General features: G+C 38.5%; 1 protein-coding gene across 1 annotated transcript; it reads right to left on the bottom strand.

Moving 5' to 3' along the window:
- Positions 1–20,103: 20,103 nt before the first annotated feature.
- On the bottom strand, positions 20,104–121,306 carry LOC145984877 (adhesion G protein-coupled receptor L2-like). The gene is made up of 10 exons (XM_083118252.1): positions 121,141–121,306; positions 113,868–113,981; positions 112,712–112,885; positions 96,126–96,503; positions 90,338–90,555; positions 87,021–87,272; positions 48,559–48,881; positions 35,029–35,256; positions 21,265–21,382; positions 20,104–20,202 (listed from the first exon to the last, which is right to left on the bottom strand). The coding sequence occupies exons 1-10, from the start codon at positions 121,304–121,306 to the stop codon at positions 20,104–20,106; spliced, it is 2,070 nt and encodes a 689-aa protein (XP_082974378.1).
- Between the last annotated feature and the right edge of the window lie 13,631 nt (positions 121,307–134,937).

The raw sequence follows: 134,937 nt of genomic DNA, 5'->3' as shown, positions 1-134,937 counted from the left end.
CCCCATCTCAATTACTCACACTCCTTTTTGTGGATATAATGATGCTAAATGTATTGACAACTCAAGTCGTGACCACCTTTGCTGATAATGAGATAATGGTAGAGATGAATTTCATGAAATATTTTTAAAATATAATTTCTTTACAAATTTGAAATATTTTCGTGATTTTTATTCGATCACGAGAAAGGAGATGTTATTGAGGTATAAATAAATCAAAATTCGATAACTGTACAAAATCATGCTCGAAACTTGAGTTGTTGCTTTAAGTACACTTTGTGCACAGTAGGCTAATCGGGACTGGACCTACAGTTTAAAGTGGGATCCGAACCACTATGTGCCTCCACCGGGTATCGAACCCGGGACCCCTTGATTACAAGGCGACGACGCCACCACTGCGCCATCGGGAGGCCCATCATGATTGAAACTAAGAAATATGATCTACAATATAAATATTATTATATATTTGCAAAATATTTCGTAAAAACTTCCTCCCTCGCTCCGCTGATAATGTGGAAAAGAAGAATAATAACATTTGCATACATCAAACAAGGTAGCCAATCCAACTACCACATGCAGAAAATCAATGGTAATCTACGAATCTAGAAGTTGTTTGTTTGTAATGACCAACGAACCGAACCAACAAAATCAAGAGAATAATAAACATATTAAAGATAAAAGTATTCACCCAGTCCACACTGCTTGCTTTCTACTTCAGATTTTTTCCCCTTCCGCCGTATCCGTTTTATTTCTGCAGTCGCAGCAGGCTTTTTAGTTTTCGGAATGACTCCCAAGTCAGTGAGATGTATGAGCTTGCTTGACGTCACACAGTGTATCGATTCTGGGTATAGTTTTGGAAATAGCAAGGGACATCTCATTCTGGATGTTTACTCTTGATATTTATTTGGACATGACCACCGTCAAGCCGGCCTCCGTGGCGGAGTGGTTAGAACATCGTACCACGACGCCAGTAGTCCCGGGTTCGAATCCCGGCCTGGGCATGGATGTTTGTGAGTGCCCATTCATCAATTTCATCATATCATCACTCATCCTCATCGTCGCATATTAGCCAAAACTGACACAAGAAGCGGAGTAAAATAAAGCCAAACAATCAGTCAATCAATAGCTTGACCATCATCATTGCTAAACATTCGTTTCACAAAAGATAAGAAACATAATGCGCAAGGCGTTCTTATTTAACTCTAAACACTCATTCCTCACGGATAAGAAGATCAGGTATTGTTCCAGAAAGAAATATAGTTCACTATGTTGCTTGAGGAAAGATCAATAAGCTGTTCCTCTTCTGCTGTGGCTGTGGTAAAATTTTATGGAGGATCTGCGTTGAATGAATTACTGATTCAGTTGTGCTCTGTGTTCTGTGGAAAGTACTTTATTTTTGAAGTGAATGAAGATGTGTCAAGTGCTCCATTTAATTTTAGTCTGTTTCTTGTACCAACATGCTCAACGCAGGAAAGCATTCACCAATGTTTTCATCTTCAATCTTGTTCTTCCAAAGCAGCAACTTCCTTTTGAAGGCTTGCTCAAGATTCTAGCAACCATTCTGATCGTGGGCTATGCACTTTTGCCAGAACTACCCTCTCCCTATGTGTTCGGGTTTTGTCGAGGTCATACGAAAGAACGTGCTTGTTATTAAGTAAATCATGCATAGTTTCTTTTGAAGATAAATTATTGATGTATTTTTTATTAATAAATTGAAATTTCATGAGAAAAAAAATATTTTTTAGAAGTACTGGTTAGGTTAGGTTAGTGTGAATTCCACTGTAAGAAGTACAACCCTGAACGGTATATAACCCGGAGAACTGTATTGTTATTTGGGTTGTCTATAAACAAGGCGTTAGCTGTTAGATATGGTGACTGTGAGGCTGGTTCAATAGTCTTTGGGAACAGAACTGTCCGAAGCTGTAACTAAAGTTTAGGGTGTCCGAATTGGAACGCCCTAATGGCAACTGTCTGTAACAAAAAAGTAAAGTGCTCCCCTGTGCTTAGCACCACGCCATGAAGGCGTATAGAGGGTGTGGGGGTAACGCCCCACACTTTCTTGATCCGGTCGTGAGTGGCATCACGCCCCTGACCGCCTTTACCCCCCAGGGTTTCCCCCAGGTACTCATGTTATTCGACGCTGGGTGGGGATCGAACCCGGGACCTTTAGCATGGTAGTCAGATTCGTTACCGACTGAGCCACCGCGGCCATTGATGTATTTGATGTATCCAAATGAATTATACATCAATGAATATACATAGTCACAAAGTTTCTGTGAGCAAAGTAGTAATTAGTAGATTTTAGTATATTTAGTACATTTTAGTACATTTAGTACATTTTTAATACATTTAGTACATTTCTACATGCGCCCCACGAGTTGCATGGAGCATGTCCAGCTGATACTCCATTTCCCGCCAGGTTGCCTGTCCCAATGCAACTGTAATCCTTGCACGAAGCTGTCCCATAGTTGTCACTCTGGTTGGATACACTGGACATCCTGCATGCGACTCGTGAGGCGCATTTAGAAATGTACTAAAATACTAAAAAAAGTACTAAATGCACTAATTACTACTTTGCTCACAGAAACTTTGTGACTATGTATATTCATTGATGTATAATTCATTTTGATACATCAAATTCATGTGGAGTTACAGACAGTTGCCATTAGGGCGTTTGAATTCGGAAACTTGTATTTGAGCCTTACGATCTAATACTTACAACTCATCCCTCCCGTAAGCCTTCTGATCAAGAGATTCCGAAACTGCGAAGACGACCATGACGATCAGAATTGGCAGTCCGTACCCCGCTAGGTAATAAGGCAGCATTTTCCCCTTGCGAGCATCGAACACGCGGACCACCAAGCTGTAGAGATGATAACCTTCGACCCCCATCCACATGAAGGCTGACAGGAAGAAGTAGTGCAGCAGGACGGCAACGGCTGAACAGGCTTCCTGTCAAGATAAAGACTTCATTCATTATGAGGTTAGCATTTAAAGAAAATTAAGGTTACCTGGGTGCTTTTCGCTCCTCATTTGTCTTATTTTTACTCCCGCTGGGAATGTCTTGTGAGAGAGCGGAATTCTGGGAGCGATTTTAATAGCGGCATGGTGCATGTCGGCTCGCTACATCTACTAATTTAAGTTAGCCTACGCAGACATAGACATTTGTATAATTCAGCATTGTGTTCAAACGTGTTTTCATTACTGTATAGTGTCAACTGGATTAAAGGAACTATATTAAAACACAATGGTTACTATGTCCATAGTTCCAGCTCCATGATAAAGGTCCAACATGCGTAAGCCCCAGAGTGAATTGATTAATTTCTTGGTCCTACTGGGATAGAATCTACAGACAGAGCATGTAACATTTTCTTTCGTATTTTTTTTTATTATATAAGTATTTTATGTAGTAGTAGAGATAATGAATTCATATGTAATTACATATCTTAGGGCATTTATAAATGAAGGGTTCGGGTGTTAAACGTGGTAAGTGACATTTTGGTCAATTTTTAGTTACAAAGTAAATAAGCCATCCGTCAATTTCCCAGTGAAATTGCCATGTCATACAATTTGCATTGGACTCAGTGAAGCCTTCTCAAATTGGTAAACACAACAGGAAAACAATTTATCTACAGTATAGCTTATAATAACCATTTTTCTTAATGAACTGAGAAATGATATTAGGACACCTGTTCCTCTAGTGGCTAAGCTACTTACTTACTACTGCTACTACTACTACTACTACTACTACACACACACACACACACAAATATATATATATATATATATATATATATATATATATATATGGGATGATCCATGTCAAATCAAACAGTAGTTGACCCTCATAGTAACCGATTTTGATGATACTTGGTACACAGCTTTGCTTTGCTACAAAACCAATACCTGTGAATGGATTTTGCTGAAATATGATTATTATGAATTATATGAGGGTTGTTCAAAATGTCATTTGTGAGCAACATGCCCTTTTCAATTACGTATATCTCGGGAACAAATGAAGATACAGAAGCGTTCTTGAGTTCGTTGTAAATAGGAAAGACGGTAGCATATTATGATGTGATCAAATGTTGAAACTTGTTAAAATTTGAACACTTTGTTCAAATGTTCAAATTTCAAGTTTGAATAGCTCAAAACACCCCCACCCCATAGATATTTCTCATTTTTCGATATTTTAAACTACCATCCTTCCTCTTCATACCGAGAAAGTTTTATCGAGGTGTTTTTTTGATGTATGGAAGGAAAATGAGATTGAAATTTGTTATGCATCAGCAATAAACTCAGCTGCAGCGTTCCTATGATGACACTTTTCATTTGTGTCGCGCTAAAGAATATATATATTTACTGTTCAGGGATAGACGATATTCCACTTGATAATTGGCTTCCTTGTGTGCTATTATTACTAATTTATACGCTACTGTTTCCTTATTTTTAGCCGCGTTTGTGTGGGACGAGATGTGGGCGTGTTGTGAAAACTTCTGTGTTAGCCAAAAAAAAATGAAGGGAGGCAAATCGACGAATGTCGGGAATGTTTGTGAAACAAAATCATTACTTATAATAGTTTATGGGAATAACTGTGAATTAGAAGCAATAGCGGCGATTATGGGGACTTGGGGGCAGTTACCTCCAACTATTTCCACTTTTTTGCCTCCCACTATGGCCTCTTAATGAAAAGTCTTGTCTAATAAGAAAGTTAACTGCCCACAAGTTTCGGCACCAAATTTCCGCTACTACAGACTGACTGTAGTTAGCAGTCTTAAAAATATTCACAAATCAAAGGATAGTAATAGGTAGGGCTAGGATTTTGATGACCTAAAAATTCGTAAAAAATGCCCTTAAAAAGATGTATTTATGACCTAAAAATTGCCAAAAAATGACTTTAAAAATGACCTAAAAACCGTTAAAAATTCCAAAGTAAAATTTTATTTGCACTTCAAATTACAGCAACTGTAGTATGCAACTTTTGACAAATTATGAGAGGTTACTGTTCAGTTTTGAGTTGCAGTGTGTAACGAATATTTTCTGTAAATTTTCAAAAAGAAATGAATGACGATTGTCAGCTAGCACACTTTTATACATAGAAAAGCTCCTTTCAACATCGACAGAGGTAATAGGGGCATATTTAAAACATACAATGTCACTTGGTTCTAATTCGGTTTCTGAGTCTGGCAATGAAAAAGTTTTCCCACACAATACGTCACGTATTGTGTATCCTGCATTTTTTCCCTAGCACTTTCTGCATCTTTTCTCTCACTTGTATTCCAACAGTACCTGGAACTGCTTACAAATTATCCTGAACTTTGTTAAGGACATTAACTTGATCAACCAATGTAGCTCCAGATGTCTCGAGTGAAGTTATGGCAGAAGGTAACAAGCCGAAGTTGGACTTTATATAGCATAATTTTCCCTCCATTTCTGGATCAGCCAAGAGTTCCTGTGCTTGTCTTATACACAATGCTTCACTGCTGTCGAACGAGGTTACAACTTCTTTCACAACTTTATAATTTTCACAATAGTAACCACAAGCCTCTAACCATGTACCCCATCTAGTAAGAATAGGAGCTGGTGGCAAAGGCACATCAGGTGCATGAGACCTAAAAGCTAACACTCGTGATGGGGACTTGAGGAAAATCTTCTTAATATTTGCAATCAGTTGGTCTACATCAGGAAAGTGACTTCGCAGTCCTTCAGCAATACGGTGACATGCATGTGCAAGACATGTTACATGTACCATTTTCGAGTACAGACCTTTCAGAGAATTCCCTGCTTTAACCATGTACGGTGCCGCATCTGTTACGAAAAGCAACACCTTGTCATATTGAATGCCGTCGGGCCACAATAACTGCATCGCGTTATTGGAAACTTTGCTGATCGTTGAATAATTCACTTTTTCTAGACATTCACAATTTATTAGAAACACTTGAGTAGACTCGAATTCCTGCATCGTACCAATCACTACATTTGCAATGTACCGTCCGAGTGAGTCGGTACTTTCGTCAATTGACACCCATATTTTTTACCATGAATTTTCTGCCGAATTTGATCCATTGTTTGGTTGTAGCATTTCTTGACATAATTTTTCCTTAGCGTGGAAGAATCTGGTATCGATTTCCCAGTATGTTTTTCCAAAAATGCTCGAAGTTTAGGATTATTTAGTTTACTTAGAGGAATGTCAGCAGAAATAAAAGCGTCGCACAGTTCTTCAGAAATAACAGAGGATTTGGAGGAACACTCACCCATTAACAATTGCACCGTCCTCTTCTGATCTTGAATTTGCTTCAGAGCTGCCTTGTGTTTCTCGCGGTTGACATGTTGCTCCACCGTGAATTTCTTTTCCGCAGCAACTCTTACACCACAAAGCTGACAGAATAATACTGATCCGTCCGTACTGAACGTATTTTCACCATACTGGGACACAAACTGTTTTAATTTGTACTGTGTACTTTGCTTGGTTTTTGGCATCTTGTCCAATGCTTCGAAAACCTGCTCTACTGAACACTGCACCAAAGTAAATTCTCGCAATAAACAGGAACTTCGACAATGGCCAGATCACACGTTCCATCCATTCACTTTCAAGGAACACAATTGGTCTGAGCAGATTAGAAGATACGATTAGGCAGGGCAACGACTTTCTTCTCCTGGGGCAAAATTGCGAGCTGTTTTGAACTTCTAACAATTGAACTTCATTGTAAGGAAATCGTTATATTCGTGTTGTTTATTTTCTTCTGAGACGGATGGAAGGTAGCTGCGGTTTCATATATTTTAAATTGTCTAGGGAAGATATGAAAAAATAGGATATTTATTCATCTTAATCCTTTTACGTTAATGCTGCCCATGCACTCGCAGCGTACAAGTGCTCTGGAAAACTAAGAAAATAAAAAAAATAAAAAAATGACTTAAAATGCCAAAAAATGACTTATGCAACCCATAATGGCAAAAAATGCAAAAAAATGCCCCAACAAATAGTGCTTAAAAGTTTCAGCACGACATGAAACATATAAATATTAAAAGATTTGGGTTTCTTATTCACCAGAAAACAAGATGCAATTTCATCAAAATCCTAGCCCTAGTAATAGGCCATATATATTGTAATATTGGGTAATGTTTGTTAGAAGTTATAATTTAAATTTTAGATGAACTGAATACTTAAAATACCTTTTTTATATTTATAAAGTTACTGGACAGACGCCAATTATACAAAATGTTATTGCTGGGGACAGCATTTCGATATGTTGGAATGAGCTCTAATATTTATGACTGAAACTGTAAGATGAGAACCATCAACATAACTTTCAACTCGCAGTTATTCTCACAAAATGCTTTAAAATATTAGTTTTTCACAAAACAATCGTTTATTTTTTTAAAATATATTTATTAACTTAGTGTGAAAGTTTATACTATTTGGAGATATATCAAACCAAATATATCCAATATATCGGACTCTTTTCAACATGGGAGGCATCAGCACGCACATAGCGATTGGCCCCTTGACTGAAAATACTGTATTTGGCATAGCAACTATACTACCAAGTCTCTTGCTTTTATCAGAAAGTGTAAGAATTCGTCAATTATTAGAGACTCAGTTCAATTAGTGAATAATTACTACCCATGAATAATAAATTAGTACAAAGGGCGAAGTTCGTGCTAGTTGTATGTCAATATACGTAAATAATTTTTATATTTCATATTTAGCGTCGCTTTTCTGTCCCTTTTGTTTAATCGGGACGACGAAGCCGCTGGACAGTAATCAAGATGGTGGGCACGAAGTCCTCTTATGTCGATTCTTTGATTAAAAACACTGACACTTATATCAATTTAACGCTTATAAATTAGGCTATAATTTTTAATCCAAACTATTTTCTGTCGCATAATTTCTTCGAAAGTTACAATGGAGAAACTTCTAAAAGTACAGGAAGATATTTTTTAAAAGATGATTTCTTACATAACGTGAAAACCACTGACATTATTGAACAACTAAACATTACCTTCTCTTCAGTCCATCTAATGAGGATCAAAAGTTCAAAAGAAAATAACTGCTTAGATATAGGCCAGAAACTAAGAGTCTGTGAATCTGACGCTTAAGGGGAAGCACAGGGGAGACGGACGGGAACTTTTGAGATTTTGCACTTCTTGTAGTGGTCTCACAACTGACCAAAATCTATATTTTACGGAATTATTTCCGACATTCGTCCTTTTGCCTCCAATAATATTTTTTTTGGCTAACACAGAAGTTTTCACAACATGCCCACATCTCGTCCCACACGAACGCGGCTAAATATAAGGAAACAGTAACGTATAAATTAGTAATAACAGCACACAAGGAAGCCAATTATCAAGTGGAATATCGTCTATCCCTGAACAGTAAACATATATATTCTTTAGCGCGACACAAATGAAAAATCTAAATTTCAATCTCATTTTCCTTTATTATATCAAAAAACACCTCGATAAAACTTTCTGAGTATGAAGAAGAAGGATGGTAGTTAAAAATATCCAAACATGAGAAAAATCTATAGTGGGGGGGGGGTGTTTTGAGCTATTCAAACTTGAAATTTGAACAAAGTGTTCAAATTTTAATAATTTTCAACATTTGATCACATAATATGTTACTGTCTGTCCTCTTTACAACGAACGCTTCTGTATGTTTATTCATTCCCGAGATATACGTAATTGAAAAGCGCATGTTGTTCAAAAATGACATTTTGAATAACCCTCATATAATTCGTAATAATCATGTTTCAGCAAAATCCATTCACAGGTATCGGTTTTGGAGCAAAGCAAAGTTGTGTACCAAGTATCATCAAACTCGGTGACTATGAGGGTCAACTACTGCCTGATTTGACATGGAAAGACCCAATATATATATATATATATATATATATATATATATATATATATATATATGTGTATGTATGTATATGTGTGTAATTTATTTACTGAAGATATACTTCAAGAGTTTTCGCGAAATCGCGGATAAAGTTGGTGCGTATTTGGTTGAATGACATATACTTCGAAACAGTGGTTAATAAATTACAAAACTAATATATGAACTATTAATAACAAGCCGAGATTTTCAACAGAGGAAATCCTTCAACTACAGATGGTAGATAACCATGTACTTCTTTATACAAAAATGAGAGAAATATAGAGAGACGGAGAGAGAAAAAGGGAGCTGTCGGCAGTGGTCCATTCGAAAAGGCGTCTACTGACACGCGGAAGACCCAGGTTCGATTACTTATGTGGGTGATTTCAGGTGGAAATGTTTCAAGCAATGGAGCGACTCTGGGATTCACCCAGCCCCCATTAAGTGGGCACCTTATTTATATATTTATTTATTTATATCGGTTTTGTATACATGGCAAAGTTAAGGCTTTAATTAATGCCCCTTCTTCCACTTAACCATCTACTTACATATGTTTACAAATATTTTTTTAAAAAAATGAAGAATGATTAGAAAAGAATACAACAAAAAATATAACTTTTTTTGTGTCTACGCATTGCTGCATTGTAAAATTATTTCTCTTGTAGTCTACAGTTATTTAAAAAATATTTTAAAAAACATGGTGTCATTTTTTTTATATGAAATAATAATAAAACAAACTCCTTATTTTACAGTTAAGTTGCTATATTACAACAATGTAACATTGACAACATCCATCTATTTCTTTCTTGTTAAAATTTTTAACTATTGTTATAACTGTATATTTAATCAAACTAAACATAAATGTCTGATGAAGGGAGCGTGTGTTCTCCTGAAACGTCACAACTAAAAATTGTGTTTTTATGGTTGTAATAACCGTAGACTACAAGAGGAATAAAAAATATACAGTTTATAATCGCAAACACTCTTTGAAATACATAAGCAAAAGGGCAGTATCTGGAAGATAATAGCGACAGGAGCGTGTGTTCATCACACCTCCACAAGTTGGGTCCTACCACCATAACCCCCTTATGCCATCACAGCATGTAGCAACATACAGGGATGCACACACACGCACACACGCAGGGTGTCGCCATACAACACCGACAAACCTGCACGGAGTGTAGAGGACATAAAGACCTTATGCTCGTTAAAGTTCTGTTTCCACGCTACAAACCCTCAAAATATGTCATTTTCTACCCAGTATGTGTGTAGCCATGCAGTAAAGATTCAAGGTTCTACTACATTAATTTTTTTTATCGAAAAACGACAATTTTTTTAATACGCTAGTAAGACTGGGTCACAAGTCAAAGAAATGTTCAACTGATGAAATGTGAAGACGTCTAGAGAAATCGTATCAGATCCTTGCCTAATGCAAATACATCATAATATATGATGTTGATACATGTCTGATTTAAAGAGGCTTTTTAGGTTGCCAAAGAAACAGTAATTCGTATCCTTAGCAACCACACACATCATGCAAGAAGATACAGATAATACAGGGTGGACCATAAGGACGGGATACATTTTATTTTGTAATTTCAGAGAGTTGGAATATTCTAACATTTTTCAAATACAGTGTATTTGGAAGTCTGGGATAAAAAATTAAAATTATTCATTTTTCATTTGATTGTTCCAATGAATTTTCTTGCTGTGGACTCCTGTTGAAATTACTTAGGTTGTGGAAGCGTTCCTCACTAGTGGAAGCTACATCATTACAGCACAAGGGCTGTAAGCGCCTTCATTCCCGAAATGAGACAACTCGGTCTTACACAAATGTGGATGCAATAACATGGTGTGGAACCGCTAGTCATACAAAATTAGTGCCAATCAGAACCCTTCAACAACATTTCCCCGAGTGTCTCATTTCCACATTCGGCGATATCAATTGGCCATCCTTATCACCGGATCTAGCCCAATCGGACTTCTTTCTGTAGGGTTACCTACGAGACTTCAACGATTCCTGAACTTAAGGTAAAAATATTCGGAGGGAGATATAGGCCATATTATGGCCGTAGTATGGAAAGTATAACTACGAGAGTCCAAGAATGTTCTCTTCGAGTTGATACCTATCTACAGGGTGTTATATTCAAATAATGAACATAGTGCTGTGAAACCTCGGTTATGTATTACACATGGTGCTTAATAAATGTACTCGTTCCATTCCTAGAAACGTCAATTTGAAATGTGTCCCATCAATATGGTCCACCCTGTCCAGATTGCAATGTACAGGTTGGCACCTAACCACCATTACAACAAATGTGTCATTTGCATAACACAATATCGTATCAATCCATAGGATTATTCTTTAATTTTATTTTAACTTGCTCTAAGCTTCATTTCACCTAAGTTCATTCACTTGTTTACACCAGCTGTCCATTCCTCTCAGGTATTTGAATTGTGCACAGTCGAGTGTTAAACAGACTTCCACTTCCTGATATATTAAGGCTCCAAGGTTTACAACAAGTAAACAAGGAGTAAGCAGCTTACAATAATAGGAAGGTAAAAACTGACTCATCAGCGTATAGGAAGTCTTGAGTGAGAGGTGTTGAGAGGAGCGGACAGACTGGCAAGGGACTCACTTTGCGATTAGATTGGAAACGGAGAAGAGCACCTTTGGGGGAAAGATTGGAAGGAGGAGTTGTCCTGATTTAGGTTAAGAAACGACGAAGCCTAGAGAGAGCTCAGTTTTATTTTACTCTACGTAACTAAGTTCATCATCATTCTTCTAAGTGTAGACAGGCAACTATCCTAATCCTTGCCATGCATGATTCGGGTTTGAAGGTTAGAAAATCCAACGAGTGACTATTTGCCATTTCTAGTTGTTTAAGGTATTTTATTTCAGTTGTGCCTTTTGCTGCCAAGCATTTAACTTGTCCTTATGACAAGTGCTCTCATCATTAATGAGGATGAATGATGATTAGCTACATTACCCATTGGGAGTGGCAGGTTCGATCCCATCATTCAGTAGAATGATAAGTGGTGGAGGTGCGGGGCAATATTACGATATTAAGTACATTAGTATGGTTGCCACATCTTTTCTTTCTTTCTCATCTTTCATGTAGCTAACATGACGCGTGAATTCGATTTGTCAGCAGGTTTCTTCCAAAATGAATTTTTCTTCCGCTAGAGTTAGACAAATAGAAGAAAACGTATTTTCCCATACCTTGAGGATGCTTAAGTTAACCGTACATAAGATTACAAGTTAAAGTAAAGAAAAACTTTTCCTCTTTGAGGCCACATACGCTCGTATCTTACATTCCCTCATTTTTCTTCCTGTGCAAACAGACCGAAGTTTACAAAGTGTTCAAAGGATTTTTCTCCTTCTGCTCAACTTTTTCAGCGCTGGAAACACATGACAGAAAATCCTCTGCTTTCAAATCAATCACCGTCGACAGATGGCGCTGAAGAAGAAACAAGAATTGGAGGAAAGGAAGGAGAAATCAACAACTCCCAGAGATATGGAACGAAGTAGAACACCGCCGAACCAAAGAGAAGAAAAATAATAAAAGGGAAAATGCAGGGGCACCCACCCTTCACAGCCCACCCCCTCGCCCTCCGATACTAAAACGGAATTGAGACGAGTTTTGCCCAAGTATAACGATGCCTTCTGTTTTTTCCCGCCTCTCTTGTCGGCCATCTTGCTGGACAGAACACTAGCGCCATCAATCGTCGTGGGCTAAAAACTCGTTTCCAGGAGGGGATGACAAGTTAAGATCGCGCAGCGAGTTATTCCTTTACCTTTCGCTGTTGGAGAGGAACTGAAAAGAAAAAGGCAGTGGCTAGAACGGGGACAGGGGGAGATTTAGGGTGGACCGACACTCTGTCGGCCGTCAGACCCATGGCTAATGTTCGTTCCGAAGTGATGTCTTCAGTCTCTTCGCTCTCGCTAATGGGATGTCCTCGATATCTCATTGGTCGAAAGGCTGTTGAGGGTTCCGTGAAGATATCAATTCGTCGGGAACAAACAGGATATGGCGAATAGATGTATCTTGCTCTGGGGCATGACGTAATTTTTGACCGTTCCAAATTCAATCCAAGTTGGTGAAAAATGGGTAAACATTGACACTGTTATTAGCCTACTCACATTTGATGGTGGGGGGGGTGGTGTTTCATTTAACACATTAGAAAACTTATCGAAATTGGTATATTAATACTGTGGAAGCAAATTTATGAATATTATACTCCTGCTTTTGGTTCCTTTTTCTGTGTTCCTAGGCTAATCGCGACTATTATGAAATTCTTTGTATTTGTATTATTATATGTCGCTTTTCTGCCACTTTTGGCCAACCGAAATGATGAACTCGGAGCTTGGGACCTTTGATGTAGAGATCTAAGTCCACCACTCAACCTGCTCTGCCACCAAGGTGGCGTAGGTTATATGATATGTTGTGTGGGATGGAATGGTGTGATATGGTATGGTAATTTCGCGAGCTTTTGTTCGGTGACAATGTTTGCTCCAACCTTTATCGCTAATTTCTCCAGTTTGGCTATAGACATCCGTTTTGTGCAAGTTGATATTATTTTCTTAACATCCCTGGCTGTTATGCACTTGAAGCTTGGAAGCGAGTCAGTACTCCCGAAGAATCCAATCAACAGGTGAACTGATGACGTCAAGCCAATCCAACGCCCATTATTAACCCTCTTGCTCACGCTCTACTTTGTTGATAGGCTCACTAGCTAGATATGCTCAGTCGGCTGGAGATATTCCGAAAATAATCCGACTCTTAAATTATACAGAAATATTGAGTCTATTTGAATAGCTCTTTGCTCATACCTCTGATTTGTCAAAGATCAAAGACCTCATCCCTTTTTTTCTTCTTTTTTTTTAAAGTATGGGCTCAGTAAACTGATATTCCTCGTCCATAACTGTCATCACTGTGTCAATATGGTATTTCAGACTTTGTAATTTTAGAAAGTTACAGTTATGGTTTCTGTAACAATTTTAAATAATTTTTACAGTTGATTTTCATTGATTTATTGATTGATTGATATGGTTTATTTTACTTCGAATTTCTGCCACTTTTACCTAATCGCGAAGATGAGGATGCGTGAAGATATGATTAAATTGATGAAGGGGCCACAAAGAACACCAACGCACAGGTAGAGATTCGAACCCGGGACCCCTGGCGTCGTAGCGCGCTGTGCTAATCATTCCGCCACGGAGACCGACATATTTTTTGGTAGATTACTCACGTAGAGTGTTTCGTGCAAGAATTACAACCGTGCTGCTTATCTTCACAGATCTAAAGTTGTGGTTACATATTAAAATGTACAGTATTAACATAATGTACAGTATTAACATATTGTACAGTATTAACATAATGAAAAATGAAAGTAAACTCTTCTAGTTGAAAAATTACGCTACGCAGCACATTTGCTCGTATTAAAAGTGCGTATGAAAATAAGTATTATGCTTCTTTTTTATGAAGTCGCTAGCTGATTACCCGGCGTTGCCCGGGTATTTATTTATCCCAATCTTCTATTAGACAGGAAAATAGTGAATTCTAACTATAGTGTAAAATGTAAGTAATTTTATTTCATCCTGAATGTCACCAATTAGCTTAGCGACTCCGAAAACAATGGATTCCACACTAATGTAGGTCATCTCTCACCCCCCATGCCGATAGGTGATGAACTTGGAATTGAACGGCATTGGGAGTATCACTTTTCATTTTAGCGACCCCGTAAACTATAGATTCCACACTAATATCGGTCGTTTTCGCAACACAAACTCATAGCCTGAATTTTAGACAACCCGAGAAACACCATCGTTGTGTGGGATTGCATAGAGTCACGGATGTCTGTTTGTGCGGAATTTAATATCGGTCGTTTTCGATTATTTGTACATGTCACCCCTTCCCACCCCACCCCTAGGGGTACCAGGGATGTCTTGCCTCCACAGTATTTCTTTCGAGGTGGTAAGTGATACGTGTACCAAGTTTGGTTGAAATCGCTCCAGGCATTCGAGAGTTATGCTGGAACATACATACATACATACATTTTTATATACGTATATAGATAGATTTAGTTAATTATATTACTGTTGAAAAATTCAGAAACGAACTAGAAGTAACTGCTAATTTTGTTATAAGTTAGTACTCTAAAAGTGGTTGGGTTTCAATTAAGGTTACTCCAGAAACGCAAGTAACTCTTACTTATACACAAACATTCATATATCCCTGTGTGGGGGCTATGTATATGAGATTTGAAAAATTTCTAGTGGAGAGATTTCAGTAACTGCTTTTGAAACGCCATATTATTATATAAATTTTACACTTAGTTTTCCCCAAGAGCCAAAAATTAGCAACCAGAGAGGAGATTCTCTCTCATTCCCCTTCAAATACCACCCTTCGTGTGTGGGGGTGGAGGTGGAGGGTTTGTGTGTGTTAATGTTAATAATATATTACATTTTCATCTCCAGGATGAAAGCCCAGGATGGCAGCACTGCAGCGGAACAAAAGGTGCTGACACCTACCTGCGACATGTTGAAGTATGTCTTGTCCATCACAGTGACGACCAGCAAGTTGCCCACGAGCAGGGTCAGGCAGATGTGTTTCCCGATGGACGTCCGGACGCATTGGATCGACCTGGGGAGAAAATAAAACAGACGTGGATGCATGATGAATGACGTCACGTAGAAGCCATCGATCAAAAGTGAACCTAACCGCCGCGACCCCCGTGGTCCTTGTTGCTGGAGACGAATGGTTATTTAATGTTATGTCACTCATTGTTGGGTCACAGTTTTTGTTACCACGCAACCATTAATCATCTGTATGGGTATGCTAGCTTGGATGTGTTCTTATGTGTGCTCGCGGATGGCATGTTTGAGCACCCCTCCCCTAGCTTACATTCGCTACAGTCTTCGTAAAGATGCAATTTTTTACAAAGAAACATTATCTAGGTGAAAATGTAACTAAATGTAAATAATTTAGTACAGGTTTCTACGAGTATTTACCCAGTTGAAAAGTAATTTAGTTCAAGTGTCCTGTTACCTAGTTCAAAAGTAATTTAGTTCAAGTGTCCTGTTACCCAGTTGAAAATTAATTTAGTCCAAGTTTCTAGTTACCCAGTTGAAAAGTAATTTAGTCCAAGTTTCCAGTTACCCAGTTAAAAAGTAATTTAGTTCAAGTGTCCAGTTACCCAGTTAAAAAGTAATTTAGTTCAAGTGTCCAGTTACCCAGTTGAAATGTAATTTAGTCCAAGTTTCCAGTTACCCAGTTGAAAAGTAATTTACTTCAAGTATCCAGTTACCCAGTTGAAAAGTAATTTACTTCAAGTTTCCAGTTACCCAGTTGAAAAGTAATTTAGTCCAAATTTCCAGTTACCAAATTGAAAAGTAATTTAGTCCAAGTTTCCAGTCACCCCAGTTGAAATGTAATTTAGTTAAAGTTTCCAGTTACCCAGTTGAAAAGTAATTTAGTTTGTTTCCAGGTGCCTAGTTTAAAGGTAACTTAATTACAATTTACATTTACTTAATACAAAAATAACTTAGTTACACAGTTGGAAATGTAGCCAAGTTTCAGAGTACTCTTACTCTTAAAAAGTAACCTAGTTTCAGTTTTCAGTTATTTGAAGAAGTAACTTACTTTCAGTTAACAGTTGAAAAAGAAACAGTTTCGAATTACAGTTACTTTGTAGTAAAAGGAACATAGTTTCACTTTACAGTTACTTAGTTTCATTTTACAGTTACTCATTTCAAAAATAACTCTGTAAAGTTTATAGTTACTCAATGAAAATGTAAATTAAGTACAGTGTAAGGGTTGTTCGTTGAAAATGTGTAACTTAGTTTTACCATGCATAAACGTATAATTTGTAGTTTTGTGTGCAGTTACTCAGTTGAAACTGTAACAAGTTTCTATTTTTCAGTTAGAAAAAGTAGCTTACTTTCAGTTTGCATGAAGTTAAATGTCAGTCGTGGGTTCGATTCCTACCACTGGCAAAAATAAATTTCGTCACGTGGAGACGAGAGAAGAGGTGCTCTCTCGAACCATAGTAGAATGTATAGTCAAAAACACTAGATAATGGATAATGTCCGGTGTTAATACAGAACCATTGTCAAGAACATTCAGACAAGTATACGTACAGACGGGATCAAATGAAATGTACTTCCCTTTTCCTACCAACTCAGAAGCGAGTTGGAAACTCTTCATTGCTCCTGTATAGATAAGAAAGTGGGGGAGGGCAATAGCAGACAAGGCCAGCACGCAAACTTGTTTCCAGCAAGCTTTCTGTTGGAGTCTTGGCAGTTTATGGAAGGATTTTGTGTTCCTACCACCCCCCCTCCCGCCTCTCTCACTCTCCTTGTGTTTGTGTGTGTATGCGTGTGTGTGTGCGCGCGCCAACACCTGTTTCATTTTAAGTTTGACGTATTTTATTGCATTGACTAATTGCTGTTGTGACTGGGTATGAACCAGGTTAGCAATGGAGACATAATGAAGGATCAAAAATACAAAAATTCATGGCATGAGTAGTTAGTAGTAGTGAAGGTAAGGTAAAGTTCGTCACCCGTATAGAACTGTGCCATGAAGGCACATTTAGGGGATGTGGCAGTAGGGCGCCGCATAATTCTCGAGTTCGGCCATTTTGGAGGTCAATGATCAACATCACGCTCCAGCCGTTTTTACTCCCCAGGGATGTAGTTGAAACGAGAAAATAAAAATGTTTTACATTTCGCGTATGTGGCAGTATTCTTTGGATATTGTCTTGGAAGTGTCTGTTAACATCCTAACCCGCAATTTTGTTTAAGGATAAAACTGGCTGAAGGCCGCGAGTGTTCCTGAGAAGTAATGAGCATATCACATAATGCGCAATAGTTTGGCTCGCGTTTTTCGAAAAATAATAATAATAATAATAAAAACAAAATATACAAATCAATTCTACGAATGCTTACGTCATTGTGACCATGGAGTACATTTTGCACACTAACGAGGATCTGGCGTCTAGACATAAGGTCAGTATAATTGTCTGTGGGGTTTGGACTGTATCCTATCCATCTACGTTTGTAGTTGTCCTTTCACAACTTTCATCTTAACACATCTTTCATTATCCAAAAGTGGAAGAAGAGCGAAATAAAATAAATAAATAAATCGGTTATTGTGTCCCTGCGTTTTTTCAATTTATCACCATGACCGAAAATTAATGTTTCGCTGATGTAATGCATCACTATAATCATGTGAATTATTTTCCGTCATCGTCGTGTGCTTAATCATTCCTTAAAGCATAGACTCTAACGCTGTTGTCCTTAGTGTAATTGATCTTATTGTGTGGAAGTTTTGATGTAGGCAAAAGAATGGTTAAGAATAAATCTCAATTGATTGTTCGAAATTTAAAATATAATAATTCCGAGGTGACGCATATTAACTGTTCTTAGTTCGATGTCAAAGAACGATTTTTCCTATACATTAAAAAGGATTCCGGCCTCCGTGGTAGAGTGGTTAGCACAGCTAGCTTAATGACCGGCCTTGGCATTGTGTTCATTCGGTGTCTCATTGTGAGTGTCGCTTCATTAATTTCATCATTTCATCTACCATCCTCATCGTCGCGTTTAGCCAAAAGTTGCACCAGAAGCGAATTAAAATAAAGCAAATCAATCAATCAATAGAACATAGGGTCTCCGGTTTCATAGAGCAGTATACAAAGCACTCGGTCATGGAGGCCTTCAAAATTGAAATAATAATTGCAACAGAAAACCTGGTATTAGAGTATTTTAAGAGTTTAGGCATATTAAAAATTCACGTCAACCAACAACAATTTCACCTGTATTGTGTGATGTATGGTTCTGCCCTAACAATTGATTGATTGATTTGCTTTAATTTCACTTCGCTTTTTGTACCACTTTTGGATAATTTGCGAAGATGGGGAAGTGATGATATAATGAAATTGATGAATGGGCACTCAGAAACATCCATGCTCAGGCCGGGATTCAAACCCGGGACACCTGGTCTTGTGTATTGGACCGGTGGCCATCCACCGTCGTGAGGAAATTGGGGAGCTACAAATGAGTAGCGTGACGCGGTCACGGGAACCTACAACGACTGAAGGCTTGTCTTGCTGACCACACGGCAGGTGGAAGTGAGGTCGGCAGTCGGTAGGTAGGACCGGGTCCTCACGGACTGTTGCGCCACGGGTTGTTTTTATTATTACAATCTTCAAATAAAGATTTATCGTTATATATTACCGTATTTCATGGCATAATCGTCGCACCCTGTTTTTCAATCCAAAGAGAGAGAGAGAGAGAGAGATGGGCGGGGGGGGATGGTAGAAACACAAAATCCTTCCACAAACTGCCAAGACTCCAACAGAAAGCTTGCTGGAAACAAGTTTGCGTGCTGGCCTTGTCTGCTACTGCCCTCCCCCACTTTCTTATCTATATAGGAGCAATGAAGAGTTTCCAACTCGCTTCTGAGTTGGTAGGAAAAGGAAGTACATTTCATTTGATCCCGTCTGTAATACCTATACATTGCAAGGGAAGTAATCCAGATGGCAGAGGTGATGTCTGCAACACCACGCTTCAGTTCTCTCTACTCACAGATGCTCATTACTGGGAATGGGAAGCTGTGTGAGCCCCAGGACTTCTAATGCAGGGGCACTAGCTGAGAATAGATCACCCACCTCTGAAATCGAACCCGGCTCTTCCGCATGACAGTCAGACACGTTATTAAAATAAACTTATACCACAACAGATGGTGGAGAATTTTGAGTGCAACGGGGTGCCCTTTGAGAAAATTGCAGTAGTTAATTTGAAGTGGGATAGAGAAGGGGTAGAAAGGTTAGGGTAAGTAAATTAAATATGAGGCTCTGAAAGCATCTGCCGCCAACTGCCACATCAACAACTCGGCCGTTGACGGTGACGGCATTCAAACCGAAGCCAAGCTGAGTGACGTCACTCGGCAGCTTAAGCAATACAATCGCAACGGCACAATGGCTCCTACAAAAACACAGCAGGAGCCGCCAATCTAGCTTGCTCCTGAGAGAGAGAGGCAGATTAATTCCGAAATCCTCTCATTTCGGAAAGGGGAAGAGGCCTGTTCCGTGGGTGATTTGCAGCTAGGAAAGTTTCGCGGGAGTTATAAATGAGTTTTCTGGGTATGAAGTACTTTTTTTTTTAAACTTTCTCTCCCACTGCTTGTGCCAAACTCAATGCGTATTAATCACAGAGAACTGCCTTACCTGCAAATGTGGAACACGACCAGAGTCAGGGAGAGGCAGACGATGGAAGCGCTGCTGCAGGCCAGCGAGAGAGCCTCCAGGGCGGTGTCTTTGCCCTGTGGGAAGAGAAGGAGGATTAAGATGCTATGCTATGCACACGTTATATGAGCTGTTATAAACCTTATAGTTAATGATGAGCGGATCCGTGAATATCAGGTCCTAATGGATTAGGATAATGAAGATTCGGATATCGGGATTCTAGGGTTAGATATCGGTTCCAGGATTCGAGATTTCGATATCGGTTCCAGGATTAGAGATTTTGATACCGGTTCCAGTGTTATAAATTCGAATATTGGTTTCAGGATTTAGACATTCGGATACCACTTCCAGGATTAGAGATATTGGTTCCACGAGTAGAGATTCGCATACCAGTTCCAGGATTAGAGATTCGAATATCGGTTCCGGGATTAGACATTCGAATATCAGTTACAAGAATAGAGGTTCGAATACTAGTTCCAAAAATAGAGATTCGAATATCTGTTCCGGGATTAGACATTCGAACACCAGTTCCAGGATTAGGCATTCGAATATCAGTTACAAGAATAGAGGTTCGAATACTAGTTCCAAAAATAGAGATTCGAATATCTGTTCCAGGACTAGAGATTCGGATACCGGTTCCTTGATTATACCTTCGAACACCAATTCCACGATTAGGCATTCGAATACCAGTTACAAGAATAGAGGTTCGAATACTAGTTCCAAAAATAGAGATTCGAATATCGGTTCCAGGACTAGAGATTCGGATACCGGTTCCTTGATTAGACCTTCGAACACCAATTCCACGATTAGGCATTCGAATACCAGTGCCAGGAATACAGATCCGAATACCAGTTCCAGGATTAGACATTCGAATATCAGTTCCAGGATTGAGATTCGAATATTAGTTCCAGGATTGAGATTCGAATATTAGTTCCAGGATTAGCGATTCGAATACCAGATTCAGGATTAGACATTCGGATACCAGTTCCAGGAATAAAGAGTCGATTAAAAGTTCCAGGATTATAGATTCGGTATCGAATCCAGGGTTACGCATAAAGAAAACAAATAATTTCTACGTTCCGGATAATGGCTTACTCTCACTTGTATATATGACAAAACGTTCGACGGCACATACTAACCACGTATTCGTGGATGTCCATAAGCACGGCGAATGTGGATAGATGTGAGCATGCGCAGACTGTTTGCTGTTCTCCGTGGTCTTCTACGTGGCAACCATCGTCATCCCATTCGCCAACTCTGCAAAACGGTAAATAGTGTGTTAGTGTACACAGTGAAAGGGGTAAGGAAGCTGTTTCTATTTATCTTTTGCTTATTTACTCGTACCTAAACCTGTCAGCCGAGAGTTAAATATCTGCAAAAGGAACATGCAAGTTCGCTTATTTGATTTAATACGTATTTCTTGGCAGTATCGGCGATTGGGGGGGGGGCGTGGGATATGCTCCACTTTATGCCACTTTTTCCCCCGTACTATGCTAAACATTATCTAGTAAGAGAAAGTAAACTGTCCCCCCCCCCCCAGTTTTGGAACCCAATGGCCGTCACTGTTTCTTGGTATTTTCTTACATAGCTTTTCTGCCACTTTTGGGCAATCGGGACAACGAAGTCACAAAGGAACACCCATACCCATCTCAGGCAAGGATTCAAACCAGGTGTCTTCGGTTAGGGATTGCACCGAAACAAAAATTGTCTTTTAAAAATCGAGACTAGAGGGAGAAAAGAATCTTTGATAGTTGCCGAGACGAAAGCGATAACGATATGCTAGAGACAGTTCGGAATTTATGTGTTTCAGGTTTTATGTGGTGTCTTGTTGCTTAGTGGTGCTGATTTTTTTCTGCTACTATCTTAGGGACTGTGGTAGGTGGCATTCTCGGAGTTGCTCAGAATTTGATTTTATAAAAAACGAAGCGAATTTCATCGTGCTTTGCACATAAGGCATATTGTTGCAATATTACAGCAACTTGCCCCATCAGAGAAGTTAAGTCTCTATTAGAGGCAATTGAGTCTCTATCATAGCATTTTGTCAGAATCGCATAAAGCTATACCTCTTCAAGGTAGCTTTGATAAATTATTAGCACTTAAATTTGATATTTTAAAGAGAAACAATTTTGATGCACTAATACTAATTGCTTCGCAATTTGCTAATTATTCAATACATATATATATTTATAAAAATTAACTTCATTACTACACACGATTTTAAATGCTTTACATCCAAGGTGCATACATATATATTTTTATATAGCTTTTTCTTCTAAAAAAAATACACATGTACATTTCAGACGTAAATTAATCAGAATATATATATTTGGGAAAAATATTTATATATACTGTACTGCTAATAACTCAAATCAGTATCTACACATTTCAGACATAAATTACTCAGAATACACATTTAAAAAATAATTATATATGTATATATACACTGCACTGTACTGCACTGTAAAGTAACTCAAAATCACTATCAACACATCTATTTTTCTTTTAAAATCTGGATAATTGTAAATATATGCTTAAAATATAATGATTTAGGCTCGTGGGGGGAATTTTGCCCTATAGAAATGAGTGATTGCACTTTGATAAAAAAAAACAAAATTATTTTTTATGCTATAAAAATGGTAAAATTTAGATTTTTTTGATATTCTCATCTTGCAAAATTAGCTGAAATCGGGGTAAAATGAATAAATACAAAATAAATTGTTTCAAACATGTACTTCTCTCTACTCATGCGTCAGATGCAGGTCGTGTGCAGGCGGTGTACAAAATACGCGCACCAAGATGGAACAACGTTACAGCATAAAATTTTGTTACAAATTGGGTAAATCGTTTACCGAAACGTTACAGATGATACGGGCAGTGTATGGTGATGCAGCATTATCAAGAACCCACGTGGATGACTACAACAATCGTTTCAAAGGTGAACTTGAAAGTGTCGAGGATGAACCAAGGCCAGGACGCCCTTCAACGTCAAGAAATGACTACAATGTGGAGAAAGTTCGTGAACTGGTGAAAGGTGATAGACGTCTAACCACGCAGCAACTGTCACGCATGCTTCATATCAGTAAAGAAATCAATCAGTGGTATTACAAGGAAGTGCTTGGTCGACTCAAACAGGATGAAGCGGGTTAGGAAGAACTTCAGTTATTCTGGCCAATGGTTTCAGTTACACGATAATGCTCGGCCTCATACCACATCTTCATACCACATTGTCTGTACAACAATACCTTGCTAAGCATTCAGTGACAGTGATCAATCACCCTCCATATTCTCCGGACTTATCGTCTGCTGATTTTTCCTTATTCCCAAGCTTAAGTTGGCTATGAAAGGGCGAAGATTTGACAACGTCGCGGACATTAAATTAAATGATACGCGTATTTTGCGAACACTTACTGTCGATGACTATCAACAGTGTTTCCAAGGCCTGTACAAACGCTGATCAAAGTGTATTGCCTCCTCTGGTGATTACTTTGAAGGTGATAAAGGCATTTCAAGGTAATTACTTGTTTTCTTTCCTAAAAAACAAAAAAAAAAGTGTTTTTATGGGCGAACCTTGTACTTTCTTTCCAGCGAGCGTAGTGCATGAGTGGTGTTGGAAGTCCTGTTCAACGTGTTTCAAGATGAGTGGTAAAAGTGAGAAAGTGTATTCCGTTACAAGGAAGACGAAGAAACTGGGTATATTTGGCAAGTCATGGTTAAAAGGAGAAGATTTTTACATGTGTTAAAAGAATAGTGGTAATAAATACAGTGCGTTCAGTTTGGCACATCTTTTGCATGCAGACAATCATATTTATATTGTATAATGAGTACAAACCTCTGTTCTAGAGTTGTTCAAAGTGGTGGCCACCTACAATCACACATTCCCGGCATATTTTGATGAAATTTTGATTGACATATTTGTTATATTTGCAAATTTGCCAAACTGAACGCACCGTGTAAATCACATTGCAAATACTTTAACAAAGAATTTTCAGTAGCACATGACGGTCGCAGTCTGTAATGTAGCATGCTCAGGGATGGAACAGCGACCAGAACAACAAAGTATTTTCTCTTTCTGCAGCATCTATTAGCAGCTCTTTCGTTAAAATGAACTGTTCTGAAGATGAAGAAAAGGTGAGTAGAAATATTTATTAAGGCTATACGGTGTTTTTGCAATTTTGTCTCTTATTTTCAACTTCTTGAAAGCCCACTTTATGCACAGGAAGTCTAATCGGAACTCGGTCTACATTTTAAAGTGGGGTCCTAACCACTGTGTGCCTCAACCGGGACCCCTTGGTTAGAAGGCGATGATGTTATCAATACACCTTCGGGAGACCCACTTTCAACTTTTGATTGCGATTTTTGTCCAGTATTTAAATCTTGACAACCTGGCAACTCTGAGCTCGAAACGAGAACACGCGTTTTCTTCCAGACCATCAATTCTGAAGCGTGTAGTGAAGACAAAGGAACCACAAACATGGCGACAGGACTCTCTCTGGTGTCACTTGAAAGCTTCCTGTATGGAAATAAGGGGACGGTAGTGTGATAAAAGTTCCGGAACCGCATCATCGTGTATACATGTTGACACGTGTACACGCTTCCCTATCAGTCCAATTGACTCTCATCGCAGCGTTGAAAAAGCAGTGACATTGTAATCGTCGGCTATCAAAGCGAGAAATTCCCTTTTTTCGAACTAGGGCGGGAAACACACAGACTTTGTGGACCGAATTGTATGAGGGCATGGCTTTAATCGTGCTAGACAGTAGGGGAAAAGTGGGCGTAGTCGCTGCGCACGCTACACGCACCAAAAACAGAAAAGAGAGGATTAGTCAGAGCTGCTGGATTTTAATCTGCATGAAGATGAAGCCTGTGTAAAAGGTTGATGACATTCCCTCAACAGGGTGGGAAAAAAGCTGGGGGATAAATATACTATTTGACGCTTCCCTGAGGGGACATCGAGAAAAAGGGATTTTACACTTGCTGCTGACAGGTAATTAGCAGCTTTAATCCACGGACTGCTGTCGCATTTTATCTTTTTTTCTGTTCGGGTCACAAGACGAGACTTACTGCATCATCGAACTCGATTGGAGGCAGAGTTGTTTTTCCATAAAATTTGTTTGATCGGTTCCCTCGACCGAGTGACGAGTCGTAAGTCCAAACTTGGGCGTTCGCATTGATGGAATTGATTGGTTATTAGTCTATGCAGATTAGTGCGTAGATTGCTTCCGCTGGTGCGTGAACGCGACTGAGAATCGTAAAAATTGGAAATCAGTTAATATAATGGCGTTCCTTTATTATCCTCTCCGTTGTTCTGGAAAAATCAAATGAGAGAGTGAGAAGGAAGAGACAGGAGAGGGAAGACAAAGACGCCGCCTGATAACACGCCGCGCTGCAACGCCAGGGATCCCTGGTTCGAATCCCGGCCTTGGAATGGGTGTTCTTTGTGAGTTTTCTCTCATCAATTTCATCAAATCATCACTCATCCTCATCGTTATTAGCCAAAATTGGCAGAAAAGCTAAGTACTAAAATAATCCAAATCCATCAATCAAAGCCCGCCTCCTTGGTCAATATGACATGCTGCGGAGCCAGAGGTTCTAGGTTCGAGCAGCATGCCATTGTTGTTTTGTGTATAAGTACACTTGACGCACAAATAGGAAAATTTGGACTGGGCCTATAGTTTAAAGTGAGATGCGTACAACAGTGCAAAGAACTTTCATTTTGGAATCGAACCGAATCGAATGGTACTAGATAAAATATATTTTTTCAATTACAAGTAGCCTAAATGAAGAGAAGTCGATGCAATTCTACACATGCGGAAATGGCCTAATAGTTCTGCTGAGCTCATTGCAGCGTTTGGCTGTCAGCCAAATAGCAAGCACAAAGGTAAAAAAAACATTGCGGAACTGCACCATCAAAGAACGAAGTATTGTAACTCGGTGGAGACACGTAGTGGTTTGGATCCCACTTTAAACTGTAGGTCCAGTCCCGATCAGCCTTACTGTGCATAAAGTGGACTTAAAATATCAAATCAACCAACCAACCAACAAAGTACTGTAGTATGCTTTATTTGGGCAGAAGTTTAACCTCCGGAAATTGGCCATCGAATGCTGTCTCAACCAGAACATTCAAGAGACAAAGCATGGAGTAGACACAAACCGTCTTCTCCTGGAAGATATGAAATTCAAACTGCAATCCTCCGCCATTAAAATCACGCTGGGTTCTGTTCTGGGCATCAAGGAGCAGTGAACAGTGCAACTCACTGGGCTTTGCTGTGAAATGAAATGAAGTCTGCAATTTGCAGCAGGAGAAGAGGAATTATGTCTAAATGTCTTGCTGCAGCACGTCAATGCACGTTCTCACATTGCGGCGTCAACTGTAAAGACAGTGCAAAAACTTGAGATTGAACTTCTTTCACATCCCCTTTACAATGCTAATCTGGTGATGTGCGATTATCGAACCTTCGGTCCACTGAATGAGAATCTGCGCGGACTCAGTTTCACAACTGATACAGTAATAAAGATTTGAGTTTGCTATTAAGTCCACTTTGTGCACAGAAAGGCTAATTGGAACTGAACAACAGTTTAAAGTGATATCCGAAACTGTATGTGATCCCGCTGAGTATCGTATCTGGATCCACTTGATTAAAGGCCCAAGACGTTGCCACTACGCCATCGTAGAAGTCATGATGATAAAGTTAAGAAAGCAGCGCATGTCTGTCCTAAGATGCAAACAAAAATTAAAGGAAAAGAAAAAAACATTACGCGCAGAAATGCAGAAGCCTGTGGAATCATCTGTACTCACGGATAAGATTTTTAGCTGCTCCCTAAGAGACCATGTGAAAAAGTGATGTGTTCAATTTTTCATGGTTATTTATATTTATGATGTTAAATCCATTTTCCCTTTACTTTTTGATGGAAAGGCTCATCGCTAAGATAGTGTAAGAAAATTGTTCCAGGGTTCGATTCCTGACATCTGTAACGATCGTGCCAATGATCACTAAAATTTCGATTATATGACACATTTTTTTGTACGTGTAATTAAGAAACAATGAATGTATTGAATTATTATTTAAAAAAGATTGAAAGGTGATAATCACAGTATTTTGGAATTTCTATTCATGCAGAGAAACGAAACATTTTATACAAAGCATTATCAAAAAAATAATATGCCTGTCCAAATAAATATGACTACATCTTTGTACATGCCAGATATTCGTATTGGATATATTACACTTGTTTTTTTTAGACAAGTTAATATCAAAGTGTATTTTTGTAATCAATGAGTGAATGTAGTTGAATGCAAACAGGTTATTAATATTTATGAATTAAATGTAGGAATGTATTTTAACTTAACGTGTAGAAATTCATAACAGAAGTGTTTCTTGATGCATTCAAAATGTATGTTGGACATAAACAGCAAAATGTAAAGCTGGAAGTCCAATAAAATGTATTTAAGATGATAATGATGATGATGATGAGCTGATGATCTGGAACGTTCGTTTTCTTTATAATATGGATCTGACAAAATGTAAGTTTCATGTTTAAAGTTGATAGCGTTGATTGAACTTAAAAATGTGTATTAATGTGTTCACATTCTTAAATAGCGGAAGATTAAATCATAAATCGTGATCGAAGTATATTATGTGAGAACCACATAGCTGCATTATGCCATGTGTATAAGAGAACTCATTACGAGAAAATTAGTGTTTAAATCTTAAGTTTTCCTACACGCGTAGGAGGTAAGGTACAGGGTGTACCAAAAGTCCCATTACCACCACCCCCACCCTTTGAATTGTAAACAAACCTGCAAAATGTCATTTTAACAGAATGCGTATGATGAGGGGATGGTATACCATTAAATCAGACAAATGAGTGACCACCATTTACTCCAGAGAGTCTGTGTGCAAACTTATTATTCGCCTCCAGGTGCGATGTGAAATCCTCCGTAACATGGCTGGCGTGAGGGAAGTAAACGCAGTGCGAACAACTTCTTGAAGTTCCCCAGTTGCCTGATAACGATTATGGGCGACTTTCTGTTTGATGTCCCTTCATGTGGTGCATTATCACAAGATATCAGATCTGTACTTCGGGATGGCCATTTCAGAGGTGCTGGCAAATTTGGCGATCCTCGTCCAATCCATTTGTCTCTGAACACATCATTGAGGTTCATACCGGAATTGGAACGTTTGGGTCTTCTTGGTCGAATCTGATTACAACAGGATGGGGGCAAAAGCGCACTTGGCAATACGTGTAAGAGAATACATGTGTCATGAAAATGGCAGTGTGCACACTGATCCTCTGGAATAAATGGTGGTCATTTGTCTGATTTAATGGTATACCATCCTCTCATCATACACATGCTGTTAAAATAACATTTGCAGGTTTGTCTACAATTCAAAGGGGGGTAATGGGACTTTTGGTACACCCTGTAGAATAAGGTATTGTTGCTCCCTGCATCTAAAACTAAATACTAAGAGAAGGATACTAACACACATACAACTTCACACAGATCGATAGGTGCGTGTCATCCCACAGACATATCAACACTAGTAATATTTCAAAATGGAAAGTGAAGAGGCGGCTATAGAAAAGAAAATACATGTTCAAGATCTTGTCCTGGCTTTTAAATTCATTTTAATTATTAACAGGCTTTTCTCTGGTCCTGAATATTAATGCCAGTCGGTTTCTGGGAAGATCCAACCAATAAAATCCCTTGCTTCTACGGGTAAGAAGCGTCTTCAATTCCACCGTAAATCATCTAAAATTAAGTTCCGACGCGAAATTTCTTAGGCGATCCGATCCTCAAGCAAGAAGAAGGAAGTTACGTTCTTCGGGCACGCTGTAATTATATTGTTTGTCAAAGTTAAAAGGTTCTAGGGTCTTCCCAGCAAGGTTTGGTCTCCAAGAGCGTACTGAGAAAAACAGATAAAGGGTTAAGATCTGAAGGAGGGTAGGTGGAAGGGGTAAAAATAAGGGTGCGCATCCTAACAGCGAGCTGTTGAGATGATTCATCTCTGGATCTGGCTCCTAATTAAAAACATCTTAGCGCAACGCCCTGTTCTTCAATTTCTGAATCACGACGCTGCAGGGGGTTGGAAGGGGGAAGTTTTCGAGGTAACAGAATGCCTTTGTTAGTTAGGCGCGACGAGATCTTGTTTCCCCTTACGGTGCTTTGAGGGAAACACTGAGAAAACAAGTATGTTTAATTCAGAGACGTTCGAGTGTAAACAGAGTAGTTAAGGGTACACGAGAAGCTGAATGAGCTTTGTTTTTAGCTCACTCGTAACTCAGTGGCAGAGATTCTCCAGCAGATCTCTTGGTTCTTAATCTGTTACTAATGTTATAGTGCAGTTGTACTGCATTTCTGGATAAGACGTAAGTGGATATGGCTACCCTTTCATTCATTATCCAAAATGGCGGCACAAAAATTCACACTCCCCCTGCACGTGCCATTAATTAAACAGAGCGTGGTCGATATTGTTAATTAATTAAGCGTGGCTCACATTCAGTGATAAGTCACTTTTAACATCACCTAGTTCAATAGATTTAAATTAGTGTATCATAAATACTAGAAAAATTAAGTAAGAAATTGCATATGGTTAATAGATTTGAATTAGTGCATAATAAATCACGAATTAATTCTCTGCCTTAGAAGATTACTTTGGAACGTTTTTTTCTTTTAACAAATTTATTTTAAAAACTCTTGCTTAATAATTTTTACAGTCAAAACAACAATCGATATACTACTTCGGTTGCAAATCTTCTAGAGTTAATATTCAATATGTTAAAAGAACAAGCACGGGATTGAAATGTTTTTATGGGAGAGATGAGTCACAATACAATTCTTGGCCGCCATTTTGAAAAATGACTTTAAGCGTAGTCAAATCTACTGACATATCACTTTGCACTAAGTAAGGTTACATAAAATAAATCATTTCAGAATGGGTCTCATTTGATACACGTCCATTTTTGCAAGAATTGCGAATATGCGAATTTCAATTGTTAGTATGTCTGCATTGTTGAAGATTCAACGGGTAAAAACAGGTTCACGTTTCTACAGTTGGAACACTTTATATGAAAATGTCCATTTCAAGTTTAATCAGTTTATCCTTGGTATCTATTTCGAAAATGATCGTAGAAGCGGAAACCAAAATTTATATATATAATCGAAATTCGGTACCCATAACTCTGATGTAAAGCAATCATCAACATGAAGCTTAGAATTTCTTTACCTTTAATTTTTGTTATTTTACGTCGAATTTCTTCCACTTTTGGCCAATCGCGACGATGTGGATGAGTAATAATTGTATGAAATTAATGAAGGGACAATTATATAGATCTTCGAATCCCAGGCCGGGATTCGAACTCTGGAAATTCGGTGATGACATCGAAAGTCGATAATGCGCTCGGCCACCGAATGGGCTTAAAACTATATGTAAATATATCATTTTGAAAATTGCCACCACTATGAAGTTAATTATTCAATTTTTCTCTCTCCTTATTTTCTTTTCAACTTCAGAAACCCAACATTCGAGTTGCTCAATCAAGTAGAATATCCAAAAGGTTATTATCATTGTTCGAAATGTTACTTTTAAAAAGTAACCATTTTGGACCTTCCACCCAAACTGTTTATAACGTTATTAAATATAAATAATGGTTATTTCTAACAGATGGCGCAAAAGTCATCATCCTATTTGCACTGACCTTTATTTTGACATCTTGTTCTTTATATCAGTAGTGTCTTGTCAGTTAAATAGAAGATACTCACGAAATTTATTGTGTGCGAAAATGAATAAGTATACCCCACATACAGCCCGTGATACATTAGCTCTTTTGCGTGACACTTTTCCGGGCAGAGTAATATCCCGTTTTGGTGATTTCCCATGGCCGGTCAGGTCCCCCAATTTGACCCCTCCAGACTTTTTCCTTTGGGGATATTTGAAGTCATTGGTTTATGTGAATAAGCCAGAGACGTTACAGCAACTAAAGGACAATATTCAGCATGAAATTGAAAACATTTCCCTGCAGATTCTTTCCAACACCACCAACGCAATAAAAAGAGCCCAAATTTGCATCAATTCGAATGGTGGCCACTTATTGGATGTTATCTTGAAAAATTGAGGACATACAACTTACAAGTATCAATAAAAGTTTAACACAAAAAAAACTACCTTGTTTAATTTAAAACCCAAACTATAAGCTAAGAAACTCAGGTGATGACTTTTGCGCCACCTTGTATTACAAAAAGTAACTCTGTTACAGTTCGTTCAAGCTACTTACTTATAAAAGTAGCTAGTTACAGTAAGAATTTCTAAAGAAAGTAACTGTTACTTGTAACTTGGTTTCAAGTAACTAGTTACTTCCAAACACTGGTTATTACACACAGGAATGAATAAACATTGTAATTGCATGGCTTTTATCACAGGGAGTTGATAGGCTCTGAACAAGAACATATTGCAAGGGGTTTGATGCACGAGAAACAGTCGTACTACAATATGTCACTGCCACAAACAGAACGTGTTGGCATAATGGGCTTTGGAACGGCTCACGTACGATCGAACATACATTAACAATTGTCGATTCAGCATCCCGTTCGGTGGAGAAACTGTATCAAACACTAATATCCTCCTGGCGTCCGCTATATGATCAAGCGCGTACAGTGATGCATGGTGCTAATTACTACATGGACCATGCCGTACAAAAAACTTACTTATCTGAGGAGAAGGGGGCTCAGAGGCCTAGACATTTTTTATTACTAAAAATCAAGAAACTATTTGATATTGAATTGTTGCTTACTTTGTTGTCTATATAGCTGCGGTTAAATAATAATTGTTATAATTACAAAACTTTCCATCATTCATAAGAAACAACAACCAATTATTGTATGAGTGTCACGCGCATATTTTAGCACTCACTAAACTTTTTAAAAAGTTTTATGTTGCATCAATGCTATTTTAAATTGGTGCAGTTATATAGTAATGATAGTATACAGTAATTAGATAGTAATTATAGATATTATAATTGTAAAAATTACCACCATTACCAATTGTACACTGTCACTGCAATGAGTGCCACGTCTGAACATACATCCTAAAAAGCCGGTCCCCGTGGCGGAGTGGTTAGCACATCACGCAACGACACCAGGTGTCCCGGGTTCGAATTGTGGCCTGAGCATGGGTGTTTGTGAGTGTCCATTCATCAATTTCATCACATCATCAGTCATCCCCATCTTCGAAAATTAGCCAAAAGTGGCACAAGATGCGAAGTAAACTAAAGCAAATCAATCAATCAATCAACATCCTAAGGGGTACTGATAGGCCCACCACTTACGTAAAAGAAAGTAGTCACGACATCAGAAAAGAAATGCGTCGGTTTTCAGAGGAATTGCAAAAATACTTTCTTTGGAGGAAGTCGCGTTTAGTATTCCCAAAAATTCCATAGAAAATGCCTGTTTGACGGAATGAAGCACCTATTCATGTAGTTTGCTTACTTGTCCGACAAACTGTAACGAGGACTGAATGAATTTCTGTGGACGCGTCTTTGATTTTCTCACACTCTGATGCTATTGGAGGTCAGAAGTAACAACGTTCCATTGGATTTTCCCCCTTTATATTACTTCATTCTTTCTTCTTTTCTGTATTTCTATGTTCTTAAATTACATCGTCTGTTTGTCACACGGATACCCGGATTCGGTTTCCAGGGTGAGTGATTTCAGGTGGAAATTTTGCCAGCAATTTCCTTGTATGGAGCGATTCAGGAGTTTACCCAGCCTCTGATAAACATTGGCACCTGGGGACAAACCTGTGGGATATAGGCGGCCGGAAGAAGGTGTTGATCAAATCACCTCGACAAACGGCCGATATTGAGAATGTGAATCCCCCCCCCATGTCATTTAGACGGCATTTTGTAATTTGCAAACACCATTAAATTATCTATTGTAGGTTAGTTAGATGAACCTCGCCTTCTCAATAAGGAAATTATTATTATTATTATTATTATTGTTATTGTTATTATTAAGGTAAAGTTCACCGTTCACATAGCATCGTGTCATGGTAGTGCCACACACATTCTCAATCTCGGCCATCTTGGAGGTGATGTGATCAGCACCACGCGTCAATCTTGATCATATGTAGGGTTTCCCTTAGGTACCCATTGATTAGAGGCTGGGCGAGCTCCAGAGCCGCTTTTTGCGGAGACAAGGAAGTAAAAAATCGATCTTAGATTACTCATTATCATCATTATTATCATTATTATTGATATTTTATAAATGTCTCAAGCAGATAATGTCATTTATTATTAAGAAATTATAATTACTTCCGGTCGTAATAACGATCATGTGAGTAGGTTAGGTATGATCTATTCCTTTCCATTCTGATAATTTTACGTCGCATTTCTACTTCTTGGGTTAATTGGGCTGGTGACGACGGATGGTGAACTGCTGGAATAGATGGTGAGACAAACACATACATGCCTTACCCAGGGGTCGAACCAGACACCTCTGGGTTCACAAGGCATTATTCTCACCATTCCGCCACCGAGATTGGCATTCAGGATTGGTGCTCCTAGCTGTGACTCCGAAATGCGGCGGCCAATAAGATCTCTATAGAGTTTGTGTAAATATGAGTGGAGGTGATGGGAATGTAACCTGAATAACATCGGTAGGTACTTTAAAAAAAATTAAGCTATGACCGTCCGTATGAACTGATGGCGGGCACCTCTAATTTGTATCTAAAAACCAAGGTGAATCATTATATCATAGGGGTTAAGCCTGATTCCACCCATCCTTTGGCATGCAAATAAATCCCTCCAGCTACACAGTCTGATAATTAAATAGAAACGGATCTTGTGCTGTACCACGTCTACATTCTATCTGTGAAGTAACATGTTCATGGTGCGGTGTGGTCCACAATATACAACCTGTAGCATCTAATGCGATGAGAATACTGGAAGTTACGCCACCATGTCGTGGGAGAGTGTAAGGGCGTCATCACGTAATCGCTATGGAGCAACGAGTTAACATCAAGTTTCATGAAAAAACATTCTGAAAACTGCTCGCAGATATAAATATTACTTGAATTCCACTGTTGTGGAGGATGAGAAGTAGCATTTACAAGTGACTGTTACGGAACGACAAAGCGCAGAATGTAAGCTGCTAAATTTACCAAGGGGAACGAAAATGCAGCTCCAAAAGTCAAGAGTGAAGACAATATTGTGTTGTTGCTTTTTATGTGCCAGCAAAGGCATTTTTCATAATGTATTTATTGCAGAGGGTGAAATTGTATTTGGCTATTACTATCGTGGTGCTATGAATGATTATGGAGTATCCGACCTTGGTTCCAGCAAGCAGCGGTTGTCCAGATATTCCTAGGCCGAAGAAAATAATGAATGTGTTGAATCATCCTCTCTACTTTGCACATCTATCCTTCTGTTACTATTTATTGTTCCACAAAGTGAAATTGTTTCCGAAATTACGTACTTTTGATGAACACAGGAACATCCAACAGGTTGTGACGTCGAATGTTCGATTGTGTTCGTGTTTTAAGTCCACTTTATGCACAGTAAGGCTAATTGGGACTGGAAATACAGTTTGAAAGTGGGATCCGAAACACTATCTGTCTCCAACGGGTATCGACGCCTTGATTACAAAGCGATGATGCTACCACTGCGCCAACGCGGAGGCCCTCGAATCTTCGAGTCACCCCACATGAAGACTTGCATATGTCGTTTCAATCGTTAGCCTGCATGCCAATTGCTGAATCGGTTTCACGTACTTTAAGTAATAAACAGGTAATGTTCAAACATTTTGTATCCTTTTCATTTGTTAACGACAGTCTCATTATTTCATTGTCAGACTGCGTATGAACGGGAAGAGCAGCATCCTGCCTGGGGAGGCAGCCATTTTCACTTACCCACGTTGATAATTCCAGAAGACACACCTCTGGCTTCCAACCACGGCAGTCACCTTCTCGTCACTAAACTTGTTTCTCTTGATCAGGGGCCACGGAGGACCTCTAGCGGTCATGTCGTGCTCCAGCACAATCTTCACCGTCCCTTCGGCGAACTCCATCACAGTGTTCGGGTTTCCCAGAGACAGGCTGATGATTGGTGAGTTCACGATCATCTTCGGTTGGTTGAACCTGGAATTCAAAGAAGGTGTTTTATTCAAGTACAAAGGGGAAAAACGAGACAGAGGCTATCGTTTACAAACCGAGAGAGGGACGAGACCGGACCTTTATCCTTCGAGGTGAGATCGAGACGATGTCGAGCCTTATCTCTTTCGAGAAGTTCATAAAACTAGAATGTTAAGGATATTAGCCCGTGCAGAACAATTTGCAAAGTTGCCAATAGAGACGGTTAGTATGACTTACACCATTTTTTTGACACAACTAATTGTAATTTGTAATTTATAAAATCTTGCAGTGAAGTTACATTGCACCTCCCTTATTGTTTCATGGGTCTGTGAACGTTCATATGGCCACACATGCTGCTCACAGTAGTACTTGTGTCAGCCATCTGAAGGCAGAAAACATATTTAATTAGTTCCAATGTGATAACAACCTGGGGGTAACAAGACATTCGGACCACCCTGTAAAAAGACATTGCTTTAGTATGATACTCAATCAGGGATAAATTAGTGGGTGATTAAGAAATATGTTATGGGTGTTGAAAGTGCAATTGAAACATATGTATGAAATTTTTGAATACATTTTGTAAACTGATTTTAGGTTGTCAAAAACTGTTCTTATTTCTCAGTTTTTGAAACCATTCTTCTGTATCCTATCATAAAAACTGTTTTCTTCGATTTTAAAGTTTGAAAATATTCTGTTTTCTTATTTCATCAAAATCAGTTTTATGAATCGGTTGTCAATTCAGTTTTGCTAATTCCAGTTCTCAAAACTTTTTTTTTTGTTTCAGTTCCTTGTGTTTTCAGTTTTCAAAACCGTTCTTTGGTTTCAGTGATGAAAATCGTTTTTTATTCTGCTTTCAAAAACGGTTTTCAGGTTTTGGCTTTCAAATCATTTTTTCCAGCTTTGAGTTTTCAGTCATTCTTCGATTTCATTTGGAAAAATCATTTTCTGTTTCCTGATTTAAACCATATATTTTTAAAACTTTTTTTCCGTTGGTTATAGAAACAGTTCTTTGGTCTTCGTATTGAAAAACTGTTTTTTGTTGTCAAATGTTTTTCGAAATTTAAAATTTTCAAATATGCTTTTCTTTTTTCTTTTTGTTATTTAGCGCTTTTCTGGCACTTTTGGTTAATCGCGACGATGAAGATGATTGAGGATGTGATGAAAATGATGAAGGGACACTGACAAGGAACACCCATGTTCAAGCGGAGATTCGAGACCAAGAATGCTTTTCTGGTTTCAAAATCATTCTTTGATTTTGTTCAAAACTGTCTTTGGGCTTTCAAAGACTCAATTCTCGTGAACTAAAACTGTCAAACGATTTGAACAGCTCCACTCTGCAGCTTAGAGATATGAGGTACAGTTGACCAGGTCCTAATCACAATTCCGTTTCAGCTTCTAGTAATTGTAGACTATGTTTGATACCTCTCGGAAGCACTATTAGCAGATTAACTGAATACTTCGTGCATTTCGTTCAAAGGCATTCTCCATCGCCCTGTGGTTTCGTAGAGGGGTTGAGTGGGGCGGACCCTCTTCGGCTGTTCCGGAAGCAAACGAGATGGCGGTGGGAGGGAAGTGCCTTTGGGATGTGTAACTTTGGACTTTCGAGCACTACAACCTTGCTATTGCAGTAGAAGTGTCCGTAGCCAGAAGGGCAAAGAGTGGGGGGTGGGGGCCGCGGCCACCATAGAGCAGCCTCCATTATTTGAGGTAGAATGTGCGAAAGCCGAGGTAGTAAAGTATTAATTATGGGCTCTGGGAAGGTTTTCGTCTGATAGGTACCCAAGCTGTTTGCCGGCCACCGCGTTTAAGTATTCTGAGATTACCAAAGGAAAAGGGATTTCGGGTGGGACGGCGGTGGTCGAGTGGGAAGGTGGGGTTGGGGAAAGACCGTTTGTCTGCGAATGCAGGGACTCTTGCACCGGAATGTTGGGAAAAGGTAAAACGAAAGGATATGTCCTGCACATGTGGATATCGCGTTGAAATCGCAAGCGTGTGTGTTGTTTTTATTTCTCGCTCGTTATCAACGCCAATGGGCAAACTTTTTTTTTAATGTAAATATAAGGGTTTTAAAATTATATTTTGTTGTATGAAAAGAGACCTAAAATTAAGGCGAATAACAACAATAATAATAAGTTAATAACAGTTGGTGCTTTAAGTCCACTTTATGCACAAGAGGCTAATCGGAACTGGACCTACAGTTTAAAGTGGGATCCGAACCACTATGTGCCTCCACCGGGTACGCGAATACAGACTCATACTCATGTCATATTTTACGAGGCATGTATTTAGAAATATATTTTGGTAGGAGACCATGCACGTGAACCAATTGTCTCACATGTATCTAATAATAACAATAATAAGGTATTGTTAATAACAATGAGCATACTATTACGTGTAACATTTTGTTATTAAGAAAACGATAATAATAATAGCCGTCCTTCCTAGCGGAGTGGTTAGTACAGCGCGCTACGACGCCAAGGGTCCCGGATACAGTGAGATGCAAAAGTATTGTTCGGCGAATTGTCCATGACTACTTTCATTATTTTTTCCCATGCATCCTACTCGTTTTAAAGGATTGTATTTGTATCTATGCTGGTACAGAAGTTATCGGAAGCTTGTTAGACATTTTGTTTTAATTGTTGAACTTCTCATTTCATAAAGCAAAAACAATATGCATGGTGATGGACAATTTGCTTGGTTATACTTATGCATCCCTCTGTACGAATCCAGGCCTAGCATGGGTGTGTCATTGTGAGTGTGTCTTCATCAATTTCCAATAATAATAATTACATGAAAAAGACAAAATTTTGCGTAAAATAGAGATAGCTTATTTCTAGTTAAGACCATGACATTTTGTATAATAATAGCTATTCTACGAACAAAAATAATGTAAATATAAATTGAAAAATACAAGATTCATAAGATAAGAAAATTATTGTTAATTATAGCTGCTGAATAATAGTGCCTGATTATTGTTATTATTATTATTATTATTATTATTATTATTATGTGTTAATTTCATATACACTGTCAATACTATAAACACCGATCGAATCATATCTTTGGGTAACGCTGGTTCGTTGTAATCAAGGGGATCGTGGGTTCATTCCCTGGAGCACAGTGATTAAGTCCAGTTCCGATTAGCCTATGAGCATAAAGTGAACTTCTTCGAAACATACATTTGCCGAATCCTCTCCTCGCGTAAGTTCGACGTAAATAAGCTTCATATTATGCAGCAAACGACATAAAAGTACTTCACTTATTCAATTATAGTCCAGAAATATCTATTCTGCCTTTTTTTAATTTTAGTATTTGTGAACTATTTCGGCGGGACGGAAATCCAGGATAGCCTTTTAAATATGTTCTTGTATTTTAAATATTTTTTCCATATTTTTATATGATTCTGAAGAAAACAGTATTGTTCTATGTTGCCATACCATGAATAGTTCTTTATGAGTGCTCTTTCTTCAATTACATCGAATAATCATTCATCTTCGTTAACGACGCTTTTAGTCAAAAGTGACAGAAAAACGAAGTAAGTACATAAAAGAGAAAATGCATCAAATTTATTTATGCACTTCAAATGCATCAATTCATGCAAACCTTGCCTATAGTTGTTGGCTTCCTGATCGAAACATATTATCCGATGTATTTTTTGTGCATCAAGAGATAATTAAGTATTAAGATGAATCAAGAGATACACTGGAATGTTTTCTTGTATTCGAATCAAAATTTAATGTTTCTTCTTGCATGTATGCATTTAATCGCATCACAAATTGAAATGACTGCTTTACGTTCCACCCATATTTCTGTTGTTTTGTTGTTGTTGTTGTCTTTGATACCTATTAATGTTGTTATTCGAGTTAATTTCTTGATAACGATTTAGAAAAAATCTCTCAAACAGGAAGTTGAAAATGAATAACAATAAATAAGTTATGCAATATATAACGTTATTTACTGCATGCCAAAAAAAACTTATTCTAGACATCAAAATGGGCCAATTACATTTTAAAAATTGAGTATGACTCAGTATTATTTAAGATTAATCGGATATAACAGTATATGCATTCTTGAGAGTCGAGTAACCTGATATAAATAATATTTACGAAAACCTAATACAACTTTACAGCATATTCATTACATTTTGCATTTAGACATTTGCTGTAATGCACCTTCTTGAATTAATTAATGATTTTTGTTTTTCTGTGTGTACGGTTATATTTCCACTGCGTTGAAAATTAATTAGAGACAGAAACACCCAATATAATTTGTGGGTCTTTTGCATTAAAATATCAATCACATTAGAAATGCCAAGAAATGCCCACACACATGCTGCACCACATACACAATACAAAAAGTACAACACATACGCACGAACATCTGACTCTCTCTATCTCTCGCTCCTTTTCTATCTTTCTTTACTCTTCCTCTCCTTTTATCCCTTTCTTCCCCTCTCCCTTCCTTTCTTTCTATTTCTCCCTCTTGCCTTATATTATTTTGTGATAGCGAAGTCCCTTTTCTATATTTCTCTATTTCAATTCTGTATTTTTCTCTCTTTCGTTCTATCTCTATGTTTTCTCTCTCTCTCTCTCTCTCTCTCTGTGTTATTCTCTCTTTCTTACTCTCACTCTCTTTTTCTTCCTTTTCTCTCTCATTTTCCTTTATTTCTCTCCTTTATCTCCATTTTCTGTATTTTTCTCCATCTCTTTCCGTCTCAGCTTTTCTTCTGCGACAACCTACCTCTCTCTCTCTCTCTCTCTCTCTCTCTCTCTCTCTCTCTCTCTCTCTCTCTCACTCACTCTCTGTCCGTCTCTCCCCTCTTTCTCGCACTCTCCCTCCCTCCCTCTCTCTCTGCTTTCCTCCCTCCCTCTCCTCTCTCTCTCTCTCTCTCTCTCTCTCTCTCTCTCTCTCTCTCCCTCTTTATCTCTCACTCTCTGTCCGTCTCTCCCCTCTTTCTCGCACTCTCCCTCCCTCTCTCTCTGTCTCCCTCCCTCCCTCTCTCTCTGCTTTCCTCCCTCCCTCTCTCTCTGCTTTCCTCCCTCCCTCTCTCTCTCTCTCTCACACACACACACACACACACACACACACACACACACGAACACGAACACACACAAACTTTCTCTCTCACCCTTTTCCCTTCTTTCAAATCTCTTTTTTAAACTCCTTTGTTCTTTTTCTCTTTATTCTTTCTCTCTCTCTCTCGTTTTTCTTTCTTTCAATCTCTCTTTTTCCTTCTCTCTTCTTTTACTCTCTTTTCTCTTTCTCTCTTCCTTTTCCTCGGTCTTATTTTAGCCTGCAACTTATTTTGCAAGCCCGTCTCTCCCCTTCTCTCTCTCTCTCTCTCTCTCTCTCTCTCTCTCTCTCTCTCTCTCTCTCTCTCTCTCTCTCTCTCTTTCTCTCTGTCTCTCTCTCTCACTCTCTGTCTCTCTCTGTGTTTATCTCTTGTACAAGCACTCATCCTCCTGCCTCTCTCCTCAATTTCCATCTCCGGCCGTGTCTTTGGACAGCAACATCTTGTGGGGAAGCTTGTTGGAAGTCGGAATCCTTAGGAGCCTTGGTTTCTCAACTTTGTCCCCGTCACGCTAAACAAATGACTGCAGCGCATCCAACCTTCTACAATTTCGCTCCAAGCTGTTTCCCGGAAAACTATCACCGACCCCTGGACCCCAGCTCCCACGGATCCTACTTTGTTTACGGTTATTACCGCAGAGGCAATATTCTTTCGTGTTTCCAGCCCCTCCTACCCTTTCACAAACTGAAAATAAGCAACAAGGGGAAAAATTAAAAAAAGGAAAGTGGATGCAGGGGAAAATGTGGCCCGATAAAATAAGACCCTCTGTATCTGTGTATTCTTTCTCATATATATTGGGTCACGTAAATTATACACAAGAGTCCAGATGTGGTTAATAAATATGAAAGGAGGAACAGAAGATTAAGAAGAGAAGAGATGGGTTAAAATGGAATTTGAATCACAAGCATAAATTATAATTATTTTGAGCATTCAAGTAGAAAACTAAATAAATAAGCAAAGAGGTTTAATAAATCAATGTGTATGGAAATTGAAAAGGAAAAAAATCCATGATAAATAGGAAAATGTGAGGCTAAGAAAACTACAAATGGAAGTATATCTTTAAAGTTATGAAAATCATGGTACACAAATCAAAGATAATACTTTTATGATAAAATCATGACCCCAATGGATAGCATGAAAGAGTGTAAAACCATATTTTTTGTTCATGATAGATTTTTGCAAATGTGTATTTGAGGACATGTGATTCTACATGAGCCTACATTTTGGTGTGAACTAATTTCTGTACTTTTATGTTTTCGGGTTCGAATCCTAGCATAGGCATAGATGTTTGTGAGTGTCCATTCATAAATTTCATCATATCATCAGATGTGTCACCTGTAGCCAAACGAAGAAAGCAGTCACAGAGTTCGGACAGTATTTAGACACCACAGTTCATACAGCAGGTGCTGGACATCATCGATGGGAGTACCAGAACGTCCATGGGGGACATTGCCAGATAACTCGAAGTGTCCGAGGGTACAATCGGCACTGCACTGTGATGCATAAGGACATTCGATATATCTGATGAGAAAATGGCAGTCATGGCGTCACTCACAAGAACAACGGCTGGTCCAAGAAAAGCGATGACAGAACACGGTGAAACATCCTAAATAACCTGGCCTGTTATTTATTTATATCTTTCTTTCTTTTTTAATGAAAAATATCGGCCATGATCAAATGGTGAACAGGAGGAAGGACAGGTTGTTATGTGCGTATCCTTCTGATCTCCTCCATGCTATACACACCAAGCTTTCTGCAACTGCTGGTTTTAGAAGTGGCGAGTAGTGAAGGACACACCATGCGACCCCATTTATTTCCAAAGGGTCCTTGGGTTTTGATTGATTTGCTTTATTTTACTTCGCTTTTGTGCCACTTTTGACTAATTGCGAAGATGGAGATGAGTGACGATATAATGAAATTGATGAATGGACATCCACAGTCATTCGTGCCTAGGACGGGACTCGAACCTGGGAGGGTCTTCGGGTGAATGCTGCTGGCTACATTGAGGTGCTGGAAACAGATGCGAAGCCCTGGATAGCCAGCGTACGTAATGGAATGCCGAATGTGTCTCTGCAGGACTCTGTACCTGCTCCCAAAGCTGTGAAGATCCAAGATTGTATAGCTGCCAAACTTCACGACCACATCACACCAAGCTTGTATCCACCTAACTCGGCAGACATAAATCTCTTTGACTATTACGTGTTGAACAGAAGACTAATCAACATTCCCAAAATACAACTGATTCCCTAAAACCAGCCATTATCCAAGTAATATCTAACATACCAGAACCATTTGATTCCTGCATGGTAAAGCTTCCGGTTAAGCATTGAAGCCGTCATTGCAACTAAAGGTGGTTATATCGAATAAGCATGTACTCCAAGTATTACTACATCTGTGTACTAAGTTTTGCAACGATATATTTCGTTGTTTGTCAGGTATGAATGTTTCTCGTAATGGCCCCAATGTGTCCTCAAATACCTCTCGCACCCTATATACACTATATGACACAAGTAATACGTTCCAAGACACACTACTTTGGCTTATTTTAAATATTGAAATATACATTTAACATGTATATTTAAATGTATATTTCAATATTTAAAATAAGCCAAAGTAGTGTGTCTTGGAACGTATTACTTGTGTATTACGAAAATGAGTGAAATAATAATGTTATTTACCATTCTCATGATTCCAGGTTGTCAGAATTAACTGTTAGAAAACTACAAATCCTCTTAAAATTGCTTCCCCCGGTTACGTATGCAAGCACAAAGCCTGCGGCGTACTTCAGACACAGTCACTCGCGTTGTCACTCTGTCTCTTATGTCTCAATTCTCTCTCTCTCTCGCAACTCTTCTTGGGAATCCACTGGTGTACTGCAGACCAACTCTTTCATGATACCCCAAATGCAAAAGTCGCATGGCGTCAAGTCCGGACTCCTCGCCGGCCAGGGTTTCGGGCTGCCTCGACCAATCCATTGCATGGGATAATTGTCGTCCAGCCACTGTCGCACACCCCGGAAATAGTGGGCTGGCCAGCCATCATGTTGGTAAATCATACCCCATCTTGTGGCAAGCGCCACATCCTCGAGCAGCGTCGTCAATTCTTCCCTTAGGAAGTTTTCGTATGTAATGCCGTTTATGTTTTGTGGCAGAAAGAATGGCCCGATCACATGATTGTGGATGATTCGCATCCACACATTTAGTGAGAATTTTCTCTGATGAGCATTTTCTTTAGATTTTCTTGGGTTATGACCCTAAGGGGCCCAAAAATGCGCATTATAAAAAATCATAATACTATCGCGGTCGAATTTGGATTCGTCCGTCCACAAAATTCTTGTTAGGTGATGGGGGTCTTCAGTGTCGGTATGTAGTAAAAATCGACATAAATTAATCCTTCTGACAGGATCTCCCTCCTCAATAGCATGCGACTTTTACATTTGGGGTCACATGAAAGAGTTAGTCTAAGTACACCAGTGAATTCCCAAGAAGAGTTGGGAGAGAGAGAGAATTGAGACATAAGAGAGAGAGTAACAACTCGAGTGACTGTGTCTGAAGTACGCCGCAGGCTTCGTGCTTGCATACGTAACCGGGGGAGGCAATTTTAACAGGATTTGTAGTTTTTCTAACAGTTAATTCTGACAACCTGGAATCATGAGAATGGTAAATAACATTGTTATTTCACTCATTTTCGTTCCTTTATTTCTCACAAACGACTACATCTTTTCACTTTACAAAGAGGTCTACAACGCGCCTTCTCCGCTTTTTATTCAGATTTTTCCCCCAACCCGTGTGCCAGTTGACAACATTTGTATATTTTTGGAGAGCTTATGAAACGAGGAAGTTTTTCCGTAATTTTTACGCTAAGTGTGTTACCAATTTCTTGAGTAATCCTCTTCGATTACACGATAATTTCCAAATTTCTTCATGACGTGTGCAGCAATGACTGTTTCTTTCTGTGGGTATGGGAATTTTGGGCATTAATTTTTTCCCCAGTCGTCACTCATTCGTCAGCTGTTAGCAACGTGTCGATTAAGTGTGTACTAGTTTTTTTACAATTTGTATTTTTTTGGTTGCAAGTCGGAATATATCACGAAAATCTACAAACTGCAATAACTGGAAACCCATTGATTTCCGACCCCCCGGTGCGTAGGGTCAAATTTGTTGCAAATGTGCTCTAGTATTACAGTATTACCCCTTTCCAGGAATAGGTCGTATTACCAATCACCCTGTATATATATGGGATATAAGGGCATGAAAACCTTAAAATAAAAAGCAAGTTTAACTCGAGCACACTGACCCAATAAAGGCAGCGACAATAACAAAATTCCTCTGGCTAGACAGAATCCAGCTTGCTACTTACTACCAGGTCGCTGTTCCTGTTGGAAAGAGTAAAGTAGTGGCACGGTGGCTTGCAAGCTCATCAGAAACACGGCATGTGGCGAGTCGGATAAATACCCCGGACTTTTAAGAAAACAACAAAAGTGAGCAAACGTTATCATTGTCGCGCGGTGGACGCACGCCACCGTTCAGGTGATGACAGCCAACACCTGCTGTCCGGGGTAACTATCTCGCTCGTGCCGTGGTCGTCACCAGAGTCCGAAACGCCAGAGGGGTCGCAGCCTGATTAGGTGAGTGTGCTTTGCTCGTCCGCCTTCCTTACCTCTTCACCGAGTCAAGGAGGGCTATCCACAACCTGTAAAACCCAGTTGAACATAGTCTTACTGCTACATCCCTAAGTGACATCCCTCGTACCTAGTTCAACTTTTGTCACATTACAATATATATATATATATATATATATATATATATATATATATATATATATATATATATCCCGGGTGAGTTTTTTTAGCTTGACACAACGAAATGTCTCGAAAAGTACGCATCTGATGAAAAAAAAAGTTCTGAATGAAATGTGTTCGTCTCCAATGGTCTCATTCAATGATGCGAAACTCCACCTCCACCCCACCTCCTGGGAGTGGGGCAAGGGGCAACTGTAAAATCTCAAATGTGAACCCCCATTTTTTATTGCAGATTCAGATTGTCCAGACAGAAAAAAACGTAGGTTTTGTCTGAAACTCTTTTTTTTTTTTGATTTGTGATAGCTGGCGCTGTAATTGCAAAAATTAAGATTTGGCGCAATTCTCGAGAAATACACTGTCCTCTTCGCCAGGCTTCGTGGCAGATTATGCCGTGTCGGTTTGACCAGGAAACAAGGTGTAATTGTTTTGTAAGATAAAACATGCGGTCCTGAAACATGCTCGGCAATCTGTTAAAAACGAGGTTAACTAATTATAAAACTGTAAAACGTTGAAGAAAGGGAATGTAGAGGAAAGATGGGTAAAGATGTTAAAGAAATGGAAGAAGATAAAAACAAATAGGCTTGAATGTAACGAAAGAAATGACACGAGCGTTCATGATGATAGAGGAGTTCCAAGGAGGAGGGATGACGTAATAATGCAGGAGTAGCGGGGGAAAGGAGGGGGAGGGAGGAAGCAAGTGGGCGGGGCCAGTACCAGCCATCGGCAGCTCATCAGCAGCACAACATTAGCTGTGAAGACGACTAACTCGACGATTCATTCCGCGGAAGTGAGATTGTTTATTTTCACATGGTCAAAGGTTTTTACGAAGCTTTGAAATCTTCAACGTTTTTCAGTTTTATAAGTGGTTAACAACGTTTTGAACAGATTGCCGAGCATGTTTCAAGACCGCATGTTTTCTCCTAAAGACCATTTGACATAGTTTCCTAGTCAAACAGACACCGCATAATCTGCCACGAAGCCTGAAGAAGAGGACGGAAGTAGTGTTTTTCTTCCTTGACTCCATTAGTGGTGATAATGCAGGCTATAACGGTGCAAGAGAAAATTGAAATAGTGTACATGTATGGAGAAAGTGGCAGGAATATCAATGATGCTGTGATTCTTTATGCTCAACGTTTTCCAGACCGGGTGCGATCGCACGCTTCTTTTCGCAGAGTTGTGCAACAGTTCTCCACCGAGGGAACTGTACAACCAAAAAAAAAGGAATCACCGAAGAACAATTGCTGGAGAAAATAATGAAATTGCGGTATTAGCTCCAGTGGCTCATAACCCCTACGTTAGTACTCGACAAATAAGTCGTGAATCGGGAATTTCGCAGACTACTGTGTGTCAAATACTGAAGCGTAGAAAATATCATCCGTTGCATCAAGAACTTCATGGCGATGATTTTCAGAACCGAGTGACATTCTGTCAATGGGCGCTTCAGCAAATACAAGGAGGCCCGACAAGGAGACCCGACACAACATGCATTATTGGAGTGTCGAAAACCCGCATTGGTTACGCCAAGTTGAACATCAGCGCCCTTGGAATGTAAATGTTTGGTGTGTGATAATTAGCGATAAACTTATTGGTCCATATTTTATCGATGGGAACTTAAATGGTGGGAAATATCGAAACTTCTTGCAGAATGAACTTCCAGTATTGCTTGCAGACCTTCCCTTAGACGTGCGACAAACAATGTGGTTTCAACATGACGGTTGTCCAGCACATTATTTCGTTGCAGCACGGGAAGTATTAGATCGCGTGTACAACCGTCGGTGGATCGGAAGAGGTGGTCCAGTGTCTACAAGATCGCCAGATCTTACTTCGCCTGACTTTTGTTTGTGGGGCTACGTGAAGAGTGAAGTTCATAATGAATTGCCAACAACGCCTGAGAACATGATTGAGAGAATCACCAATGCATGTCGAAAGATTACACCGGGTACGCTTCTCAATTGTGTCCAATCATTCCAAGTGTAGATAAATCAGTGTATCGAAGTGGGTGGTGACATTTTCGAGCTCTTATTGTAAAATGATTATTAAAAACAAGCACCCCGATGGCGAGAGGCGAGGGGACTCACCTAAAACAAGCACCCCGATGGTGAGAGGCGAGGGGACTCACCTGAAAAGAGCACCCCGATGGGAACAAAATACTGCTACGTCCACGTCGTTGTTCCTGGGTTATGCTAAATGCAGTTTCTTATAAAAATTCAACATGCCTCACGTCATTTTGCGATTAAAAGTGCATTTTTTACCATTCCCGCAAATTTTTGCGATTACAGCGCCAGCTTTCACAAATCCACAAACAAGTTTAAGACAAAACCTACGTATTTTTATCTAGAGAATCCGAATCTGCAATACAAGATGGGGGTTCCCATTTGAGAATTTAAAGGTGCCCCTCGCCCCACTCCCAGGAGGTGGGGTGGGGGTGGAGTTTGGCATCATTGGATGAGCCCCTTCGTGAGGAACAAATTTCATTCAGAACTTTTTTTTTGATCAGATGTGTACTTTTCGAGATATTTCGTTGTGTCAAGCTAAAAAACTATACACAGATATATGTATATATACTTGCATACATACGCAGTTACACAAACATATATGCACACTCACACACGCACACAATATTCAATATTCTTTACATAAAGTTAAAATATTCTTATCATCCACATTTACCAAACAACGGTAAACCGCTGACCTCCGCGGCGGAGTGGTTAGTACAGCACGCTACGACGCCTAGGGTCTTGAGTTCGAATTCCAACCTGGAAATGGCTGTTCTATGTGAGAGTTCCTTCTTCAAACTCATCATAACATCACTCACCCTCATTTTCGAAATTATCCAAAAAGGGAAGAAAAGCTAAGTAAAATGAACCAATTAAATTAGAAAAAACGGTGAACAATAATTTGGGGACGTCGCGGAAGTATGCTCACGTAGAACAAACATGAGGAAACGTAGGTAAAGTAGACCACCATGATGGAGTGGATAGCACATCGCGTTACGATGCCAGGGATCCGGGTTTGAATCCCAGCCTTAGTATGGGTGCTCTTTGTGAGAGTCCCTTCATCAATTTCATCATACGTATCATCACACAATGGTGGCAGAAAAGCGACATAAGTTAACCTAATTCAATGAAACATAACTTATCCTAACTATCGTGATTAGCCAATAGTGGCAGAAAAGCGAAGTAAAATAATGCAAATAAATCAGTCATGGAACACGAAACTATGGAGAAGAGAGAGTACGAAGAAGATAAAATTACAGGTTGAAATAAAGACAGAAAATAGAGAATGAAAAAGATGGTTAAAAATAGAAGGAAGAAAGAAATTAAAGGAAGAATACATGAGTGAGGAAAGTAAATAGAAGATAATAAAGTACATACTATGCAACAGAAGAGAGATTTCTTTATGTGTTTAATATCGGAGTAGAAATGAGGTATCTTACTTGTTCTGGTCGGCTGGGAAAAGCTTCTTGGTGAGCCTAGACGTCTGCAGCGAGCCTACGCTCTTAACTCCAACTTCCGCCGCCAGAGGGATGTAGTGTCCAGGGATGGAGACGTAAGTGGAGCTGGTGTCGGGCGAGGGAAACTGCACGACCGTGCTCTTGGTGATGTTCTGGTACATCTGCACTTGGTACGTGGAGTTGTCGTGGAAAAAAGTGAAGCTGTAGTCTTTCAGCCCGTTCATTTTGTCCGCCGCTTCCAACAGTTCGAATCCCACAGCCTCAGTCAGGTTGCTTATTTTGAAACCGATTTCTGCGCGTTCCACCTGTGAACATAATGAAACTGGTCTCAACCATTTTGTTTATGATCAACTACAGATCAAATTTTTCACATCAGATACACACTTGAAAAAAAGTGGGAATATAATAAAAAAGTCCATCAGCTATTCATTGATTTCAAAAAAGCATATGATTCGGTCTAAAGAGATAAATTATATAATATATTAGTAGAGTTTGGAATACCTAAGAAGCTTGTTAGTATGACAAAAATATGCACCAGTGAAGCAGAAAGTAAAATTCGTGTGGGTATTAATATGTCTGACAAATTTACAATTCATGATGGGTTAAAACAAGGAGATGCATTATCTCCATTGCTCTTTAATTTTACCTTAGAATATGCTGTTAGGAAGGTTAAAGAAACTAAAGAAGGACTAACATTAAATGGTGTGACTCAGTTCTTAGCATATGCAGATGATGTAGACTTACTGGGGGATGATGTGAATACAATTAAGAATAATGCTAAAATATTTTTCAAAACTGCTAAAGAGATAGGTTTGGAAGTTAACAAAGAGAAAACTAAATATATGCTTACAGGCCGAAACCAAGTGTTAGGTAATAATCAAAATCTAATTATTGATAACAACTCGTTTGAATCAGTTTCTAAATTCAAATACTTAGGAGTAATATTAACAAATGAAAATTATATTAAAGAGGAAATAAAAAGTAGGCTTAATTCAGGAAATGCATGTTACTTCTCTCTTCATAACCTTTTGTCTTCTCGTTTAATATCTAAGAAACTAAAAGTTAAAATATACAAAACAGTAATTTTGCCTGTAGTATTATATGGATGTGAAATTTGGTCCCTTACATTGAAAGAGGAACATAAATTGAGAGTATTTGAAAATAAGATGCTTAGGAAAATCTTTGGACCTAAAAGGGATGAGGTGACAGGTGAATGGAGAAGGTTACATAATTTAGAACTACATAATTTGTATTCATGTCCAGATATTATTAGAATAATTAAATCAAGAAAACTTAGGTGGGCAGGCCATGTGGGAGAGGAAAGAGAAGTTTACAGGATTCTTGTTGGGAAACCTGATGGTAAGAGACCTGTAGGAAGGCCAAGACGAAGATGGAGGGACAACGTTGAAATGGACCTAAGGGAAATCGGTAGGGATGGAAAAAGAGTATATAGATCTTGCTCAAGATAGGGAAAGAGGGAAGGCCTGTGTTGCTGCAGCCATGAACCTTCGGGTTTAATAAGGCTAGAGAGTTAGTTAGTTAGTTAGCTCAGCCATCTTGTAGCACCTACATTTTTGTAGTATGATAGCCTCATTTCGACCGAAAACTTAAGAAGTAGATGTTTACGTTTCCCATTCTAAAACTTCCATTGGGGCAAGATCATTTTCTAGTTTGGTTAGATCGTAAGGATACTCTATTACGATGTATTCTAAAATCAAGAAAGGGGGGGGGAAGCTGTAGATATACCTGGATAACAGAGGTCACTGATAATTTGATACTAAGTAATTGGCCAATCATGAGTCGCCGATCTTCCTACAATATCTGCTGCCTGCCTGATAGGTGGACGTATATAGTAGCTGTGAGATTGTTTTTTTAATTATTGACATATACAGTCAAATGTGAACAATTAATAGCCTCTATAAATCCTATCACTATACTTTGGAATAGGTCTAACAGGTGTGACAAATGAATTTGTATAAGTAGGGCGACTTTCAAAATCTTAAAAAGCATTATGTTTTGTTCTCTTTTCTGTTTGTTAGTTCCTCATTCGAGAACCTACAATTGCATGAGAGTTATCGATGTTCTCTCATTGGCTTCATTATTATATCTATTCTTATCGTTGCAAATATTTGAGAGGGGCAAATATGATGTTAAAGAATAAAAGAGTACACAAACTACCTAATTCTTTAATGCTAAGAATTGGAAAGATTAAAATAAGGCTCCCAGCATATATAGTCCAGCGATAAAACTGCTGCCATCATATCAAGGGACGGGTTCGATCCCTGGTGGAAGTAACATTCCATTAAGTGGTTCGGATTATAATAAAAGCTGTAGCTCTCGTGCCGAATAACCTCTGTGTATATAGTGGACCTTAATACAAATCCAATCAACTAAGCATTGCATTACGGTGCACGATTGGGCAATTTTGTTTTGCTCGCAGTCCAAGTCCTACATGTTAATTACTTATCATTTGTAAGGTTAGAAAATAATTTCTGCAGTGCCGTCATAGTGACCAATTTTTTTATGTGCAGGAGAATCAATCTCTAAACATATCTAAAACTATCGATCCAATTCTGATCAATATTTATGCATAATATATTCTGAAATTAAATTATAGTCTTCAGCAGTTATTTTCACTAATCAAAATGTCCAAGAGTTGCAACTACGTATATTCATTGCTTGTATGTCAATGTATTTCTCTCCTAGTGAGATGAATTGGTAGTGAAAATATGTTTGTTCCTTGATAGTGGCAACTCCTAAGTGGACAGTATTTCTTGCATCGTCCCCAAATTTAGCCCCAAGTTCTGAATTTCAGCGGTTGAACAAGAAAACATAAGATATTTCATCATGACAGAGAAAATGGTATCATTAACACATTTTCTATTCAAGGGTCGTCATGTTTATTTCATGCCTACTTGATTAAGTGTCGCTTTTCTGAAGCACGAAAAGATACAATCTTTCGCCGCGGCTCCCTATTGTTGTGATTTGGACAGTTTAGAATTATGGCATACTATTAGACAGAAAGGAGCTCAATATAAAGACCGTTAAGCAGCTGTCTTTTACGATCTTTGTAAGATTGGTGTTATTGAAATGTGCACACCCCCATTAACGGCTAATAGTGGTAGATCAAGTGTTACCTTTGTAATCGAATTGGTAATGAGAGGTTGATTGCTCTGTCTATTTTGTCCTTTGAGAAGTGTTAAGTGTGCATAATATCTGAGTCAGCATTCAATTTTTTGTAAAGTTGTAGATTACGAAATAGCGACACACTTATCAAAAATTCATATTGTAACTCAACAAAATTGCAAATGTGGTAATGAAACCCCCGATGCACAACATTTATTCTTAGAATGTCCAATTTTCTTACATCAACGAATCATACTCTACAAAGGTTTACAACGATTGAAAATACCATTTCCTGTGTCACTCTTTCCTTTTATCAGAATTATCTACTCCACTTGTCTGGCATCTATACCGATATGCCCAAAAATGTAGACTTGTTATGTAGAAAGTGATCACAATGAAACAGTGCCAAGATAAAAGTGATTTACTTATATATTTGATTTTAATCTGTGTTACTGGTAAAATGAGACAATCTAATCTACCGAACACGGAAGAACTACAATAACAGAAACGCTGACCAAAGTCAACAGGATATAAACGTTGATAGGTTTATATAAAAGAAGAAGAAGTACGAAATAGCGAGTTCAACCATATATTGGGAATAGCCTGTGGTTCATGGAAACTGAACTGTTTGTGTAATATTGTGGAAATATTAATAAGTGTAATTTAGTGAGTACTATTTTTAAAGAGTCAATTTTGTGACTGGTAGGGGCATGCATATTTCGTTTTTGACGAAAAAATGAAATTTGAAAAAACACATTGTAGTGTTAATTTTTCATGTTTTTGAAAGGTGTGAGATGCATTTTGTGACCATATTTTGTCACGAAATAATGCGAAATGAACTGCAAAAAGCGAAATTAACTCTTAAACACGAAATTCAGGGTTTATTCACCGACGCGACACCTTCTGAGGTCTGAATTATCCTGAGTGTTATGCAATTCCCGGAACATTGATTAATTCTGCTATTAATATTGGAGAAGCAAAATTGGACTCCTTTACACAGAAATAAACTCAATGTAATGATAACTACATAAATGTGCTATTAGAAGTGAAATGTTAATTCTGAGGAATAAGTGTAGTTTTTAAATCAAATTTAGGATTATATTCACAATTTTAAAACCAATATGTCTTTTTAGATACCACTTTTCATCCATTTTTTCACCGCTATAACACCGATATTTTATTTTATTTACCGCTTTTGAACCCGAAATTGACTCAGTTATTGTACCGAAATTTTGCTTTTTTATTTACCAAAAATATGTGCCTCTAGTGGCTGGTATTGAGTTAAACCTATATTACTATTTATGTTGAAGTTGAAACTACGGAAAAGGAAATCTACACATTAATGTGAGTTGCGTAAGGCAATACTTGTTACGGCCATGGCGGATGCCTTAGGTTACGTGGAACTTAATAATCAAGTAGAAATTATCACAAATTTGGAAGAACACAATGACATTGTTATAGCAGAAAATATTATGGAAAAAAGTCTAGGAAACAAGATAAAAGATTCAGAACTCCTGAAGATGATCAAGTCCCAGCAAAAGTGGTAAGGATGGACAGGTTATATAATAGCGATAAAGTAAACAAGTTTGGAGAATATCGAAGAGAAAATAATGTAGATAAGAGTTAAATGTATTATGATACACAGAATGGGCCATATATAGTAACAATAACTAGTACAAAAGGCGCAGAAAAGAAATTTAGCTCTATGAAAATAGGAAATGATATAAAGGTGAGATATATCCGAGCAAATGGCTTATATAGAGCAAAGATTTATTTTCACACCAGGTATGAAGCTAACGATTTCATGAAAAATATACATTATCATAAAGAAAATTATATTTGTGTTCTTCCCAGAATCCTTATTGATGAGGGAAGGTTAATAATATATTGTGTGCTAACTTAATTTGAGGAAGAGGAAATTAAGGAAAGAATTTAAGACCCGACAGTAATATCAGTGGAAGGAATGAAGAAGAGAATTCGAAGAGATGTTGGATCATATTATTTTGTTCCTACTAAGTTAACATCAATTACGTTTAGATGTCAAGAAATGCCTGAAAAGATTATAGTGGTTAGTCACATTTTCGATGTTACACTTAAAGTTAGAAATATTATGCGACGTAAAAAATGTTACAGGCTTGCACATTCAGCAGCCATATGCAAGGATAAAGTAAAGTGTGCTACATGTGGAAGAGAGGATCATGGAAATTGTAATGAAATTCCGAAGTGTTTAAATTGCGGAGGAGAACATGTTGCTACTGATAAGTCATGTGTAAAATGGGAAATGGAAAGAGAAATCATGAGAGTTATGGCATATGATAATTTATCCAGTCAAGAAGCAAAACAGAAAGTAATAACAGGTCATGCTACAAGCAATTATGTTATACAAGGTAATTCATACGCTGACCAAATAAAAAATCATATAAACAAAAGTCAAACAAGCGAAACTGATACAAGAAGGATGGGTGTTGTAGAAAATAGCATAAAGGTACAAAACAGATTTGAAGCCTTAAGTGATTGAGGTGATAGAAAATCAGACACATACTTGGAAAATGTTTCATGAAAAAGAGTTCCTCCAGAAGGTCACAGAGACTATTTCAAATTTGAAAATAAATTTGGAAAAAAAATTCAGACTAAATTCCTATTCGCAAATAAAGAATTATAATAGCGAAAATCCTCAAGGAGAATCAAGTAAAGATACTCTAGAGAAATTACAAAGTAACCAAAAACAATTAAATGGAAAGTATACAGGTACTGTAATTCAGACAAGGAATAATGAGGAAGATGTGGATAATACAAACAGAAGAATGCAGGAGGTGAACATCGGAATCTATATCAATTAAGAACAGAAAAAAATTGTGTACTTTCATAACATAATATCTCAGAAGGATCTTGATGTATAATTTGTTACAATTAATGGCGAAACGTATGACGACATTGACTAAAAACTCTGACTTATTAAGCATAAAAGAAATACTAACAGAATGCGCTCAAATAAATGGTCAGGTGCAGAAAATCATTGAGGATTTGGTAATTTTTGGAGAAACGCCTTACGGTGTAGAAGAAAAGATAATGTAAAACATTCGTTGGGGTACACTGGAATGTAAGATCTCTGAAAGCAAGAAGGCAAAATCTGGTGAAATTAATAGATGGATATAGAGCTGAACTTTTATATTATCGGAAACCTCTGTGAACCCATCAAACATAAATTATTTTAAAGTAAACCATTATCACATGATTTATGAAAAGATTAAAGAGGACAGTAAAGGAGTCGCAATTAGGATTCATGAAAGTATTCCATTTGAATCTATATCTTTTGATTATACATTGTTCATATACGACATATACAAAATTGAAGTTCTAGGAATTAAAATTGCTTTTATGAACCAAAACGTTCGTATTATATCTATATCTATATCTATATATATATCTATATCTATATCTATATATATATCTATATATATATATATATATCTATATAGATATAGATATATATATATATATATATATATATATACCTACAGGTGCAGAGTCACCGAAACTAGAGACAAATACATTATCGAAAATGTTTCGATGCATAGAAAAGCCTTTTATAATAGCAGGGGATTTCAATTGCCATCACACAATATGGGGAGATCAGCATGAAGATAGGTTAGGGAAAGTGCTAGTAGAATGTATGGATTTGTACAACTTTACTGTAATTAATGACGGGTCTGCTACGTATATAGGAAGATTAGGTACTAGGCCAACAGCTATAGATTTAACGTTAATGTCAGATGATATATGTGGTCAATTTCAGTGGGAAAGAACCAGTGACCATTATCCATGTTTCTTTTATACTGATACCAATACAGTGAGATCTTTCACTATTCCGCTCAGAAAATGGAAAGTTAAAGAAGCTGATTGGAATAAATATTCTAAATTACTTACAATCTTATTTAAAAATACAGATTTAAATAATAATGTTAAGAGTACATATGAGTATTTTGTAGGTTCTGTTAATATTGTTATGGACAGATCGTGTACAAGAGCAAAAGAGGAAGTTGTAAAAAAGTATCCAATAGTACACTGGTGAAATAAAGATTGCCAAAAATTTAAAATACAGAGAATTGAAGCTTGGATTAAATATAAGAAAGCAATAGCGCAGGCCAAGAAAAGTTATATCAGTGCAAAAAACAATCGTTGGCAAAGAATTGTGAAGACATAAATAACAAAGACTCTATCAGCACTGTGTGGACTAAATTAAAATAATCAATCCGCAAACCACATACCCCTCGATTAATACCACTCAAAGAAACTTGGAAAAATGAATATATTATGAAGGTAACATGTAATAATAAATACGAATCTGCAAATGCCCCTGATGAAAATTTCTCTTTCAGTCCAAAAGATATACATTCACAAGGATTATACACCAATATGACGATTGATGAAATAAGAGATATAATTATTAGAGCCGAGGACACAACTCCAGGAAAAGATGGAATAGCATACTCAATGATTCAAAATTTGCCGGAATGTTTGATAATATATTTTTGTAACATCTACAACTATATATATAATGAATTCAGGAAATGTACCGCAATCGTGGTACACTCAAATGATTTTACCAATTTTGAAAAGGAGACTCTTATAGACTGATAGCTTTGTCTTCCGTACTGGGGAATTTTTTTTGAAAAATTAATTCTAAAGAGAATAAGTTGGCATATAGAGGGACAGGAACTATTTTCAAGGCTTCAAGTTGGATTTAGGAAGGGCATGCATGGGAGGTACAGATACCTTGGCAATGATATCATCAAAAATTTATGATACAATGAAAAGGAAAAGTAGTATTATTGCTGCTTTCTTAGATATTAAAGGGCATATGATAATGTAAATATAAATAAATTATTAAACATTATCCAAAATTTGAAAATACCTTATATGCATCTAAAAATAATTTGGAATCTATTAAAAAATCGTTGTTTATACTTTTACTTTAACAATAAATTTGAGGGTCCTAGATGAACAATATACAAAATATGATTATATGGAAAGATGGAAAGGTTATTACTTTATATATACAGATGGATGAAAAAGTAGTCACGATGTAGGATGTGCTGTTTATGATGTACAGAAGAAAGAATCAATTATGATACATTTACCGGAAGATTTTTTTCATTTTTACAGCTTAGGCTTATGCGATTTACTAAGCACTGATTTATACATAGACTATAAATTGCAAAAAAAGAAGATATTAATATTAACGGATTCCAAAAGTGTATTTATTACAATTATGATTTATTATTTAAATGCTCCCCATACATTATAAACTGTGTAAAAACTTTACAAAATTTAAGGAACAGGGGAAGGATAATTCATTTAACGTGGGTTAAAGCTCATTATCAAAATTTAGGAAATGAAATGGCAGATATGTATGCAAAACAAGCTAGGGTAATTCAACCTGACCTGGAGCTGAAAACATGGTACACAGACCTTCTACCGAGGGTGAAAAAAAGTTGAAGGGAAACTGGAAGGATTGGTGGAAAGGTGAATTTCAAAATGCAGACACTTTTTATCAGAGGATAGCTAATTTCAATAGAATCAGGCCTTGGTTTACAAAAGTTCAAGGTACAAAGAATGTGATAGTTTTGCTAAATCGTGTTAGGTCAGATCAAACATCTACTAAAAGTAATTTACAAAAGATTCGGATTGTTCAAAACCCAAACTGTACATGTGAGAATTAGGAAGATTTACAACGTATTATGTTCGAATGTAATAGATACACACAAGAAAGAGGGACTTTCTACAAAAATCTTATAAACTGTGCAATTCCTCTTCCTCAGTGTCTAGAAACTTTAATTTGTGAACCTAACCTTACAGATGGATATATATTGTTATATTTTTTTTAGAAACTGTGGCTTAACAATTTAGTAGCAATTTTTTTATTAAGTCTTTTTTAATAATAATGTACTAAAATTGTAAGTTTATGTATTGTATATAGATATATATTGGAAAAACTGCTAAGCGGTAATCTCAAATAAATAAATAAATAAACCATATATATATATATATATATATATATATATATATATATATATATATATATATATATATACACACACATACATGGCGACGAAGTTAGAAATCGAGGATAAGTATGTACAGTCCCTACCAAAAGCTTAAGACCACCTTATCATGTGTTTTTCAGACAAACATAAAAAGTACCTATGCGAGTGCTTTCCATGAAATAAACTCTTTAATACAAAATTGGAATTATTATGTAATGTTATTGAAAGGTACATTAAGATTAAGAAAGCGTAAGGGCATATTAATGCACTTAAAACTAATAGATGCAACTAAAGGCACAATTTGTAAAATCATTAAATTAGAACTTTCAAAATATACAAACATTTCTCTTAAAATTAGATGAATGAAGTGTAAAATTTTAATAGTCAACAGGTCCACCTTTAAGTTTCAAGCACATTTGCATATGTTTTCTCATGCTGCGGACCAATTTCTAGCATTCTTGGGGAGTAATCTCATTACATACTTCGGAGATCTGTTCACCACGTTCCTGGACATTCCTTGGCTGGTGTCTGCTGGCTACACGAATACCAATGGTATTCCATAGGTTTTCTATAGAATTCAGGTCCGTACCTCGTGCTGGCCAAGGCAACAATGGAATCCCTCGCTTGAATCCAAGCCATTGTTGCTGCTGATGTGTGGCAAGTCGCGTTGTCCTGCTGGAAGACGAAGTACCCGTTGTGGAGCTTCTGAGCGGACGGAGCATGTTATCCTTCATGGCTTTGATGTATTCTCGTGAATCGATGGAGCCAGGAATGAATCTCAAAATCCCGGTCCCTGCAGGAGACATGCATCTCCAGATCATGACTTATTGACCCCCACCCTGAACAGCTTGCACGAGACATTCGGGGAGAAATTTCTCGGTTGCTGTCCTCCGAACTCCCACTTTTCGGGAGCTGTACAGCACGAATCTCGATTCATCACTGAAAAGGACCTTACCCCAATGTTCCATGTACCAGTTTATTGTTTATTTTATTTTTGCACCACTTCACACGATATCTCTTATGTACATTGTTGAGCAATGGCTTTTTGAGAGGAGTGTAAGACGCAAGTCCACATTTATTATAAGTGGAATCTTCAAATTCCCTCATTATTGCTGGAAGAGGGGCTTTACGGTTATTCTTTGCCACTCACGCGATAATCCGGTCCTCGCGTACAGAAGTTAACCTGGGGTGGCCGCAGCGTGGTTTATCAACCACTGTACCTTGCTGCTTGAATTTGTTTATTGTGTTCGACACGCAGGTTTTACTCACATTCAATGCGACTACAATTACTCTATGAGACCTATTGCATCTGTACATACCAATTATTTGCCATTTCACGGCCACGAGCACAAATGTTTTCCCCATTATCACGTAGCTTGCGATTCAAACAGCCTGTTTATTATCAAGCGTAACGAAAACAGGTTTGGACTTGCACAATGCTGCTACTCGAGATATGTCTTTTTGCGCCATCTATTGACACACATTTTAACTAATGACTGATAAAATTTGTTCACTCCAGTGCAGTTGCTGAGGAAGATATTGTTATCTGAAGACCTCTCAGTTTTCCCTGTATTTTTTTACTTTGCGAATTTTAGAAAACAAAATATAAAACACGCTATTTTTTGCGCAAAAACCTTCGTTTTATGTTCCACAATACTGGAAAAAATCCAGTACTGTCATAACGACGTTGGTTACGTGTATACACATTCATCTGTACTTCAAAATGCTGGATTTTTTAGTTAAGAAATTTGATTTTCCACTTTCGTATCTCAAGACGTATACCAATATTTTTTCGGTAATATTTGCCTCACAATTTCACTCCATATTTGTATCAAAAACGTTCGGTCAGGATGCATTTATATGAAAAAAGTTGGTGGTCTTAAACTTTTGGTAGGGACTGTATTACTTCTAAGCTTCAAGTTATAGTGCAAATGTATAATGGTTTAGAAACTCATTGCTGATAATGTAATGGAATTTCACAAAGATTTTGAGGTAGCAAAGGCAGATGGATAAACTAGAAACAGATATGAAGGAATATTACGTCCAGGCCAATGTAAATTTTTATAAACACTAATAGTACAAAGGTAAAATACTCTTATGTACAAGGACGATACGCAGTTCTAGTGTCCATTCTAATCCAAAAAAGAATAGATAGATGAAAGTTCCAAAATATTAGGCAAAGGGAATCCAATCTTATGTATGGACAAAATAAAGTAGATAATGAGGGAACTAAAAATGAGCGGGAAAGAAAGCAACAATATTTCAAGCAATGCAGATATTGTAAGAAGTTCGGTCATGATGTTTCCCTGTGTTTCAAGTTGCAGCGCCATAAAGAAACTAATAGTAGTAAACATTATGGCAAGTACAAGGCTAATGTTGTGCAGGTTATTGAACCTGTTACTTTGGATGATGTAAACAGTTCGGTGTTAGGTGTAAATGAATTAAGGGTTGCATGATTACCATTGGTCGTCCTCTGTGGCCGTGCGGTATAAGGCACCTTGCTTTGGACGGCGGCTGCGGGACAGCATGGGTTCGATCCCCGGTTCAGTCTCAGAGAATTTTCGGTCTGTGTATAGGGCCGTTGGCAACCCACCATCGTGAGGAATTTAGGTAGTTTCGAATGAGTAAGCGTAATCCGATCGCGTAGACCTACTACAACGGCTGGTTGAAGATCTCCACGCTTAGAGGTGACGAAGGAAAGCGTGGGAGGGAGACAGGCAGCCGGTAGGTAAGCCAAGGCCCTTCATGGGCTGTTACGCACAGGATTATTTATGATTACCATTGAATTAAATATAGAAAATCGTTCTATCCAAGAAGGATCTGTTGAATGCGATTCATTTCACCGTAATGAAAGTTCAACTTCGTCACAACAATATCTTAAATCTGACCATTCTTCATTACCGAAGAAAATTGCACATATTGATAAAACTGCTAGTAAATTTATATCTTCGTCCGAATATGTGATTGCTCCCAATGTTAATGATACTATGTTGAAGTTTGAAATAGATACAGGTTCACAAGTTTCAATTGTAAGTAAAGACTTTTGTGACAGTCAATTGCATGGTTTGCAATATCTGGCAGCTAATTGTGTTTTACGATATGCTAGCAGTATGTCTTTGCCGTTAGTTGGAAAGGTTACTGTAACACTTCATTATGAATATACTGTATATATATATATATTATATATATATATATATACAAATCTACATACAAATCTAGTATATATATATATATATATAATACTAGATTTGTATGTAGTCGCATGTGATTTAAAATATCCGTTGATGGGGAGACAATGGATTATGCATTTATTGCCTGATTTTCACATTAGTTTATCTCAACTAAGGCCATCATTAAATGTGTATCAAGACACTACTCATATTTCGTCTGTGTTAACAGCTGACAAATTGAAATGTGTACAACGACAAACTTTCGTCAAATGGAAAAATTATAGCACGGAAAAGCAAAGTTACATGGCTGGTGAATGTTGAAGGTAGAAACCGAGTCGTGCACGAAAATCAGTTGACGTGGATACAAGACAAGAAAGATAGATATCTTATTGGGAGTTTGAGGAGTGAAGAAGATACTGGTGAACAAATGCATGGCCCAGATACAGGTCAGAACGGCGGAATCAGTTCTCTGCGATGAAGACTTACAGGAAAGGGTGGAAGTAATGACAGTGGTTATGTGGCGCCGGAAGCTTCCACACCAGATGACAAACCTTCTACATCGTATTCGGTTGATTACTGCAGCACACATCAGCGACAACAGCAGCATAAAAAACTCAATATGCTGACCAAGGCAGATATTTATTTTATTTTAAAACATGAACTACATGTAACGTTTCAACCTTCTAGCAAGGTCTTCCTCAGACTCTGTACCTGGTACAAATGAAAGAAGGTACAAAACAGAAAGATATATATACACAAAAATCACTCCCCTCCAGACACAATAATGATATATTGTTTTTTTTCTGGGACATTCCAGGAGGTGGCCTTCCCTTGTCAACTGTACTTTCACCTGACATTTCATTGTACAACATAGCGATGATGTACGACTTAAGAGAGAGAGAGAGAAATACGATATTTAAACACACGAGAGAAACAGGACATGAGTGCCTCCCCGATGGCGCAGTGGTAGCGTCGTCGCCTTGTAATCAAGGGGTCCCGGGTTCGATATACGGTGGAGGCATATGGCACAGTGGTTCGGATCCCACTTTAAACTGTAGGTCCAGTCCCGATTAGCCTTACTGTGCATAAAGTGGACTTAAAAAACACCAACTCAACTCAAAGAAACAGGACATGACATAGAGTGGGATGAGGCTAAGCAGATAGGAAGGGAGAAGAGAATACTAATGAGAAAATGAAAGGAGGCCAAGGAAATAGAGAAGAAAGGTGAAGAAGACACAATGAACTGGAATGGGAGACTGAAGATAAACAAAAAATGGAAGAAGGTGTTAGAAAGAGTGGAAAGGACAAGAGCGAAAGAGGAGAGAAGAAGGAAGAGGAATCAAGAAAGAAAGGAAAAAGAGCGTGAGATAAAGAGTCCAACCACTTTCCAGATGTTAGGAAATGTTTAGCTAAATCGTCTGTCAGGTGAAAGTACAGTTGACAAGTGAAGGCAACCTGCGGGAATGCTCTAGAGAGAAAACAACTTTCTAATAATCTTGTGTCTGGAGGGGAGTGATTTTTGTGTGTGTATATATTTTCCTGTTTTGTACCTTGTTTCATTTGTACTTCGTACAGAGTCTGAAGAAGACCTTGCTAGAAGGTTGAAATTTTACGTTTATTTTATGTTTTAAAATAAAATAAATTTCTGCTTTGGTCAGCATATTGAGTTTTTCATATCATGGAAACAATGCTTAATGATGTTAAAACAGCAGCATCAGTGTAGGAGATCCTCTCGACATAGAAAACTGCCTGATAGACTGAAATATAACTAAGTCAAGTAAGGAAGAGGGGGGAATGTTAAGTGTGCATAATATCTGAGTGAACATTCAATTGTTTGTAAAGTTGTTGATTACGAGATTGTGAGTTCAGCTATCTTAGAAATGATTTTGTAAATTTAGCATGAAATCACTGTTTTTTATCAATCTTCGTCATAATCATTGTATTATGAAGTACCTACGTGTGTGCATAAATTAAGCTGTGTTTTCATAGGCGACAAGAAGGAGCTTACAAAATCTTTGGTTTAAACAACGTTGTAGCTGCTCATAAAAGCAGGTGTGACTTATCGTAATTTCTTGCTATGCATTTTCTCATTTTAGCAAAAAAAAAAAAATACTCACACTCTTACATAGACATAGTGTTACGTGTAGTATTTATACGTATATCCAGCGAGTTGATAATTAATGTAGTATTATGGTATATTTTGTACTGTTCATATGAATAGTAAGACTGTAATATTCCACTCAATATTGGGGTAGGAAAAGAAAACAATATAATTATTGCATTCTGTTTCACAAAAAGGATTTGTGTCTAAAAGTATTGTTTATATGATGGAAGCAAATGCAATATCTCAGTGATTTATCTTTGGATTGGACTGCAAAATATGTCACTGGTAAAATTATATCGCAGTAAAGCATTAAGTAAATACCTGAATGCAGGAGTCAGTTTTTCCTGAATGATTTCAATTTTAAGAAAATGTTCTGATACTTTTTATGTGGTAGCATAAATTCCGCTTGTACCTATTTCTTTCTCTTTCATTCCAAGCTCAAAGATTGATTGATTGATTTAGTTTATTTTACTACGCGTTTTGTGCATCTAATTTGCGAAGATGGGGATGAGTGATGAAATGATGAAACTGGTGAATGGATATTCACAAACAACCAAGCCCGAGCGGGATTCAAACCCTGGACCCTTGGTGTTGCAGCGCGATGTGCTAACCACTTTTTTTTAACAAACTTTTATTTTATCAGTATAAATACAAAATAGATCTGCTTTCTTACATAAATTCTGTTAAAAGTATTGTATAGAATTTTTAACATAGAAAGTATTATAGTAAGAGTCCCATTTTCTCTGATACAAGATTTTTGGCGTAAACATGCAGTTGTACCTGTAATACAAATATACATTTCTTCATATATTAAATACCTGTTTACACTTTCACACCACAAGTTTATTTTTGTCTAAACAACACTGAGGTAGTTTCCAAAAAACTCATACATTTTTGGATATTGTAACATTTTCCATCCAGTTCTTTTTAAATACTGTTTGAACAAAATGCTATTGCTCTCGTACTTTTTACAAAATACATAATATATTGTATTAGCTATTAACCAAATTACTGCATTGTTTTTCTTTTCTGGAAAATATTTGAAATCTGGTCTTGTACACATCGACGGTTGAAAGTACTGGGGTGCTGTTCGACATATTTGTCCTAGATATGTCGTTAGGCATTTCCAAATTCCCTGTACTCCCTTACATGTTACTATCCTATGTTCCGTGGTGTCTATCTCTCCACGTATGTGGCATTTATTAGTTGTTAGTCTATTGATATTATGTAAGCGTTCATTAGTTGGTATAATATCATGTATTACATTGTACCAAACACTATACACTGATGTATCCAGAAATTTCTTATTTAAATTTTTCCAAATATTTTGCCACCTGTTATTGGGAAAATGTTTTTCAATGCGGTGAGTCGGTATCTGCAACTGTTTGTGAAACAGTGTATATAAGTATTGAGAGAGTTTTACATCTCCACCTTTTGGCGGAAGCACCACATAACTGAATTCTTGTATCAAACTTCGGAGATATATCGGTCCTTTTTTCAATCTGAGTAGATCTGGCGGATTTTGGGGTGGAAATTCCTCCGTCCATAACTGTATCCATAATGATGTAATGGAATCTTCGATGCCATAGAGCGTATAGGATCTTGCCAGGAATAGAGATTTGCATTTGATCTCAATATTTGAGGGCTCCAATCCTCCTTTTAGTTTCATTTCCCATAGATTTGATAATGGTATTCGAAAAAAATGTCCATACCACATAAACCAACCAATTGCTGAATTCATTATTCTGAGGTATTTTTGATTGATTGGGATCACTTGGGCCGTATAGTTTAATTTACTAAACATATATGTTTGCAAAAACCACACCCGTTGTATCATGTTGAACTGTCTGTTGTGCATTTGATAACATTGTATGCGAATGTCTCTCGCTATCTTTTGCCAATTGGATTCTAACATTTGTTCCTCGTCTCTGTGAAAAATTATTCCTAACATTTTAATTTCCTGTACATATGGTATCCCTATATCTGGATATATTTGAGCACATGTGCCAAAGGGTAGCGCCTTTGATTTTTCCATATTTATTGGCCCCACTAGCACGGCAGTATATATGTATCGCTACCATCATTTTTTGCATTTTCTCGTTTGGGCTGATACAAGCAGATAGATCATCTGCGAGAGCAAACACTTGGTTTTCTTTAAAGGCCTGTATCTCGTTGGGAGTAGTTTTCCTGGTGTATATTGCAGCAGAGGATCCAGGGTTAAAGCAAACAGGAGCATACTTAATGGACATCCTTGCCGAATTGATCTTGTTATATTTATTGGGGACGACAGGAATCTATTGACCATTATCCGAGATGTTGCCTGTTGATAGAAACCTTTCAAAATATGAATAAATTTATCACTGAATCCATATGCCTTTAGCACCTCAAACAGGTAGTCATGCGACACTAAATCAAACGCTTTTTTAAAATCAAAAGCAAGCACACATGCATCAAGTTTCTGCACCATATAATAGGATATCAGATCGCGAATCCCTCCAACTGCACTGAATATGTTATGCTTTTTGCCAATGGATGTTTGTTTCTCGCTGAGTATCCGCGGTAAAATTAACTTTAACCTATTTGCTAAGATCTTTGCCATTAATTTGTAGTCACAATTTAGTAATGTTATTGGTCTGTAGTCGTCTACTTGTTTTGCGTGTGATTTTTTCGGTATCAATATGATGATGCCTTCATTTTGTAAAACCTATCCATATTTAAAGGCATTTTGTATGATTTTCATTAGTTCATACTTTATAATCTCAAAAAACTGCAAATAAAACTTGTAACCAATACCATCTTTTTCTGGTGCTCCTTTAAGGTTGCATGTTCGTATCGCTTCATATACTTCTTCTATTGTTACTTCAGTATCTGAAAGTTGTCTATCCTCTTCTTGTAAACCATTATTTAGCGATTTCAGTATTGTCTCTCTTGCTTCTGATTCCCCCTCCCCGGTCTGATAAAGCTCCCCATAATAGTCATAAAATGTCCGCATGATTCCTGGCTGACTCACATGCGATTCTCCACCTGAATCCACAAGATTGTTGATCATGAGTGTTTTTTGTTGTTTTTGCATCTGTACATAGTGATACATCGAAGTTCTTTCATCTTGAATTAAATTCTTGGAATTGGTTCTTATTGTTATGCCTTCCATTTGTTGCCTCTGGAGTGTTAAGATTTTGGCTTTATACTACTATATGTCTTGGTAATTTTTGGTGACATCTCTCCCTTGACATGCCTCGTGTAAACACTGGTAATAAAAGTTGATCAATCCGTTTCTGTCTTTTGCATTTTCTTTTCCATACCAGCAGAAAAAGTTTCTAATTTTGGTTTTACATATCGAACCCACCAGTCATTATGATTACTGTAATGCTTTTGTTGTTTACACAATTCGACCCATTTTTGTGCAAATATTTCATTGATATGTGGAAGCTCAAATAACTATATTTATCTTCCAATATGAAGGACCCCTGACTAGTTTTGTTTCTTCCAGGTTTATTGCCATTTTTACTGCCATATGATCAGTAAAGGGTGCTGGCCATGCTTCTATGGATGTTATATTTTTTTATTTGTTCTGTATTTGTATATAACCTATCGATTCTCGATCGAGATTTATTATTAAAATATGTAAATATTATATCCTGTCTCTTCTGTAACCAAATATCTTTCAAATGCAATTCTTCAATTAATGTTGCAAGTGCTGGACTCTTTTGATAAGCTTCTAAATAATCGCTGGGAGTCAATACCTGATTAAAATCTCCCCCAAGTATGATTTTAGATTCATTTAGGGTTTACTTCTTCTGTTCATTACTCTATTCATGCCTCCTACCTCTCTCACTGATCTCCTCTTCGCTACTGTGTTCTCGCTACCTTTCGAAGTATTCTTCGTCCGTTTTTTTTTGCACCCATCTGCTGAGATTTTTTCCACTATGACACTGAAGTGGCACTTTCGACACTTTCTTCTTCTGTATTCACTTCACGTTCCAGCTCACAGTCTTTCGAATGTCCCTTGTCCTCCTCTTTTGGTACGTTGTCCTTTGCCGCTGGGATGAGAGGAAGATCAACTGAGTTCCCTTCGTCCTGCATCTGGACATCCTGCATTTCTTCACTTCCTCTTTCCTCTTGTTTGTCTTGGTGGGAAGTTCCCGGTTGTCTTGTGTCCATCGATAAGATTTTCTGGTTGTGTTCTTTCTTTGTGGTTGCCGTATTTACGAGTGGTAACATTTCCACCGGGCGGATGTCACTTCGCACATTCTTTATCCCCTTATCTTTCTTTTGTTCTTTTATCACCGTTTGTAGACCTTCCGACTTGTTTTGATTATTATCTGGTTGGAACTGATTGTTCACGTTCGAGGAACTGCCCTTTTCCACTACTATATCGCTATAATTTCTCTCTCGGTTTTTATTCACACGAAGCGTTGTTATCTGACGACTATCACATTGCCAGCTATTTTGTCCTTCTTTTCCACACGCCATGCACGTTCTCGGCTGTCCGTCGTATATCACATGGCACTGATGAGATTTTACTGTAATGAACGACGGAATCGGTTTTTTTAGTTCCATTTTTACTATTCTCACCCCGTTATAAACTTGATATTTAAAGTTATCAGACCACGTTTCTTTGTCTATACATTCCACCTTCCAAAATTCCGTCATTTTTTATTTCACACAGTCATCATCTAATTCTAGTTCTAAGTTAAACACTCTTACCGCTTTTCTTTCCCTCCCCGCATCAGTCAAAAGCACTTTTACAGTTTCACCATTATCATAAGAAAAGTTTGTTTCCGGACCACATTTCTCTAATATTCGCGTCATTATTGCTTCTCTGATACATTTTACGAAAACACATCAAAAATGCGTACGTATTTGTATTCCCAAGATCTCATCTACGTGGAGTTGAAATTGTCCATGTATAAAGTCATGAATTTCTCGCGCCGACGGCCTCGGTGCCCCAAACGGAAAACGTATCTGGATGGTATTTTGTCTAATGATATTCATCTTTTTACTAATCTAAAGTACTTTTCCAATTCTACTTACTCGCCAGCCAGCTGCACCAAACGCCACAAGCAACACACACACGGCACTCCCGCTCGTTCTTTCCTGAAGGCAAATTTTTCACTGACTTTCACGGAGCAACTAGTTTCCGCGTCAGCTCTCTCTGAAGGCTTCCACGGAACTGTCCACTCGGCCACAGGGTCCGAGGGTCCGGTCCGAAGCTCAAAGATATTCACTTCCTTTGCAATGACTTCTTTCTTGCTGAACAGGCACTTTCCACGTGCATGCAGCAATCCATGTCGGGGATTTCCCCCATATAAAAAGTTTTACCCCAGCAAAGAAAATATTATCCCTGCCAGGGATGATTCATCCCCCTCAAAGAAAATGAAATTGAAAGCATATAGTATATGCTTAACTATGTGTAACAAACATCAACACACATGTATCCATTAATGATCCAGTCATCAAATATGTCCCTGTAGAACATCATGCAGCTCTGTGAATTAAAATAAGGACTATATTCTGTAAGTGAACAACTCACTGAGCCGAGACAACAGCAAGCTGTTTTCCATTTACGTTTTCATGGTATGGTGTTGAGATTTTACAGGTATTGAAGTGTTCATAAGAAACTTATAGGTAGTTTAGATGAACTAACTTGTAAGTTTGAACTTGGCAATAGAAATCTGATCAAGTTTTCGGTGCTACTAGTTCGATAGCTATTTTTGTGTACAAGTTTGGGTTTTCTTAAAATGCAAATATAATGTACTGTTTCTAAATTACGTTTTAATGTTACTTAGGTTTGGAAACAATGTTCTAAGGTAACATGTAACGCATACAAATTTGCATACAAAAAAAAAAAGAATTACCTCCCGAAATGAAATACGCCATTGAGTGGGCATTCCCCATGCCCCGATCCCAAAGCAAAAAGCTTAATTTGCACAGTGATGGATACAGACATCAGAAAACACACGTTTTGTCGCTCTTAGACCAGGTATATTGGACCGGAATCAAAAAATCTAAAATTTCAAACCGCTTCAAAACTTTTTCATCATCGATATTCTCAATTTTATAGATTTTATAGCTAGATACCTGCTCAATCCATTCGTAGAATTTGGTGAATGCAATTTTCCTTTTAAGAGAAAAATTAATTCTAGAGCTACTGTAGCGCTGCCCAAAATGCATTAAGGTGGGTTTATTTTTCTGGAGGGGGGAAACAAAAAACATATAGTACTTCACCATATAAAATTGAACTCTCCAAATTATTTCCTACTGGGATAAATTGGTCAGAAAAATATAAAACGAACCTATATTTTTACTTTTTTCTTAATCCTTTCACTAATAATGAAAAATGTTCTTTTTTTCTTGTTTTATACAGGGTTATTCAAAGAGAACCCCTTGGTTTCTTGAATTTATTGTGGTGAACTCACTGTGCAAATTAAGCATTTTGCTTTAGGAGGATGACACTCAGTGGCGTATTTGTAATTTCACTTCAGAGGGTAGATTTTGGGGCTGTATACACATTTGTATGTTACCAGCCTGTAAATTAAACTAAGGGGTGGGGATAAGAAACCATCCCTGGCAGGGATAAAGATAAGTTCCCTTTGCCGGGAATAAAATTCTTTGTGGGGGAATCCTCCCGTCAATTTGTACACTGGGTGAATTTATTGAACATAGTGCTATTATGTGCTATCCCTGGCTGATGTCCACAACATTTTATTCGGATAGTATTGCACACCACTAGTTCCACACTTCTCCGCCAGGAGTGTGAAATGCAACATGACGGCGTTGGAGAGAAGAAGGCATTGTGTGTCCTGTAATTCCACGAAACAAAGTCAGTTACGAGGTGGAGGACGGAATTTCAGAATGAGACTCAAAAGCAGTGTGCGAATTAACGGGCGGAAGCCGGGGATTTCCCCCCACAAAACATTTTATCCCAGACAAAATAAAATTATTTTTATCCCCGCCAGGAATTTTATATCCCTCTCAAAGAAAATGAAATAGAAAACATACAGTATGCTATTTCTTAACTCTAAAAAACACAACTGAAAAATTATTAGTGTCCATTAATTGTCATGTCATCAAAGATTTCCATGCCAAAAAGAATGTGCAACCTTGAAGATTAAAGGAGGGCTATCTTGCAACTCACCAACCTCACCGAAAATGTATTCAAGTGTTTACAAGAACCTGGTATGTTAAATGGAGATTACGTTTGAACCTGGAAATGGAAATTTAGATAAGATTTCAGTGTTACTAGTTTGGGTCATCTTAGAATGCAAATACATTGATTCTCAATTACGTCATAAATGTATTAAGTGAGATTTATTGGCCTGGGTTAAAACCAATATTCAAGCTACCGTGCGTCCATTTCGATCTGCAGCCGAGAGATTGGGAGAAACGTGGCGGGCGGCGCTGACGGAGAAGCCGACATTTGCGGCCTGTAATGCCCGCTTATTTTTATAGACATATGCAGACATTTATATAAATATTGCAAAACGATCACTAACCTGTGTTATAACACGCAAAAGTTCTTCTGTAATTCATCCAAGTTCTGCTCTTATATACACAAATAAATACGCTATAGAAACGATGTTAAGAGCCACAGATAAAAAAGCATTTTAATCATGGTTTTGATCAGTAACGTCCTGCTTAAGTTTATATCCTTGAAAGAGTTTTGTGGCGATGGGAATCGTTTGGATGTTTCGAATGTGCAACACTGTATCAGGATTACACTGCAGACGAAACCGATAAAAGTGAATGGTTTTCGTGAGCTTCCTCGCAATCCGAAATATCCGAGCTCGAGTTTTTTGTTCCTTCGCGACTAGATGAAGACAGAGTTGTAAATATAGTGGCGAGCAATGTAAACCAAGAGCGTGTTAATTTCGTACTGTGCGCAAGAGTGTTATTCTTGGTTACTTGCAGTTACTTGTTTGTGTTATTGTAGTGTGTATGTGTGACGTGTCAGTGAGACGATTGGAATGCCAGCCGCAAGATTCACGTTAGAACAAAGATTTTTTATGTATGACACGTACCTACGTGAAAACAAACTCGTGTAGAGACGTGTGTAGGTAATTTGTACAGAAATTCCCATGCGTTTCAACTCCACACAGAGATACGGTTAGATATCTTGTCCTTAAATTACGAGAAACTGTATCGTTAAATTTTAAAACACCTAAGCAAAAACGACGGATTCTAACCGAAGCAAAACTCGATGATATTGGTGCAGCGTTAGAACGTTCTCCAAACAAACCTCTACGCCGTGTTTCACAAGAGGTGGGCGTGTCAAAATCATCGGCACATACAGTCACTAAGCTACTAAAATTAAAACCATACTCTTATAACACAGGTTAGTGCTCGTTTTGCAATATTTATATAAATGTCTGCATATGTCCATAAAAATAAGCGGGCATTTCAGGCCGCAAATGTCGGCATCTCCGTCAGTGCCGCCCGCCACGCTTCACCCGATCTCTCGGCTGCAGATCGAAATGGACGCACGGTACTTGGAACCGCAGGGCAATATTTTACTTTACTGACTGGTAGTGTATATATACAAATTTACACACCCAAAAACATACTTCCAAAAATGAAATCACGAATACGCCACTGAGTGGGCCAACGGCGGCAGCAGGGGGGGAGGAAGGTACTTGCCCATTCGAGATATCTCGTTAAGGTTCGTGTAAATGGAATGATGAAATTGTAGCGATATGTTACTACAAATAATATTGTTTTATACGATTTACAGGCCGTCAGTTACAGCAATTAACTACCATTTCCAACAAAATAACGAGAGAAGGTTTTCACAAGAGACATTAGAATCATGTTGATTAAGGTATAACTAGGGGTGTTCAGGATGGAAAAAAAATTGTCGGGATGGAATTGGAAAGGAAATATTGATAATTTTGACGTTCGGGAATGAATAAAATTCTCAATTTCCCGATCAGGTTGGAAAATTTTCGGGACGGGAAATTTTCGAAATTTCTGTATGCGGTCTAAATCTAGAATTGTACACACTATTTCCTCTTCAAGTGATTGTTTTTGCATTTCTTGGATAAAAACTTTTAATTTCATGAAATTACAGACATTTATATTGCAGAAAATATCAAGAATGAGCCTGCTTTAAAGAAGATAGCCTACTTTGGAATTTCTCGGCTGTTTGTGATACGAAACTTCGGGATCTGACGTCGATAATTCACACCCAGTCATTTTCAATTATTACGTGCCGGCCCCCGTGGCAGAGTAACTAGCACATCGCGCTACGATGCCAGGGGTCCCGGGTTCGAATCCTGGTCTGGGCATGGATGTCCATTCATCAAATGCATCATGTCATCACTCATTCTCATCTTCGCAAATTAGCCAAAAGTGGTACAAAAAGCGAAGTAAAATCAATCAATCAATCAATCATTACATTTTTACAGTACCCTTCGGCACGTAAAAGCATAGGTGCCATGAAGGACTAGATTAAATGATATCTGTACTTCGTGAAAAAGTGCAAAAAGACAAAGAAATGTTCATCAACAAAGTGATAGATGTTTATGGAAATGAAGCAGAGTGAATCCAGTTTCTATCTAGATTGCAGACTGGAGTCTGAACTTGTATACAGCGCCAAAGTATTTATGGTATGTTATGATTTATAAAGTATTAATAACAACAATAATAATATAGCAATAATGATATAATAAAAATAATAATAACAACAATACAAGTTTCTATGACTGAAGCGCAAGGTATGAAATCTTACTGTGCCCCGCCCCCCAGAGAAAAAAATTCCTGCGAGAGGCCTACCCCCAGCCCCAAAGCATAAAGTTTAATTCGCAGTGCACAAAAGCATTCTTAAGTGGTATTATCATTTCGTGGCTACTGGTTGCCTGTGCAAAGGGAAATTCAGTGTCGAACGAGATTGTGGACTAGGTCCGAGAAGCTTTCCAACGAAGCCCACAGACAACAACGAAGTGAGTCGACATCTTCACCTACCACAAACAAGTGTCTGGAGAACTGTCCTCAGGCATCTACGAATGAAGCCGTACCGCTGCACATTTGTTTTTTTTCTTAAACAAGGGGGTTTTTCTTAATTAACCCTGTATTTTCGTGTTTACTGTATTTTTTAAAACAAAATCGTAATTTCGAACACAGGTGTAAGATTAGGAAACGTCATCCGCCTGCTGCTTAATTACTTTCGATAATCGAAGATAACCTATAAATTTCCCAAATAACTTCCGCTCCTCCTTAAAACCCACCCCCACCCACAGGCTTTCACACCGGAAGTCGAAGGTGCATTTGACTTAATGAGATCGAAACCACGAAGCTACAGATGTGTTTACATGCAGGATGGGGAAATGTACAGAAGCGATACCCGTAACCAAACTCCCGCCCCCGTCATAACAACCGCCCCCCCTTCCCCTTCGAAACCGGGAAGCGAGCGGTTATCGGATAACGCTTAATTGTGGGCAATGCGTTTACGCGACGAGATCGCATTACATGCGCAAACATGATTTAATGAGCAATTAAGATGATCGATGTTGCCTCGAATTGTATTTTTCTGAAATTTTGGGTGATCAAGACTCGATCTCATCTCCAAATGATTGCTTTCTTCTTTTTCTTCTTCTCGTCTCAGAAAATGATGCCAACCAAACGAGCACTGGCAGGAGTTCTTATATTTCGATGCCAATTTAACGAAAGTCATTATTTTTTTAACACGGCGTTCCTTTGTCGTAAATGGTTCTCTTTAACATGACGTACGTGTGCCGTACCTCGTTCTTTTAGCATGCGCTGTTTTGTCGTAACTCGTTCCATGTAACATGTAGCTCGTTTGTCGCAAATGAATCTCTTCACAGTTGTCACAACTGATTCTTTTTGACATGACGTTCGTTTGTTGCAAATGGTTCTTTTTAAAACTGCGTTCGTTATTCGAAACTGGTTCTTTTGAACACGGAGTTCGTTTGTAGAAACTGGTTCTTTTTAACATGGTATTCGTTTGATGTAGCTGGTTCTGTTTAACATGGAGTTCGTTAATCGTAACTGGTTCTCTTAACATATTGCTCCTTTGTCATAACTGGTTCCTTTTTACGTAGCGGGTTCCTTTCACCAATTGACTCAAAGAGTTATCTTATCGTTTTCGGAACAGGTTCTTTTTAACATTATAACCCCGTTTTAAATGCAACAAATTATTTACATTAGAAGTTCAATTTTAATTCATCTCCCTTATTAAGGGCAAGCATGACAGGTGTCCACATTGAATAACAAATGAATGTAGGGCTGTTTTCCTAACCCTGAGTTTTGCCACCAGCATAACATGAATACCTCCTTTCATATTTTCTTCATCCTCACTTCTGAACGGATTCCTATGCAATACTTACTTACTTACTGGTCGGCGCTACAGTCCATGTAGGTCCTTGGTCTTCCTGACTATCTCTCTCCATTCATCTCGATCCTCTGCTTTTCTTCTCCATCCTTTGACTCCTAATCTTCTTAGGTCCTCTTCCACGTCCTCTATCCATCTTTTCCTGGGCCTACCTCTTCTCCTTCTCCCTTCCGGTTTTCCATTGAATATTTTCTTGACAACCCGTGATTCTTCCATCCTCTGAACATGCCCAGCCCATCGTATTCTACCCTGTTTGATCTTCACTACAATATCTGGCTGGTTAAACAATTCCTGTACTTCCATATTTGTTCTCATTCTCCATCCCTCTTTATCTCTTACCGCTCCAAATATCCTTCTCAGTATTTTCCTTTCCCACCTTAACAACCAATATTCCTCTCTTACCGACATCACCCAACTTTCTGAACCATACATTACTATGGGTCTTAATATTGTTGTATATATTTTAATTTTTGTGTTCCTACTAACATTCTTAGATTTAAACACATTTTGCAAAGAAAAATAGCATCGATTTCCACTTGTTATCCTTTCCTGTATTTCTGTAGCTGTCTTGTTATCTGCTGTTATTATTGAGCCCATATATTTAAAGGCTTCCACCCTTTCATATTCTTTTCCATTTATTCTTATGTAAGGTTCTCTTCTGCCTCTTTCTGGATTTCCCATCTTCATATATTTGGTTTTATTTGTGTTCACTTCCAGTCATAGTTCTTGAGCTTTCTCTTCTAATACTTGATAACTCTCTTCCATAACTTGCTTATTCCTTGCTATTAAAGCTACATCATCTGCATATGCTACTATTTGTGTTAGTCTATTTAATATTGTTCCTCCAGGGTTGATTGGTAGTTGTCGGATTACTTTCTCCAATGCTAAATTAAATAGTATTGTAGAAAGTAAATCTCCCTGTCTCAGTCCTTTCTCTACTTTAAACATGTTTGTCATTTCCTGTTCAACTCTGACTTTACATTCCGTTGTTTTCATTGTCATTTTTGTCAGTCTTATGAATTTCCTTGGGATTCCAAACTCTTTCATTATACTGTAGATTTTATTTCTTTCCAAGCTGTCGTATGCTTGTTTTAAATCGACATATAGTTGGTGAAGTTCTTTGTTATACTCATAGAACTTCTCCAGCACTTGGCGCAGTAAAAATATCTGGTCCATCGTGGAGCGTTTTTTTCTGAATCCTGCTTGGTAACCTCCCATGATTCTTTCCATCCAATCTTCCAATCGTGTTGCTAAAATTTTACCAAATACTTTATAAGTTCCATCCAGTAGTGTTATTCCGCGGTAGTTTTCACAATTAGCTTTATCCCCTTTCTTATGTATCGGGCATATTATTCCTACTGTCCAGTCTCTGGGCATTTCTTCTTTTATCCAAACTTCTTCTATCACTTCATATATGGCCTTCTTCATTCCCTATCCACCATATTTCAACAGCTCCGATTCTATGCCATCTTCTCCTGGCGCTTTATTATTCTTTAGAGACTTTATTGCATCTTTTACTTCCTTTAAAGTTGGTATTATCTCTTCCTCCTCTTCCTCACTTATTTCTTCCTCTTCTTATTTCTTCCACATTGAATAACAAATGAATGTAGAGCTGTTTCCCTAAACCTGAGTTTTGCCACCAGCATAACATGAATACCTCCTTTCATATTTTCTTCATACTCACTTCTGAACGGATTCCTATGCAATGACAAAGCCAAAAGTCAAGCTGTGCTAACGACTACATTCGAATATTTTTCTCTATGCCTCTCTATTTTTCCTCTACGAAAGAAGAAGATGCACAGAAAATACAAATACCCTCAGTGGTTTACTGGAGAAATTATTAAAACTTTAAAACTTAAAGAATATCATAGAAAACGCATGAAATAAGCTGATGATAGTAAAACAAAATATAGAGAAACTCGCAAAAAGGCAAAGGCAATTATAAATAAAGCATGTCGTATGTACATTAAAGAAACATAGGAAAGCGTTAACAATAATATAAAATATTTTTGGAACTATGTACATAATAAGAAAGGTAGAAACGCGTATTCAAATCAAACTATGATACATGACAGCAGAACTTTACAAACAAGTCAAAGTATAGCTGACAGTTTAGCTTCATACTTTCAATCTGTTTATGCTGAATATCCTAGCACATAAGAAATTACCGATGAAGTTGAATTAAAGGTATCTAGTTCACTCACTAACGATGGGATCACTGACAAGGAATATTGGCATGCAGTAAAAAAATTAAAACCGAAAAAATCCAGTGGAGCAGATGGAATTCCTCCATATGTAATTAAGGCTTGCGCCGAAATGCTTCAGAAACCATTATGTTTTATTTATAATTTAATAATGAAGACACAATGTTTCCCCAAGATTTGGAAATTAACTAAAGTCTGCTCAATCTTAAAATCAGGTGAAAGTACAAGAATTGAAAATTATAGACCAATTGCTGTCATATGGGCACCTGCTAAAGTGTTAGAACAAATTTTATATACAAGAATATTCAAACATATCAAAAACTACATAAGCGATTGCCAACATGGGTATTTTCCAGGTAGATCTACTACAACCAATTTAACAATTTTTATGCAAGATGTATGTAATGCATTCTATTGTAGATCTGCTGTAAACACAATCTATATTGACTGTAATATAGTTTACTAGTTTAACCCTAGCTTACTCGTGGGGAGAGGGGGAGCTGTCAGGCCCACCACCACTACTTTCTCCGATTTTTCAGTTATGGAAATTTTTATAATAAATTGAAAATTATTTCATTGTTCTCTAGAGTGTTCCCAATAATGCTGTATTCCTATTGTTTATAAAAACGCAAATGTAATGAAAATAGGAGGTAAAATATACTAGGTGCGCCTATCAGGCGACATCTTTGAATGCGTGTCACTGTAGACATTATTGCCAGTGAGAGTGTACAATTGGTTGGTAATGATGGCAATTTTTGCAATTATTATAATTAATAAACAACTGCACCACTATTAACAAAAAAGCATTACTGAAAATTATTGTTTTGTGAGATTTAGTGAATGGTAAAATATGTGTGTGACACTCATGCAATAATTGGTTATTATTTCTTATTAATGATGATAATTTTTGTAATTATTATAATTAATAAATTACTTCACATATTTAATAAACAAAGGAAGCAATGATTCAATAATAAAATGGCTTCTTGATTTATAATGTTAAAAAATATGGGCCTATGAGGCTCCCTCCTCAGATAAGTAAGTATCTCGTACAGCACGGGTAAGCTAGGGTTAAAAGCACAATGAAGGTGTAGATAATTTTTGGTACATTTAGCATAAAACTGTGCTCAAATAAAACAGCGAATTATGGAGGGAAATAACAGGAAAAAAAAGTATCAATTTCGGAAAAAACAGTAGTGGCATTAATTCTGGACACTTTTAGTAAAATGTTATTTTTTTAAAAATCTTGAATGTTAAAACTATATTGTGTATAGAAATATTAAACAAGTTTAAATGACATCCTTCAGTAACTTCAATAATTGCATCTGAGTGCAGCATTGTAATCTGATTATTATTGTTATTGTTATTTTCAACCAACAGAACGCTTGTGTGCGATTGTTGTATAGGAGGTGAACTGTGAGCATCATTGCTGTACATCGCTCAGTTACTTCAAGAATTGCATCTTACTGCAGTATTGTTGTCTGATGATTGGTATTTTCTGTACTGTACTGTGGGCCAAGTGTGAGCTTCATTGTTTACAGTAGTTGGCAGCTGACTTTTGTGAGGTGACGGCGCTACAAAGTCAGGCTTTAGACAAGTTTGCAAGCTGTATGAAGTAACTGGGAGCACAAAAACTGCTCCAAGAAGTGTCAGGAAACCGAAACTAACTTCTCAAAACTGTCGCAGAATCTGCCGCCTTTCTCTACAAGATCGCCGGCGTACGACAAAAGATGTTAATGCCATCTGTGAACTTCCGGGGAAGAAGTTTCTGACCGAACAGCCAGACAAAAAATTTCTGAAAGTGGTTTACGAGCGAGGGTCGCAAGAAAGAAGCCTTATCTCAACCATAAGCAGAGAAATAAGCGTGTGGAGTGGGCGTTAACGCACAGGGAGTGGACACAAGAAAATTGGAGTAAATTCATTTGGTGCTATAAAAAGATCAGCATCTTTGGAAGTGATGGCACCAGGTTTGTGCGTCACCGAAAAGGTGTAGACATGCTACCTGAGTGCATCACCTCCACTATGAAGCATCCAGTCAAAGTCATGGTGTGGGGAAGCATGGCAAGGAATGGTGTCGGGTACCTAGCAGTGTAAGAGGGCAACTTTAATGCCAAAATATACCAATAACAGGTCTTAGAGGTAAAACTGCTACCCACTATTCGTGATTTGTTTGAGGTTGACGTTCAGCGGTGCATCTTTCAGCAGGACGACCCGAAGTGTCATCTTCCGCTGTACATGACATTTCGTCGAATATAACGCATAGATAATTTGTATGTAAATGTTTTTAAATGATGAGAAATTCAAAAATATATTCTGAAAAATCATTTTCAAAATTAACATTTAAAAATCATTAAAAATGAGTGTTATTATTGTGTTAGGAGCCATTATTTGCAATTTCAGTATCATTTTTCAACTAACTCTACGTAACGTACGTACTATCTGTCCAGAAAGTAAATGCTCGGTGGATGTGGCCAAATCTGGAACTAACGTCTGTATGAGAATTATTTGCAACATGTAACAATGCCACTTTGCATTTACAATACATGAGATTTGTCACACTAGATCAGACTGGAGAGAATAAGTTAGCACAGAAGTCTAGTTCCGAGTTGCAGACCTCAAGTCTATTCCAGGTTATACAAATAAACTAGTGAGAAACAGCAGCAGGTATGTTAACAAAGTTTGCAAGATTGCTGACAAACTCTAATTACTTGTCGATATCACTTGGGATGTGTTTTTCCACATAACTTCTCCAATACTCAATTACTTCCTACATGAGGCAATAAGGTGAACAGAAAAATTTTCGTGGCCCAGCTGTGAGGTAAAGTAGAGGTTGATTATTTTTTTTAAAGAAAAGTCATGAAAACCCTACATCTCGTTTACAAATTCCTGGGCACTCCCCTGCAAAGCAACCGAGGATGACGTCATACTGCTGAGAGAACATTTGCGTTGACTGTGTTAATTGTGGTTTCAGGCAGAGAGTACGATGCTTGCCAATCGTTGAATTGCGCATGCTCGGCTCGCAGGCTTCTGTAACTACAAGTCGGGAAGGAATAACCTGGCAGTGACGTCACTCCCTGGTAAGTCAGCATTGCCAACTACTATGAAACGAACCATGGCACGAGTAAGAGTACGAGCAGGAAGGATCGCGGTGCAAACTACCAATCTTCAATTTAATGTTAGCACTGCTAGATGTTTATTTTATGTTTGTTTATTTTAATTATTTCATATAATTCGGCTTTCAGCAAACCTTCTGCATGCGGAATATTGTGAGATGACAGCCACGACTTCATTTCATCCTTCCTGCTGTTTGATGTTGGGATTTTTTCCACTAACTTGTTGTGGTACGAAGCACATTGTCACACACAATAACAGAGTTTGGGGGCAGATCGGGAAGAAGCTGTTCTTCGAACCACAACATAAAATTGTTAGTGTTCATCTCCTCATGATAGTCCCCAGAAGTTGTTTTTGAAAGGAAAACTAACTTCGTCCCCTCCACAAATCCACTTTCACCACCGGCATGCACAATAATAAACCTGGGGCCCTTTCCTGTTGGCACTTTTACCCCCCCACCCCCCCCCCCCACCCCGAATCTTTGAAATGCAGCCAAACTTTGGGGACAGTGTGGTGTGTGTTCACGAAACTTTCATCCATGTAAATGAAGGACCGGCGGTTTGCTCTTTGCACAGTTCTTTAACTTCACGCAAAAATGATCGCCGCCCGCAACGCAACGATGCTGTTTCGTTCAAGGAGTAGCTTCCTGCTGCTTACGCTATGCTTTTTAAATCTGAATCCTAATTTTCTTATGATCATACGCAACGACCAACGCGAACCCTTAAAATTAATATTTTCTTGCAGTTCCTTCATCCGTTTATGTACGGTGACAACAATGCCTTTAGTGTATAAATCATGGATTATTCGCGCACGACTGCTTCATCAAAAGAATCCAGATTTGTGACACGTTGCTGGGCGTTTGGTCGGTTTTTGCCCCGGCGTTGAAAAAGGTTTCCCGCTCGCACTCGCAACACTTTTGTCTTTCTCCTTCAAAATTCTCCACACAGATCTTTCACTGACAACTGTCGCCACGGGCGTTCTGTGAACAGCTGTGGTTTTGTTTTCATCGCAATCAAAGTACTTATACACATTGAAAACTATTTCTCTTGCATCGCTGTGCAAGGGCTTACTTTTCTTTACGCCACTGCTCATTGTACAACAATGACAAAACCAGCAAAAAAAACTCCCTAACAAAGAAACAAAATAGCCTGCAATCCCTAGCTCGTAGCTGCGGTTTGTTAGATTAATGTAGCAGTGTGGGGGTTTGCACGCCTGCATCACCCCTCTCGGAATGATTTCGATTGGTTTGCACGTCACCTTGTCGTACGCTCTAGCGAATGAGCCTTCGCTTCTGGAATGAGAGGTGAAGGTGGGAGATGACGTCACTGCCAAGTTATTCCTTCTGCGCTGTAAGACTGTTGAATCATACACGACATGGGCTATCCTGTCTGTGACTGAATCCTAAATTCCATCCTATTTAATATTTAGAGTTAACAAGAAAACATAATGTTTCGTAGTTTCGAAAAACACCAGTTTAATTGTAATATTCTGTTTGAAATATTTTCTATGAATATCAGATAAAATAGTGCAATATGGTTTGAAGACATGAGTACGAGCATATAAGCAATAAATCAAGAAGAACGGTGTGGTGTAGTCATTACGATCCCTGCCCACCACACGAAAGGTCCCCGGTTCGATTCTCCCCGTACATCACTTTTTTTAACAAAACGATAGAATGCGAATTAATGTAAGTCTGTGAAATATTTATTGCGTATTTGATGACAAATGTTTTTAATTTTTAATTCAAATTGCAAATTGTTTTGAAACTGCCCAATACGAAACTACTTTAATAAATTTGAAACCATAAAATGAGACGAATAAAATAAATGTAATAACAAAAACAATAAACAGTGTATAATTTAAGACTGGTGTTTGCATGGAATTGATGGAACTATATTGTATGGTAATTGCATCATTGGTTTACTGTGCTATTAAATCTTGCCTCTAAATCCAAACACAGACGCAAGTGTTAATGCTGGATTTGTTAGTAACCCAGTGTGAAGCTGTCATTTCAAAAAGTGAAGTTTCTTTCAGTGTGCCATTTATATTCCTTCAGTTCCTATTAAAATAATAAATTATTTATATTGATTCATACTTTGAAAGATTGTGTAGTTTCAGGCGTTGTGTGCATGCAGTGAGCGAAGAAAATATCGACTTTCTATCACTACACTCAGCATTCCCTATCCACATACAAACGTTTCTTAAAAATTTAAAGACTATCATTACCTCGCCCTCTCCCCCGCCCGACAACCACATCCCTTGCTTACAAAATTACTCGTCTCTCCATTGCAAGGAGGTTTCGATTGTGGATCCACGTGATTGAACCAATGTGTGACGTCATATAGTCATGTATCGTTTCGTGGATGCTACACATTGAGGCAGAGATCACACTTCCTCGATCCTTTTCGTAACGTCCTATTGCAGAGCGATCAAGGAACTAACTTCCTGTGTGTGAATTGTACTCCGGGCAAAACAGGCTTTTCTGTGCATGATCCCTACTGCCCTACACTTCCCTTAAATACCTAAACTTGCATTTATTGTCGAATAACATATAAAGTCGTATAATAGTTTTTTTTTACAGAAGCCTAAGTGGGCAAATTAAATGTTTCGTGAATGTGACGTTGTGGTCAAGTTGGTATGATAACTTACCAATGGTCCTGGGTTCGCCTCTCGTCAAAGGCAGATAGATTTTTTTTTACAGTGCAGTGCCAACTAGTATATAGGTAGGATGGAATTAATTACACATATCGGCACGACTGTTATTTTTTAATAAAGATGTAATGGGTTTGAGAGTAACTACTCGATATTAAACTTCTTACAAAATGTGGAAATGCATGTGAACGATATATGCAGTTCTTGCTTTGCAAATCACGCAAGATAAAGAAGCAGTGGAACGTTAATGTGGAAATTCTTAGCAGCCACGTCGAAAATTCCAGGTTTTTTAAATATATATATATATACAGGGTGTTTCTAAAGGTCGTTTACAACGCTTGGGAGGTGATTCCTCACACGAAAACAAGCAAAAAGTCTAAGTTCCATTTTTACGACTGAGGCTTCGTTTCCGAGATAGGAGCCTCGCAAAAGGTGACAAAGTGAACGTCACACCTAACTGGGACGAATACTATCACAGATAGAGAGGCGGTTCCAAGGGAATCATAAAGGAATCGTATGTGCTCAGTCCGGAAGTCACTATGAAAAGTTCACTGCACGCATGCGCAATGGAGTCCTCAAAGGAATTGGGGATTTCCAGCAACAACAATGCATGGAAAAGGTATGTAACGCAGCAAGAAGGACCGTGACAATGAGAAATGCGTTCAAGACAACACATCCCGACCTCAAACATCAAAACATGACCACCGAACACAAAATCCGAAAAGTTGAGCACGGTTGCATACCCCAGTTACACGCGAGGAATGAACGAATCATGTCATGTGGCATACGAGAGACAGGAGGAGGGAAAGAAAAACACAATATCAGATGATTGCGACAACGTGTATTTTTACACGCGACAACTGCGTAATATCCCCCCCCCCACACACACACAACAAACAACAAATGCTACAATATCTTACGCACAGACAGTCCGTGTCACTGTACACCAACTGAAGATGTCACTTTCACCACACAAAGGGGGTGGGGAGCAATACCAAAAGTGTTCTCACTGGTATTTGCCGAGGGCAATAATCACAGACGGTTTTCAAAATGTCTGCCGTTTACTTCTACGCAGAGATGATAGCGACGAATCAAGGATTGTCGAGTACGAGCAAACAAGCCAGGTGTATCTGCTACCGTCGCGGCGGCGACGTTGATGCGAGCAACGAGGTCCTCAGCTGATGTGACAGGTGTGTCGTATACGAGGGTTTTCATTTCTCCCCAGAAGAAAAATCGGGAGGGTTGAGATCTGGCGACCTCGGTGGCCAAGGCACAGGCTTATCCCTACCAATGAACCTATTGCGAAACACGTCATGCAGGAAATGTCGTACATTACGATCGAAATGAGCTGGTGCACCATCGTGTTGGTACCACATTTCTTGCCGCAGTGCCAAAGGTACGGTCTCCAACAGTTCAGGCAGAACCTCACTAAGAAATGCATGATACGTGCGACCATTCAGGCGAACAGGGAGAATGTATGGTCCAATTAAATGATCATGTACTATCCCGCACCACACATTCACTGAAAACCTGTGCTGGTGATGGGCCACAAAAAGTGCATGTGGGTTGTCAAAGTCCCATACATGACTGTTTCTACTATTGAAGACATCCATCCTGGTGAAAATGGCTTCATCTGTCCACAATACGTTTGCCCCGAAGTGAGGGTTTGTGTCCAGCTGATGCAACAACCATTGGCAAAACTCCATACGAGGGCGAAAGTCACGAGGTAACAGTTCTTGTACTTTCTGCAGTTTAAAAGGGTGCATTCCTTCATCTGACAACACTCGCCAAACATTCACATGAGACGTGTTTCGTGCCCGAGCGAGCACTCGCGTACTGGTGCCAGGATGTTCTGCGACCGCTGTTAACACATCTTCTGCAAACTGATGTGTGCGTACACTTCGGGGTCTTCCAACTTCTTGTCGCGGTGGTAACACTGACCCTGTTTCACGCAGTCGACTGTCCACTACCTGAAAGAAGGTGTGAGACGGTAAACGTCTATGTGGAAAGCGTTCTCCATAAAGACGCCTTGCCTCACGGCTATTACCACGTGCCTCCCCATACATGAGATGCATGTCTGCTAGCTGCTGGGTCGTATACGCAGCCATCTGTGTAATAGGGAGCTGGAACTGCAAAGTATTGTTTTTGTTTAACACTGGCACACTGCACAAATTGGCCGTATCACCGTACGAACACCACAGACCAATTGTTGCGATACTTGACTTGCCCACTCCACCACGTCAACTTCTTTCAATGCAACATACTAGTACTCTTCAATGCGTATGACAACCTAGAGCGAACTGCTGATCATATCCCAGCACCTGCAACACGATTGGGACGACTGTCGGAGAGAACCAACCCTTCGAGCTCCTCTCGCGGGAACAGCAGTCATGAAGGTCAAACGTAGACTACGAGAGCCAGACTTGCCTGTGCAGCGCTTCCAAAACTGGTCTCTTTTACGTCACAATGATCGCGTGCGAACACTTTTGGTATTGCTCCCCACCCCCTTTGTGTGGTGAAAGTGACATCTTCAGTTGGTGTACAGTGACACGGACTGTCTGTGCGTAAGATATTGTAGCATTTGTTGTTTGTTGTGTGTGTGTGGGGGGGGGGGATATTACGTAGTTGTCGCGTGTAAAAATACACGTTGTCGCAATCATCTGATATTGTGTTTTTCTTTCCCTCCTCCTGTCTCTCGTATGCCACATGACATGATTCGTTCATTCCTCGCGTGTAACTGGGGTATGCAACCGTGCTCAACTTTTCGGATTTTGTGTTCGGTGGTCATGTTTTGATGTTTGAGGTCGGGATGTGTTGTCTTGAACGCATTTCTCATTGTCACGGTCCTTCTTGCTGCGTTACATACCTTTTCCATGCATTGTTGTTGCTGGAAATCCCCAATACCTTTGAGGACTCCATTGCGCATGCGTGCAGTGAACTTTTCATAGTGACTTCCGGACTGAGCACATACGATTCCTTTATGATTCCCTTGGAACCGCCCCTCTATCTGTGATAGTATTCGTCCCAGTTAGGTGTGACGTTCACTTTGTCACCTTTTGCGAGGCTCCTATCTCGGAAACGAAGCCTCAGTCGTAAAAATGGAACTTAGACTTTTTGCTTGTTTTCGTGTGAGGAATCACCTCCCAAGCGTTGTAAACGACCTTTAGAAACACCCTGTATTGGTTGAGTTATGAATAGAATTTCAATTCTTAAAACGAAAAGTAGCTAAGAACATATTAGTTTATATGAGTCGACAGAATTAGTCCAGATCTAAACATACATTATAATTGTGTTGTAAAATCTGTAGCTGTATATAAGAATCCGACTGAGAGACGGCATGGCATGGGTTCGATTACGCCTGGGTTCAATAGCTGGGTTCTCGGCCTGTGAATACGGGCGGTGACAACCCACCATCGTGAGGAAATTGGGGAGCTGCGAGTGAATAGCGTAACCCGGTCTCGGAAATCTTCTACAACGGCGTGGGGTTCGACGTTCTGACCCCATGTCACCCCAATAGCGGTTGAAGTTCTTCACATCTCTATGTAGGATTGTGGGAGGGATACTGGCGGTAGGGAGATAGGCCAAGGCCCTTCGAGGTCTGTCGGGGTTATTTATTATCTACTTATTTAAGAAGGAAAAATCTAAGGTGCTTTTCTAAATTAGAAGGTGAAATCATGGATTAAAAATGCATGTGGTATGAACTTCCCACATCCCATTATCCCATGTATTCGAGATTCTGTGGACACAGATATCAAAAAAATCACTGTATAAATGCGGTTTCGAATACACACATGTTGGTGCCTCATTGCAACTAAAAGAAAAAACAAACAATTCTGTAACATGGCTCCAAGACGCATCCTTCAGATCGTGAAGCCGTAACACTAACCACTCACCTACACCTTCTAATGGTAAGTATTTATTTACTTATCATGTAAGTTTTCGAATTGTTTCAGTACTGGCGACGCGAATTTCTTCTCGCTTATTTTCTTTCACAGACCGATACGTTTTTTTTTACCTTTTGACACCCACGGAGATTCTTATGGAATAAATTATTGAAACGTAACTCCCAGAAAAGAGAATATGTTAGTTTCAAAAAACTTGAAGTGGGAATGGTATGTTCAGTCACACATTGGACCTTAATATTTTTCATATTAGAAGTTTTGCTTTCAACGCCACCATCAACCTAGCATTTTCTTTCTGGGCAGAGACTGTACGTACAACACATAAAGATGTTCACTTCACAAAAGTCAGCTGCCAACTACTGTAAACAATGAAGCTCACACTTGGCCCACAGTACCGTACAGAAAATACCAATAATCAGACAACAATACTGCAGTAAGATGCAATTCTTGAAGTTACTGAACGATGTACAGCAATGATGCTCACAGTTCACCTCCTATACAACAATCGCACACAAGCGTTCTGTTGGTTGAAAATAACAATAACAATAATAATCAGACTACAATGCTGCACTCAGATGCAATTATTGAAGTTACTGAATGATGTCATTTAAACTTGTTTAATATTTCAAGATTTTTTAAAAAATAACATTTTACTAAAAGTGTACAGAATTAATGCCACTACTGTAATAACAGAGAAAAACATTATACAAATTGATACGCTTCTGTGTAAATATGGAAGTTCACTTAGAAGGGGTCGAATATGATGCTAGTTGTACATTACCTCAGTTAGTTCCATGAGGGGCCGTGGATCGGACATCAGGTTGGTGCTTATGAGGGTGGAGTAATTGACGAAGGTCCTTGTCGTGAGTAGCTGCAGCTTGTTCGCCAGGATCTCGCTCTGACCCTTCAGCTGCTCAAAGGCGCTGCCCACGAGGGCCAAGATGGGCTGAATCTCATGCCCAAAGAACAGCAAACTAGCTGTGAAGTTACTGATTTTTCGCATCACTGGGATGGACGATGTGTTGGCTTCGATCTGAAAAGATTACCACAAATCTTCATAATTTTAAGTAATAATGTTCTTTCTCAACTTCTGGAAAATATGCTTACTTTTCTACGAAAACCTGCACTGTCAGAAGTTACTTAAATTTATAATATTCTAGCGTTAAAATTTAAAAGTTTGCCAGTTCATTTACAAAAACGAGATGCAGCCGTTTTAGAAATTTGATTAGAATGTTTCATCATTCTTGAAGATAGATAATGATTATAAATTGAAGATGCGTGCACCATAAATACGTGTAAATTTTTAAAAACAGAGCCATTAACATTACATTAATTGAATTAACTACATAATAACCGTTAATACCATGATCATTTTACGGTAGTAGAGTAGCAGCAGAAATTGACGGTTTTTACAGTGTATGTGGCTAATTGGTTAGCATAATGTATTAGGCACAAATCCAGGATGGAGCGTGGATATCATTGTGTTTGCCCATCACACATATCTTCATTTTATAATTTATGTTCATCATTCCTCTTAACCTAGACAGCGAAGTAAAGTAATGATAAAGAGGAACAGAAGAAGTTTTTTTTTTTATGTGAACTTTACTGTTCAACTTTCTTCATGATAATCGTTCGTGTGGTCTTCAGTTATAATTTGCTTAGCCAAACGTGAATATAAATTAACATTAGTCGTTACTAAATCAGTGATTTTAAGTAATTGGTAATATCAAACACAAAATTTCGGCGAAATTTGGCTAGAATTACTGTAGGAATTGCGCTGGCGAACAACCAATTGATTGCGCCTACTTAAACATTAATTTCATTTGATTTGATTTTTGTTAATTAGCGTCGCTTTTCTGCCACTTTTGGTTAATCGCTACGGTGAGAATGAGTGATAATATGATGAAAGTGATGAAGTTTTTTTTTTATGTGAACTTTACTGTTCAAAAGAACACCCATTTCCAGACCAGGATTCGAACCCGGGACCGCTGACGTCGTAACCACTAAGTGCTATCCACTCCGCCACGGAGGTCGGCTAGATATTCATTTGGTCACCGTCACATTTCTTATGGTCATTCAAAGCAAACATTTCTCCGTGTGAAGAATTGACAGGAGGTTTGATACCGGAAGCACGAGAAATGTTTCACACTTAAATGGCATCTTAAATTGCAATATGTCATTGTTTTATTACTATAAACACACATTTTAAAAAGAAGTATATTAGATTACAAGGTATGGGTGTTGTCGCTGAGGATAGTGTTTAACAGGTCAGTTGTTTAAAAAAAACTTATTATTTTGTATACTCTGTAACAGAAATAATGTTGAGTGAATTGATATTCTAATCAAAGTAGCACACGAACAAGATCGAAAAATTTGGTACAAAAGGCAGGTCAGAACTTCATGTATTTATATTCAAGTAATTAATCCAAGCAAAGGAAAACAACGAATTTTCAGATTCCAAAAAAGTATATGGGAGGTATACAAAGTAAACTTTGAGACATAAATTTCAAAGATTTTTCTTCAATGAGATAGAACCATATAACAATACATCTCTGAATGTTAGTGATTTGCTTCGGGCATTAATCAGACATTTTCCATTGTCTAGTGCGTCTTCCTTTAACTATTTCTGTCCTCCGTGGTGAATTGGTTAGTACAGCGGCTACGACGCCAGGGGCTGGGCATGAATGTTCTTTGTGAGTGTTCTTTCATCAATTTCTTCATATCATCACTCATCATCATCTTCGCGATTAGCCAAAAGTAGCAGAGATGAGAAGTGAAATAATCCAAATCAATCAATCAATCAACCAACCTTTAACTTTTCTGACACTAGGTTTCGAGGGAGCACCTCTCATCTCCTGTTCAGGTCAACATTTTTTTTTTTTTTTTTTTTTTTCCGTGGAGGCGATCGAAGCTATGAAACAGACCTCATAGTCCTGGTCTAAAACTCTATAAGCCATCTCAGTGTATAATTCAAGCGGCCTTCCTTTCGCAGGAAACTGAAATGGTAACTTAAAATGTAACAAGAAGCAGGGTAGAATTCCAGAGAACACTGTGAAGTAGTTGGTTAGCGCACCAGGTTTACAGTAAATCATAAGTCTGTCACTAGGCGTGACAGGGAATGGATAATGATCCATTTAAGTTTAACGTTAAAGTACAATAAATATACATGGATTCGGTGACCTCACCGTACTCCGAAATTTCAACTTTTTTATTTAATCGACAGATTTCAGTGTTTTTAACATCAATTGCTTTTCCAGATAAGAAAAACCACAAATAGCCGACATATTTTTATCCTGAAGTGTGAGCCACATCTATCCAAATCCTCGTATCCAGGGGCATCTTCACCTATTTCTTTTAATGAAATATCGTTGTATATAATGAACACATACATTTAAAAAAAATGGAAATTCCTAACACGTAACTCAACTAACCTAACACAAATGTAAACTTATTATTAGCAACAATGTCACGATGTGATCAACGGTACCACATAAAACCATCCATTACTTCGCTTTAACAGTATCCAAAAAAATTATAAAGAAAAACAGTTGTGTTCGATAATCACTCATCTTGTGGATTGAATTGAAGTCTCTCTTCAATTATATTCTAATCGTAATAATAATATATTGTCAAAAAGTAATGGTTTATTATTAGTTTATAATAATAACCCGTGGCATAACAGCCAATCGGTCTCACTCTCACTCCATCCAACCAGTTACCGGGTGACTTGTAGTCAGCACGACGAACCTCCAGTCGTTATTGTAGGATGTCTATAACGCTATTTTCTATTACGCTACTCATTCGTATCTCTCAAATTTCCTCACGATGGTGGGTGTCCCATACACGGGCCGAAATCTCAGGAGAAAAGCTGTTACGCTTCCCTCAGGAGAATCGAACCTGTTCGCGTTCCGTAACCCGAGCCCAAAGCTTGTGCCTTAGATCGCACAGCCACGGTGCGGGACATTAATTTAATCAATTGAACTGAACTGAACCCCCCTTTCAAAAATTTCTGGCTACTTCCATGTTTCACGGTACTAGACCGCATCAACATTGATGTACACATGTAAGTTGAAATTCAGTTTTGAAATACAGAGTTACCATTGCCTCCACAGTGGATATCCAGGCGTTATGACAGTACAGGAACACAGGTCCGCCTTCTATAAACGTCCCTGAGACACTGCAGTGCCACGTGGTGTTCCCCTGGGAGCCTTTCGGGCATGGCATTTGTGCCGTCACTCCAAAACACTCGCTCCACTCCACACCGTAGGCGTCTACCTGGGTGCACTTGTCGCACGGCTTCTCGGTGGTTGCTGGTTCTGCAAAGACAGGAGGGAAAACTGTACTTTCTTTCAAGAGCCGGTAACTCCAAGGAAGGTCTTCCGTCTCTAGACACACGCACAATGTAGAGAGTAAGGTCAGGGAAGACGCAGAAAGCTAAGAATTTTGTACACACAAAAGGAAATAAGAGGCATGCACACGTAGAGATAACAGAGGAAAGTGAAGCACAGGATCAGAGAAAAAGAAGAGAGGAGAAACATAAATAGAGAAAATAAAGAGAGAAAGGTAGAGATATACATGTACAGAAAAAAAGGAGAGAGAATACACTTGCACAAGTAAAAAAGGAAAGGAGATAGGCATAAGCATGCAAGTAAGGTGTGACAGAAAGACGCACATAGAGATAATGAGGTGGAGAAAGAAAGAGAGGCATTAGATGTACAGAGAAGAAAGTGAGAGAAAGACAGATATGCACAGGTGGCAGTGGTGACCATTCAGGTGAAGTAGTGCAGTGACACTTCACCACATATTAATGTACAAAATGTTTTTTATTAAATTATCGTTAACGCCAAGGGTCCCGGGTTTGAATCCTGGCCTGGATATGATTGTTTGTGAGTGTCCTTTCATCAATTTCATCATCTCATGCCCATCTTATCATACCCAATTAACTTATCTCAATGGGATATTTATTCATTTTCATTGTCCCTGAAGGGAAGGGAGCGAACATTTCTGAAAGTCATATGTGAAATGAAGTTCTCCAGTCCAGTATGAGATATATTTTTATAGATATTCTTCTAAAAATATTTATCACATTCTGAATGTATACTTTTGAAAATAATTGGAACTTTTGGTACTTTGAGCCCTCTGTAGGGGCCTTATACCCCAAAGTTAATTTCAAGGAATGGGATGTTTTATTTCATCAGAAAAGAATTATTGCAGAACTGGCCATCAAGTATTTTCTATTCAACATCGACATTAATCTCATATTAGTCCCATTTTTTGAAAGAGTCATTTGAAAAAAATGGCGTTCTATATTGAGGTGAAAAACTACTTACAGAATCGGCCATGAAACATAGATATTACCTATTTCATAACCTCGTGGTTTAATTGCTCTATCTACAGATTGTGCGAGAAGTCCCCGTACCCCTCCTTGCGTGTTTCTTGTTGCGTCCGTGTTGAGAATTGGCCAGTACTCGGCTGCTTTGGAATGATTTCGTTTTCGCGGTTGGCATCCCTACTCTGAAGATCACATGGAACGCTCGCTCGAATTCGTATATCAGTTGTTGCGCCATGGCTGAAACAATCGGACGTAGTTACAGTGCTGAGGAACCGCTAGTGACGTGTGTGTGGATCGCACAAGGCAAACAATGTACTGCTACAATGTAAAGTTCCCAAGTATGTTACGCATGCTTAATTAACAAAATTAACTCAACTGAACTAAGCAACGCAACAACGAAGAATCGCTTCGCCTGAACCCCTGTCATGCGGATTAAACATTACATGAATTATAATACGGTCAGGATAAGTGCCTACAGTCGGAGTTACCGAGAATAAACCTAGGAGGATTTGATTTCAAGCACCTGAAATGACGTGATATAATACTACGGTGCTTCAGAATATACACATATATTAAAGCACAGATAAATAAACAGTACATCTTGCCCTCATTCTCTCTCTCTCTCATTCATACACACATTCCATGGCATATTGCGACAATATGACAATTACAAATGTTAGATTACTTAATACTTTGACTACACTCATGCTATTTCTTGGCTGCCTTGCCTTTTACAATTTACCGTTTAGGGTTTTAAGTATAAAGTGAATAATTGTTCCTTATGCGAAACCCTTTTATCTTTTCTGAAGGTACAAATATATTTAAATGAACTATGGTTTGGCTGATAACATGTACTCTGATCTATAACGTTGATCAGTCCGCCGGAATAACGATGTCTAGGTATGCCATAGCACTGATTTAAGTTATGCAATGATTTGATTTACGCAGATTCGCGGTAGATTGGCGTTATCTCTCTCACACACGCACATGGTTGCATCTTACCTTCGATGCATTCCCTCTGATCTGGGTAGGGTGAAAGTGGTCCTACAGTTTTGGAAGACGTCCACACTCCAGCGTTGTACATCGCTGTTATCCTGGTTGGCGAAAGTGGATCAGTCGGCAGCTCCATCTGGCATCATCGGATCCTGGCTTCACTCATTCACTTCGCAGGGACGTCCATGACGGTACACGTACACTGTCGACTCCATACGACAACTAGCGCAGTAATAGGTCAGTCCTTCGCGGTCACTCGTACGTAGAAATACGTGGCTTGGGCGATGAGACGAACATACGCGATGAGCCATTCGCGGTTTCACATGGACACACATGGATATCAAATGTTATTAACTTTAGCATTGGCTGTTATGCACTTCGATATTAACTTTTCTATCAATTGTTATTAACTTCTGCTATTTCGGACGTTGTTTCGGACGATTGACACAGGTGGACGTGTCTGGCGTTATCCTCACATAACCACACGTATGTGCACGGATGCGTTGGCGGCGAGGGGGAAAACGACCCCCTGGTTCTACTCTGCTCTACTCCATGGCTATAAAACACTCACTCGAGGAAAAATCAAATCCAGACCTCGAGTCCGATTGCGACTCGCAGCTAGGTCGCGCGGAGCTCACACTCCGGTGTCGATTCTAGGCAAACTGTTTTCTCGCTATTCCGAATCATCCCTTTTATTCCAGATTTGAACGAGGTGACGCTCTAGTGTCTGTGTTCAGGTGCTTATTTTTTGTTTCTGGTGCATTGACCGTTGTCCTCCTATCCTGGTCAACGCTCAGTCCGGTCCTTAACCTCTGGTAGCAGCCCCTCGTGCAGAGATTAGGCTAAATCCTCCGCTATTGTGTCAGGCACGGACAGAGAGCGCTATCTCAGTAGGGTTTCGTCTTCATTGTATCCAGCAATAGATCTTTAATAATTTATAACTCTCGTAGTTCTGTTCTGATTAGGCTCAAATCTTGGAATCAATACTTTCATGATGTGGTCTTCCGCTGGTTAAAATCTCATCCAATTCGGTCCATTGGTTTAGAAGTTGCTCTTTTCCTGCTATTCCCCATATTAATGCATGTAAATCCGGATTCGGGCGAAAAACGGTGGTTGAGCAAGATAGTGTTGGCTAAGGCAGTCGCTAGACACCTTTATTCGCGACGGATTTTAATATTACCAATTGTAATTAATTCTTAATAACGGGCAATTAGGTTAATTACCTGTTACTCAATATTTGACCGTTATAAGTATGATATAATATAAATAAGTAGATACATGTGTTGTAATAAATAAATGTTATACACAGGGTAAGTCAAAAAGATTGGAACAACTTTACACTGTTATTACGACCTATCTATTTACGATAGAAAATCAAGCTAGGCACCAATGTAAAGAAAAACTCTGAAAGTTTTATCCCCACTCGGTACGCTTACGCTGTTTTGCAGCTGCTCCACCAGGATCGCTAGTGTGGCAAAGTGAACAGCACAATACATATTGTGTGTTGGAGTTAGTGATGACCAGCGAAGGGATTTAAATGTAGTAAAAATGTGGTTAATATGTGAATACATATTTAGTTATTTTCACCAAATTATGGAGTTTAAGTGTACGTTTTCAATTCTATAAGACAACACGAGCTACATAAAATATAGTACGCTTACATTTACATTAATTGTAAAGGAACACAAAATGTGTTTTCAACTAGTAGCGAGGGTGGGATTAGTAGTGGCCTGCTACATTTGGGACTCTCTTCCAAAGTTGCCAAAATAATGTTTGTAACAACCAGGAGCCGAAGCTTGAGCCCTCATGCTCTATTGCTGACAACAATTGTAAATAAACAGGAATTTCAAGTGTTTTACAATAGCAAATGCAAACAGTTGGGAGGTGTTAAATTGAGAAAAACATTATTGTTCGGATGAAATAAAGTTTGTAATTAATGCAATTGGAGAGTATTAAAATGCCGTAACCTTTCGTTTGTTTAAATTCGCTTCGGTATTGTCAGTTAAAAAGTAAAAAAAAAAGTAAAGTGCTCCCCTGTGCTTTGCACCACGCCATGTAGGCGTATAGGGGGTGTGCGGTTAGGGATCCACACTTTCTTGATCTCGGCCAGGCTGGGGGTGATGTGATCAGCACCACGCCCCTGGCCGCCTTTACTCCCCAGAGTTTCCTCCAGGTAGGACTGTAGAACACTGGGTGGGCGCCGGAGCTGCTTGAACAGGTTGAGAAAGTCCCGGTTCTCCCCCGCCGGGAATCGAAACCGGGTCTCTCGCATGGTAGTCAGACGTCGGTATTGTCAGTTATTCTCAAGAATTTCACAGCAACTCTTTCGGTCACACACGGACATGTAATTGAAGACTAAAATTGGTAAACGCTGTAAGTGCGAAAATATTTCAAACACCGTTTTCCACGTTAAAGTGTGAAATGTGCCATGCTTTATAATGTGGTAAACGTGAAATGTGGCTGGTAGTTCTCTAAGTAGTTCAAAGGGCGTGTAAAGAGGTCACTAGTGTGAACGTTCTTACGGGCTGATGTGCGGAACGATGCGATTTACCAACACTTTCGCTTTTGGCACTTACAATGTTTACCACTTTCAGTCCTCAATTATTGCGCGAATATGGTGTATATGTTGAGTGTTCTGAAATATGGAAATAATATGTAAAAATAACTAAAATATGTAAAATATGAGCGAAAACCTGTACACATTTGGGAAAAAATATTTTTTCGAGTCTATATGCTATAATGCGCAAAGATAATACAAAATATTACTGATTTCAGCTTCATACATAAATATGTATTTACATATAAATCCGTCCCCTGGTGATGACTGATTCTAACAAAATGGTGCAAAGACATTTCCTCACGCGTTTCGGTAGTAATTCACCATCTCGGAGGAACATCAACCGTCAGTACAAAAAATTCGAAGAGACTGGGTTTGTGTATAAAAGGAAAAGCTTCTTGCCAAGAATTCCCTAATTCTGCTGACAGACTTATCGTGTACACAAGACCGCCAACAGCTTCCTTTCATACACAGACCCAATCTCTTCGAATTGTTTGTACTGACGGTAGATGTTCCCCCAAGATGGTGAATTACTACCGAAACGCGTGCGGAAATGTCTTTCCACCATTTTGATAAAATCAGTCTTCGCTAACTCCAACACATAATGTGCCTTCTGCTGGTCACTTTGCCACTCTAGCGATCCTGGTGGAGCAACGGCAATGCAGCATAAACGTGCCAAGTGAGAATAAAACTTCCAGAGTTCATTGTTATATAAATAGATACGTTGTAATAATCGTGTAAAGTTGTTTCGTTATTCTTGACTTACCCTGTATATCTAGGGGTAATATGTACTATGTAATACAATATAGCGGTACGACTTGCACACTCGGTACTCCAAAGGATCCTAAGAATATCATGTATACTATTTGATGGGCAAGTTGATGGGCAAGAGCGACCATTTGACAGTAGGCTAGACACACCCTTCGCCCGAATAGTGGCGGCGCACTTGTCGATCGAGGGATTTAAACCTACGACTTTCGTAACGCAAGTTTAACCAGAATTACCTGCTGTAGGAAGCCGCGTGGTCGAAGGGTCCGCAGTGAAACCTCTGGTCGTGCAGTTAGGTTTGCCGGTGACGTTGCCATCAGCAGTGACTCCTTCGGTATTGTTTCCCACGTCACAGTCGGGCTCGAAGGGATCTTCGCTGGTGGCCCGCGCTGGCGTGGTATACCCGCTGTTAGCTTCTGCCTCGGTCGAGAGATTCCCTTGCGATTCCGGTGTGGTGTTGAGCGACGATGCAGAGAAGTCTTCCATAGCATTTCTGTCATTGTACTCAAAGTTTGCAACACTGTAGTCGATGACTCTCTCGCACATGACATACAGTGGGATCTGACGAGAGGATGCTGCAACACTGCCGTTCCAAAATGTCCACGTGATATTTCCTGAAAAAGTAAGGAAAAGAGATTCATTTAGTAAATATGTTTTAAGTAATATGGTTGATACGCTCGAGGTATTAGTGCATGACTACCAGGTTTGGCCTTCACGGCCAGAAGAAGAGAAATCATAAGCCGACATATTCTGTATTACTTTTCTGTATCGTGCTTCATTCTACATAAATGTTTCGGACATAAATCCAGTTTCAATTAAATATGTTCTTTGTTCACTGTATGGTTTTCATCTTGTGTAACTAGTATTAACCTACATTACCATGTCCTTCACTCGAACCTATAAATGGTTGAAAAAATTTAGTTTTTATATTTCTCTTATCACCGACCTTCGTGGCTCAGTGGTTAGGACAACCTGTAACGACGTCAGGGGTTACGAATTCCAATCTGGGCCTGGGCATATTGTTCTTTGTAAGTGTTCCTCCATTAATTCCGTCATATCATCATTCATCCTCATCTTCACGATTAGCCAAAACTGACTTAAAAAGAGAAGTAAAATAAACCAAGTCAATCAAAAATTTTTATAAATAGGGGAAGGAAGAGTAAAGTGGCCACTCCAAGGTTTGATGAATTCTTATCATACGTTTTTAATCAGCAAAGTTATAGAAACATAGACCAATAGTAAATTTAATAACTTTACTTCCAATTCCTATTTTTTTTAAATTCTTGTTGTTTAGAAATGTACACCTAACTTTTTTAAAAAAAGGTACGAAGTGGCCATTTTGCCCGCCTAGGTTGGATAAAGTGGCCAGCCCCTTCCAATTTTACCTGCATAGGTAAATGAACAAATCACATTGATTCAGAGTGTGTATTTAATCAACACAAGCTGAAGTAATACACATTAAGAATAAGTATTATGTTTTTTAAGTATTATCTTAAGTATGAAATCTTTACAAGATAAAGTAAATAGTAATTCGTAATCAATAGTCTATCAATAAAGGATTAGGCGTAGGCCTATTTGCATAATTCGCACTCAAACTCATCATCTTCTTCATCACAACCGGCGCACTCTTCATGTGTCCACTTCTTACATTTTATACATCTAATCCATCCTTCATTGCCTTTCGAGTCTGTCTGTCTCGTGGCCACTTTGCCCGGAATGACGTCATTACAAAAACTGTGGTCTAACGTCTAACCTACATGACTTATAGTTTTCAAACACACATAATTTAAAAGGTTATTTCACGCTTATCAAACAGCACAAGAGCATATAATTATAACACTTACTATTATTTAGCTATAATTAACAATTTGTACCACTTAGCTAAAATCAGACTTGCGAAAAAACAATAAAATGAGTTCACATCTAGAAAAGTGCGACCTCCCACTTCAAAGTCACAGACAACACTGACAGCATCCGTGGCGACTGTTTCGCCCGGCTCCCGCGTGGCGGAAGCACTATATAGCGAAGAAAACTCACATGGCCACTTTGCCCGCACTGGCCATTTTACCCTTCCTTCCCCTATACTGTGACAATAGGATTTTGAACGTTTTTATTTAATTCTAAGTGCTTCGAGCGCCAGCGCAGCGATCAGGCAAGAAAAACGTTGTCGTGGAATTCCTTCAACGTCTTGTCACCCCTTATCTTTGTGGCCTCATTATCCTTCGTCGCCCCTTATCTTTCGCCAGCCTTAGGCCTACATTTCGTCGGACGTCATCATTTGTCGTCCCTTATATTTCGTCTCCTCCTATCTTTTGTGGATCCTCTACCACTCGCCGCTCCTTTAAAAATAAAATAGGTTATTGGCGAAGTTTCCAACGACACTCCCTCGGGGTTTCTCGGGGGGGATCGCCCCACTCCCCACTCTCTTTAATTAATCTTGCAACGAACCTGAATGATTGCTTGATATTTGTTTAGATATTAATATTTTTAAATGTTTGTTATTTCAAATAATGTTCAGATTACCACAGACAACTATAGTTAGACTGGTAAAGGTGTTGTTGAAACTTGCACATATGTTTATAAATACGTCATAATCTGTGCGTGTTGACGTCACTTTTCAATCTCGGCGGAGGATGTGTATGAACCCGCCTGAACATTTCCACCTGACGACGGACTGAGTTGAAAAACAGGCGAAGGTGAGGAATCAACAAGGACGTGGTAACGGTTAATGGAATGCCAGAATCAAGGTTATTAGAAGTATAGGTTGGGCCAATCCGTTGTTTACTCGTGATGACGAAACGACGGTAAGAGGTGAATTTATCCATGAAATGAATTCCAAATCTATGATCTAGTGTTGCACTATGCAGATAGGAAACCATGCCAGAAACTGAACACACGAAATCGAGTACACAAATGAGCATTTCCACCCATTTACATTTTGTGGCTTCAGACAAATTGAAAATAAATATAAATAGGTACAGTGGGATCCATGAGTATTACCTTGCAAATTGTCCATCACCATGTTCGTGCACTTTCTTTGACCCAACAACAGCTTCAAAAATTAAAAGAAAACTCAAAACAAGTTGTTGACAACTTCTTCACCAGCATACATAAAAATCCATGGCTTAAAAACACATAGGATGTAAGAGAAATATTAATGAAAATAGTCATGGACAATTTGCAGGGTAATACTCGTGGATCCCACTGTACTTATTGTTATGCGGGACAGAATATTATTGATCGGAACGGGATTTTTTTTTAAATCCCGACATTCGGGACGGGAAATATTCGCAATTTCTCGACTAGTCGGGAAATCTCAAATTCTCATTTTCACCTTAAGTGATTTTCTTTACATTTCTGGAATGAAAACTAACAATTTCCGATAAGTTCCAGACACTAGAAAACGTCAAGAATTAATACCGTTTTAAAATGACCATTCGGTATTTCCCGACTGCTAGGGATCCAGAAATTTAGGGAAGTCATTTGCTGAAGTCGGGATAGGGACGGAATTTTTCTTTCCGATCCCGGTCCCGACTTTTCGAGATACCGCACACTATTTGTTATTATTATTGATTTTAGTTCAGCACAAGATACATCTTCCAAGTACGTTGAACATAATATATACGTTATATACGTTTTTCAAAAGGATTCTTCGGTCACCGAGCTTTGGATTCGTGTGGAAACGCTAACGTGAATCATGCTAATGCTAGAATCTGCAGTGCGCATTTCTGACCAGAAGATTATGTACGTAATCTGAAAAGTCAACTTTTAGGTTTACATCGAAGAAAGATCCTTAAGCAAGATACCTTCGACTCCTTATTATGAGCAGGAATGTAGGGAGTATAATCCTGGAAAATACTTCGCCTACCATTTCTTTGCCATTGGTGTACAATTCTCTCTAGCTTTTTCCCTACATATTCACATAAAGCAATAAAAATACAAACTGCTAACTTTTCATTCCATTTTGGTTATTTATTAAACGATACGTGTTTGTATTTATTGTAGAGATATGGAGACCATTAGACCGAGAAAACCTCGTCATGTTAATATTCACGTTTGTTCATTTCCTGCACTTGTCCGACCAGCGAGCGATCTCAAGAATGCGCTAACTTGTAACTTTCGTAAACCAAGGAACTGGAAGGCAAACGCGTGGATCTAAACAAGATCTATCGTGTTCGAAAGGTTTAACAACCTTTCGACGCCTGAGATTATAAAAGCAAGCTCCGTCCCGGAGCTAGCTCTCTTTTGATTCTGACACTCATCGACGCTACATGAATAACTAGTCCGATTACAACACGTTACACTCTAACTACGACGATGGATCACGGAGTTACCGCTGCCTAGCATGCTACAAGGCGCAAGGGATCGCTTGGCTTGGTGAACTGAGGGTCGCTGGATAGAACCTTGGAACAGTCACGATTCGGTCTGCGAGAAGCATTAGGACAAGACATCACACACATCTACCAGGTATGAACAAGCGTGAATAACCTTTTACTCCAACTTTCCATATCTCTACCCTCCTACGGAGCAGGTTCAGCCATCAACATTATTAAGCTCTACCTAAATGTTTAAATGAAACTTCCCTGTGACCTCTCTAACCCCAGGAAACGGGGTTACAACATGGTGGAGGTGCTTCAGGCCCTTTTTGCAATTGCGTACCCTCCTGTGCGAATTGCTTTACATTAAATTATTCTCTCCCCCCCCTCCCTCCCACTTTGGGAGCATTTTTAAAGTAAATTTTTAGTAATTCCAACTCATACTCTCACAGTACGCTTAAGATGCGTCAGACCCAGTGACAATTTTGTGTATTACCCTATGGAAAACAACCCCTCTTTTTCTTTTATGCCGAGCCCCCCCCCCCTTTTTCAACAAAAATCTAGTTCTTCTGCATAACATGTATTCAAGCATCATTCACACAGGAATGAGAACATTTGCTTATACTTCTTTGACCAGCGATATATTAATGACATAAATAACTGTATACCCATACTTTCATTTGTTCTTTGGTCAGCACGACGAACCTTCGTTTATGAATACGTCACAGATAGCGTTGCACGAACACCTAGATTCCTCCCTCGACCAAATCATAGAGTTAGCAACTGCAATCACGGCAAATCCAATAAATTCACGTCCTTTATCCCCAATTCCCTCCCCTCCACTAACACGGTTAAGGTCTGCTAATAGAAATTACCCTCAATTTGTCCTTGGACTAGCAACACCCGACAGAAACCGACCCCAACCCTTAGCGAGTACCCCGGCTCCCGTTTCAACTTCCTCTAACACTGTTAATAATTCTGGTAACGTAACTGTAGAAATTCCCACGACTAACATGGCTACCCCAATTCCAACTGCATTATACCCGGCACCATTTAGCGGAAATGACCCTACGCACATTGATTCATTTTTCCTTAAGTTTCAAAATGTAGCACACGCCGCAGGATGGACGGAAGCTAAGCGTAAAGAGATGTTACCTTTATTTTTGACGGACACCGCTTTAACTTATTTTCATGACATACAGAAACGACCCAATTTTGTAGACTTGACATACACCCATATGAAAGACGAACTAAGTACGCTATTTAGGGGAACATACTTGTCAGCAGATCCTGTACAGATAATTCTCCAGAGAAAACAGGTGGTAAGCGAACCCATTCACACCTACGTTATTGCTAAAAAGGCATTAGTCCAGCAATACTTCCCGAACGCCACTGAAGAACAAACTCTCTCTTACATCATCACGGGACTGCGAGCCAAATACATTGGCTGTTTAACCAACAAGCATTTTGCTAGAACAGAAGAATTAATTGCCCACCTACAGAATTTCGAACGCCAGCAGTCATTAATTAATTCCCGTATGTTGGAAGAGAAAATGGAAATTGATCAGGCTATCGCTCAGGCGAGCTTGCCCCAGACATTCACCCCGTCAGCACTTCACAGCTGTTCGCATGCACAGGTCTATCCCCCCCTCCCCAGTAGTAATTCTCACAACCTGAGTCCGCACTTTGTACCATACAACCAGTGTCCATTTCCTTCTCTCCCACAATTGACACATCAAGTCCAAAGTCCGGCTCTCGTAAATAGTTCCCACACAGTGTATCAAGGAATGCATCATATACCGAGTTCTGATAGTGCCCGCTGCGCGGCGACACCAGCCGTACCCAGAGTAGAACACGCTCCAAATGCCGCCTCTGGTGACGAAATAAACAAACTTTCGTCACAAATCTCGACGTTAACTCTGCACTCGAACGAAGAGATCAACGCCAGTTCTCTCTTCAACCTTTGCTCAAATGTGCTGGAATTTGCGAAGACGGCTAATCAAAACGCACATAACAGAGGTTTCAACAAGGGGAATAATAACTCTTCCTACAGAAATAATAATAATTCTAGAGCTAATCACAGAGGTAACTTTCGATCGAACTCAAGAGGCCAGTTCAGAAGTAATGGTAACAAGAGGTTTCAACGTCGAGATCAGGCTAATCGCGACGATGCAAATACCTCAGCCTGCAAGTTTTGTGGTCGTTATAATCACGAAAGCGACAACTGCTTTTACAAGCCACAACGAGACAGTGTTTTAAACTAAAATCGTCTTCGACTTGCAGGAACGAAATCGAAGATAATACCAGATTAGATAAAGTTCCTATAATTGAGAGAAATGGCCTATACTTTATTAATAGTAGCATACAAGGAAAACAGGTAGATTTACTTATTGACGTGGGTTCCCAAATCTCAATTTATCCCTCCCATCTTCTCCCTACTGAAAGAAAGACATACAAAGTACAATCCACAATCCAAGGTGTGTCCGGATCGAAACTGAGTGTGTCTGAAATTGTAGTTCTTCCTATCATAATTGGAAAACGTAAATATTCGCACCCATTTAGAATAGTAGATTCAGTTAACGTCCCTCCCCTTTTAGGAAATGACTTTTTACGAACGCAGAGGTGCGAAATGTCGCTAAAAGACAATACAATAACTCTTTGTCATTTAGGACGTACTCCTGATTATAGTATTTTAAGATCAAAGTACAAGACTCACCAGCTGTCGCATGACATATTTACCCAAATTGAAAATGCAAATGTGTATGAGGGAAAAGCTACCCTTTCAAACACAGTTCAGTTAAGTCCACGATCCAAGACTTATATCAATTTGAACATTACCACTACGACACCTAATACCCATAAGCCTGTACTTTTTACACCATCTGCTTCCTTTATGAGCCAACATCCAGTAGTCCTTCCCAATGCTGCAGTAAACCCGCAGTCACCTGTCATTCACATACACAACCCTACGGAAACCACAATCACTTTGGAAAGTGACACAATAGTAGGCGAAATATCGACATGTGAAATTTTAACTGACGTTACTTCCGTTTGGGAACATAAAAGTGAAGATGTTGCATTTTCATACTCTTGTAATGAAAATACTACAGTAAAGCAACAACTTAGTGAAAGTCAAAACAAATTTGACCCCTCCCTCCTCACAGTTAACCCTGATATTCCCCGAGAAGAAAGAGAAAAAATCCTAAAGCTCGCATACACGTATGCAGATATTTTTCTCTGGCCAGGGGATAAATTGACGAAAACTAATGTTTTGGAATACGATATCAAACTGACAGATGACAACCCAGTGTATGCCAAAACCTACCCTATTCCTTTTCATTACCGAGAACCCATGAAACAGGAAGTTCAGAAGTTACTAGACCAAGGTGTTATAGAACGCTGTGAAGGGAGTCCCTATCGACACCCAGTCCTATTAGTTAAGAAACCCAATGGGACTTACCGTTTTATTTCTGATATGAGAGCGCTTAATGACATAATAGCTCCGATTTCCTTACAATCCCCAGACATAAAAACCATCATGACAGAGATGGCTGGAAAGAAATATTACTCAATTTTGGATATGTCCAGTGCATTTTTTCAGGTTGGATTAACAGAACGTTCTAAAGACATTACCGCCTTTTCTATTAACAATCTTGGTAGTTTTAGGTATGCTAGGTTATGCCAGGGATTGAAAACATCCCCCGGTGTAATGAACCGAGTAAGCGAACTTGCCCTTAGTGGAATAGACAGTTCAGAACTTTCTGTTTACACTGATGATATTATTATTTACAGTTCAAATCTCCCACACATGCTTAACATACTGGACAGAGTGTTTCAAAAGTTACGAACAGCATCCCTTAAATTATCACCCTCTAAGTGTAGGCTAGCTTTTACCGAAGTTAAAGTCCTTGGTAATTTGGTATCTCAAAAGGGAGTTAAGATTTCAGAACACATTCTTAAAGCTATTTTGGAATATCCCACCCCTACCACCAAACGCAAGCTTCGAAGTTTTCTAGGACTTGTCAATTTCATTCGACGATTTGTGCAAGGTTTTGCAGGACCCACAGAATGTTTATTTAAGCTTCTTAAGAAGAATGTTAAGTTTCAATGGACTGATGAACACCAGAAAAGCTTCGAAACACTGAAAGAAATGATCACGTCCGCCCCTATCCTCCGCCCTTATGACCCTAAACGCCCCTCATATGTATACATTGACGCGAGCGGAATTGGGATTGGAGGAGCCTTGTTACAGCCTGATGAAGAAGGAAATTTACATCCATGTGCCTATTGTTCACGAGCCTTAACAGAAACAGAGAAAAGAGCTGACACATTTTCACTCGAAATTGCAGGTGCATATTACGTACTGAAAACTTTCAAATTTTTTCTTATGAATCAACATTTTGTGGTTCTCACAGACAACAAAGCCTTATCTTATCTTCGTTCAACTAAACATCATAGTTCTATTTTAGGAAGAAGAGCCCTTTATTTTCAGAATTTTGATTTCGAAATAAGGCATGTCAGCGCTAGTAAAAATGAACTTGCGGATGCACTCTCCCGTGCAAGTTTACCGCTTGACAAGACTAATCATGACAAGAAAGATGATGATGATGATGATGACTTATTCTTTCATCAAGTATTTCATGCACAAGCAGCAGATTTTGATATTAGGTCAGAACAACGTAAAGACCCCTATTTCAGAGACATTATTGATGTATTAGAAAACAAAGATAAAGCTAGTGACCCTAAACTAGAAAAGCTTTCGTATTCTTATGTACTCAAAAATGGAGTCTTATACAGGACTAATAAAATCAAAACTGGTTATAGGGATAGACTTTGTATTCCTCATGCATTAAGAAATCAAGTTTTCGACCTTATTCATGCACACAAAATGAATGGAAGTCACCAAGGCGCACAAAAGACATATAATTTAATGCTTATGCGTTACTTTTTCCCCAATATGAAGAAATTTGTGTACGATAAGGTTAGACATTGCATCCCTTGTCAGATTTCAAAGAAACCACAAGGTTCTAAACCGCATACGCTGCAAACATTTCAACCAGCCCAAATTCCGTTCCAACGAATTCATATTGACGTATGTGGTCCTTTAGTCTCTTCAAAAACGCACAAATACAAATATTTCCTATCAGTAGTCGATAGTTGTACAAGGTATGTAATTACAGCTCCTTTGGCTAATCACGATGCACAAAACATAGCAACAGCCCTAGTTGAGAAAGTCTTTTTAGTCCATGGCATCCCAGAGACGATCTATTTAGATCGTTCAACGCCCAATTCAAGTTTACTCTTACGAGAGTTAGCCAATATTACAGGCGTGCAACTAAAATATGTCGATACTTGTGCCCATTTCACGAATGGATTAGTTGAGAGTTCATTTAGTTACTTAAAGAAAGCTATGAGAGTCTTTGTGTTGGAAAAGAAAGCTTCGTGGTGTGATTATTTGGCTAGCGCAGCGTTCAGCCACAACGTTACAATCCATTCTGGATCCCTCCAGAGCCCGTATTTTACTTTATTTGGCTACAACCCAAGGATCTTAGCTGACGCTGTCCTTCCTTCGAACCCCGACAATGTTTCCCAGACGAACGCACAGAGACTTGAACTCCTGACCTCCATACGTAAGACCGCACATGACAACTTGAACAAGCGTTACGAACAGCAGAAAAGGTACGTAGACAGCAATTCTAGGAAAATACAGTACTCACCAGGACAACATGTATGGATTCTAGATGCCACTCCAACTCCAGGCGTGTCAAAAGCCTTTGCGTCCTCTTATAAGTACAAAGGAACTATTCTTCGTAAAGTTAACGAGAATTCCTACGAGGTGACTTACATCGACGGGAGAAGTAAGCAAAAGACTGACACTATTACTATTTCTAGACTTAAAGCCCGCTACGACTAGTGCCATGATAACCCCACTAACATTCATTAACACGCCATTCCGTTGTCACTCGCTTTAGCCTCTTCGCTCGTCGTTGCCTACATTGCACATGCATGATCCAGCATTTTCTCACGCTCATCCACCTCCCCCCCTTCCTCCTTCCACTTCTCGTGCACGCACTGCGTTTTTGCGTTAGAACGAACTCATTTTTATTTTTAATACAACATGGATATTTTTATTTTTAACAAGATCAGGATTACAGAATGCTATCTCAATCGTCGGAACATTTATAATACATTTCTTGCCTAATAATTTATTTTTTACAGATATTTTAATGTTATTTTATAATTTGCGTTTAAACGCATGGTAATAGTCAGAACATATCACTTAGCTGATTTGACTAATAAGTACTTAGTGTGTTTATGATCCGAACTAGCAAATATTTTTTTTTTCCCCATTTGCTGGTACATATACGCTCAAATGAAGAAAAAAAAAAGTACAAAGAAAGAAATAAAGAACAAATGAACTGCGTAGAACTTTGCTTGAACTTTTGGCTTTTTGGCCATAGCAATTTTTTTTTATTTACGCTCAGGTGTACCGCGAACTGCTTCTTTGAAAGCTGCAATGTACTAAATATGTTAATAAAGCATATAATAAATTTAGGCAAATGTTCCCAATCTCTCCTTTAATTTTATAGTTCAAATATTGATAGCATACAACATGGTATAGCTCATTTCCCATGAAATTAAAACCTACTCTATTTTTCAATGAACTATTACACAAATCTATTACTTACTCTTTTCACTTCTTTTTCAATTTTTTTTATTAGCAGCGAATCGAAGGCGCTTAAACCTTTGTCCACAATACACGTAAAATTCTTGCAATTGTTTTTATAAACGACATTTACACATATTACAGAAGGAAATGTCTCGTAATCACTTAGTTCGTTCTATTATCGCTGAATTCTCCCTTTCTTTTCTCATTTCAGACCCCTACAACAAGATGTCTCCGGTTCATTATGCTATTATCGCATCCATCGTAATAGCTCTTCTTGGCATACTTATTTTATTGGTATTATTAATTATATCTTGCTGTCGTTCCCCCAAATCACCTGTCACCACACCACAACTACGATTAAAGAAACTTTCCATCAGTGCCCCGATTGCTTTACAATCACTTTCACATGCCCCGGAGACACCAGTCATTCCCACACCACCCCCTCTTCCCCCGGCCCCTTTCACTAATGGTACGAAACAGATAATTACTCCCACTCAATGTACCACCATTCTTTCGAAAGGACGCCGACTTCCGGCACCTCAAGTCAAGCCACCGCCGCCCCCGGCCCCTATCCCGGCTAAGCCGACTATTCCACCTATTCCCCCCCCATTCCCCCCCGGCGAACTTCCCACAGGTAAACCTGTTAATCATAAACAGGCCCCCTTAAAAACTTTACATCATATAAGTAATAACGCCCCTAACGCCCCTTCGCCGTCATTCAAATTAGATATTACCTCCCCTCCCCCCCAAAATAATTCACCAGTTTTAACTGAAAGTCCCTTTTCAGTCGATTTCATAACCCGTCATCATTTATTGTAACTCTCCTCCACTACCTTTTGCTTTTTCCTAATTTTTCCTTTTACGCTTGTTTCATTATCTCATCGCCACGGATGTTCCTGGACCCATGACACCACTGCACTTGTCCGACCATCGAGCGACAGACCTAGGCCCATCGCAGAGACCAACAACGATTTTGTGGAGTTCCAGCACCAACAAGGACCCGTTCCCGTCTGGACCCCATGGCTGATTTTTCCATCTTCCACGCCGCGACCCAGATGTGGAGCGCTTTACCCAGGACGTTTCTTGCCCCGAAGCGCCATCGCAAATTTGACTTCCAGACTCAACTTCGCTGACGTCACGGCGATATACATCGACAAGCCCCGCCCACTCCGTGCGTAATGCCCGTGTTTACTGACGACACATGATCCTTATTGTTATTTTTCATCGGCTCACAGTGTTCCGGTGCTCAGCTATCTCAAGTACCGTAAGGCACACGCAATTAATACAAACATATGTCATTTACAGTGCCAAAGTTTGTGCCCATGGGTACTACCCATATTGGATTAGAGATACGTCTCTTTCTTTTGTGTTTTTTTTTATTTATCGTCAGCTGCACAGAACGTCCAGCGTATGGCGGCATGCAGTTTACAGCGTTGCCAGGGTAACATACCTCAAGGCTCCGCCCAGCATTGTGTATCTTCCGCCGAGTGTACTTTGAGCCCAGCACACAGTAAATACAACCGCTTGCGGTTCCCGGCGTTTTCTCACACTGTGCTGACATGTGTTGTTTTTTTTTATTATTATTGTGCTGTCATCACTCAACCAAAACTAGTTCAGTGTTACACTTATGTAATTATTTTTATGCATGCCTCAAGACTTAGTTATTGTGCTCGCACTTTTTGAGTTTATAAGAGGCTATGACCTACAATTTTATTATTTTTTTTCCTCTACGTGGTTTTATATTTTTTTTTCTCAACGGTGTTTGGTGCCACGATATGATATGACTCTTCTGGTGATTTCAATTTTTTTTACGGTGATGTGATTCTTCTAGTGATTGGTTTACTGTATAGGTCTTCTACACGTTTGATTTGTTAATAAATCCTAATTTTTTTAAATATAATCTACTCCGAACGAAATAGTCGACCATCACAGAGTGGCTCGATTATTTCAACAAGGGGAATGTAGAGATATGGAGACCATTAGACCGAGAAAACCTCGTCATGTTAATATTCACGTTTGTTCATTTCCTGCACTTGTCCGACCAGCGAGCGATCTCAAGAATGCGCTAACTTGTAACTTTCGTAAACCAAGGAACTGGAAGGCAAACGCGTGGATCTAAACAAGATCTATCGTGTTCGAAAGGTTTAACAACCTTTCGACGCCTGAGATTATAAAAGCAAGCTCCGTCCCGGAGCTAGCTCTCTTTTGATTCTGACACTCATCGACGCTACATGAATAACTAGTCCGATTACAACACGTTACACTCTAACTACGACGATGGATCACGGAGTTACCGCTGCCTAGCATGCTACAAGGCGCAAGGGATCGCTTGGCTTGGTGAACTGAGGGTCGCTGGATAGAACCTTGGAACAGTCACGATTCGGTCTGCGAGAAGCATTAGGACAAGACATCACACACATCTACCAGGTATGAACAAGCGTGAATAACCTTTTACTCCAACTTTCCATATCTCTACCCTCCTACGGAGCAGGTTCAGCCATCAACATTATTAAGCTCTACCTAAATGTTTAAATGAAACTTCCCTGTGACCTCTCTAACCCCAGGAAACGGGGTTACAACATTATATTTGATAAATTTACTTTGCTCTTCCGGCCATTTAAGTCAATTGAGATGATGAAGAAGTGATAAAATATATGAATGGCCAATCACCGTTCCCCTTACTTACAAGAGCGACCACAAGAAAAAGAACCTTCCTCCTCTTCCGTTCAACTCGGACTATAAGAGAGCATGCTCCACTCTCCACCTCCCCTCCACACTGGAGTACGGTGCACAGGAGTCGCGAGTCTGCGCAGGTTTCTTTGCTTGTGGTTCCACTATAATAGTAATATAAAATTGTACACTCACCTCACTTAGTTCTCCGGCAGTTTGTTTCTTTATACATCATATTTGGAGAAGATACAATTCAATCTATAGTTGTACGTACACTGTATATAACACACCTTTTTACTGACTTCCTTGACCCTGGATGTACAGGGTCAAGGAAAACAAAGAAATGAGCATAATTTTCTCTTCGGTGAAGATGTTGAACCTAAACCAAAAAAACTCAAATAATGAATTCGACAATGTAAATTGATGAGATTTAGTAAATCATTTGATGAAGTGAACTAATTCTGAGTGGACTAATCACAAAGGACATAATCAGCTCAGATCCTATTACTTCTTCATGGTATGTGACGTAAAGTTTCCGCCCAACCGTTTGACGACGTTAGTGGTTATCGCATCTTCTTTTCCACAGCCTGTAGTACACATCCTCATCTAGACATTGTTCTTGTTCTGGTGTTTAATATCTGCATACTGCAACACTGTCGTTTTGTCATTTCACGTGACTTCACATTGAAGTGATGCATTCACTTGGCCGGTTACACGTCATCATCACACGCAAAAACTTCAACCGTTACCATGGTTTTGGGCCAGGGCTGGCCAGAATAGTGTTATTGGATTGTATTCATCTCGTTTCTTTCTAAGCGATACTCGAAAATAATAATTAAGTACAGAAATTTTCGTTTATTTACGTTTGTCTTCTCCAACGTTAATTCTATATGCATTTGTATTTAATGATTGTGATTTGATATGCTATAGAATTGTTCTTTACGTCTCTTCAGGCAAAGCAATGAAACGTAAGTAAATCTGTACACTGGTTGTAAGTCCACATACGATAGGAAATATAATTGATTATAAATCTGCGTTTAACTTTGAAAACCATGTTGTGTATCTTTTCTACCCAGCAAGCCCAGATGAGTGACAAAGAGTCTCATGTTCCCGACACAAGGAGCAGCGGACTAACTTTGTGACTGGTGTCCAACGGGAGGACGTTGCAATCTATCATTGAATTCCAAAGCCTCCACTGCTTTATAAAACGATGAACGATGTCTCCCACATACCAGCTAAGCGAGTGAAGTCGTTTTATTCATTTTCATCGGCTTGTCCTTTATTTTCACCCCGTGTTACCCGTTGTTCCGTTCGCGATTGTTGATGTAAAGATTACACGTGAGACTGATCATGTCGCAATATCAACAAGTGTTTAAGGAGGAAGTGCTGACGGCCGACATCTTGAAAATAATCCGCCATATTGGATATTTTTTTTATTTGATATATCTCTGTAACGGTGTCCCCTATTAACGTCCGGTTTTCTCAGAAATGTTCCAAATAGTGTAAACTTTCGTCATAAATCAATAAATGTATTTTTGAAAAATAAGAAATAGAAGTTTTGCAGAAAAACTACAAAACATTTTATGAGAATAACTGCGAGTTGAAAGACTTAATAATTCTCGAACCAAACAATGGTAATTTCTATTTTGTAAGCTTAAGAAGTGTTTGTTAGATGTCTTTATATGAGCTGAACCCCTATTCTTTTACATTTATAAATGTACCTTAAATAACATTTTAAGAGAAATACAGTTTACAAACAAGTCAACATAATTTCTTTAAAAAAGGAGTCATTGAATTTTATACAGTATTAAATTGTTGTATTGTTTGAAAGAAAAAAACACATCTTCATTGTAATTCATGATACAAAACTAGTGAAAATATCTACCGAATTTTTTTGATGTGAATCACTCTTTGGATATTTTCCTTCTTTAATCAGGTCTTCATATCCTTCACATTTAGATAATGTACAGTGTGTCCACATGAGACATCCCTGATTTTAATTACAATTGTGAGGAAACTCTTCCTCATAGAGCCTTGCTGTTTGTGGCATTATGTAAAGCAACTCAAAAAGTTTATTTTTTTTTTAATTTAGTGCACTTCTACGTGGGCTCCTTTCGAAACCCTCAAAATGTCTAGCCGATAATCGATCTCGACTCATGTGCGCACTAGCATGTCAGGGGTGACGGAGTTCATGGCATTTTCAATTCTCCTGCGAGATACGACGGTCACATACAGGTGAAGTATAGACCGTGTTATACATAACCTCAAAAGAGGAAATCCAGAGGGAGTTATGTCCCGAGATCGCAGTAGCCACCTGATTGGTCCATTGCGTTCTATCTGCGTCGGGGCGCAGATATCTATTGGCTACTCGACTGAAAATATATTTAAAGATAGAACAATTAATGCTACCAAGTCTCTTGCTATTAGCAAAAAGTCAATGATTCGAGACTTTGCTGCCGGCCTGTGATAAAGATGCACGTTTTTGGCACAATCCTCCATTTTGGGACATATTTTATAGTGTATTTTTCATTCAAATGCATTAAGTCTTATATTGTTATAAAGTTTATGAATTGGGCTACCACTTCTATTCAAAACGATTTTCTGTCATTTAATTTATTCAAAGGTTACAAGGCAAAAACTTGAAAACGTGCTAGAAAAATTACATATTTTAAGGATTATTTTTTAAATTACGGTAAAACTACTGACTTTAGGGAAAAACTAAACAGAATCTTTTTCGTAGTCCATCCAACGAAGATCAAGACTAAAATAACATTTTCTGTTTACGACCATTGGTTACTGAGATATAGGTAGGTCATTAACTGGAAAGTTCGCAATATTGGACGCCATCTTGAATTACTCAAATTCCTCAATGTTGATAGAGTGGCATCAATCGGATCTGAAATTTACATAACATAAGCTTTCAAAAACAGTCAAAACATTGTATTCATACCTAAAACGACGTTATGCCACTTTTATGCATTTGGCACCCGGACTATCTATAAAAGAGAATGAATTCAATGCATTTTGGTAGCTCGTCATGTATTTTCAAAGGTGGGAAGTAGCTCCATGTCTATTGCAGTGTGACTAGCTCTGGAGCTTAAAGTGTCGACTTAAATATGATCATAAGCCAATTTGGCAATATGAAAATCATGCAATGTATACATACCTGGAGGGAAAATAGCCACGACATAATAGAGTGGTTGGGCAGCGATGGAAGGCAACCGGGTTTCAAAACTCATGAAGTTTTCATCCACTGTAGAGTTCCATTTTTTCCATACACCAGGCCGCTTCGTAAACGGTGGAACAAATCCTGCAGTCAGTATAGTGACTCCGTCTGAAACTAAATTCCACGATTAGCCAAACAAGTGAAATCGTATACAAACAAATATGGTACCACGAACTCTACACAGCATTTCTAACATGGGGAAATGTTTATTACTTTTTTTAAAATTAGTACAGTGCTAAGTTTTTGTTACCAATAAACGTTCGGTGGCGGATCCAGAAGTTACAGTTTGGAGAGGCGGATTTTAGTCGGGGACCTCTACCTCACCTCAAAGAGATTCAATTCTAACCTACACATGCACTGTTTTATATGAACAATATATCATACTGTAAGCAAGAACGAAGCTGTTCTAGATATTATAGTATTGTTTTGCAAAGACAGGGCTGGAATAGATTGTAATTATTGTAACGTTATCACAATTCCGTCAATTGCCGTGATAAACTGATCGAAAACATGTGAGGAGTACCTAATTGAGATGATTGATTTGGTGTTTTAAGTCCACTTTATGCACTGTAAGGCTAATCGGGAGTGGATCTACAGTTTGAAGTGGAATCCGAACCACTATGTGCCTCCACAGGTTATCGATCCAGGGACCACTTGATTACAAGGCGATTACGCTATTGGGGAGGCATGTGAGGAGTAAAGTGAATGAACAAAAAAGCAAAAACCAATTCTCTCAAGGAATTTTGGGTTCGATCCCCTTTTGATGCATTTTGCACACTGGTTCAAATCCAAATATAATCCTTAGATCCAGTCCCGATTAGCCTATCATGAACATAATGAGGCCTCAAATCAAACTTGAAAAAATATTCACGAGTCTGCTAACTTAGTAATAAGAGACGGAACATTCTTCAAAAATATGTCATAATAAAATAATATTCAAAAGCCTGGCAATTTGGAGGGGCGATCGTCACTATTACCCCCCACTTCCCTGGATCCGTGCCTGTAGACTTTTTCAAACGAATTGGCCAATGACAATGTTATTTAATTAACAGTAACATGCCATTGCTCCATTTAAACGTAATATGCTAAAAAATACCTTCGTTTCCGATCATTTCTGCAACAGCCTCTTCCTCCTCCTGTGTTTCTACGGAGAGAATATGACTTAGTCCATATTCATAGTTACAAAAATCATCAAGTTGGCTGATGGTATCTGCAAAGTAAAATAAATAAGAATTATAAATACTGTTAACAGAATACGAATAAAGGGGTACATGGCACTAATTCTTCCCTCCCACCTTTAAAATGCATGACTTTTGTCTGTAGCACCAAATTGTCTTGAATAATTAAAAAAAATTGCAGAAGTTTTTCTATTTGAAATTATAGTGAAGTACACGGAGTCAGATTGCGGTTACATATTGTCAGGTGGAGATAGTTCTCGCAGATTACGTGAGAGGACACTAGTGAGTGGGCAACGCACAGAGACATCTACACCGAGAGCGTGAACTACGTGCGATTCTTCGCAACAAGAAAGAATATTCACAGCACAAAGATATTCTTCATATTTTCAGTCAAATATACAGAACTGCTCTCAGAGCAAATAAATTATCATATTTAAAATTTCTTTGCACATGATGACATGTTTTATAAATATTGCCCAGTGTTTTGAAGTAACGTGTTGCAAGTAACAGTGACTTTTTAATAAAGGTAAATCAGTAAGTAACTTTTTTAAATCAGTAACTGTAACTTCAAATCTAATATTTTTGATCAGGCGACGAGTAGTGAAATTAATAGTTACTTTTACACTTAACATAACCCTACAGCTCTACAGCACCTGGCGGGCCTTGGCTTACCTACCGACTGCTGGTCTCCCTCCCACACTGTTCCGCCGTCACCTGTTATAGCGTGGAGGTCTCAGACCAGTGTTGGGGTGACGGGTGATCAGCCCGACGAACCCCCAGCCGTTATTGTAGGTCTTCTTGACCGGGTTACGCTCACTCACTCGGAGCTTCCCAATTTCCTCACGATGGTGGGTTGCCACCGGCCCTATACGTAGGCCGAATAAATTCCGACCAGAGCCGGATTCGAACCTACGCCGTCCCGCAGCGAACGATCTCAAGACGAGTGAACGCCTTAACCCGCTCGACTACGGAGGAGGACACTTTTACACTTACTTTATGTTAATTTCAATAGCAGTGAACAAAATTATGATTTTCTAAAGAAATGTACTAGTATCTATATAATTTGAATATTCACATATACATTTATTACAACAAAATATTTTGCATCGCGTATGTTTTATTACTTTAAATATTCATACCTCTGTATTTTCATGTCTCAACCTATGAGTTTTATTATATTTTAATGAAAATTAGCGTTAAAATTAGCGTGTCATCAATAAAGAAAATAGCAGCCGCTTACATGCAGTTCCCATTAAACGGGATGGGAGGGAGAAAAGGCACTCCCCACACCGCTAGAAAAGAAACATTGCTTCTGTTTGAAGTTATCATGTTCCTGCAAGTATGTCTTTCATTCGTACTTGTGATTATCGGTCCTTTATAATAATTAACGCAAGTGAAATTATCCGTGAGAAGTACGAAATTTTAGGCTGAAATTTCTTGGGGGAGCAACGTTCCCCCTTGTCTCCTTCAGACGTCCATGGTAACTGAATTACTTTTGCCCAAAGTAACTGTGAGTGAGTTACTTTTGAAGAGTAACTTTCCAAGATACTGATACCGGTATGTTAAAAGTACACTGCTCCACAAAACGTAAGGAACACCAAGGAAACAGATGGAAGCAAACACAAAAACATGGATCACCCTGTGTACCATTTTCCAATGTTGCTGGTCATTTTCGTTGCATCTGTACCTTACTGGTGTTCATAAGCCCTGATCAAGAGCATCCCAAACATGCTCGGTAGGATTGAGGTCCGGTGATTATTCAGGCCACTCAATACAGGCGATGTCTTCTGTTTCCAGGAATTCCGACACTATACGTGCGCGGTGCGGGCGAGCATTGTCATCCATAAGCAGGAACTCCGGACGAAATGTTCCACGGAAATTGCGAACTATGAACGAAAAAATTGTTGTTTTTTTCTCTTTCGGATGGGGCAGAAGCCTCAACAACCCCTCTCCAAGTACGCCAGTGTAGCGTGACAAAGCTTAAATAAACTTTGGACGATGATGTGCAAAATATATATTTTATTGTAATGTTATTCTCAAGATTTACAATATTCTATTATACTCTACCGATCTCATAATCGCTTGGTGTTCCCTAAGTTTTGTGGAGCAGTGTATTATAGGCATTTTCTACTCTTACGGCGGGCACGCTATCTGCTGGCAAGGGAAGTGGGGAGCGGGGTATAGGTAGCAGACCAACCAGACAACAGCAGTGGCAACGATAGTTGCGACGTCGAAGAGAGGAACTACTACGTGCACCTCGTTCTACAGGCTGCTGAGTTTTATATCGCACTGGTTTGGTCGCTTCCCCGCTCCCCACTTCCCTTGCCGTAAGACTGGGTAAGGGCTATAGTACAATACCCATGGTTAATGCAAACAATATTTTATGATAGAAACAAGAGTCTGTGCACATTTCACGAAATATTTTTTGATAGCCTTTACAATCCAAAACAGAATATTTTTCCTAACATGGTGACTACAGAGAATTTATATTGCTTAAAATTAAATTAACTTATATATCTTTTAAATAACTTTGATTTAGAAATAAATAACTTCCTTTCGTGATACATTACAACTGTTATATTTTTTCCTCATCTTCAAACTGAAAAAGTTCATCATTTTCAACAGATACAATCTTGAAAATTAAGGGAATTTCTTTTGTAGTATTAGTGCTTAGAACCATTCATGAATCGAAACTGCCAGCTTACTTTGTAGACTGCTAACTCGTAATAATTTCGAATCTATATTAAGGCTTGATTGTATTATTGTTTTTGTTGCCTCATCAATTTCATAAATTCATCATCCATTATTATCGTCGCGATTAACATAAGGAGATAGAAAAGCAATGTAAAATAATCGAGGTAGAATTAGGAATAAAGTAAGAGTCATTCCATGCCAAATCAACACAGATATATTTTAGACCCTTCGTTCTTGTTCTGGTTCGGAAATTACGTTCCAAAATATTGGTTTTCAATTGGACAGTAGCTATTAACCAGCGTGACTGATGTTCCAAATGTTCGTGTTGCCAAGTCGGCAATTCTGTTAATTGATTTTATCAAAACATGAAAATGCACTGGATAACTTGGGACAGTTTATTAACCAACTTAGTAATTGCATTTGAACAATAATAATGAAACATATAAACTGTCACTTAATATTAAGTAACATTTTCCATAATAATATTAATGCATTTTTACGTAACGTGAACACTCATTTAACAATCATATTATAATTGTTCCAAAATAACAATTGACTCTCTCTCTCTCTGCTGATTTCTTCAGTGGATTTAAATAACAATCTGAATTGTACTTTTATTACATTGGGCATTGTCTGTTACTAATTATTTCTGTGTGTCAATTTTCCCCCATTTGTCTGAGTTGACGATCACTCGGATCAGAGCTCAACAAGTAAAAATAAATAATAATACTTCTTCTACAAAATAAAATAGTGTTAAGCAAAATTACTACTAATGTAAATTAAACCATCACCACTACATACATCCAAATCCAGTCACATGTTGAACCCTTCCGTCACGGCAGGTGTCCAGTTAGACTAGGAGCTAAACGTGTGCCAGCTGGAAGTGAAGTGCTTCCGACCTTACACTGATATCAGTGGGGTAGGTGACGTAACACCACCACTGCGCCATCTATTGGCCTCTACATAAACTAAACTTTTCTATCGTTCAGCTAGAGGTCAAAATTCTAGGCAGAGCTATAATGTGCAATTTTCAATCTGACAATCTCCGATTTTCATGAAATTTGGGGAGTTAAAACTATGCATGGAATTTAGTAACTATGAAAAATTTGAGTCTCGTTTGTCTTGTAATTGTAAAATTATTCAAGGTCAAATTTCACAGAAATTGCCCTTTCTGAGCCCGTTTAGCAAAACTAAATGTGCTCTAACTCTGATCCTATTTGGCCTAGGAATCTGAAATCAAGTTTATTGTGCAGAGAATCGAACCAGCTTTCCAATGATGTATAACAAACTTACATTTAGATAAAAGGAAAATACAGGGTGTCCGAATTGAAACGCCCTAATTTCAAATACTTATATTAAACATAACATACAGGTAAGAACACTGTGGTAGGTGGTATATGATAGCTTAACTGTGGAAATTTTAAATAGGTAATGGATAGTAAGGATTCGTTTATTTTGTATCGTTCCAGGGGGTGGAAAGTGAAAATGACAACCAATGCTGAAAAAGCTCAAACTGTGTGGTGGTACGCAGAATTGGGATCCATTATTGCAGTATATCGATGGTTTCCTGCAGAGTATGACAGGGACCCTTCCGATGCCAAGATTTTAATTTTTATAGTTTGCTTTACTTTTCTTCGCTTTTTGTGCCACTTTTGGCTAATTTGGGAAGATGGAGATGAGTGATGACAGGTTGAAATTGATGAATGGACACTCAAAAACATCCAGGCCCAGGCCGGGATTCGAACCCTAGACCCCCAGCTTCTTAGCACGATGTGCTAACAGCTCCGCCACGGGCCGATGCCAAGGGAATCAAGGCGTGGAAAGGATCTGTCGCTAAGAGACATGGTGGTGGCCGATCACGAACATCAGAGGAAAACGTTCAGCGCATTGCAGATGCATTTGCATGAAGTCCCAAGAAATCCGTTCATACGTCGTCACGTGAGATTGCTCTCCTAAATTTTGTGTACGAACGGATTTCTTGCAATAAATGGATCCCAATTCTGCGTACCACCACACAGTTTGCACATTTTCAGCATTGGTTCTTACTTTCATTTTTCACCCCCTGGAAGGATACAAAATAAACAAATCCTTACTATTTATTACCTATTTTAAATTTTCACAGTTAGCTACCATATACCACCTACAGCACTATTCTTACCTGTATATTATGTTTAATATAAGTATTTGAAATTAGGGCGTTTCAACTCGGACACCCTGTATTGTCACGTGACTTTGAGCTTTGACCTTGCATATCTCAAAACATATCATTATCATATCATTCGCACATCAATCTATACTCAAAAATATGTGAAATAATCAAACCGGGACTGCAATGGGAACAGAAAATACAAAATAATATGTACTACAGCTATATGACAGATAAAGGCCTCATTACAATGTACTAGGGTGTGTCAAAAATCCCTTAACCCCCCAAAAGTAAAGGAGTTATGCTGGGTACAATTGGTCATCATAGAAACATGTTAGGCCCAGGGGGAACCATAGTTGTGTGTGTCAAGCGGAGGTCCGCCATATTATTGGCCGCCATAGTGAATTCAACTCAAACATTTTCAATGGAAAGGGGGTGATGTGACATATCATATCAGGCTAGAATTTCCGAGAAATGCAGTGGAGAAGGTATTTCCAGCTTATCTTTAACCGGCAAAAAGTTATGATTGAATATTTTTAAACAATTTATCCTTTTCGAGGTGCTAGAGAAAAAGCATTAGAATGCCTCTAACATGTTAGGAACGCATCGGGATCACACTGACGCTTTCGAATAGTTGAGTATTGTGAATATTGTGAACGGTGTCTCAAAATGTGACGCTTCCTTTGGGATGAAAAGTCCTTCACAGTGACGAGGCTAATTTTATGTTCACGGTGAATTCAATAAAAATAATATGCAAAACCTGTGATCTGTTTATCTACATTGGACAGATCACAGCCGAATTGCTGGTGCTGGTAAGCTAATGGTGTGGTATGGAGCATGCAGAACGGGATTGGTTGGTCCCTTTTCAACGACGGAATCTTAAATGATGAGAGCTACTTGGAATAGTTAAGTGAACAGGTTCTTCAGCCTTGCTTACGGAATGCGGTACATTGTCTGGAGTTTTTCAACAGGACAGAGCGCAACCACACTATGGGAATATTGTGGTAGTTTCGTCATGGTAAATTTCCCGCAGATAGATTTGCGGCCGAGACCTGTTGAAAGGCCAGTAGATTCCCCCTTCGGACTTTTATCTTCAGAAACATTTGAAGGCAATAGTATATGCACTTAAAGTCCGTAGTATTGCCATCTGATGGAACCTTCGCCACTGCATTTCTCGTGAAATTCTAGCCTCATTTGATATGTCACATCACCCCCTTTCCATTGAAAATGTTTGAGTTGAATTTACTATGGCGGCCAATAATATGGCGGACCTCTGCTTGACACACACAACTATGGTTCCCCCTGGGCCTAACATGTTTCTATGATGACCAATTGTACCCAGCATAACTCCTTTACTTTTGGGGGTTAAGGGATTTTTGACTCACCCTAGTACATTGTAATGAGGCCTTTATCTGTCATATAGCTGTACATATTATTTTGTATTTTCTGATCCCATTGCAGTCCCGGTTTGAATATTTCACATATTTTGAAGTATAGATTGATGTGCGAAATATATTTGTTTTCACGATGATGATATGTTTTGAGATATTCAAGGTCAAAGGTCAAATTCAAGTGACAATATTTTCTTTTTATTCAAATGTAGGCTTGATAGATATCATTGGAAAGCTGGTTCGATTCTCTGCAGAATAAACTTTATTTCAGCTTCCTAGGCCAAATAGGGACAGAGTTAGAACACAATTAGTTTTGCTAAACGGGCGCAGAAAGGGCAATTTCTGTGAAATTTGACCTTGAATAATTTTACGATTACAAGACAAACGGGATCCAAATTTTTCATACTTATTAAGTTCCTGCATAGTTTCAACTCCCCAAATTTCATGAAAATCGGAGATTGGCCATCTGGGCTGGGCTGTGTTGATTTCGTATGGAATGACTTGTATACTGCAAGCTGTGTTATTTTTCTCAGTCTAAAAGTTATTCACCGCGTATTTTGATATGGTAGCATTAATGCTTATTGAGTTTCGTTACAATTTCGTTTAATCTTTAAAAACATATGTTCATTAATAAAGTTTCTAGACAATATAAAAATTACTTAATTCCTGCTCTATTGGTTTATATTTTAATACCTACTACTTCCTCTGTCGAATAAAGTAGTAAGTTCTAGCCAATCAATTGCATAAAGAATAAACTTTTAAAGAAAATAGTTACTAGTTGCATGAACAGTCCGTTAGATTCGCTGATTAACTTAAATGTTGATCCATTTTAATGAACCGTTCAGAACAATACAATATAATATCATTGATAAGATGCGTAATTTTGTGCTCTATCGTGATCAACACTCTATTACATGTAAACACTTTTCTACTATAGTCATTGTTGTAATATTGACTTACCTTCTTTCATTGAACTCAGTGGGATCATCCTCAAATTGTAACAATGATTGTTGTAATAGGATTCAGTCTTCATACATTTCCTCTGCCAATAACCATGTGACGTTTTCAGAGATTTTGCTTCCAATGGCTTAACAAAATTGAAATTGTCAGTGTCAGTACAATACATGTTTCGTTGTAAAGAACTAAGAACATCTATTGAACATAGTTCCTTTATAAAGTTGCTGCAAAAATCAACCAAACAACTGCATTCTGGCAATTTATTCATTCGAGAAAGTCCGAGACATGTTCTAGCATGTCCGAAATCTAGCAACGTGTCGACGTCAACACCAAACCAAGTTTTTAAGTGCAAGGGGAGCGCTAATCTGTCACCGTTATGTATCACGAATACAAATAGTTGAAGTTCTTTTTCATCGTTAGTTTTTCGTAAAGAGCATAACACATCTGACTTAAAAGGCACTAATTCATTTTGCACATAATCTTCTTCTACACAAATGCACAATTTTGCATCACTTATGAAAACGGAATTCTCTCCACACTGCACAACACAACAGTCTAATCTTGGACCAAGAAATGGAAGATTCGTGACCATATGTCTGTCTTTTTCCAGCTGTAACATTGTGCAGCAGTCAATGTTTGCAGTGTATGGAATGTCTAATAAATCATTTTCAGTTTGTACAATATGAGAACTGTTTCGGAAAGAAACAATACACAAGAATGCAATGAACATTGTGATGTTGTTCTTCATGTCGGCGTAATGGAGTGAAACACGGCATCAAATTTCTCGCACCACCACTTTGCAAATCGCTTTGCGTAGTGTTTCCACTTGCTGCCGCTTAAAACAGGCTGACTTTCAATCTCGGTTCTTGTGCAATATTCCATTATCACGTAAAAAAGGAGTCGATAATGGACTTTCGCACTTGAAGTCATATGGCGGTTTCATTCATAAAGTGTATGTTGTCACAGCTAACAACAGATAACAGTGTTGACAAAACATGGTATATTTTTGCTATGGAACAATCACCAAACATCACCTGCGTTAAACAAGAACATCTTTAGCAAATGGGTGATCATATCATGTTCAAGGACTCCTTAAACAAGCCATTAGGAATTAACTTATTAGGGTAATGTTGAGGCAACAGATGTAAAGTAAACCTCAGTGTTTGCACAATCAAACACTATACGCTTTCGCTCCTTAAAACCTTTTTGGTTATGTATGGTGCATAGGTGTGTGCACGGGGGGAAGGGGGCAGTTGCTCCCTAATATATTCACTTACAAATTCAGTTTAGAGTGATTTTATGGCTGTTAATAAACAATATTATACTCTTAAAAAAGATGACGAATTTTCAAGCCTCTGAAAGTTCCAAGCATCGTAGGGAGATGCCTATATTTTTCGTAACTGGTTGTGTAAGCGACAAAGTGGAGGTGTTTGAAACCGTTGCAACAACCGAACGAAAACTAACATAGCAAGAGAGTTCATTTTCATAAAACTGGACAAGCTCATTCTAATGTTAGTCCAACAGTGTTTCATGTGATAACCAATATATATTTTTTAAAATTTTCATGCATTCAAATTTCAAGGTGCAGTGAAAGTTTTAGTTCAAGAAGAGTCGTGAATTTCGTTTAGATTCGGCTTTCCTTTACTTTGAGCAAATATTAGCTTCATTTACGCTTCAGAAGTATGACATGTACGCATCACTACAGAGTTTATAAAACAATGGGGTGGAATGTAATTTTCTTTCCCCGGCTAAACTTTCATGAAGGGGTTTTTCCCCTCTCCCTTTTAATAAGGTGTGCGCACACCTATGTTATGCTTAAGATTTCGTCCATCTTGGAGATATTTGACTGAAAATATGACCGAGTCAGTGCTGGATCTATCATTTACATACTCAAATATGTGTAAGTAAAACAATAAACGTACGTAGTAATTTGTCCAGCAGCGTAGAGCAAAGAAGAATAGACCACCGAAATATTGTAAGATGACAAGATTTGTTGTTCATTTTAAGTTGGCTAGCATGCACTAGTTTTTAGTTAGAAACTTCTATTTAATTCTCCATTCCACTAACTGAACATTAATTTCTTTCTAACCACAAGTGTTTCTTTCCTAGATCTGTGGTGTCGAACTAGGAGTAGAGATTCAATTGTACAGTGTCTCTCAAAAGTTTTAGGACAACGACATTTTAAACTATGCAACCCAATTTACACAAGGCATTGGTGGGTTGCATCTAGAGTTAGGCTAAATTTCTGGGTTGCCACATGCACAATAGATATTTATGAAATACGCGAAATAAATCAAAACAAGTATTATTGTATAAAATTATAAAAATTAACTACTATTATATCGCAAATTACAAAATTATTTCTGAAAGATTGATTCATTGATTGATAGATTGATTTAGTTTATATTACTTCGCGTTTTGTGCCTCTTGGCTAATTTGCGAAGATGGGGATGAGTGATAAATGATGGAATTGATGAATGGACATTCCCAAACAACCAAGCCCGAGTGGGATTCGAAACCGGGACCCTTGGCTCTTTCTGAAAGAAAAAGAAAATAGGTTTTGTAGTATTTCATCATTGATGAGTCTACAGAAAGAAAAGGAGGTGAAAGAAAACGAAAGGTGACAAAGGATAGGAGAAAGATAAAACGAAAGGAGAAGAGGAAAATTAGAAGAGAAGAAAGAGAGGATAGACAAGGAGAGGAGAAGTAGTGAGAAGAAAGAAGAAATATTCGAGGAGAGATGAGGAATATGGAGCAAAGAAGACAAGAGAGGAGGAAAACAAGAGGAAAAAAGGGAGCAGAAGAGACGAGAAGAGGGGAGTGGAGAGTAGAGTAAAAGAGAGAAAAATTGAAGAACGAAAGAAGGGGAGAAGAGTGCAGTGGAGTCGGAAATCGAAGACAGGAGAGGAGATAAGAGGAATGGAGAAGAGTGAAATGGAGACAAGATGCGAGAAAAGTAGGGAAGGCGATATGAGATAAAAGCAGAGGAGAAGGAGAGGAAAGGAGAAGGAGGACGAGAAGAGAAGAACAAAAGGGACTGGAGACGAGAGGAGAGAAGAGGTAGTTGCAGAAAATATCGTCTCAGCGTCAGGAATTGATGCATTGATCAAATTATCGACATGAAACATTCAATAAAATTTTGAAATGTGTTGGAGAATGTATTAGATCGGTGCGAAATGCCTTTTGGCTGAGTACAGAGCAAGAGAAAATTTTCCACGTAAGATCTTTGATTTTACCAACGATTATATCACTAAAAGCATGAATGTAATTTTAATATTTATAAGAATTAACCAATTCTTCTCCACTTCTCTGTTCGTTGAAATGAAGTTTTTGTAATTTAATATTTCCCATCGTTAATTCCAAACTGAATCATTCCTTTTCACAGGGCGCGGACAATGAACATAGTGGGATATGTCTAAAACTTACGAAAATTTTCTGCCACAGGAGGGGTTTGAACCTCCGACCATCAGCTTGTAAATCCTTAACGGTAAACACTACTCGACAAGCTTTCACTCCTGAGAGCAGATAGATGGAGCTACCCAATGTGAAATGTAGATGCAACTCTCCTCCTACATGTAATGTGCAAAGAATACTTGTTTTTAACAAAGAAAACGAAGTTACGCGTAGTACGAATCGGCGAAAACATTTAATGGAGAATTGCACATGATAATAACATGTCGATATTTGTGGAGCTATCTTTGCATTGAACTCGAGTGGGAAAATGGGTAAAATTAGTATGTCCTGAATTGCCACAAACATAAATAGTTATTTCATTAATATTTGACAATGTCTTTAAATCAGTACACAATTATCGTTAGAGTATCATAGTTCACGATCTTATACATGAAAATATACCTTTGAACCAGGCACGTATCTAGAAATATGTTTCGGGTGGGGAGGGGGTTCGGACCCCATAAATACGTCCTTTCCGTTCTTCATTGCTGTATGATCCCAATATAATCCTCGTCTTACAATAAGTTCAGAGGAAATTATATAACAACGGCTAAACGAATAAATTTTTCATTATTTTATTTTAGTACTTGATAAATCTTTCGTGGGGGGCTTGACCCCCTGGACCCCCTCCTAAATACGTCCTTGCTTTGAACGTGTGTGAATTCATTTATATATATATACATATATAAATTCCAGATACAGAGCAACGTGACCACTTTACTCTGCTATTACAAATAATGTCACCATGGTCTTCATTAATAAAAAGAGAATTTAAAAAAAAGAGCATCTGGTGAGGAGAATCTAACCTGCGACCACTAGCAGTCCAATCGAGAACTCTAACCACTACACCACGACCTTTCCTTCCGTTGGGTATACATGTAGTTGAACTGTTACTTTAGTTTTGAATTGCTGTCTTGCAGTATAGCAGCTATCTTCGAGAAATAATTTTCGAAGTGTGAAAATGCAAGTTATTTTTTCTAACTTATCATTGTGATTAGACATTATTAATGGAAAATATCTAGAGGCTTGAACATTGTAGGACGACGTTATCTTCCTTTGATACTGCAACAGACGAAATGCTTGTATAGTGAAGCAATATCTTTTTATTGGTATAATTTAACAATACAGGGAATTTCTCCAATTTGTTTGAATTTTCGGTTACTTACTAATTTGGGTCTCCTAATCACGAATCTGCACTTAAAATTTGGCGCTCACGTAAAAATTTGGCGCTTATTTGGGGCAGGTGAATCCGGCCACTTTCTAACATGCCCTTAACAGGAAGTCTATAGATATAGGCGGGGCCGCGATAGCGGTTGGGGGCGGTAGGTCGATTACCCCAGGGGCGGAGCCCGGAACCGGCGGGAAATTCGGAAATCGAGGGTGTGGAAATAAGAACTTAATTTCGATTATTTTGCTATTTCCACGTGTGAGCGCCAAATTTTGACTGCAGATTCGTGATTAGGGGGCCAAAATTAGTGAGTATGCCGAATTTCAAACAAAATGGAGAAATTCCCTGTATTGTAAAATCGCTCCTTTTTATTAATGAAGAGCATGGTGACATTATTTGTAATAGCAGAGTAAAGTGGTCACATTGTTCTGCATCTGGAATTTATATATATAAAAAATGAATTGACACACGTTTTTATGCATAAGATCGTTAATTATGATACTCTAACGATAATTGTGTACTGATTTAAAGACATTGACAAATATTAATGAAATACCTATTTATATTTGTGGCAATTCAGGACATACTAATTTTACCCATTTTCGCACTCGAGTTCAATGCAAAGATAGCTCCACAAATATCGACAAGAAAAGAAGAGTTGTGGGGTACTTTCTGAATTTTTATTATTCTGATGATTTTTTTTTCCAGCAGACCTATACATCAAATTTAATGTTGTAAAGCTCGATGGTACAGATTATCCGGCAAATTCAAATATAAGATTGGTAGACAATTTTGTGCCACATCTGTTCTCTGAAATTGAGATCAGAAAACATGGTGTTGTTATAAACAGAGTAGATTAGCCTGGTATTACCTCTACAGCTTTGGCCACACTAAAATTATCCAAAACCGAGGCATCATACTACAAAATAGGTGGATTTGAGGCTGGTGATAAAATTATATCTAAGAGTCACACAGTGCTGTTTCCTATGCGCCTGTTGCCAGGATTCTTCTCAGATTACAAAGATATTATGTGGAAGGGTGGTTTAAGAATCACATTTAGAAGAGCTGCCAATGATAATAATGCTTTGATGAGGTACAGTACATTAAACTCTACAGGGGAAGCTCTGCCTAATACCCTACCTGATGAAGGCAAGTGCCTTATTCAGACTATGGAGCTAAGAATTCCAGTTGTTGAATATGAAGCCAGTTATGCTCTCAAATACAAAGCAGATATCCTAAAAAATCCACAGGTGCCTTTACAATTTTATACATATCAATGTGTGCAGAAGCCTGCCACTGGTACCTATTATGAATTTGATGCTACAAACTCATTCTCCAGTATACAATATGACATGCCAGATTTTGTGGTGGTACTGTTTCAGACTGGAAGAAACAATAATCAGGAAAAAAATTCAAGTAAATTTGATAGCTGCAACATCAAGAACATATATCTTAAAAATGGCAGAAATGAGGTATTCCCTAGAGAAAATTATAATTTAGACATGTCCAAGGATGATTTTCTTAAATTATATGAAGCATTTACAGCATACAAAAGGGTCACTACTGGCAATACTGACATGTATTACTCACCAGATGAATTCAAAGCACAGAGACCCATGTTTGTCATCAACACCTCAAAAAGGAAACAGATTGTGGTTAATGACAGGACAAACATTAAAATTATCTGTGAATTCCACGATACACTCCCTGATGACACCATATGTAGTGTTATTCTTATAGGTGAAAAATCATATGTTTATGATGTAAGAAATGAGAGAGTCACAGAGCAATTCTAGAAGGCTTCTGCATAATACATTGTCTTAGTACTAGATATGCAAGTTGGGCCTGGTGTCCAATTGAACTTAAACCGGAAGTGACCGGAAGTGGACCGGAAGTAAATATGTGTGGGTGTGGGTGGAAGTGGGTGGCTCATATGGGCATTTTTAGCTTAGTTTTAAGTGTAGCCAAAACAATATCAAGAGGGGCATATTTTTGACAGGCTTATGGACAACAATCTTACAGATGTAGCTTTTGTAAGTGTAGGCAAATCAATCTGAGGGGGCTCATACTTTCCCGGGAAATTCCCGAGGGCATTTTTACAAAAATCTTGGGTTAGACAGAGTACCACACTTGAGCAATAAGCTCATATGCACATCTTGAGCTAGTTTTAAGTGTAGCCAAATCTGCCTGAGGGGGGCTCATACTTTATCGAGATAGTAATAGGTACTTTTATACTACTTACGAATCGGCGAAAACATTTAATGGAGAATTGCACATGATAATAACATGTCGATATTTGTGGAGCTATCTTTGCATTGAACTCGAGTGCGAAAATGGGTAAAATTAGTATGTCCTGAATTGCCACAAATATAAATAGGTATTTCATTAATATTTGTCAATGTCTTTAAATCAGTACACAATTATCGTTAGAGTATCATAATTAACGATCTTATGCATAAAAACGTGTGTCAATTCATTTTATATATATATAAATTCCAGATGCAGAACAATGTGACCACTTTACTCTGCTATTACAAATAATGTCACCATGCTCTTCATTAATAAAAAGATATTGCTTCACTATACAAGCATTTCGTCTGTTGCAGTATCAAAGGAAGATAACGTCGTCCTACAATGTTCAAGCCTCTAGATATTTTCCATTAATAATGTCTAATCACAATGATAAGTTAGAAAAAATAACTTGCATTTTCACACTTCGAAAATTATTTCTCGAAGATAGCTGCTATACTGCAAGACAGCAATTCAAAACTAAAGTAACAGTTCAACTACATGTATACCCAACGGAAGGAAAGGTCGTGGTGTAGTGGTTAGAGTTCTCGATTGGACTGCTAGTGGTCGCAGGTTAGATTCTCCTCACCAGATGCTCTTTTTTTTAAATTCTCTTTTTATTAATGAAGACCATGGTGACATTATTTGTAATAGCAGAGTAAAGTGGTCACGTTGCTCTGTATCTGGAATTTATATATGTATATATATATAAATGAATTCACACACGTTCAAAGCAAGGACGTATTTAGGAGGGGGTCCAGGGGGTCAAGCCCCCCACGAAAGATTTATCAAGTACTAAAATAAAATAATGAAAAATTTATTCGTTTAGCCGTTGTTATATAATTTCCTCTGAACTTATTGTAAGACGAGGATTATATTGGGATCATACAGCAATGAAGAACGGAAAGGACGTATTTATGGGGTCCGAACCCCCTCCCCACCCGAAACATATTTCTAGATACGTGCCTGGTTCAAAGGTATATTTTCATGTATAAGATCGTGAACTATGATACTCTAACGATAATTGTGTACTGATTTAAAGACATTGACAAATATTAATGAAATAACTATTTATGTTTGTGGCAATTCAGGACATACTAATTTTACCCATTTTCCCACTCGAGTTCAATGCAAAGATAGCTCCACAAATATCGACATGTTATTATCATGTGCAATTCTCCATTAAATGTTTTCGCCGATTCGTACTACGCGTAACTTCGTTTTCTTTGTTAAAAACAAGTATTCTTTGCACATTACATGTAGGAGGAGAGTTGCATCTACATTTCACATTGGGTAGCTCCATCTATCTGCTCTCAGGAGTGAAAGCTTGTCGAGTAGTGTTTACCGTTAAGGATTTACAAGCTGATGGTCGGAGGTTCAAACCCCTCCTGTGGCAGAAAATTTTCGTAAGTTTTAGACATATCCCACTATGTTCATTGTCCGCGCCCTGTGAAAAGGAATGATTCAGTTTGGAATTAACGATGGGAAATATTAAATTACAAAAACTTCATTTCAACGAACAGAGAAGTGGAGAAGAATTGGTTAATTCTTATAAATATTAAAATTACATTAATGCTTTTAGTGATATAATCGTTGGTAAAATCAAAGATCTTACGTGGAAAATTTTCTCTTGCTCTGTACTCAGCCAAAAGGCATTTCGCACCGATCTAATACATTCTCCAACACATTTCAAAATTTTATTGAATGTTTCATGTCGATAATTTGATCAATGCATCAATTCCTGACGCTGAGACGATATTTTCTGCAACTACCTCTTCTCTCCTCTCGTCTCCAGTCCCTTTTGTTCTTCTCTTCTCGTCCTCCTTCTCCTTTCCTCTCCTTCTCCTCTGCTTTTATCTCATATCGCCTTCCCTACTTTTCTCGCATCTTGTCTCCATTTCACTCTTCTCCATTCCTCTTATCTCCTCTCCTGTCTTCGATTTCCGACTCCACTGCACTCTTCTCCCCTTCTTTCGTTCTTCATTTTTTTTCTCTTTTACTCTACTCTCCACTCCCCTCTTCTCGTCTCCTCCTCTCCTGTCCTCTCCTCTCCTCTCCTCTCCAAGCATCTCTTCTCTCATCTCGTTTTCATTCTCGTATCTCCTCTTGCTCCATTTCCCTCATCTCTCAACAATTTTTTTCCCTTTCTGCTCGTTACTTCTCCTATCCACTTCTGTCCTCTATTTTCTTCCCTTCTTTACTTCTCCTCTTCCCCTCTCTCTGTTCTCCTCTCTTTTGTCCCCTTCCGTTTCCTCTCTCCTCTTTTCTTTGTCTAAACTCATCAGCAATGAAATACTAGAAAATCCATTTTCTTTCTTTCAGAAAGTATTTCTCATTTGCAACAAATGTAATACTGATATTTTTTTTCTAGTTTTATACAATAATACTTAGATTTATTTATTTCGCGTATTTTATAAATATCTATTGTGCATGTGGGAACCCTGAAACTGAGCCAAACTCTACACGCAATCCACCAACGCCTTGTGTAAATTGGGTTGCCTAGTTTAATATGTCGTTGTCCTAAAACTTTTGAGAGACACTGTACGTACATATGAGTTAAGAGATGAGACGGGTCTTACTTACTACATAGAAGTGTTACACGGGAGAGCAACGGACGAAATTCCCGTGGATAGAACGAAATTATTACTTACTTTCGGGGCCCTCAAACCTGATTTACTTACCTAAATAATACTGCATAACCAATCCAAGGCATGGCGAACTGATAGCAAATGCAGAACAATTACAGATATATTTTGAAACAGGAAAAGAGGAACATAAATGAAGAGTATTTGAAAATAAAATCTTTAGAAAAATATTTGGACCTAAAAGGGATGTGGAGAGAGGTGAGTGGAGAAGGTTACATAATTTACAACTCCATAATATGTATTCATGTCCAGATATTATTAGAATAATTAAATCAAGAAGTCTTTTAAGTGGGCAGGCAATGTGGCACGAATGGGAGAGGAAAGAAGAATTTACAGGATTCTTGTTGGAAAACCTGGTGGTAAGAGACCTGTAGGAAGGCCAAAACAAAGATGGAAGGATAACGTTGAGATGGACCTAAAAGAAATCGGTAGGGATGGAAAAGATTGGATTGATCTTGCCCTGAATAGGGACAGATTGAAGGCTTGTGTTGCTGTAGCCATAAACATTCGGGTTTAAGAAGGCTAGAGAGTTAGTTTTAGGTAACAGGATCCATCGTTACCAGATGAATTGGGGTCTCTTTAAACAGCTCTCAAAAGTGAATTATCAAAAAGTTTCATCTGCACATGATTTTAAAAAAAGTCTGTATGGAAAGTACAGTCACGGACACTTCTGGGTTGTAACGACCTTATTGAAGAAGCACTGAAGCAAGCCATCCATGTCTGACCACCAAGCGCCTTGTGACTAGACAGCCCAACCAGCATTGCAATTCTGCGCCTTGTATACCAGTCACGGGTATACATCTCTGTAAATTGAGGAGTGATGCCAAAGAGAAATACGAGATGAAGATTGTCGATCGTAATGTCTCGTGTTCTCGACATGGAATAATACTCGGTCCACGTTACATTCCATTATTTAATGTTGTTTGGGAATGAACCTGACGGACTGGGTTTATATTTTCACTCCTTGTATTACAGTAAATTCCATATTTTACAATTATATTAATGCTTTGAACGAAAATAATGCCCAGAAAAACATCGAACACACGTTCACACCATTCTTCTTACACACATGCACGTGAAAACAAACACACAAAGCTAAGTTTTAACTTCCAAGTGAATGTCCAAATAACAGTAAATGGAGAAGCACGATGTGCGAAACATGGGATTTTTCACAGAAAGAATGCGTCTATTTGTGACATACGTGGTATCTATTAATAGACAATGAAACAATTATGAGAGAAATTAACATGCATTTTCGTCTTCAGGTGTTGAGGAAGGAAACAGACTGACTGGAAAAAAGAAAGCATGGTGCTATTGATAGAGTGTTCGTTAGCGTACAGAGCTTTCATCAGTGAGGTCTAGGTTCGATCCCCACCAAGGACAATTTTTTTATTCTTTTCTATTAGTGAAGAAGTATGTAATATTGTTTTCTAGGCATTTTGACGAAAGGATACGCATCAAACTTGTTCGTTTAATCTGTATTTTCATTCTTTTAATAAGTTCTCTATCGCAATGGGATATAGAGATTCTCTATCTAGGGCCGGGTTCGATTCCCGGTGGAGGCACATGGTGGTTCGGATCCCACTTTAAACTGTAGGTCCAGTCCCGATTAGCCTTACTGTGCATAAAGTGGACTTAAAACAACAAATCAATCAATCAAATCAATCAAATCTATCTAGGCGATGGATATTTTCTCAATGGTTACGTAGCTACGATTCTCCAGTCCCTTCCACCCACTTGTCTTATTTATTTACTTCATTTCATATCTAACGAAAACACACAGATATAGTTAGAACAAGAAACACACCTCGCGTCGAAGGTTCCAGACTCGAGTTCTGGCTCTTTTTGAGAGGGTGATTATTCTTGTGTGTCTGTTTATCATCTTTGTCAAAAAAAAAAATTCCTCATTATTGTCGTGATTAATCTAGGGAGAGACCAAAACTACTGAAATATCAAAAGTACAGAAAATGCAAGACACATCTGCCTAGGCATGGGAATTAGCTATCTGAAAATTAACTTGCGTTTCAGTCGACTACCTGCGAAAGAGTTTCGTGTTGTCTCGTTTGGAGTGTGTCGACCTCCGTGGCGAAGTGGTTAGCAGAGCGCGCTACAACGCCAGGGGTTCTGGGTTCGAGTCCCGGGTAAGGCATGGGTATTTGTGTTCGTCCAGTTGATAAGAAACAAAGAAGATGTAAGAATTGAAAAGTGTGAAAGTGAGAAAAAGAGTGAATGGTGGGGGATACCTCCGTGTAGGGGGTATTTCCTTTAAAAAAAAAAATAGTGTTGGTTATCGTGTCGGACTAGCATGCGGGCAACCCGAGTTCGAGCCCAGCGGAAGGAAGGTTTTTTTTTGTCTAATTTCATCCAACCTTATTTATAAAACAGAGGTTTCTGCAAAACCTTTTGAATTGTCAGTCTGCCTGCAGCTTGAGCAGGTATCAGTTCGTACCGAGCTCCGCTCTTCGCGTGAGAAGGCTTAGTGATCGAACTGTCCGAGTTAGCTAGGGCCGTATACGGTTTGCTAGTGTTGTGTTAGTTCTTTTTTCCTTTGGAGTGCAAGCGAGGTTTTGACTACAATTACCGTGAGCCAGTGAAGATACGATGAAATAGTTCACGATGAATACACAAAGAGAAAACACCTTGAAATTTGTTTTCCGTGAGGTCAAAACGCGACCTACGTCATTGGATTTTCATCGATGGTTTCATGATGTCTACCAAGTGCCTACGAACCAAGTGCTCAGTTTTGAAATAGATTACTTTCGTAAGTGTTTGTACGTGAAATTTGCGACAAAAGTGGTAGGAGAAAGGTTACTAAATGATTTTGGTGCTGAGGTAATCTACAGTGACGTAGATGGTGATCATAAAGTTGAAGTAGAATGGGCCCACCAGCGGCATGTAATCGTCAGAATCCATGTAGTCCCAATTGAATTAAGTGCAGAAGTGATAAGTCGTGTCATGAGGTCTTATGGGGAAGTGTTAAAAATTGAAGACGAGACATACTCTGCAGATCACATTTACCCTACTCGAACTGGACGTGTCTTGATTAAAATGATACTACGTAAACCCATACCCTCATATGTAACAATACTCTTATTGGGTAACATACCCTGGGCAGGTGCGTACGTGCCTCGCGTGTTCGGGGGAGGATCATGTAGTTGCTCAGTGCCCTAAGCGTCGATCCTCAGGGAACCAGCCCCGCAGGGGTCCGGTTAATATACCCGCTGACAATGTACCGATGGTATATGAACCAACTGTGCTACCCGTACGGACTAAACCAAGAGATTCAGCTCCGTTAGTTGCAGAAGTCCCAGCGTCAGGAGATAGCAATGGAGGGAACACGGATAGCCCCAGAATCACCGACGAGGAGACAGGTACCAGACAGGAAGTTAGTGTGAAGAATGCACCAACAGGAAGGGAAGATATGGAGCAGCCAACATTGACCACTTCAGAGGAGATGCATCACATACCCCCGCCCCCACCCCCAAGTGCTTTGATCGCGGAGGCAGAATTCCCCGTAGTTACCTCTCCTAGGAAATCACGGTCAAGATCTGTATCAAGGTTACGGTCAGTGGCGGAAGAGTCCATGGTGCTACGTAGAAAGAAGAAGAAAAATAATGAATGCGTAAGTTCCACAATAGTTCATAACGAATTTAGAGTAGAACCTGGTACCCCAAAACAAGATGTTTCAAAGGGTAGTTTAACAAGTCATTCAGGAAATGTAATTAAAGAGAAACCTTCGACGAGTAACAAACTTACCCCAGATTTATTTAGTGGAAAGCATAGTTAATGCATTCTAGGCAGAAATTAGAGTTTAGTAATGTTGAAGGATGTAAGTAAGTTTAGTTTTCTTTTGTGGACAGTTCTAATCATGCAAACATTTACCTTGGCATCTATAAATTTGAATCAAATGCAAAGTAAGACCAAAATAATTGCTCTCAATGACTTTCTCATTAAATCGTCTATTGATGTGGCCCTCTTACAAGAGGTAGCCATAGACGATTTTTCTGTACTGAACATGTTTAAAGTTTACAACAATTTTACTCCCTTTGCACAAGGGACTGCCATAGCATGTAGGCGACACTTGGATTTACGTAATGTAGTGCCCCATCCCACAGGCAGACAAATAAGTGCCAAATTAGGCTCAGTGTTTCTCTGTAATGTGTATGCTCCGTCAGGAAGCCAAAACAGACGGAAAAGAGAAGATTTTTTTTCAACAGTTGTAGGGCCCGAGTTGACATCCCACAC

This window comes from Lepisma saccharinum, chromosome 3, assembly GCF_977018435.1.
Source record: "Lepisma saccharinum chromosome 3, izLepSacc3.1, whole genome shotgun sequence".
NCBI classification, from domain to species: Eukaryota; Metazoa; Arthropoda; class Insecta; order Zygentoma; family Lepismatidae; genus Lepisma; species Lepisma saccharinum.
The sequence above is the reverse complement of the archived record's forward strand: the minus strand, read 5'-3'. Positions and strand labels throughout refer to the sequence as shown.

What these genes read in the sequence shown, in the direction of transcription:
- LOC145984877 (XM_083118252.1), bottom strand. Translation starts at nt 121,306, where the DNA reads ATGTATTGTACTGACACTGACAATTTCAATTTTGTTAAGCCATTGGAA. An exon ending in ACTGAGTTCAATGAAAGAAG is followed by an intron (nt 113,982 to 121,140) that starts GTAAGTCAATAT and finishes TTTACTTTGCAG; the next exon opens with ATACCATCAGCCAACTTGAT. An exon ending in AGAAATGATCGGAAACGAAG is followed by an intron (nt 112,886 to 113,867) that starts GTATTTTTTAGC and finishes CGTGGAATTTAG; the next exon opens with TTTCAGACGGAGTCACTATA.